We start from the raw sequence: 144179 nt of genomic DNA, 5'->3' as shown, positions 1-144179 counted from the left end.
TGGATGTGTCCAAAAACTATGCCAATATATACCCTGTGGGAAGTTAGTCAATTTAAAATTAAGAAAAAACCTTTAAATCAAGTGAAATAAGTCTAATGGGGAAATGTCATTCTTCCTTTATTATTCGGTAAGCTAAATCTGTCTCCTACTTCTTCATAAATGGCAAGCTGAATCAGATAAATTAAGCAGTAACAAATATACCCTGATTATCAAATCCATAGAGCTCTCTATACTAATTGATGATTTAACAGGAAGTTTCTCTCTTAAATCATTGCCATATTTCCTAATGAGTATAAATGTTATATGCTTGACCTGAAAACATGGAGACTCTGCTTGTCTATCTCCTCCCATAATACCAACAATTTCATCATAAGCCTACACACAGTCCACTGAAAAACAATCCATTACTCATGGAACTTCCTATTGATTTCAGTCCCAAGTCTTTCCAAAAAGAAGGAACTTACAACATCATATGCATTTTGGTCATTGCCTCATTGTAGAACACAGAGATTCAAAGAAAGACAAATTGGGTCATAAGATAATTTAGGCCAGGCATAGGCAAACTCCAGCCCTCCAGATGTTTGGGACTACAATTCCCATCATCCCTGACCACTGGTCCTGTTAGCTATGGATGATGGGAATTATAATCCCAAACATCTGGAGGGCCAGAGTTTGCCTATGCCTGATTTAGGCCAACCTTCTCCAACTTGGTGCCTTTCAGATGCTTCCGACTACAACTCCCACCATATGTGGCCATTGGCCATGCTTGTCAGAACTTCTGGGAATTGGAGTATCATCTGATGAGCTACAGGTTCCCCATTCCTACCCTAGTACATCCATGGAAAAATATGCAGGTATAGATGAAGCACCTGAAAGTGATGTGTTCAGATCAGTTGAACATTAGAAGAAACTTCTTGATCACAATAATAGAAACAAACCTAGAGGGCTGGTAGGCTGCCTCTCATTTGAGATCTTCAAGCAACAACAGAACAACATGCATGCTCTGGCTCTGGATTTCCTGCATATGTAACTAACACCAGGAAGGGGGGTGTTGCAGGCAGTTGGACATTCAGATAATTTCTTTGACATTAAGAGCAGCTCAACAATGGGATCAAACTTACAGGGGTGATGGAATGCCTCTCACTGGAGGTCTTCAAGCAGAGGGTAGACAGACATGAGCTGAGGATTCTATAGTATCAAATCTACCACATTTAGCAGGAGCTCTCCTATAAAGCCTGATGGCTAGAGGAGAATGCATTCATTTGTTCCTGGGAGGGGGAATAGCCTCAGTGAACATTAAACAACTATTTAACCTTCTTCCCTTCCTACAGTATTTAAAGAAGCCAATAAAACCATTTCAGGATTCCAGGAAGATTGACACCCAAGATTATCCTCATCATAGGATTCTGCTCCAGAATTTGGCAATAATTGAATGAGCCCCCCGCCCATATGAACATTTTACATTAGAAACCATATATTGAAATATTGCTTGAATGTAATACTAGCACATTTTGTATTCATTTCTAGGATAAACAAATAGGAATCAATTTTTGCACACACCCAAAATTCTTATGAAACCTAATAATTTAAGAGGGGTCTTTTTGTTTTTGTTTTTTGAAAGAATGGTACAGGAAAGGCAACATGCTGTGTAATACAACATACACTTTAATGTACAGTATTAAGGATATATACTTTAAAAATCCTATAGGAATTTACTGGATAAAGAGAGATTTGAACACATCTGTTTTACATTACAGAAACTTCCATGAGAGATAACCTTCTTTTATTGTGTATGTATTTATAACCCCTTTTATATACATTAAGCTTCACGTGCTGAAAGAGGATACATTACCTAATTTTCTGAAAGTTTAAAAACTAAAGATTAATGAAGAGGAAACAATATTATACTACTATATTATATTATTCTACTAATAAAATAGAATGTGTTGTAGTATTATTTTTCCTTGTAAGGAAAAGGTCTCCAAATGCCAATATTAGATGTACTTCCAAATTGAAATAAAAAAATAAAAATAAAAAAATTGTCCAGTAGCACCTTAAAGGTAAAGGTAAAGGACCCCTGACAGTTAAGTCCAGTCGCGAACGACTCTGAGGTTGCGGCGCTCATCTCGCTTTACTGGCCAAGGGAGCTGACGTTTGTCCACAGACAGTTTTTCTGGGTCATGTGGCCAGCATGACAAAGCCACTTCTGGCGAAACCAGAGCAGCGCACAGAAATGACCTTTACCTTCCCGCCGGAGCAGTACCTATTTATCTACTTGCACTTTGATGTGCTTTCAAACTGCTAGGTTGGCAGGAGCTGGGACCGAACAACGGGAGCTCACCCCGTCGCAGGGATTCAAACCGCCAACGATTCATACCTTCCAATCGGCAAGCCCAAGGCTCAGTGGTTTACACCACAGCGTCACCCACGTCCCTTAGCACCTTAGAAACCAACTAAGTTTGTTCTGGGTATAAGCTTTCATATGCATGCACACTTCTTCAGATACACTGAAACAGCAGACCTTTATATATAGTGAGAGGGTGGGGTGGGATTTTTCTCAGGAGGGTAGTAGGAGATGGGTGATTGACTCAATGGGTATGTTAAACCTGTTGATGACTGTTAACGACTGCAATTAGTCCTACAGGAAAAAGCAAGGGATAGTATGCAGATGAACAAAAATAGCTTTAGTATGTGTATTGAGACAAGAATCCAATATTGAAGTCGGACAATGTTAAAACAATTAAGAAGTATTAAGAAGTATTTTTCTTAAGGCAACAATGAAGATGATGTTGTTTACTAATTTTCTCATTACTTTGCTCTTTTGACATTAACACAAGGTGTCAGAACTGACCAAAATCTACCTCAATTTTCTATTGTCTTTGGTTAGGTATTGGGAGGGGTGCCCATGAAAGCAGCCACTGTTCTTCATTTTCCTGGCTCAAAAGGCAGAGATCCTTATTTAGGGGGTTGAATTCAAACCTAGTAATGGTTTTGATAATCACCCTCACTGGATTCCTGCAGAAAAGAGACAGCACTTCCCTGAATCAACATCTTTCCTATCTGACTGTGGGGTGGGGTTTGTTTGTTTGTTTGTTTGTTTGTTTGTTTGTTTGTTTGTTTAGAACAGCTTCAATCCAATACTTATTCTTCCATCCACCAATATCCACCGTAATTACCACAGGCCAACATGAACTCTGTGATTTGACATGATGTGTGAGATTCAGCACCTTGGAACTATCATTCTATATCCAGTGCCTTCTAATCCCCATTCTTCAGTTTACTATCTCTTTCCCAAGTTAAGATACACAAGTGCCTTTTAAACACTTCTGATCAGTCACATAGACACATTGTAATTGGTTAAGAACATAAGAAAAGCCCTGCTGAATCAGACTAAAGGCCTATGGAGTTCAGCATCCTGTTTGTCACAGTGATCAACCAGATATCCTTGGGAAATCTATATGCGGGACACAAGTCCTCTTTTGCTGTCTTTGAAGAAACTAGTATTCAGAGGCATACTGTCTCTGATCCTGAAGGTGGTGAATAGTCATCATGATTAGTAGCCATTCATAGCCTTTGTGAAGTTCTTTAATTTAGTGGCCATCAATATATATTCTAGTAGTTAATTCAACTATTTAACTATGTGGGTGGGTGAATCATAGAACAACTTCTTTCAGAGGCTCCCTAAAGCTTGAGTATTTTTGGAACTGTTTTAATACTTTCTACATTGCCATCAGAATTTACATCCAAAACCTTTTGCTTTTTGTGCTTTGCTAAATTTGCTTCTGCACATTCCCTAAATTTGCTACCTTGTTCTTTATTTTCTTAGGCACTAAATTTTCCCTGCAACTATTACACTTCTGAAAATAATAAGAACAAACATAGTGAAATAGATTTAGGAGCAATTAAACTGTGCATGAGCAATGCTCCAGAAAATCACATGAAGGTTTCAAAATCAAATTAATTCTTTTGCCTTTTAATCAGAGGGAGAAACCAGAACAAGTGGAAGAATTGCTTAATTAGAACAATGTTGAAGACAGCTCATCTCTGCTTGATTAAACCATAGTTCATTAAGTCACTGGCAATATCAAATTATGGAAAATTTTTGTCTGGCAAAAGTTTGATGGAATCTTTTTTGAACACTAAAGAGAAAACAGAAAATATTTGATTAATATATTTTCTCATTGGTGGCACCACACTTGTGAAATTTTCTCCCTGGGAAAGACTGGTGAGTTCTGTTCCTTCAATTTTTAATGGCATTTTATTTATTTTTTCACCCATTTCAGAATGTATTTTATGATTGCCTCTACTATTTATGCTGCTGTGTATTTTAATGCTTTGTGTTTTTAATACAGTGTTTTATTGTGCTTCTTTTAAGTCACGTTGAAAGATTAGTTTGAAAAGCAGCAACTTAATGAATTAATGTCTTTCCAGACACCACCATCTTGAGTTCCTTTCCTCCCTACTTTGAACAGGAGACGTGCAGGCCATATCAACTAATTTATTTTTGAAGATTTCTATGTGTTTCGGAATGCGGCAAGGGCTGATACTGCATGAGCAGTAAGACATTGGAACGGTCTCCCTCGGGAGGTTGTGGATTCTCCTTCATTGGAGGTTTTAAAGCAGAGGTTGGATGGCCATCTGTCATAGATGCTTTAGTTGAGATTCCTGCACCAGAGAGGGCTGGACTAGTTGACCCTTGGGGTCCCTTCCAACTCTACAATTCTTTGATTCTATGATTTTTAAGTGGTGTGTTGTTGTCTTCTAAGGGATTGCCAGACAGTCCATTAAAAATATTTTAAATCCCATTTTAATTTGTGGCTTGCTAGGACATTACCTTATAAGCAGTAAGAAAATAGTTTGCAATCCTAAAATTTCTGTAAGTCTAGGGTGGGTTTCTGAAGTACATGGTTTTTAGATGTGAACACTGAGTGGAATTTTTGGGTTTCTAACAATGCTCTGGCATGGGTAAACAGGGCTATATGAGAACATTTGGAGATTTAGTCCAACTTTGTAATTTTTCCAAGTCTATGGGCAGGAATGCTAGACAGCAAAGCCTTTCAATCTTTTGGGGGAAATTAAACAGCCATAAATAATGCCATTATTCCAAAACTTCAATGCACACTTTATCAAGAGATCAAATTCAAAGCTGTTCCCTAGTTTTAGAAGATTTTAGCTAGAGTTAAGCAAGCAATCCTTGCTGTGTTTCTTCAAATATGTGCCAGTATTAATGAAACAAAGTATGTTCCAGAATATATTTGTTAGTTATTTCCTTTTGTTTCGCCTGAGCCTGCTGCCAAACTTCTTCAGAGTGACCCTGAATATTACAAAAAGGGAAAACAAAATGATATCTCTCTCCACCCATTATCTTCATCTTCATAAACCCCTTTATGCCCTGCTGTCTTAGTACTGGGGTAGCCAATGTTGTTCACCCCAGATGCCATTGAATGCCAACTTCCCATCAGCCAAAGTTAGGGTGGCCAATGTTGAAGAATGCTGGGAGCTGTATTCCAACAACTTATGGAGGGCACTATGTTGACTATTCTGCCTTAGCTAAGAAGCTCCATTTCCAAACATTTCCTTTTATGGAAGAACCATTTTATTCTAACCGTCATTTTAGGCAGCAATCTTATAACCATGTACTTGGAATGAAACCAACTGGGTGTGACATCTGAGTAGATATACAAATGACTGTACTGTTAGCCTTTTTGGGGGATCCATTCCAGCTTGATGGTCAACTAGTCATTAATAACTTTGTCTACTTAGTGCAGGTGTGAGGAACCTTTGGCTCTTTAGACATTGATGAACTACAACTCTTATCATTCTTGGTCATTTTCTGTGCTTGCTAGGGTTGATGGGAGCTGTAGTTCTGCAACATCATGAGGGGCAAATGTTCCCCACTCCTGATTTAGAGCACATCTATATCCATTTGTTCTTTCAGGCTACTGCCCTATATCCACTTCTCTGCAGGGAGGTCTATTGAATTCCATGGGACTTATTTCTGAGTAGACTTGAATAAGAGTGCCCTATTAGCCTTTGTTTTTGGAACAGACCCTACATCCCTTGTTTTTTTAAAGTCAAGGTACTTCCTTGTCCAGAACAACTGATAGAGTACACTGTAGAAGAATAGCTAAAATAAGCCATTCATTCAGCTTTTGTGGTTCTTTAAAGGTACTCCTACACCTGTAATATCTTTGTGGAAGAGTAAATGTCAGCAGGTGCAGTTTGTCATGCATGCTACACCTGTTGACCTTCCCTCTTCCACACAATTATTAAGGGCACAGGAGTCCTGGCTCCTTTTTCACCTGACTGCTCTTTCCTATTTAAACAACTTCCTCCTAAACATTCCCAAAGGAGAGGTAATGGAAAGTTCTTGCTGTGGGCTCACTTGCTTTCCCAGGTTCAATAGACAGGAAATCAGATGAAATACTTGATTCTGCTATAATGCACACACAGAGAGGAGGGGGGAGAGGGATGGGTTCGTTTTGGAATGAACTTCACAGAAAACCATACAACCGCTAACTTGCCCTGAAGTTATCCAATGACAACTGTGGAAAAAGCCCTTGTAAATAAATACATCCAATTAATTGACCCTCTTTTCAGCACTGCCTCATTTACTGAACAGCTGTTTCTGTCCTGACAACAACGTACAGCAATCAAATAGATGTAGTTTCTGACAGAAAGCACTGCAGTGATTTGCATGGCTGTTGGGCAGTTTCCTCCTTATGGGAAGGAAAGGAATGGCTACAGTCTTGGTCTCATCAAGGGCTCTTTTCCCCTTCTTGGGTGGTTAAGGAGGAGTAATCATTAGTGGTTATAATTACCTTATTAAATACTGCAGACAGGGATACATTAAATGCCTAGGTAGCAGCTGGGTAAATTCTACCAAATATATCTGGAGACCACAACTTTGGGAAAAGTCCAATGCACTTAAAAATGCTGTCAGTGCATTGTTAAGATTTCCTGACTAGGACGGGCAAAATGGTTTACCATAATACTTTGACAGTGGCAACAGATTTTTTTTTAAAAGAAAGTATGCCAGTGAGGGGAATATTAAACGGGATCGTTTGCAAGCCGCACTGGAAGATTATGCCTAGATAGAAGCCCAAATCACACACATTTTAACAGGGCCTGTTCCCTGCTGTAACTCCAATCAGCTTAGCTTCGTATGTATCTATGTAATGAGATTTCCCTCCCATTATTTTAATTAAGATATCAGGGGGAAATGACAAGACTCCTGTTTATTTTTAGATTCAGGTGCACATTGAGATTCATTAGGGGGTTTCAATCAGCCATTGTAGCTGCACCTTTAATGGCAGCTTCACTCACAGAGGGTGGCAGAGGACCATGTTAATCACCTGCTGATTTCTGCACATCAAGCTGCAGTTTACAGACACCAGAGAAGGTCAGGCCTTTTGTCCTTGTCACTTGTTTTCAATATGGGGAAATATCAAGGGGAACTGAAAGACAGATGCCCATTACTATGCATCAGTACTGATGCCCAGAGCAGCAGCCTGCGCTATAACATGGAGAACGAGAAGCTGGTCCAGATCCACCAATGCAGCAGCACTTCTGGCAGATGGCAGGGCAGATGGCTCGGAGAGATCTCTCAGAACTATCAAGTCTGGTAGCACCACAAGAACATAAGAATAGCCTTCTGGAACAGGCCAGTGGCCCAACTTTATCCCGCATCCTGTTCTCACAGTGGCCAACCAGGTCCCTGTGAGAACCCACAAGCAGAGCCTGAGCACAAGAGCACTCTCTCTTCATGCATTTTCAGCAACTGATTTCCAGAAGGATAGTGCCTCTGACCATGAAGACAGTGCACAGCCATCAGAGGACCACCCAGGCCCCATTGTTATCACCACCCAAACCAAGTAGGTCAGGGGCTCTGGAGCCTGAGACCTTAAAGTCAGGACTACCAGAGTCTTAACCCTCTGAGGCTTCACCATTTAGAAACCAAGCCCCTCCATGTCAGTTAACCACATCCCCAGGTCACCCAGTCAACATGCCTAGAAGGACTTGTTGGAAAGGAGAAGTACTGGAGCTCCAAGGAAGAGCTTTAAAGTCCCTTTGAAGCCTTGCATCCTTCAAGGAGAAAGGAAATTAACCGGGGAAGCATAAAATATTTTGTGGGAGCAAGTTGTCCCCTTCTAGGCCTTGCCATGTCATTAAATCCTGAGAAGATGGAGAAATTGTCCATTTGGAGCTTTCCCAGGTGCTGCAGCTACTGGCCTGTATTGTTGTATCATGCCCTGTTAACTCCTTGTCATGCCCAGTAAAGGACATTTTCCTTTTTTGTCCTTAGTAGAATATGTACCGGGAACCCACCAATTCTCCAGAAAAAAATCCAGGTGACTCTTCCCTCTATGATTTTTGTTGTTGTTGTTGTTTGTTTAAGAATCATGTTTTAAATGGAACAGAAGTTGTATTTCGATTTTTCCATCACTTGCTTTTGGACTGCACTTTATACATTGGGCTTCTCTTTGGATGTACAAAGTTCAGAGACGAAACATAACAACAAATTGGCTACCTGCTGGGGTCCTATGCACCCTAACCTGGGAATAAAACTCAATTGAAATCAATGTGTCTTATGAATAAACATGTCTAGGACTTCTTGTAAGTTAGTGTGCCTGTTGATAAGTAAATTACCTGCTGGAAAGCCTATTTGCAAGTAAAATTACTTGTGGGTAAGCACATCAGCATGTGTTTCCAACCAGCAAAATGTGATTAGTCTCCAACATTGTGTAGAACAGTTTAGGAAATTGGTACCACTTATCATGATATTAACTTACTTGAAATAAAACCCAGAAAGGAGCCACCCATCCGGGACAGCGCACACAATGAGGTGCTGCAGATTTCCCCAACTGTCTGAGGCATGTTCTGGGAAATCGGATGCACAACAGCTGGTGCAAACAAACCACACCCTTAGGTACAGTATGTTCAGTCAGTGAAAGAAAGCAATGATCCAATAGTTCCGCTGCATGGACAAAAGTCTGATTAAAGGGTTCTTGTTCCTTGTTGTGCATTAGTTATGCAGAAATTCAATATGTCACTCTATTTTGAAAATGCCCTATTTGTTGTGTAATTGTTATTTTCTGAAATGCATAGGTTGGATGAGTTGCTTTCTCTCTTGGGTGGTCAAGGGAATGGGAATCAGAAAAGGAAAGGATTTTGGCAGTATCTAAAGAAGCCCAGTTCAGGCGCACAGGCACCTTCATGACTTTAATCAACCGTGTGCATACTATCTCATGTGTCAGTTATTTGTATCAATGAGGTCCCCTTACATTTTGACTGATTTCAATCACACAATCTGGTTAAATTACAGTGGTACCTTGGTTTAAGAACAGCTTAGTTTATGAACAACTTGGATTAAAAACGCTGCAAACCCGGAAGTAGGTGTTTTGGTTTGTGAACTTGGCCTTGGAAGCAGAACATGTTGAGTGTGTTCCATTTGTTAATTGAGTCCGCCGCTGCTATGGGAAAACACACCTTGGTTTAAGAACGGACTTCCGGAATGGATTAAGTTCGTAAACCAAGGTACCACAGTACTAGGCCACTTAGTAATTGGCTTCACAGAGATAGGTTGCCAACGTCCCTTGCGCAAATCTGGCTTTCAGCTATGTACACATCAGTGGCTCAAAACACAGCGAGATCAATTCCCCACCCCCACCCCTTATTTCAAGTCACATTTGAACATTGCTGTACGCTTCGGAGAGGAAGTAGGGGTAGTGCGCATTACTTCTTTTCCCACACCTGCAACTTCCACCCCCAATTCTTATTCACAAGGCTGTCATCTGCACATGTCATGCTTATGAGGGAGATTAAAGCCTTCTCTTCCCAGTCACAATCTGCTCTTTTTCAGTAGCAGCGAATAGCATTGGGGGGGAAAGCTCCCATTGGTGCTTTGACTTTGATAACAATTATGCACACAGTAGTATTTAGACTTCTAAAAGACATGATCTTATTGTCGACTGTATCATTAAAGTCCCATGTAGTTACTGCCTTGAGCACAGGATACATGACTGCTCAGCAGAAAGTACTATTTGCCACAAGTGCTACCCCAGATGATAATTATTTTTCATTGTCAACTTGGTCACAATTGTTTGGGTGGTTTCAGTAGAACTTATTTCCAAGTGCACTTAGGATCACAGCACAAATAAATCTACATCACAGTTGCAGGAGGCTGTTTCTTCCAATTTATCCCAAATGGGTGGACTTCTTAATGGTTTATCTACAGTACACTTGACTGTGACATTTTGATAAGCAAAATGAACAGGGCATGTGCTTTCCATTAAGACACGTGTTTCTGGAACTGAACATAATGAACAATTTTTTACATTTGATGTGGCATCCCTTTTTCAAAAAAAACATTTACTGTGCTCTTCAAAGCACTGCACTGGTATGAACCAATGCTTGTCAGTAAATTTTAATTAACGACGGAGTGACTATTTTTAAAACATTTAATCAAGAAGTGTTGCATGACACATACTTCCCAAACCTTGATATTCTTGCTCAAAAGCTGTTTTGAATAAATTTAAATAGAACCCCTAAAATACTTCCCATGTTACCAAGGAGCACCATGAAAGAATTAGTCACACACCTCAAAACAAGACAGGGTTTATGTTTTTCTGCCTAGGGAAAAAAACAGGTAGATGACATTATATTATAAAATAAGCAGTGCTTTTTTTCTTTAAAAAATGTTTAGGGATACCCTCATTTTCCTACTCATATTGAAATACTGCCCCTCAATGAGGCCAAACTTAGATTCACAAAATGTTTAGGGGTATGCGTACCCCTGTGCGTGCCCCCTGAAAACACTGAAAATAAGTATTCTCATTCATGCTTGAATCCTGTTTACTGCACATGACCTCATCTGCTGCCATCCTGAAATTCTTCAGCTATGCTGTAGTTATATCCTTTACATCTTGCTATATGGTGCCTTCCCCTGAGTTAGGGGTGACCATATTCCATACCCCCCCCCATTCCATTGAAGTCCAGGCATGGATTGAAGAAGTGTAGAATATGGTGTCTGTGTGCTCCTCTCCTGTGCTGCCCAATTCCCACACACAACTCTGTTTCATCCATAACTTTGCTGATAGAGCAGCTCTGCTGGTTCACCATTCTGCCAGTGTATCTGAAGGTGTTCCATTGCATTTATCATGGTACCACACTGTATTTGGAGCTTCCTTAAAATCACAGGGCTTCTGCTGAATCCCTTAACCCCATGCTGGCAGATCTTCACATATAGGACTATGCCCTTTGCTAGATTGGCTTCTGCAAGAAAAGCAACAGCGGAGTCCTATGCATGCCCACTCAGATGGGTGAGCTGCTGAGCGCAAAGAAACTCACCTCTGTGTAAGGACTGTGGGCTTAGTGACCCAATCGTTCTGGCTGTATACAATAAGCCCACAACTTATGTGGGTTTACATTCCAGGAATCACACCTAGGGCCAAAATCGCATATAGTCAAAACTCATTGGGTTCAATGGCGGGTGGGATCGCCAAAGTCATTTTTCCCAGAACCCTACCTCCTTCTGTCCCCTATTTATTTTTTAAAAATAAATTGCCATGTACATAAAGTTGAATGTGCACAAGTTAAATGTGTGTAAGTTGTGGGCTTACTGTTTAGGTATATCTCAAATTTTGATGGAATCATAGAATCATAGAGTTGGAAGAGACCATAAGGGTCATCCAGTCCAATCCCCTGCCAAGCAGGAAACACCATCACTATGGTGATGTTTACATTATTTAGGCTAGTTGAGCAGCCTCCATGGTATATTAGTGCATTATATTGTGGGAAACTGCTTTGCCAAAATGTATATATTTAGAGAAACTCACTGATGAATGTGTGTGTGTGTGTGTGTGTGTGTGTGTGTCTATCTATATATATATTCGAATGAAATAAATTATTTAGTAGTGATTTCAACTTCTAGCAGCATGTCATATTTTACTAAATCTAGCTTAAATTGTAGCTGTCTCCTTTAAGTCTGCTTCCTTAGATATTTTGGCTCCATAATCATTTTCCTTTTTATTGGCTCTAGCAACACACAGACTGTATTATTAGTACAGGAAGTGGTTTATGCTACTATTCTTATATGCAAAAAGATCAAAGCATTTCTACTGATCATTAGGTTGCTATTCATCTTCATAGCATTACAGGATGTGGACTTTCCCTCCATCTTGAAAGACTGTGGTTTTGATTTTTTTGCCTCCCACCTTCCACCTACAAAGAATATTGGTCTGGAAAGTACCATCCACAGAACGCAGGAACCTGCCAAGGTTTACAGGAAACTTTCGTTCAGCAAATCAACCCTATTCATCAAAACCATTAAATATGTTCGTATTTTCTGTACTACTAAAGGACAGAATTATTTCTGAAGGCTTTGCACAGAAGAGGCATAATAATAAAAATAATAGTAATAATGATGATGGTGATGATGATGATGCACCAGCATGAGCAAACAAAAAAATTGGAAAATTCCATTTTAACCTATGGGGATTTCATGTATACCTGAGACTTTCTTTATTCTTCGCCAGCAGAGCAATACCTATCTAGGTCTGTAGATAAAGAAGAGACAGAAAAGCACAATATTCTTCCAAGTTTCTTCCCCCCCCCCTTCATTCAGACATTTCTTTCATTCATATTTGATGATTCAGCACTAAAACATTCGTGCCCTCTATCTCTGGCACTGTGGATAAAATAAGTCAAGAATGTTCATTTGCTTTCCAACCCCTACAATAACCCTCGGTTATAGCCAAGTATTAAGGAAGTGTGTAATTTGTGGAATGACCAACCTCACATAACCAACATGCATAAGTCTAATTAATGCATAAAAGGGTTAACACAATAGAGTAAACTGTCCTGCCAGGCTTAGCTATATCATTTCCCCTTACCTTGGGAGCAAATAGGTAATCAAGCCTATTGACACCCCCCCCCATTGTACCTGAGAATCTCAGTGTGTGAAGAGGTTTGAGCTGGTTGCTCCAGCTCAACTGCATGGCTCTCACAAGGCTCTCTTGAGTTCCTATATCAGGCTTCCTCAACCTCGGCCCTCCAGATGTTTTGAGACTACAATTCCCAGTGTCCCTGACCACTGGTCCTGCTAGCTAGGGATCATGGGAGTTCTAGGCCAAAAACATATGGAGGGCTGAGGCTGAGGAAACCTGTCCTATACAAATAATTATCTAGGAACTTTCACCACTTTGTAACTAAGCTATGTTTTATGGCCTGTGCAACTTTCCTGACTGATGTATGAAAAAGAATGTGAACCTGATCTTTGAAGTGTTTTCCTATGCTGGGGGAAGAGGGAAATTTTGGAACTCACTTGGAAAGGCATATTTTAAAGGTCTAACAGCCTGTATTTCCATGATTTACTTTGCCGCAGATTTTGTGACTTTAAATCTCTGCTAGGGGTTCTCTCACCAATGAGTAGATACACACACCCACACAGACCAACGTAATTCAGGGGCAAAGCTAGCTTAAAACTGTAGTGGAAGTTTCTTGTTCCATTACTTGTTTCTTGTTCCAATACTCACATTTAAAAATGACTTTTGTGTGCTCTTATATAATCAATCTGACTTGCCACGACATTTTGCTGCCTAAGGTGAAAGACAAAGTGATGTGCCCTCCACATCACATGATTCAACTGGCAGTTGAATATTACTTCACCACTGGTGGCAGGAGAGCAGCCTTCAGCACCCTTGAGGCAGAAAGTCAGATTTAGAGTCCCAGGACTAGATTACTCAACAGAAACATACAGAAACTTGTTGTGACCAGAAGCTTTTCAAATATTCCTAGCTTGTAAAATGAGGTTGGATGCCAGTGATGCCAAGCTGGCAAATGTAAGTCATTATGGTATTGGTTCCAGGGTTCCAGTTTCCCTCTTGGCTTCCATTTTTCACATGTGATTATTCCTCAGGAACACTTAAAATACTATTTAAAGCTTTACAAGCTATGACTTGGTGACTGCATAATTGAAATCAATACACACAATATAAAATGGGATTATAAAAACAAGAGCGAGAAAACTGACAGGAGCACACACTATCAAGTGGAAAGAGATCAGACAATGATTGCAAGCAGGCAGCGAAGTGAGATGCATAGTTCATTCCACCCAATGCAAGTAACAAACACCTGGTCGTGTCTCCTGTGTTTTCCTCTTTTTATAGCATTAAAGTGCTGGGACCTGTCTCAGGCACATTCGCACACCAGTGCCAGCCAATCTGGCAATTAGTAAGAGTGCTAAAATAAAGTCATATGTCTCTTAGGTTTGCTCCTTTCCCAATGCTAAAAGCATATATCATGCCATGTGCTTAAACAATGTAGTTTATGGCCTCTTCAGAGTAATCACCTTTCAGGGTCACTGTGCTAATCACTACTCATTTTAAATCACAGCAAATGAGGGGGAAGGGGAGAGGGAGGAAAAGGAAAGCTGGCTGATATATTGTCACTGACATTTTCCTGGTTCATAGCTTACTTCTTCCCAAGAGCTTTGCTTTCTGAATTCCATCTCCCAAATAGCCATAGGGTAAATTTACAGGACCTCACTGCAAAGCCATGCCTGAAGCTTGCCATCATGTAGAAGACATAATGTGAGACTCGGCACCATCCAGTTTGCAGCTTTCCCCTCGCTTCCCTGTAATTTCACTAAAGAGCGGTAGCTTGAAATGTGAACCCATTTTGTGTTGGATAAAGTTCCCTTCACAAATGGCTCAACTCAGATTGGGACCCTATCATGCCTTCAACCCCCTGGTTACCAATCATACCAACAGTAGAGGCCCCACAGAGTGGCCTCCTCAGAGGGGATTTTTCAGCCACAAATCAGAGTGTTGGCTTGACTACAGACCCCACTAGGGCTGGCCCTACCATTAAGCAAAATTAGACTGTTGTTTCAGGTGGCAGATATTGGTGAGTGGAGAACAGCAGGAAGATGTTTGAAGACAGAGCTGTATGGCCTGCATTGTGCTTCCTAAGCCACCCTGTTGCTCTCTGGTTCAGCCAAAGACAGTGTCCCAGTAAGTATTATTCAACTGTCATTCTGGCCAACTTTAATACATGGAATGGTAGGAAGTGCCATCTTGTCCTTTGCCTCAGGCAGCAAAATGCCTTGGGCAGGCTGGCCCAGAATCCCATGATGCATGACTGCAAAAGATGCACCCCAGCCTCTCCTGTTGGGATGGGACAACATGGAAGCAGGAGGAATGGCTAAACTGGGTTGTTGAAGTGTTCTGTCAAACACTCTTTTAAAACCTGTGCACCTACTTCAGCGTTCTTTGGAATGTTTGAATTGCCTGTTTTCTTTTCTGGGACAGGCAGGAAGAGCAGACTCATTGCTGTAGCACTTTCAATTATTAAAAAGGTTGAATCCTGACAAGACAGAAGTACTGTTTTGGGGGGATAGGGGGCGGGTGGGTGTGGGGGACTCCCTGGTCCTGAATGGGGTAACTGTGCCCCTGAAGGACCAGGTGTGCAGCCTGGGAGTCATTTTGGACTTACAGCTGTCCATGGAGGCACAGGTTCATTCTGTGTCCAAGGCGGCTGTCTACCAGCTCCATCTGGTACGCAGGCTGAGACCCTACCTGCCTCAGACTGTCTCGCCAGAGTGGTACATGCTCTAGTTATCTCCCGCTTGGACTACTGCAATGCGCTCTATGTGGGGCTACCTTTGAAGGTGACCCGGAAACTGCAATTAATCCAGAATGCGGCAGCTAGACTGGTGACTGGGAGGGGCCGCCGGGACCACATAATACCGGTCCTGAGAGATCTACATTGGCTCCCAGTACGTTTCCGAGCACAATTCAAAGTGTTGGTGCTGACCTTTAAAGCCCTAAACGGCCTCAGTCCTGTATACCTGAAGGAGCGTCTCCAGCCCCATCATTCAGCCCGGACACTGAGATCCAGCGCCGAGGGCCTTCTGTCGGTTCCCTCACTGCGAGAAGCAAAACTACAGGGAACCAGGCAGAGGGCCTTCTCGGTAGTGGTGCCCGCCCTGTGGAACGCCCTCCCATCAGAAGTCAAGGGAATAAACAACTACCTGACATTCAGAAAATTCCTGAAGGCAGCCCTGTTTAGGAAAGTTTTTAAACTGTGATATTTTAAATGTATTTTAATGTTTGGTGGAAGCCGCCCAGAGTGGCTGGGGAGACCCAGCCAGATGGGCGGGGTACAAATAAATTATTATTATTATTATTATTATTATTATTATTATTATTATTATTATTATTATTATTATGGGACCCCTGACCGTTAGGTCCAGTCGCAGACAACTCTGGGGTTGCGATGCTCATCTCGCTTTACTGGCCGAGGGAGCCGGCGTACAGCTTCTTGGTCATGTGGCCAGCATGACTAAGTCACTTCTGGCAAACCAGAGCAGTGCACGGAAACGCCATTTATCTTCCCGCTGGAGTATTAATCTACTTGCACTTTTTTTGGTGTGCTTTTGAACTGCTAGGTTGGCAGAAGCAGGGACTGAACAATGGGAGCTCACCCCGTCATGGTGATTCGAACTGCCAACCTTCTGATCGGCAAGCCCTAGGCTCTGTGGTTTAACCCACAGTGCCACCCGTGTCCCTTTTCAATGGTTACAGGAGCACTTGTTAAAGATTTTGAATTTTTTTATTCAAAGGATAAGCTGTTCCAAAAATCCAACCATGACTGCATTTGGATGTTATTCTTTTCACCTTTTCCCAAGGGACAGTCAGGTCATATTAAACCCAGGAGATTTGGGCTTTGTGAACTGCCACAATTTATGTCCACATCTCTGGGAGGGAACAAAGAGGCTGGCCAATATCAGCTTTTTTTAGCTATTGCAGGAAATATCAAAATATTTTGAGATTGTTTAATGAGATTAGGGGCTGCCTGGGAAATTCATTTAACATGAAAATTCTCAGAAAAAGTAGGTGCATGCGGAAACACACACAGGATCACTGCACACACTTGCAATCACATCAAGTAATAAATGGTTTTCCTTCCGCATGGTTGGGAAGTGTAGATTTAGTTACCTTGGGCACGTATTCGTTTTATGGTAACGTTATGAGTCAGTTTATGAATAACAATAACTAAATGCTTCAGAAGTTTCTCCAGTTGCTGACAGGGCTGAGAAATGGGAGCCAGGTTTTCCCTCCAATGCCACAGAAACAACACACCCGCAAATGAAATATTAGCAGATGCCTCATCAATAATGTACTCGCAATCTGATTTGTAGCCACCAGAGGTTGAAGAATTGCAGCAACAGGGGGAAGGACACATCATCCAGGGAATCTCAATTATTTTCCTGCTTTCCAGATCAGAAGAAACCGACAAGCACAAAAAGATGGTGTTTGGGCTTCATGCTGTGGAGCTGTGTCACTTTACATGATGTCTAGTGTCTTCCACTAGATTTGCCATCTGGATCCAATTCAAGAACATGTAGGTAACAATAATTATTGTGAGGTAGCATGGCTGAATGAAACATCTAGCTTTTGTCCATAGAGCAAATAAGCATTGGTGGATTCAATCAAGCTATAGGCAAGCTACCATATCCACGAAACACAAAATTAGCTCTCCAGTTAATTTTCACATTAGATTTAAATGGGGCAAATCACCGCCAGAAAAGATCCTTTTATTTACTTAATTTCAGAGAAGTTTGAGTGTAAACATTTTTTCTCTTGTGTGGTACATATATCATTCTTCACCTCATAAGACATATTCAGAATATACAGTACCCCATATGAAAATCATTTCATGGTAGCTTTATCACATCAATTAGTAACATGACAATTAGTCTTCATTTCCCTCCAACAAGTGTAAAGAAGCAAATGACTTCTATATCCAGGCTTCAATCTGTGTTTTCAGGCTGCTGAAGAGAAATCAACAGATGGCTTTTACATGCTATAAAATTTCTTGTTTGACTTTATTCAGTGAGTAAAAATCGAGCTTTTCTTAGTAGTCTTTGCAGAGATTGGCCTTTAATAAATATAAGGTTGCTTTTATTTGTTTATTACATTTTCTTATACTACATGGTTGTTATTCCCAACCCTGCTTTATCCTTGTGACATAAGTTAGGCCAGGGGTCAGCAAACTTTTTCAGCAGGGGGCCGGTCCACTGTCCCTCAGACCTTGTGGGGGGCTGGACTATATTTGGAAGGGGGATGAATGAATTCATATGCCCCACAAATAACCCAGAGATGCATTTTAAATAAAAGCACACATTCTACTCATGTAAAAACACGCTGATTCCCGGACCGTCCGCAGGCCGGATTTAGAAGGCGATTGGGCCGGATCTGGCCCCCGGGCCTTAGTTTGCCTACCCATGGCTTTGAGATAGTAATTAGCCTAGAGAACTTCAGAATCTAGTATGATTTGGAACCTAAATCTTCTTGATTCTAAACATAAATGACTGCTGCATGCACACACCTATATTTCAGCTGTGTTTCCCACTATAAACTTGCAAAGTGTGGAGGACCAGGGTAAGGTCCTTCAGATGTTGCTGGACTTTAACTGATATGAGGTAGAGTCCAACAACATATGGAGATCCATGGGCTTCTATGTATGTCTGAAGACATATTGGTGTGTATCCAACAAAGCTGTCCTGCTGGAGCAAGGACTTCTACTTGTACAATGGAACTCCCTTTCCTGTCCCCATGCCTCCCCATGCTCCTCAGTATGCTCCAGAGGGTTTGGAGCAGATTTGAGGTAGAGTTCAGGGGAAGGAGATGGAGATGGAGAGGAAGTTCTGCTGTGTAAGCGGAAGTCCTTGCCCTAACGGGATGACATCACTTTATATAACACCGGGATGATATCTGTGCAGAATATAAAGCCATCATGGTTTCAGCATAAAGATAGAGCTGTCCTGGATGATTCATTTTTGCAAAGGGTAAAAATATGCAGTTCTGACAGAATCAGAGTCTAAGGTGTAAATTGGTAGTATAATGTCTGTTGTCTGCCAGATGTCAAGGACCAGAATGTTCTTGTTCCAGACTGTCCATGTTGCCAGTGGACAGACTGGAAGAAGAACATGCACATCATGGAATTACTGATATTACTCCAAGCTGCCCCATTTACTAACCCCATCCAAATATTCACAAACAACTGAAAGTTCCTATACAATATTGTAGCCTGTTTTGTCAGTTTAAATTTAATGGATAGGTGTTGGGATAATGAATCATTGTTTTGAAACATTTTTCTGATGTGCACTTATTACTGTTTATTAAATTTATTAGTCATTTTTTTCTTGCTACAGGCAACTCAAAGAGACATAAAGAAACTTACTAGCAGTGAACACCTTTGAAAATAATGAGATTGTTTCTGAATATGTATGCACAGGGTTATCTTTTTAGCTCTACACATGCACACACCAAAATCAATGTCTTTTTAATGTGACTGAGCACTATGACCTTATGCAATTCAGATCCAACTTTATAGGCTAGTTAATGCTGTACAAGCTATTGAGATGATGCCAAAATGAAATGTGGTGTTTAATCATCAGATAGGATGAGACATGAATTGAATTATCGGTATTTGTGATAAGAATATTGCAGAGTCTATGATTTGCTTGTCTGAAGTGGAGATGTTAATAATTTTAATCAGTGAAAGATTATATTAGCAAGCTGCTGTACCATCATGCAATTTTAACTAAAGATTATCTTTGCACACGCCAACTCTCATTTTTCTAACAAAAACAAAAGCAAAGAAGTCCTGTGCTTCAATTGGAAGTTTTCAAAATGTGTGTTTTTTTAAAAAAAATCAATAGCACCCATCTCTTTATTATTTTTATAGAATATATAATATCTTTTATAAATTACATTATTTGTAAGTAATCAAAGGGGTAGAAAATGCAGACATTTGGTGAACTCTGCACATTTGAATAAACACAATTCATTATTCTAACATATCATTTCCACTCTCTGGCTATACAGCCACAATATAAACTCTCTTCAGGGAAATAATAATAATAATTGTACCCTGCCCATCTAACTGGGTTGCCCCAAACACTCTGGGAGGTTTCCAAGAGAAAATAAAAACACAGTAAAACATTAAAAAAACGTCCCTATGAAAGGCTGCCTTCAGATGTCTTCTGAATGTCATATAGCTGTTTATCACCTTGACATCTGATGGGAGGGCGTTCCATCTTTAGAAAGTGCTTTCTTTCAAATAAAATAAGAAGTTACCACAAAGAGCAGCTGGATCTAAGCCCAGAAGCTACATTTGTAAAAGAAAGTTTGCATGGTCATGATGGAAAACTTGTTTTCTGCTGCACTGCCTCCTACCAGGCTGAAGGGGTGAGGTAAAATTTGGGCCACTGAAGAAAGTGAGTCTTCCCAGCCACAGCTAATAGAGGGAAGTGCCCTTCTCCAGAAACTGATGTTCAAGCTGGAAGAAAGAAATCTAGATTTCTGTAGTGGCTATTTACCAGGGCAGATGACATTTGGCTCCTCCACAACATTTTCTTTGGAATGTGTGGTTTTAAAAGAATAAATAACTGGGAAAACTGTCTCTTCAAAGACACTGGCTTTATAACAATATAAATAACATGAGAGGAGACACAAAATTGTCTCCTACCCCACTAGATATAGCAACGATGAGTTGATAGTTAAGGCTGTAATCCTGACCCCACCTACCTGCAAGTAATTCAACAGTACACCTAGTTAAGATTGCAGCCTTACTTTAAAAAGAGAGAGAGAGAGAGAGAGAAAATCTATCTGCCAAGGAATGCTGAAGTCCTAGAGTCTCCACACATTGTGAAATAATCCTAGAACATCTATCAACAGCTAATTATCTTTGGACAGCTAATCAATTTAATTCCTATCTAAATATTTCAGGTTTCTTGGCTTATTAAGTTCTCATCTACTTTAAGTATTAACCCACATACATATAATTCCCAAGGCAGCAATCCTAAATCCCTCAGTGGGAAATAAGTAATAATTTAAGTTTAAGTTTAAATGAAAATGGCTAAACTATTGAGAGCATAATTATCCCAAGCTGGGAAATGTAGAGCTGAAATACAGTTTACACAGATACAGATAATGAGATGATCTATTTTTTTCCTCTAAACTTCCAGGTATATTTTAAGTTTTGCAAGTATATTTAAGGTACAAACAGTTGTATAAAATCAGTTCATGCAGACTTCGCTAAAACTATTTTTCCCCCCAACTGCTTGCAATAGAAACAGCAGGTATAAAGCCCAGTTTACCTTAGCCTCCTTGATTACAGAAGTATGTTTCTACATACAGGTACTTTTACCCAACTTCACCCAAGATATGAGAAATGGCCAAATTTACAGCTCAGTTGTATGCACTATCCAGTAAAAGCTAGTGGTGAATAAAGTTTTGTTCACGCAGCACTAGTGAAATGGGAGTCACTTCCACATGGGAAGAGTTTAAAGGCATCTCAGGGGGCATAAAATATTGTGGACATTTTCCTCTCTACAGGTCTAAAGGGGAGGAAGGACTGTCCTCAGATATCTCCTTGTGGTCACAAAAACCTCCATGACTATTTGCCCTCTGACAGTGGAACTTTTATTGGGTGAGGAGCAGGAATATCAAAGAAGGCAATGGGTCCACCTGGTCTACCCCCACCCCCACCCCCCGCAAAATAAGAATAAATCTATGCCAGTCCTGGAATTAGTGTAACAAATTTCCTTCTTATTCTGTCCTTAAAAAATATCAAATATGGTGGTGCTCTTGGTAGGTTTTTCGATTTGCCTGTGTTATCGATGTTTCTCCAGATATCTATAATTTCATACTTACGTGAAACAAACTGGAAGTAATGGCCATTTTACATTTGAAAATATATTGAGATAAGCAAACTTTAAAGGTGACTAGCACAAAATACCCTCTATCTATCTATCTATCTATCTATCTATCTATCTATCTATCTATCATCTGTCTGTCCGTCCATCCGTCTGTCTGTCAAAATTTTGACATAATTAATCCCCTCTGATGGAGCTATTGTGTCTACAGGTTTCATGCACCTAGGTGAAAAATCAAAGTTATGGCCATTTTGGTTTTCCAATGCAAGTCAATGGGAGGATGCGCGCACACATCCTGAAGTGATCCAAAGTGAATAGAGGCTTGATCTGATGCACCAAAGTGGGCCCTGAAACAAAGTGAGAACTGGAAGATACTTAGTTACAGGTAGGTAGCTGTGTTGGTCTGCCGTAGTCGAAACAAAATAAAAAATGAAAAAATTCATTCCAGTAGCACCTTAGAGACCAACTAAGTTTGTTATTGGTATGAGCTTTCGTGTGCATGCACACTTCTTCAGATGGTATCTTAGTTGGTCTCTAAGGTGCTACTGGAAGGTTGTATTTTGTTTGGAAGATACCTGATACTGAGTTAGACCATCTAATTCTGTCTACGCTGACTAACAGTGGCTGTTCAGAATTTGAAGCAGGATTTCCTAACCCTATGTGGAGATACCTGGGACCCTTTTCATGCCAATAATGTGCTCTACTGCTGAGCTATGGCTTTCCCCCCACCCTTCTTTGGCTTTCAAATGTATGCTAAAACTGCACTGTGAAGATGGATGAAGCTGCAAGAAATCAACATCCCTCTTCTTGGTCATCCAAGGCTTGATGATGCAAGCCTAAACTCTTCATCCAGGATCAAGCCACCAGTAACAGCTGACCAATAAATGAAGTCATCGAAGGCAAAGCATTTAAGGAACACCACATCATATTTTGGATGTATTAAAACAACAAACTACTCTTTGCCATTAAACATCGAGACACACTAAAAGAGTTTTGTTAAAGATCCTTTGAGTGATCCTGCACATCACAAATGCTCAAAATTACAACAAAAGCAAAATGATACCAGCAATATTTTCTGGCTTTCAAGGCAAGGTACAAAATCATTACATGGTTTATTTTAAGCTCCTAATCAGTTTTCTGAGCAAACACAGTTTATATATGCAATACAATGTATTTATTTTTATGAGAAAAAGGGCAATTATAATTATATTGAGGTCTCTGATTGTGGATGTACTGTACATATTTTTAGTACCAGCAGCTTTAGTCCCAAGAAAATCTGAAAACATTAGATGACCTACATGTTGAGGAACGACATCATGCTTATAAATCTGGCTGGGCGGAGGGGGTTGAAATGAAACATTAAAACAGTATTAGTTTTAAAATCTCGATCCATTAGATCTGATTAATCTTCTCAAAATGAACTTTATTGCTATTGTCTCAGCATACCATCTGGACATAGGAGGAGGGAGGGCAATCCCAAATTAATCCTTATTGAGATGAAAATTAGAGAAACTGTACAACTAAAAATCATTTTGTTTTAGCTGATATTTAGCAGATATTTTGGTATAAAATTTCTTTTAAAACATGTTTCCCTGCTGTACAGTGATTTCAGTGCACATAAGCAACTTTTGTGGCAAGCAATGCATTCCTATCTATGTCTATTCAGAAGTAAATCCCAGTCAGTTCAGTGAGTTACCTTTTTACCATCTCAGTACTTCTTTATTCTCATATCAACCTGTGATGTAGGTTAGGCTGAGAGAGAGTGACTGGCCCAAGATACCCCAGTAAACTTTAAAACTCAGCAGGAATTTGCAATCCTATATGAGCACTGCAACCAAGACACCACACCAAATGTTAAGAGCATACAGGACATTTTTCCAATGTTGTAGGAAATGGTAGGGGTCGGTGGGTGTGTTTTAAAAAAACTTATCCTAAAATTTCCTGTGCTCTCTTTGATTTTGGTTCAGAACTGCTCTGTATAAAATGAAGCTTTGTGATCCCCATTCACACTTATGGGGATTCTAAAAATGGCTAAGACATTTTTCCCTGTTGGCAAAAGCAGGTGAAATTTGTAGGCACATAAGCCTACCTACCACATTGCTGACAAATAGGTCCAGGGGCTTTAGTGAGTTATACAGGTGAAACTCGAAAAATTAGAATATCGTGGAAAAGTCCACTTATGTAAGCAATTGTTTTCATTAGCTACTGGAGTTTAATATATGAGATAGGCTCATGACATGCAGAGCGAGATATGTCAAGCCTTTGTTTGTTATAATTGTGATGATTATGGCGTACAGCTGATGAAAACCCCAAATTAACAATTTCAACTTTGGGGTTTTCATCAGCTGTATGCCATAATCATCACAATTATAACAAACAAAGCCTTGACATATCTCGCTTTGCATGTCATGAGTCTATCTCGTATATTAGTTTCACCTTTTAAGTTGAATTATTGAAAGAAATGAACCTTTCCACGATATTTTAATTTTTTGAGTTTCACCTGTATAAAAGAGATCCACTTTCTTCCATAATCCATATTAGGGAAATACCTTTATTAGGTTTCCTGAGCACACCCAGCCCAAGACAGTCAGACGGCCAGTAGTTTAATTCTTTACTGGCAAAGCACACACTTACAGTAGCTCCTAAGGTGCACTGAGCACACACACACACTTCTGGTCACTAGGTAGCTGGCATCCCCTTCCCAGGCCTTTACCTGGCTCTTCAAGCACCTCCTGATCCTTGGAGTCAGCAGGGAAAGGGACAGATGGGATTCTACCAGCCTGGCCCTCTCAGGAGCAGGCTTTTCCTGCGCTTCCAATGGGTCCTGCACTTCCTCCCCTGTCTCCAACTGCTCAGACTCTTCCCCTTCCTCAAGCGCCGGCTCCTGACTCATGGGTAGCACAAAATCCCATAAATTGCTGACCCCTTCCCCTGTGTAATTCCTTGCACTCCCACTGAATGAAGTGCATTTTTGTTAACCAGAGAACCAATAATGCAATAATCTAGCATGTCATACATTTATTAAATATGCTAACATTGTGATTTAGCACTAACTCCTTCCGTGTAGATTTTAGTGAACAGCTTGATGAGCATGCCCGTAAATATTGCTTCAAGTAAAGAGAGAAAACACACCTATTTTATACAGGGAAGGTTTTTCAAAGGACGAGTCTAGACAGTGTTTTATAGTGTTTTGCCAGAAGTTACAAATCATTTAACTATGTGTCAGCTTTGTCTATCAGTCTATTTGGCTATGTGTCTTGCCTTCTATGGTAAGCAAAACGGCCTTGATTTCATAGAAGAAAATACATTAAATTACAACTGTATTCTTAATCATTCTATGCCTCATATTTACCAGAGATTTTTTTTAACTGTTAAAAGTTCTTTTTCAGCTGAGTGAAGGCCAAGTCCAATGTTTATTGACTCTTGTGTGCATTTACTGGTCTGTTATATTATGTTCCTTCTGGTCAGTCTTGCAAAAATTAGCAGAGTACCTGCCAAAAGACTTAGGCCTCAAGATCTTACTGAAGTGGAATGTACCACTTCATTGCTTCAAGGCCAGCAGGCAACACTCCCATCTCCCTGTATTGTCTTGTGAGTGCAGTCTCATTCAGTGCTGGTTGATTTTGACTGTGCTGCCAGAGAGCCCATTTCATGTCCATTTCAGGCCTCCCAACACCATGGTTCTGCAAGTAAGACCAATGACATGAATGGATTTGATGGGTTGTTGCCTTCAGAGTTCAAATTACTGAAGCAGATGATATAGGAGGGCCCTTAATGAAGGCCACAAACTTGTGACACCCTTTAGTTCCATCCCATTTCAGTCAAATTGTAGCTCTTCCCTGGAACCTTCTAGAAGGAGGGCCTTCACACAATATATAAAGAAGGCTGGCCATTTCTCCCTCCCTTGGAGCACTGGTTGTTTAGCACATGCCCTAAATATTGTTTTGATGCATACAGCAAGACCTTCCCCCAGCCAAAGCAAATGATTCAGCATTCAGAAATATGTCCCACTGAGTTCGGTGGAACTTACATGAGAGTACATGTGTACAGCAATGCAGCCTTAAAATCTTTATTACACAGCTACATTGTCTATCCAGTGGTACCTTGGGTTAAGAACTTAATTCGTTCCGGAGGTCCGTTCTTAACCTGAAACTGTTCTTAACCTGAGGTAGCACTTTAGCTAATGGTGCCTCCCGCTGCCGCGCGGTTTCTGTTCCCATCCTGAAGCAACGTTCTTAACCCGAGGTACTATTTCTGGGTTAGCAAAGTCTGTAACCTGAAGCGTCTGTAACCCGAGGTACCACTGTAGTTGGCACTTTGAACTTTCGGCCTGCAACCTAAGGCTGTTTGCCATGACATCAACAATTCCCTGGAGAAATTTGGGTTCTAAAATGAATGTGTGAAAGGTTTCCTCCCTGAGATCAAATTAGAGATCATTCATCTCTTCACTTTAATAAAGGAAGTAGATTCTCAGCAATAATATTTGTCAGAAGCTTTGCAAAAGACCTCCTACACCACTGAAGTAGGAGAGGGTTTGTGGTTGTGTATTTTCAAGGCTGATACACTGCTGTGTCAGTTCATTTAAATCATGCACTTTGGCATATTTTACACACATTTTATACTCATTTATAATGTACTGTGTTGATCCTTCCTTTGTTCAAACTTATGGCTAAGATCAATCACAGCAATCAGGTTGTTTCCTCTAATGAATGCTGCCGAGAGACTGATCGTGTATGAATTATTGTTGTGGTCCCAAGCAGAATGTTCACATCAGTAACAGTTGCATAGCTTAAAATGATACATTAGTTTGCTGGGGCATAATATATAATTGTTTTTCTTATGTGACACTTCCATGAATCAGAGAAGGGGCAGCTGCAACGCTTTCTGGACAGAGAAGGCATGGTCACTGTCATCTATGTTCTAATCTCATCTAGACTAGACTACTGTAATCTGTAATTTGTAGGGCTGTGTGATAGCACATGCTTTGGCTTGCACCATTAGAGGAAAGAAAGACACAGAAACCAGTCAAACCAACCCCTCTTCTTTTTTCTCACACCAACCACCAAGTGCATATCATTTTCTTCCTAGCTGTCTACCAACATACCTTTCACATTCCTATGGATTTTTGACCCGCACTGAATCCAAATTTAGCTGGGAAATGGAGTTAGCCTAGCTCAATGACCATTGCTGCGGGGATGGGGGTGGGGTTAAAAATACTTTTTAAAAGGACTCTAATGGACATGATCGTGCAGTTTTTATTGTGGGACCAACACAGACACCAGAGAATTTTGGAACTGTAGAGTTGGAAAGGGACCACAATGGTCATCTAATCCAAGCCCCTGCGATGCAGGAACTTTTTGCCCAATGTGGGGCTCAAACCCACAACTCTGAGATGAGCCTCATCCTTTACCAACTGAGCTAGATCAAAGTGTGCGACTACAGAGATTAGTGTACTATCTCTGTACACTAGTGCAATACTAGTTGTGGAGTCTCTTATGCCATTTTGGTTGTCTCTTAGGTCATATCGAGCCTGAGCTTCAAAAGCCACTGGCCACCACAAACCACCACTGTCAGGACTCTCAGCAGCAGATATGTTGTATGCTTAGGATAATATTTTATTCTCTCATCTGTTATGTGGTTTTAAACGTGCATTTTATATTTGGCTTCCTTTAGAAAGGTTTTCTTTTAAAATATTGGAATTCTTTGTCAACTTAATGCGTCTTTTGTAGTTGAGCTTTGTAATGTTTTGTTTTTGAAATCTTCAAGATAATATTTTAGTTTCCTGTTAATTATGTAACTTTGAATGTATACTTTATATTTGACTTTCTTCAGTAAAGTTTTATTCTGGACTGCTTTATTCGATGGTTAATGTGTTATTCTTTAAAATATAAAGCGGTATACAAATGAAATGTTTATTATGATGCTGCTGGAAAACTTAGTAGAGAGAAAATAGACTCCAAGCTTTGTTTTGAAATTTTTTGAATTGTGCTTGGGTTAATATACTTGTTCAGCTTTCTTTACTGTTGAATCTCCTTCCAGCAGTAATTTCTGCTGTATTTTGCCCATTACTCTGCTTGAATACATGGAAGCTGACTCAGACCAATGGTCTACATTGTATACAGTGATTGGCAGCCCTTTCAAGGCCCCAGAGACATAATTCTTTACAAGTACGGCTACCTGAGATCCTTTAGCTGGAGATGCCAGAAACTGAAATAGGACCTTCGGCATGCAAAATATGCACTTCAGCAATGAACTATGGTCTCTTCCACTTGGCTTCAGTAAAACAACCTAACCTGTTCAGCCTAACCACTAAGTGAGCTGTGCCACATGCTATGTCCAATGGTGCAGCATCTGTCACAAAGAATGTTCTCAAAAGAATGTGAGTAAACATCCCAAAGTTTCTTCTCTCTTGAAGTAAGGCTACATGCCTGGAAAAGATATTGGGTCATTACTGCCTTCTAGCTTCGATTAGCTAAGAAATATATCTCTGGTGTTTCACATATTTGTTCTACCAGATTAAATCATTTGGTGGCAGTTATATTTAACATTTAACACAACTCGGGGAAAAAGTTCAGAAAACACTCGAAAAATGTATGAACATTTGAACCTGGTAGTTTGTACTTTGCTACACAATTCTGTTTGTTTGCTCTCCATCTTTCTGATAATACATATCTACTGAAATGTTTCTTTGTTCTCTTTGAAGTTCTACATATCTCCTTAATATTGTTATGATAATTTCACCATCAATGTGCTTGACATTGTACAAGGCACAAGAGGAACTCATGATAAAAAAACTTTGGCACAGAGGAGACAGAAAAACCAGGGAGGGAACGGCGGGGGGGGGGGGAGAATATGCTCATTGATTATTTACATGCATACTAAGGCTGTAATCCTGTAGACAGATGGACAAATCTGAGTTTTTCTCAATTTCTCAATTTTCCCCCATTTAAGTTCAGTACATTTCCTCTTAAGTTTGCCATTTTTAAATCCTTGTTAAAATTAATCAGCATTGTAGTGCACGTTTAATCTAACAGACACATTTTTGCATGCTGTTTCCCCTGAAACATTAGCTTTCACTAATATGTGCATTGTTGTGTACACTTTCCTCCAATATATGCATTTTATACATTTTTTTGAGAACTACATTGCAAAAATAGGTTGAATTTCAAAGGGTAAGCGCTTCTCAGTTTGCACATGGTTTTGAAAAGTGCAAATTGTGGGGCATATCATGCCTCATATACTGTAACTAGGGTGCTTGACTCTAATTAATACATGAAGGGGTTAAGACTAAGCAGTCCTTCCAGGCTTCACTATGTCACACTTCCTCACTTCCATGTGAACCCTACCAGGAAGGAGGTCTAAGTTGGGTGCTTCATCTTTGTGTTTCTATGCACATAATATGGAAACATTAACATTTTGTAACCCAAGTTAAAGTGCCTGCCTTTTCTCGCTGCTGTATGGAAAACCACATGAATCTGACCTTTAGAGAGTTTGTAAATAAACCTTTTTAACTTCCCAAATGTGTAGTCTCTTTCTATGCTAAGGGAAGTAGGGAAATTTAGAAGCAATTTAGAAGAGATTATTTTAAAGGTCTAACACAACCCAAATTTCCATGCTTTACTTTGCTGCATGTTTTGTGATTTTAAATCTGGATCTAGACATCCAGGGAATTCACATTTGATTTTACCATACTAAGTATTTCCCCTTTTAACAAAATACCAACACAAATTAGGTAGGTTTGCATTAAAATACAATGCAAAGCAGATTACTCTCCCATCCGTCCTTCTGAGTAGACATATTGCACTGTCAGATTTGCTTTGGTAAGTTTTGGGGACTAAAGGGTAATCCATGACTTCATTATCATATGCTACTTTTAAAGAATTTCTTTCAGCATTCAGTAAGCGGCATGTTACTGTTTTAAAAAATGCTAGGGATCAAAAGTGGTTAAATTTTATAGTAAGTTCCTTATACTTTGTGACTTTCTCGTTTCCACAGACATTGTCCAGGTGACCACTCTCACTTGCTCGCTCTCTATTTAATTGAAACCAATAGGCTCCATTTGGAAGTACTCAGAGATTCTTTTCATCTTTATTTCTTTACGAGTGTGGCCCGAACACATTTTTTTAGGTGAGTACATAATTCTCTGGAAGCTATTTAGCTAATTTATGAAAACAAGTCCACTGTTTGGAACGTGCTTCATGTCTAGAAGGCTTAATGATTCTGCTTAATGTCCCCCCCCCTTTCTTTCTGGAAACAATCAGTCATGCGCGTGGTAGCAGTAATAGGTCAATATAGACTTCCCAAAGTGCCAAACATAGAGCTTTGTGGGTCCAATGGATAGTAGACATATATGGAACACTGTGAAATTTTAGCCCCATAGATCATCTTGTGAGAGAAATCTGTATATCAGTAGCAATGCAATATACTCTAATAAAGTAGTTCGGCAACTAGGAATAATTTCAAAGAAGGATATGGTACATAAAGCTGGAAGACCTGCTTACAAGTAGACCTGCAGTGGCATCCATGTTTTGCATTGAAAATACGACCCAGCAGATCACTGAACATATGACACGTCTCCTGAGTTAGACCACTGAAATATCTACTATTTAGGCCTCCATTTGGAAACAATGGTCCAAAGGCTTCAACAGGGGTCTTGCAAAGCTTTGACATCTTAAACACCAGATTTTTAAAAACATGCACAACTCTTTGCCGTGGGTGTTTTTATCCACCTTCAGCCATCCCATATGCCAAGTCTTGGTGCCAATGACTGAACTACAATGGCAAATCTAAATAGCTGAAACCGAAAGCTCTCATATTCTTGTGCACTCTTGCATATTAGAAAGGTTTGCATGTCACAGGGTGGTTAGGATTAGAGGGTGTGAAAAAATGTCAAAAGAAACAAGATTATGGTACATGTGATGCCCAAGAAATCACAGGTTAAGTATGAAAATAGGGTCTTTGTTGGGTCAGGCTGCCAAAGCTGTCCTGTCAGTTTGACAACAGATAGGAACAGCTTTCTGATCTGCCCTTGAAATGAGTGTGCTAATTAATTGGCCTTGAATTTATGTATCTTTGACATACTTTCATGTTCTGCTAAGGGAAAGTATTTCTTTGAAGTGCAATGTACTGGAAATTTGGGCGAGAAACCTACCAGATCTTTTTGAGGAGAAGCTAAGTTTAAAATTTCATGTGATGTCAGCTACAAAAAGATTGCGACAGGAAATAGAAGCCCCAAAGGTGAACTATGAAGTTTCCCAGAATGCCAAAAGATATTACAATAGAATACTTGAATCCCAAACATTTCAGGGTGCACATGGTCAACAGGTGTAGAACATACCTGCAATGCATAGAGGGAGGGAGGGAAAGTCTCAAACAACTTGCTTTCACATCTAGTGGCTCCCTGGACTCAGTTATGCAGCTGCAAATAAAACGTTTTAAGTGTGTTGTAAAGTGAAATATACAGATGTGACACTAGATGGCGACAGTGAGCTATGGCAAATTCAATATATTTTTCAAAACCGTTTTTGTAAAAAGCTTTCTCACAGCGTTTTTTATATGGGTGTAAATTGCCTGCCTGGTTTCAGACACACTGTCTCCTTCTTCGCCTGCCTATCAGAGAATAGATGCTCTAAAGAAACCCTTTCAGCAGTCATCAAAGGTAAAGGGATAGAAAAGGAGGGCATCAAGTCTGGATGTAGGCCTCATTTTCTACACCATTTTCCCTTTCCACCAAGCATACAATTAGAACTGTGAGATGTAATAATAATAATTTATTATTTATACCCCGTCCATCTGGCTGGGTTTCCCCAGCCACTCTGGGCGGCTTCCAACAGAATGTTAAAATACAATAATCTATTAAACATTAAAAGCTTCCCTAAACAGCTGCTTTCAGATGTCTTCTAAAAGTCTGGTAGTTGTTTTTCTCTTTGACATCTGGTGGGAGGGTGTTCCACAGGGCGGGTGCCACTACCGAGAAGGCCCTCTGCCTGGCTCCCTGTAACTTGGCTTCTCGCAGCGAGGGAGCTGCCAGAAGGCCCTTGGGACTGGACCTCAGTGTCCGGGCAGAACGATGGGGGTGGAGACACTCCTTCAGGTATACTGGACCAAGGCTGTTTAGAGCTTTAAAGGTCAGCACCAACACTTTGAATTGTGTTCAGAAATGTACTGGGAGCCAATGTAGGTCTTTCAAGACCGGTGTTATGTGGTCTCAGCAGCTGCTCCCAGTCACCAGTCTAGCTGCCGCATTCTGGATTAGTTGTAGTTTCCGGGTCACCTTCAAAGGTAGCCCCACATAGAGCGCATTGCAGTAATCCATGCGAGAGATAACTAGAGCATGCACCACTCTGGTGAGACAGTCCGTGGGCAGGTAGGGTCTCAGCCTGCGTACCAGATGGAGCTGGTAGACAGCTGCCCTGGACACAGAATTAACCTTTTCGTTCCGTACAGAAACTCCAGGTAAGGATAAAGCAGATATCTGCTGAGTTGCAGCAGGATTAAGGAATACACAGTCAAATATCTAAATCATGTCTCCATGGACAGCTGTGAGTCCAAAATGACTCCCAGGCTGCGCTCCTGGTCGTTCAGGGGCACAGTTACCCCATTCAGGACCAGGGAGTCCTCCACACCTCCCGCCTCCTGTCCCCAAAGAACAGTACTTCTGTCTTGTCAGGATTCAACCTCAATCTGTTAGACGACATCCATCCTCCAACCGCCTCCAGACACTCACACAGGACCTTCACCGTCTTCACTGGTTCTGATTTAAACGAGAGGTAGAGCTGGGTATCATCCGCATACTGATGAATACCCAGCCCAAACCCCCTGATGATCTCTCCCAGTGGCTGCATGTAGATGCTGAAAAGCATGGGGGAGAGGACAGAACACTGAGGCACCCCACAAGTGAGAGCCCAGGGATCTGAACACTCATCCCCCACCACCACTTTCTGAACACGGCCTAGGAGGAAGGAGCGGAACCACTGTATAACAGTGCCCCCAGCTCCCAACCCCTAGATGGTCCAGAAGGATGTTACGGTCAATGGTGTCAAAAGCTGCTGAGAGATCCAGCAGAACTAGGAAACAGCTCTCACCTTTGTCCCTAACCCGCCGGAGATCACCCACCAGTGCGACCAAGGCAGTTTCAGTCCCATGATGATGCCTGAATCCCGACTGGAAGGAATCCAAATGGTCTGCTTCTTCCAGGCGTGCAACCACTCGTTCAATCGCCTTGCCCAAGAATGGAAGATTTGAGATATTGGCCGCATCTAAAGATGGTTTTTTAAGAAGCAGTTTAATAACCGCCTCTTTCAGCAGGTCTGGGAAAGCTCCCTCACAGAGAGAAGCATTCACCACCCCGCGAAGCCCATCACCCAGCCCTTCCCGGCTAGTTTTTATAAGCCAGGATGGGTAATGATCAAGGAGACAGGTGGTTGGTTTCACTCATCCAAGCAGCCTGTCCACATCCTCGGAGGTAACAGATTGGAATTGATCCCATGCAACTTGACTAGACAGGACTCTAGCACTCTCCCGCCCTGGCTCTGCTCCTACAGTGGATTTTACCTCTTCCCAAATCTGAGCGACTTTATCTGCAAAAAACTTTGCAAAATCATTGCAGGAGATCATGTGGCCCGTACTGGACCCCGATGGAGCAGGTGGTTCACCTAGGTAATTCCTAACAGAGAATGGTCATGTGGGAAGTTCTCCTCAAGGAGAAAGACTGCAGGTTCTTCAAACACTGTTTATTAAGCATTCCCTCCTCAGATTTCCAGCAGTAATTCTCCTGCAGAAATGTCAAAGCACTTGTTCAAGAGGGGAAGGTAGACAGAGATTTGAAGTCAAATGGGGGGCATTACTGGAGAAAAGGGGAAACGTTATTCTTTAGAGGATTATACTATACCATAGGTGTATATGAAGTTGGTGGTTTTGACATGCACTGAGATGTGATTTAAGCATTAGCCTTATGCTTAAACATCTACTTTCCTTAATGATAGAAAATTGATTACAACAATGCAATTTAAATCCATTTTAGAAGCACAATTCACAGAGCAATGCTTTGTAATAATAGGTGATTTTTCAAAAGCTCAGATTTTATACAAGTTCAAAACTACTGAAGTTTATTTAAATTCTGTACTAGCTGTTTAGTATAGCACCTTATAAGAGAGTATTGGGATTGCTTGGTGATAGTATCAAACTGTTTATTCCCTAGATTTTTTATTTGTAAATTGTGACAAGGGGGAAAGTGGGGACCAGGCAGTCTGATATGTGGCATAAAGGAAGCCTTCATTTGTCAAAGTACAGAACTCTACTTTTCCATGGTGTGTGACAGTATGCTCTCGTTAACCATAGGTCCAGCTTGTGGGAAATTCTAGTTATCAAATTGGGAGAGCCAGAGTGGTGTAGTGGTTAAGAGTGGTAGACTCGTAATCTGGGGAAACGGGTTCGCGTCTCCACTCCCCCACATGCAGCTGCTGGGTGACCTTGGGCTAGTCACACTTCTCTGAAGTCTCTCAGCCCCACTCACCTCACAGAGTGTTTGTTGTGGGGGAGGAAGGGAAAGGAGAATGTTAGCCGCTTTGAGACTCCTTCGGGTAGTGATAAAGCAGGATATCAAATCCAAACTCCTCCTCCTCTTCTGATTTCAGGATCACAAATCACAATAGACTTTATGCTACTTCCTACAGCTCACAACCAGGGTGGGTATATGTTCTACTTTACCAAGGGCAGTATTATATTTAAAGGACATACCGTAATTGCTGAAGGGCTGTTCACTCCACTTTAGAGAGGGGGGATTATCAGAGCCTTGAAGTTGCTCCAGACTAAACAGGCACACAGGTTACCTGGTCAGTCTTATCCCACTACAGTAAAAGGTTATGTAGTTTTTTTTAAAAAAATTATAACAATACAGTAAATTATAAATTTGCACCTGTACATATAAATTAGCATGTGCAAATTTTACACACATCAGTGTCCTAGGAAGGATGAACAAAGGTTCATTCAGACAGCCCTATAAGATGGCTCCAAGGAAGCTAAACAGACCTACCTGTGATTTTTTTCCCTTTTATATATATAATTTTTGATTTTCAGTTTTATACATTTCAATAATTTTACAACCATTAACATTTCAAAACTTTACTTCCTTCCCCCTCTTTCTGCAGTTCCTTAAATTTATTTTTATTATTTTCTGAATACCCAAATTAACTTAATTTGTTCATTTATTCATCTATTTTAAATATATACTTTTATCAAACTGCAGGTTATTACAATAATCCCGCCAATGTTCTTATCTGTTTACAGTTTGCTTGTAAATATTCAGTAAACCATTTCCATTCTTTTATGAAATGTTTGTTAGCTTGATTTCTGATTCTCCCCCAGAGGTAACTATGTTTCAGGTTATTATGACACATGTTTTAAAAATGCATTGGTTTCCTGGAATTTAATCTTGACTATATCTAAGAAGAAGGTATTTGATCCTTTCTGTGAACCTTTCCCCCTCTACAGAAACCTGCAATGGTACTAATTGCCATCAACAACCAATGGAATCACTGTTTTTTGCACCAGGGCGGCCCCTCGGGGTAAGCATGTAATATTCTGTCATCCCCCACTCTAAGTGGGCTTTGGGATGAGGTGATGCAACGTCAACATTTCAAAAATATGGGACTTTATTAAACCTATGGGTTTTTAAATAAAGAACATCTGCTTTGTACCATGAAGCAGCAAGGTCTTGGAATAAGAGATAATCCCATGGGCACTGTTTAGAGAAGGAAGAAAATATGTATGACTGACTGACTCTCTCCAACACACACAGGCAGACACAATGTGGTCTATGTTTCAGACCACATGTCTTCCTCAGATGCACCTCTGCCTCTCTGGTAATTATGAGCAAGAAGTAAAGCACAACATATGCTCTTAAGTGATTGTGCTCTTTTTGCGATTTCATCTTGAATCTACCACCTGCAGGCTTTAGAATTTCACTGGGAATTTTCCACAACCTCATTGACAATTGCCAAGCTCAGTCCTCAGTTACAATTATACTTTACGCTTGTATATACATGACTGTGTTTGATATTCAATGGAACCACGAGCAATGCTGAGGTGCCCACCATTCTACTATGGTGACATAACAAGCGTTAACTGCATACATTTAAAGCCCTAAGCTGAAACATGGGGACATTTCAATTTTAACCTGCTTGGATGCAGATGCATTCTGATTGGCATTTCTGATGGGACTAAAGGACATCTCCTTCATTCAATGTAACCTATTTCTGATTTCCATCTCCCATAGGTTCTTCTAATCACACATTCATTTCAAGGTTGAGATGACTTACAAATGGGGTATTATTTAAATTGCTGATCAATATTTCTGATACCAATGGAATTAGGGTTTTTAAAAAAAATAAATCAAAGTCCTACTCAAGGTAGACCCATTGAAATGAATGACATTAAGTTAGCCCTTTCCATTAACTTCAATGGGTCTACTTGGAGTAAGACAGGTATTGAATACCACCCAATGGAATTTATTCCCAAGCAAAAATGTTTAGTATCTCACTGTAAAGCCATGTTCCTAAAAAGGAGTTAAGCTACAAACTTTAGACTGCTTACTTTGGACTCATGCTATTGAAATCAGTTGAAATATTCTATAACATATGTGGTTTAAGTCCTGCAGGCTGTAAAATCACATTTTGAATCTGCAAGAAAAGTTTAATCTGTTTAAATCTTGAAGCTCAGCCTTGGCAGAAGAATTGAACGGTGATTTTCCTAAATAAGTGTGCAATTATTTTTAGCATTGTAATAATGTCTAAGTGTATCTCCATGCATGCATGCCTCATCATGGAAGCTGATTACTAGTCCTGGCAAACTATTGACCCTTTCTCTGTAGCGCAGATGGAGAGGAGCATTTCATCTGGCAAAGTGAGGTGACAATGAATGCAAGAACAGAATTCCTGAATTAAGTTCTAAGGCAAACAGGGGATGGGGAAGGAAGTACTCGCAGAGTGACGGAGCATGGCAAGGCCATGGGGCTCAATGCACAGGAAGCAGAACAGCAGGACCCATCACCAGAGCGGCCTTCATGAACACAGCAGGCTCTGAGCTGTAGGGAGCATCGGGAGAAGCGTTCTAGGATGCTGAGGCGGGTAAGGGCCCACAGCTCTGCTCCTTAGCTGGTGGGGTTTGCTAGCTCTGTGAGAAAGTGTGTGATTCCTCAGCTGGAGTAGGCTCAGAACAGGTGAGGGCCACTTGTCTCGCCAAGCCCAGATGCTGCAATCCGCATGCAAAGTATCTAAGGGAAGCTGAGGTGCTGTGTCTGCTTAACTGTCTATGTTGATGGAGTTTGGCTTGGAAGCTCCTGGACCTCTATGGAACTGTCCTTTGGGTTTGACTCTGTATCCTGACTGCTGGACTTCAGACTTGGCTTACTTGGATTGACACTGGACTATGTTTCCTGACCTTTAACTTCACTTGAATGGATTGACCCCTGGACTTTGAACCTTTGGCTTGACTTGACTTGACTTGACAGGTCTGCTGACAGGTTGGCCAGGCCTGCAGAACAAAGAGGAAAGTTCACTCAGTCTGGTGGCAGACATGCAATAGCAGATGAGGACCTTCCTCTGTCCTGAGCATATCGGTTGGACTAGTAACTATAATGGCTAGAAGCTTGACTTCAACAGGGTTAGTTCCTCCTTATAAAGAGCTCACTCATTGCTTCAAGGTGTAGGGCTCTAGAAGCACTAATAGTTGATATAGCCCAAAGGTTGTTAAGGCAGTCCGTTGCATTGACACTGAATGATGCTTTCTAAAATATTTATAATCAGTGTGTTTGCATGGGCTTGCAAGGAGAAAACAAATATGGAAGAACCTGCTCTTGAAGTCTTATGTTAGATACAAGACCACCACCACCCTTTCCATATATATGAGTAGTTATGTTTAAGTTATCATGTGGTAATCCTACAGATGACTAACTCATCATGTCTTCAAATTTTGTAAAGAGGTGAGTGGGCCATGTTCAGTTAATGGACACCCATTTCCATGGTTGCTGCTGTTCTCATTTAGTATCTTTGGGAAGTACTGAAACCACTTCAAAAAAAATGGCTGTGTTTAAGGAGTGAAGCTAAACTAGTAGGCTATGGAACTGTAATTTCATTCTAATAGCAGCTTATTAAGGTAATTTAAATTTTAAAACCACCATTAAACAATCATTGCATTTAAGATAAAACAGGGTTCTTATTTAAATAAAATAAGCTAAAGGAATAGCTTAAGCTTATTGGAGCTCTGAGACTTTTATCTTCTTTCTAGTTGATGGCAGTCCTCCATGGACAACAGCAGGAAGCAGGTGCAGGAAGAGGCATTGTGAATATTGGTACCTTTGTCATCAAAAGCTCAGCTAAAATGTTTTTTAGGAACAACACACAACACTTTAATTAGAACACCTCCTTGAAAGGTTGTTGTGTCAGTAGCTGGTTGGACACAGATGGTTGATCAGTATCTACCCACCACTGCTCAGCATCCAGCCAGTCCCCAATGGTTAGTCAACTTCCTGTGCCCACTGAGCATGCTCAGTATGAGTTGGCCTGCTTTGAGTCATGTCACAAACACACCCCACCGCCTCTTTTAGATTTTTTCCTACTTTCCAAAGATTTTGTTGTTGTTGAACTTCTGCAAACCCTTAGATTGCTGATACCTCCCTCGTGGGTGTGAATGCTGCCCGTTTGACAACATAAGGATCAAGATAATATGAACCAGTGCTTCAGCAATAAAGTGGCTTCTGTAGTAGCAAGACACCCATGGCAAAAATCCATAAACAGGATTTGAGGCTCAGTAATGCTTTTAAAAAATTATATTATTACCACATTCCTTTCTGTGTAGAAAAACACAGAATATATGTCTTTGAAGGAAATGCAGACCTCTCTCACACATATCATTGCCATTTTAAACAAGTGGGGCTTCTATTTCAATGAGATAAGAAAACAAGTCATTCTTTGAATATGTCGGGTATAGTTTATTATGTGATGATAAAATCAACTGCTTATTGTGGAATAATTTCGCCCACTATCTGAGCATCAGGAAAGTCTAACATAACATTTTCATATCAGTTAAAAGGATTTCACTGCAAATAAAGTTATCAAGTTCTATCTGACAGATGATGAGAGATGGGATTGCTCCTACTGTAACTCTTACTACACTAGAGAGAGAGAAAATCCCCCCCAAATATGGATTTTATTTTTATTTTTTTGCTGATGAAAGCAAATCCCTTTTCCAGTGGTATAGACCTAAAGCAGCTTCAACACTAGGCCAACAAAGTTGGCCAACAAGGTCTGACATTTGTATTCGAGCTTTCTATTGCCCTTTCACTCCATATTGTATTGCATAGTTTCAATGTGGAGTGAGAGCCCCACTGACAGGACAGTCTAAAATCTGAACTGCAGCAAGCCACATTTAAATTAATCCTGTGGTGTACTTTAAAGATCAGGATTTCCAGGAGCACATGCACTGCCATTTACAGAGAAGCACAATGAGCGTTCCCCACATCAAACGGGGTGCGCATGTTGCGAGGTTGCGGGGAGGCCCGTTGAATCATGGTGGCAGCTCCTGGCAGTTGGTCTGGCTTCACCTTACCAGGTTGGGATACCTGTGGACTCCACCTACTCTAGCAGCCGCCCAATCCCAGCTGGGGAGGTGTTGCCAGGGGGATTAGCCAGGTAGAGGGAGGGATTATACAGTACACACAATAGAACTTGAGTCATACCTGGGAAGCGGCCGTTGGATTCAGAGCTTCCCCACCCTCCACTTCCTCAATTGATGCTTACTTTGCAGGTTTAACCACCTTTTTTCCACAGCCACACAGGCGCTGCTATGACAAGGTCGCTGTTGAAGGGCCGGAAAGGAATTTCCCTGCATTGGCAGGTTTCGCCTTTCCCGTAGCAATTCGTCACAACTTTGGCGGTTGCAGGCCTTGGGCGGAATCCTTTAGTCATTTACAGGATTGGGGGGGGCGAGGGGCGGTGACCCCCGCACCCATTGCGGCGGCGATAACAGGGTTCCCGTTAAAGGGGTCTCAGGGGGAGGCATTGACCAAATGCCCAGGGTCGTCACTGCCCTCCCCTCACAGCGGCAGCGAACATAGGGGGGTGGGCTATCTGCTTGAACATATGTTCTCCAGACTAGCCCACTTCCCAATCATGCTGGATAACCCTGAAGGTACCCAGAACCCCGGCTGGGGGGCTGGGAAGGATAAACGCCCAATGCCTGAGCCAAGGTCTTCCTACATCTGAAATATTAATAAAGTTGTGGCCAATTTAATCCCATAGAATGTTGTCATGAGTCTTTATTTCCCTCAGGGGCTGCCCCGGGGTACGGGGGACTTCGCCTTGCCGCGCAAATACTGTTTCAGCCTGCATTCAGAGAGAACAAATCCCTGCTAACTTTGTCACTGTTCAAGTTCATGTTGGGAGCAAAATAACCCTTAATCTTTGCGCAAAGGCAATTGTTTTGACTTCTGTATGATTTGATTTGTCTAACTAAATTATCCATGGCATTCAGACACATTTTTTTTTCACATGAGGTTTTTATTAGCCAGTTAATGTCAAAATGGGTGTTTAATTATCCCGTAGCCAAACGTAGATTTTAAATGTGGAGATTTTATTTTACAAGTAGCTTTCCACCCCCCACCCCCATCACAAATATGGTAACTTTGTGGGTGAGAAATAATTTTACAGCTGTAGAGATAAGCTAACATAAAAAATAAATACCCTCAAAGAATTCTGACAAAAATTATCTACGAAAAATATACTGTCTTAAATAATCGAATAAAGACTTCAAGAAACCATGACTGTTAAAAAAAAATTAAAATGCTCTAGTAGCTCCAAGAACAGAAACTTAAGCTGAAGTCTTAACTTGGATTTCAGGAAGAGAAAGAATCCCAATGCAAAACAAACCAAATAGGATCTAAAATGGCCTCTCTTTTAAGTAGTATTTCGTATTTAGCCTGCACATGTATTGCTACATCCCCTAGCTGACTTTAGGATAATTATTATCAGAAAACTCTGAAACAAAAGTCTCTTTTCGCACTGCTGAAACTATGTATGAAAATAAAATGCAAATCATTCAAGTGAGATATCCCCCCCCCCAATAAAGGTATGAAATGGATACACATTTGTAGTTCCTGAGGGACAAACATACAGCAAAGATTTAAAGTAGTGTCAGCTTTGAGCTGCATGATATTATCCAGACATAGGGAACTTAAATTGCTCTTTCTGGCTATCCGGTTATCGGACAGTCTCTGCTATTCATTCACATCTGTTTAAGCCAACTAACAGAAAGTGGGTTCTTCCACAATCTAGGTCATGTAACTCTAGCATAATTTGTTCACCTTGCAGAATTTCCCAAGCTATAGGTGACAATTCAACTTTTTTTTTTTAGCAAAAATATTTGGCAAACAAGTTTGAACCAATATATCTGGGCAAGTTACAAAGTAGTTTGATGGAACTTATAAACAGCTGCACCGAACAACGTATAAATTACGGTACTTCTTGAGATCACCGCAGCCAAGTATTTCAAAAGATGACGCATATTTGACATGGGCAAAATAAAGTAAAAAATCTCAAGAGCAATCCAGTAGGACTTTACCATTAGGAAAGTATCTAATTAATCACAGCCAAGGTTATTAAAACTAGGAGTGGTCTGTCCTTTGTTTTTCTCTGACTTTCTGGCAGAGACAAATTCATAAAGCAGATGTGCAGATATCACAACTTGTATTGGTTTAAGATGTCACATTCTGCTTTCAACTGTTAGAATGATCTCAGAGTTGAAGTACTTAAGCAGAAAGTCAGATCTAAAATGCAGCTTTGAATGCAGTTATTCGGATCAGATCAGTGAGATCTACTCCCAAGTATGTGGGTATATATGCAGCGAGTTTTTTTTCTTTTGTTGCAAACTTTAATTGCTGTTAACCTATTTTCTCTTCTAATTGGGTTCAGTCCACTTAGCTTCTTTTCAATGAATCAAACTGTTCATTTTGTGTTGATTGACTTCAGTCACCCTGATGATTGCATAACATGATTTTAAGTTCAAAGAGGCAGCAAACCAGCTTCTAGACTTTGGAAAGAATATCATTCTCTATTAGAAAAGAGATGCAGTTCATATCCAACCTAAATTAGACCCTACCATGGGGAATCTGTTCCTTTCCCCCTTGAGTGTAAAAATTAGGCCAGAAACAAATATTTTAGTACATAAATTCAATCCTTTCCCCCACCTTACTACCCAGCAAGTTATGCCCTCAGTGAAACCTACATGCATAGTAAAAAAAATTCCCCCAGTCTCTCCAATGGACTTTCACTATGCCCTTTCCAATCTGCATAAGGCTAAAATAAATGTATCTCCTCCAGAATTTATGGGAAAGTAGAATGTGTTATCTTTGCAAATGTATCCTATTATTAGCCTTTACTTCTGCAGTTTCAAGAATGATGGCTACAGACCAGCTCCAAATGTTAAGAAGACACCAAGAAGTGTTACCTTGACAGCAGGAACAAATGTGGAGAAATCCAGTGGCTTACTAGCAAGATTAATTCTCTGTCGCATCACCTGCAGTTATACATTTTCCAAAGCTCATATCTGTCTGCAATCCACAGTCTGGTTCCTTTGATTTTCCTTATGTTATATTGTCATTGGAGAAAAGCCAGTATTTTGGCTTTAGGCCTTTCTTGAGGAGATTGGGTTCATTCCAGGTAATAAAATTATATCACCTGTAAACAAAAGACATAGACATTCCTCCCCCTTCGCCAAACATACACCTTGAATAGTGTAATACCAGTAGCATATTTGAAGAGCAATAAAACATCACTAAATCAGATTCAATTTGGTTTGGTGGCACATAGTATTGTATTTGCTATATGTATATCACCCTCCCAAAAATAGACTTCCAACTTGACATGGTTAATTGCCTCCTGCTTTCACAGACGCTGGTAAAAAAAAAATGGCCCCTATCAATGACACCTATGGGATTTTATTTCCCAGCAAGTATTTAAAATACAATTGAGCTGAACTTCCTGATAGTTTGACCAGTGAAAGGACAATCATTGGAAGATGAGTTCCAGCCTAAAAATTAGGAAACAGAACATATAACACAGATTCTACCTTCTGGCTCTTACAAGGAGAAAAGAACACCAGCATATCTACCAAAAAGCAATTTTGAGAAGGCAACAACTTAAATCTGTCCACAGTAAAAAGCCTTTTGCTATTTAACTGCACGCAAATCCCTAAAACAAGCAGCTAACTGAAAAGGATCAGTGTTAGAAATGACTAAGGCAAGCAAAACGGTCCAGAAAAATATCCCATAATCTTTGCTTTACCAAAGTTGATGCTGAGTGATATTCCCAACTGAAGGACAGAGGGGGGGGTGGAATTCCAATGCTAGAAGTTTTAAGGGTGACATGTTTTGTCCAAACACTACCATCACTGCCATCAGGGAGACACAACAACAACAACCCTGCTGACATCCTAAAGGTATAAATTTTAAGCAGGACTGCCTGGCTGGCTCTTGCTTCAAAGGGTTAGTCCCTTCTGTTGCATTAGAAACAGGTATAGGAATAAAAGGGCTTGTAAGAAAGACCATTTAACTCCAAAGACGCCACCTTGATTCAAATAGCAGCTCCATAAAGGATCTGAAAAATTATCTTAGCATTGAGAACTTTGATAACAGAGGCAATAGAAGAAATATAAAATGCTGTAGAAGAAACATAAGTTGCAAACTGGTTAGCGGGAGTTTTCTGAGTGTAGCCCATGCACACCACCTTTCAAGTTTCTTTAAGAAAACAACGAACCAAGTTACAGCAAGGATGCCTTCTGCCTAGTGCTGCTCAGTTGTTTAGAGCAGGGTGTGGGTATGCTGAATTTAGTCCTCCCTCTCTACCCTAGATGATTTACATTAGACCAGAGTATAAAACTGGGGCTATGAATGACCAGTCTCATGCATATGTTAGAGTCGCAACCACTCTCTACAGAGAACTGTGGTTATAGGAAGGCACTTTGAATTAATGAATTAACAATTACATGAGACTAACTTTCTATATAGAAGGGTAGTTTATTACTTAAACTTATGTACAAAATCTAAACATTAAAATAATGAGGAAACAGCAGCCTATTTACAATATTATTTTTTTACAAAATGTTTTTACAAGGATTATTCTAAGTAACATTGACACGCACAAATGAACCATCTTTTGTAAAACATATATAAATAAATACTGACTTTTTAAAATGGCTGTTGTAAAAACATGATTTCTACAGCCAATTTAGTTAACAGATAAGTAGTTTTGTTATCTCCACACTACAATATAATTACATAAAACGGAAAAATATTTTTACATATACAACCTCTATTAATTACTTTTCAAATTGTACCTTACCAATATATTCAAGAGAGGTAATACAGCTATAGACTTCATGCCTATAACTGAATTATGAGTTTTGGCATGCAAACCATATAGAGCCATCAACATCTGTAGGTATTAATTTACTAATTTAAATAAAGTTTTAATTTTTATTAAAAAAAAACATGCAACAACATATAAGCATCATATTCCTGGTTACAATGTGCAAGTGTATATGACCTTTATAGCAACTTGCATGTCCACAGGTATCGATCAAAGGTTTAAGAACACTTAACAGCCACAACAAAAGGATTAAGGGAAAGGATATGTATTCTGAAAATAAATAAGTTAGTATTTATATCACCTTTTTTGTCAAGGGCAATACATTGGAATAAAACTATTTGGGCCCTGATCCTATATTCTTCTGGTTGAAGGCAGATGATATTCTTGTAGCTAAACTCATCCCTACACAGACAAGCCCTGGCATAGTGATATAACTCAGTGAATTCAATGCAGTCTTCAGAACTGCACAGATATCAGCTGAAGTTTTACTCTCCATGCTCATGGATGTTTACTGATACATGTGATTAACTTGATTACTTGCAACTGGTTACATAAACCAATGCTATTGAACAGCATTGGCCACATTCACATCCAACACTCTACCATAGTTTAGGGCTAAAATCCAAACTGGAGAGATTAGGACTGAACATGTGGGTTTTTGTTCTATTTCCCTTGAAATCAGAAAGAAAAAGCATTACATGAAAACTGAATGCATACAAGCTGTTCTCAGTCCCTCAATATTTGGAAGCTGTCTCCATATAACTGTGTTCACCATCCAGGTGATATGAAATGGCACAAAAGTTATATATGATTCCAATGCTTGAAATGTAATGGCTGCTTCATAGCTGTTAAAGTCTTCTCTTGATACTGTGGTGTAGTGATGAACACATGTAACCTCTCTGAAACAATGAACTGTATTTGCAACAAGTACAGAGTTGTTGCTCAAACCCATAAATGCCTATGGAACAACCCTTAAAATGTTGCCTCCACACTTTGTTTTCTAGCTTTCTTTATAGAGTGGCTTACTTTAAAAAAAGAAAAGAAAAAGAAAGCTAAAAATCCAAGCCTGCTGCTGGGGGTGGGATGAAAGAATGAACATGAACATGAAGTAGGTATTGTTCAGAATTCTAACACACACACACCCCTGAACTTAATCCACTTTCAGATTCCCTGGCAATTATGGTAGGGTTGCCATATTTCAAAAAGTAACATTCCTGGCACCCACAAAATTTCCCCTGGTGCCATTTTTACACCCAAAATCCAGGACATGTCAGGAATTTTCCTGCCGTATGGCAAACCTAAATTATGGGAACTACTTTCAGATGTACCGGTAGTTCAGATATTCTTTATTTCTAAATACTGGAAAGCGACACCCCATAATAAAGTTTGACTGGACTTAACCATCCATGGTTCCTTTCCCTTTCCCTAGATTTTTATTCTTTTCTATGAATACAGAGCTTGAAATGGAGAGCTAATGAAGACTCTTTAAAAAAAACACCCAAGTGTGCTTAGATATTTTTAGAAGATCAAACATAAAAATAGGAAGGAAAATGTCTTATAGGGCTTATCACCAAAATCAGAACTGTGCATTAATTAACATGCAGGATATCTAGAAACTTTCTATCAAGCATGTTAATTTGTGCTTACAAAGCAAAATAGGCAAGAGAAAAACGATTAACTGTAAATCTGAAGGCGTCCCCCTGTACTATTTTGCTGAAAACATGTGGAAATTATTTAGGCTAATAAAGTTTGGCTGTGGTGCTTCATAACACAGTAAAAAAGGTTTCCTTTAAAAAAATATTCAAAATCCTCAGAGGTGTTGCTTAGTTCAATAAAATGACATCAATATTTGAATATTTAAGAACACATGTAATTCTAACAGCTTCATCCTGAGGATCATGTGTATTGGAATTTCTACATGAAGTTCTCTCTGTATCTGCTTCCATGTTCATTTACATTAGAGGTGGGAAACCTCAGGCCTCTCTATCCAGCCCTCAGAACTCTCAATAAGTCACAAATCCTCCCAAAGTTAACACCCCTCACTGTCCTTGCTCTGCACCTCCCTCAAGTGCATTTGCCTGGCTGGAATGTGTTTTTGAACTGTAATAAAGTCTCTTGCTTGCCTGAGAGATGGAGAGATTGGTGGAGTGGACTTCTGACTTTTTCATAACAGGAATGTAGTCTACTGTACAAAGGTGCAAGTTAACCAGTCCACCTTTTCCCTCTAGTCTATCCAACCACTGCCAGGTGGCCCAGAAAGCTCCCCATGTGATAATATGTTCTTCGGACTGAACAGGGTTTTTCTTTCTCTGATTTATGGCAAGAGAACAGATTGCAACAAGCATTCTTGTGCATGCACAAAGCTGCTCCTCCACTGATATGAGAAAGACAGCCAGTCCAGCCTGGGATGAACAATGCACAAATTGTAGAACAGAAGTGAATATCCTTTGTTGATTGTTAAGCACTGCAATGCATAATGACTAAAACTCATGGTAACTAGAACCCATATGATAAAGCACTACTTAAGAATTAGGACTATTACCACATAGGTCTGTAGTAGAACACATGTCTTTGTGTGCAAAAAAAAAAAAAAAGAGTCCCCGGTTCAATTCCTGGCAACATCATACAGGCCTGGCTGCCTGAAGCCTTGGAGTCAGTAATACTGCACTAGATGGACCAATGGTCTGACACTGTATAATGTGAATCTTTTTTATATATTTGCCTAGGTAACATTTAATGTAGTTTTGCCATGAATAGCTCTCCCTCCCTCCACCATTTTTTAAATGGGAACTGATAATTCCTAACTAATAGCAAATTGTATTCAAAAGCTGTAGAAGGTTTGGCCACATACATTTTATATCTAATCCTGATTGCCGGCATGTTTTCATGTGACTGTCTGAAAACTGGGCACACACAAAATCCACTATTATTTAGATATTAAACCTCTTGTGTGGGGTGCATGGGGGAGGTGTAGTAACTCTGGTGGGGGACACGTCGTGCTCCTTCTGGGGTAGTTTGTCCACCTTTGGTCCTCATCCTGCACTCAGCTCTTACTTAGAAGCTGTCAGCATGGGATAGCAGCCACACCCGAGGAATGGCTTCAACTGGCCGGCTAAACCAGGTGATGGTAGCCAATGGGTCTCGAGGCCTCTATAAGTTAGGGATTGCCCCTGCATGCAGAGACAGGCTCCAATGGATTGAGCGGATGAGACCAATAATGGATCTAATGGTCAAAAAGGAAGTCTCTGCACATGTTGTAGACAGAAGTCAGGGGCAAATGGGGATCATCAACCTGGGAAGGTAGCCCATCTAGGAAAAGGAAAACTCTGATCTTAAACCTCCACTGCCTTGCAAACTATCTTTGGGAGAAGAAAAGGCTAAGGAGTAAACTCTACACAAATCTGGAGTGGGGTCCCCAAGATGTTTAGATGGCACCTTGTATGCCTCCTTCCAGCAACTCCTGCCATTGTCTCTTGAGACAGATGGATGCCAACAAACCTCTTGTATATTTCTCCTAATACACACACATTTCTGTGAAGATCATCTGGGATTGGCAGCATTTACAAATGAATGATAGCTGGGGGGTTTTCCCTATCTGGCACAGTGCATCAAGGGTCTTCATTAAACCAATCATAATATGGGATTTGTGAGGGGTAGCCATCTAAACAGTTACTCTGGCCCACAGAAATAGAAGTGGGAAGGGAATTTATACCGTGCAGCTAAAAGTAGTTGTGCTTGCATTGTAGCTGGAGACTGCCCTGTCAACAGATTCTGTTTCTCTTGACAAATAGTTACAGGATCAGAGATATAGTAAATTGATAACAGATAAATGTTTGTTTACATCTATACATTTAAAACTCTCTATAATACAAAAAACCACCATGCACATAGACAGTAATAAAGACTGAGAAGAGTGTGAATGTCAAACAGTGTACGCTATGATGCTAGTAAATCACTATATTCATATACTCTTTAAATTTTCATAGATGTTGGATGTTTCTATTTACGTGAATACAATGATCCTTGCCAGGCATACTTCATCTTTGAGTTCATAAAATATTTTTCAAATGATGAGCATCCACTGAAAGCACAGACCATTTCATAGTCCAGTTAGATAGATACGTTTTTCTGATATTTTCGCAAGAGCTCTTTTATGTTCTTTTCCAGTTAGTTAATAATCCAATGCACTTTAGTACTTTTCAGGTGGCGGCTTATAATGATGTGGGTGATGTTGCTTCAGATGAGGTCCTATAAAGGAAAACATTATAAATCAACTATGACTGATACAAATCTGTATTAATGTTGGTAGAAGAAGAAAAAAATCTTTTGCATCACTCTGAAGATTAAATCAGCAAGGGGGGGGTTTCTGGGCGCTGGAAGGCTGGCACACATGTAAGCTGCTCATTACAGGCACCAATATTTTTCCTGCTTCTTAGATGTCTGGTGTACAAACCTGAGCCACTGAATCAAGGCCACGGTGTATGGTGAATTCTGGCAACAGGGTTTGGTTCCGCCATGTTTAAATGAAACAAACAAAAATACCCTTGAGTGGGTATTCCATCAAGGTTTGTATGGGCATCAAAGTACCTGGCAGGTGTGATCTGTATCTCAGAAGGACAAAGTATCTTCTAGTAAACAGAGATACTACCTGGAAATCTTTCAAAATACTTTCCCATAAATTGTCAATACTCACTGTGTGGAGACATCAGCAAGTCAGGTGTTCGGAATGATTTTATTGTAGCTGGTCCCTCTCCACCTGTTGTCAGAACTTGTACTTCTAAACGGTAGAGGGTCGATGGCCTCAAGTTGGGAACTGTCAGTACATAATGATCCTTAAAAGAAAACAGGAACAGTAAAAAAAAAAAGCATTAGCTAGATCAAAGATGTTCATTGTTATGATGCACATGTTATTGTCCCCTCAAGTCTTCCCTCCTATCCCACAACACAGAAGTAGCAGATACTTACTACTGGCAGTATTTGTGACTGGGAAATAATGCTGTTGGGCAAGCTGTTTTGTCTGCTCTCAGTTGTAACCTCTGCCCAAGTGACTTGGAACCCTGTCATGGGTTGGTGAAGATTTACTTTTGATATTTTCCAGGAAAAGTGCCCAGTAATGTTGATGTCCTGGACAATGAAAGAGGCAGAAAGATTCTCGGGCTTGGCCAGCACTTTGGGGACAACTGGAACTGCAAAAATCACCATCACAAGAAGAAGAAACAATATATTAGCATTTCTTTCAAGCTTAAAAATATAGACACATAAAAAATATAGACACACAGAATTCTTCCACTTGTTCTGCCCCTCTCTATTTTTCTGATTCTCACTTTTCATCCCTGCCTCCCTCCCTAGATGCCTATAGGTAAGGGACAGCTCATTCTTCTCAGGGTTCTGAACTGACTGCTTTGACTTGCCGACACGCCTATTTACAATGAACTCTCTCATACTTTTATTTTATTTAATTATTTCAGAATGGTTTTCAAGAGCTACCAGATTATGTATATTGTGATTTTATGTTGTGAGCTGTCCTGAGATCTGCGGGTATTGGGAGGGATACAAATTCAATTAATAATAATAATAATAATAATAATAATAATAATTCTGCCATTTTTCCAGATCTCTGCTTACCTCCTTCAGTGGGGCAACTGATGTGCTTGTGCTTCTTTCCTTTAAGATCAGAACAAGGTGGAGTAGTAAAGAAAATACTTTCAGCCTTTAATTGGCCTTTGGATCTTGCTGGCTGGACTGTAACTTTGTATTTGCAGGAAAATAACAGGTCTTGAAGAATTATATAGTTTTCCTACAAAAAGATAGTTTACATATAAATCAGTTTATTATCTTTCATTTGAGGTACCTGGCTTCAGATTAAATGTTTACTTCCACCCGTACATCAAGCTATCTATGCCAAAGTGGTTTTGATTTAGAAAACAAGTTTACAAAAATTAAATGAATAGTTTCCTTATCATGCAGTTAAGTCATCTTCTGCTATCCTATCCTAGTCAACATATGCTTACCATCATCCAGACACGAACTATCTCCAGTTCAAAGTTTATACCACCCACCTAGCATCCAGTTATGGAAATGAAAGTTATGGCTACGTGTCATCAGCTTAATGGCAGCAATTCACTGAAAACAGTGAAAAGAATTGAACTTGGATGCAATGGAATTTTTAAAAAGATAGTTCCCATACCCCCATATGTTCTTTATGATGATACCCCTCTTTCTATTGTCAATTTTTGATTACTAAAATTCTACTTACATACGTTATACCACTGGATTTTTCAGACGCTTTTGTATCATTGTGCAGACAAGACTCTGGGAACCATTGGACATGATATCTGCTCCTGCTGCTGGCATCTTAATGGAACAAAATAGGAAAATACTATTTACATGTTAAAATAACTTGCAACTTTTAAAACATCACTGCCAGTCTCTCATCATTCATATGTATTTCACAATCTCATGTACAAAAAAAGGAAAACATAACCAAGTAAAAAGGACACAGCTAAGCCAATATATAATATAACAGAAATGTAAGAATCAGTTGTTATTTCCGCAGAAGACAGAATCACCTTCTCTTGCAAAATATTTGGTAAATGGTCAAAGGGAGTCTGTGCCAACTTTCTAACTTGTTATACATTCAGAACATTGCAATGCAGCTCCACACAAGATCTAAACGGATAGTGAGAAGGAAGTGTTTGCTTCATGTTCTCGTTGAAAGGTTGCATGTGATACCCAAGAAAGAAACATATTTCAATTTCTTGGTGTGGGGGACATTCTAAAAAGAATACTGCTTTTATATCTCATTAGTGGAGAACAATATGAATGAATGAGCATTCCTATTGATTCTACAAAAGCAAAAACCTTAAGAAGGCCTGAGTCAGCAATCCTTGCTAAAGGGAATACTTTAATTAAGATCAGTATCAGCTGCATGAGAGAGAGAGAGAGAGAGAGAGAGAGAGAGAACTTTCTTGTGATGACACTCACTGGTATGGAATACTGACACCCCTTTTTAAAATGTCTACCTCTTTTTTGCAGCTATTTTACGCTGACACCCTCATTTTGTGCTGGTGCACACCCAATATATGTGTACCAACAGCTCAATTTTGTTAAACCAATAAAGCAAAGGTGTAATACTCTGTTCCTGTTTTTCAATTTTTTTATTAGTATTAGTTGGACATTTATTTCAATGCAAGATTTCACAAACTTAATCATTTCTGTATTAGGTCTTGTTATCACAATTACTTCTACATGAGGTAACCATAAAAACACCCTGCCCATGATGACCTCTAGGTGTTTCTAGTCTTTGATGGCATAGTGATTTGTCCATGTTCTGCATGTGTGGCCAAGCATCAAATTCAACTTGTTGCACTATAGGCCATATTAAGGTAGATTTCAGTTCCATAATGAAGGGGTGAGCTCAGCTCAAGACAGCAAGACAGCATTAGATTATCTGTTTGGTCTTAGTCAGTATAATAAAGCTGCCTATGACACAGGCACAGCTGCCCATGAACAGGTTCTTAGTAAACAGCAGACTAAGTACTGCTTATTCCACCGTGGTTTGGAATCTGCCACATCAATGAAAGTCATGTATAAATCATGCACATCAATCAACAAGCAATGCTTGATCTCTAGCTTATTATATATTTCCAGTGCAGTCCTTACTGTTGAACCAAGGTTTATTTATTAGCTAGCTCACCTTCCATTTGCTGAAAATAAGACTGGACAAGTTGAGTGTAGGACAGGAGATTCTCTACATGTATGCATGATGGTTGCGGTACAGTGCTAATCTATGGTAGATTTTGCTTCATTAAAAACCCCTAGATAAAGTTTACCATCCAGCCACTACAAGTATTCAGATGGGAAGAGCAGACATTATACACTACACTGAGAAACTGCAGTCGTTCTGAGATACTCATATATAACAAATCACCCAGGGTGTGCCTGAGTATAGTACACAGTTTCATATTAAGTGTGAGCAACACTTATCATTAAAAGGTAATTGTGTTGCCCCAGACACTGTTTTGGGGGAAACAGTGAATGACCCAAAGGAGAATAAAATAATCAGCACAAAACTAAAATATGCATCCCACATTTGACGTAACTTGGCTAACCTCATGGTGACTGTGGGGGAAGGGGGGAGCCAAATAGCTCCTAGAGTGTTTGACTATAAGTACTCACAAAACTGAACATCCCTACTGAATACTTGAGAGCAGGATCAAGGTGAGCAGGACAGAAAAAGAGGGTGGTAGCAGCAGAAGATACTCCCATAACCTCAGCATAGGTCTTCTCCCACAGGAGCTGTGGCTACTAGTCTCAGAGTCCTTATGGCAAAATGACAAAAAAAATATTCTGGGAGTGCTCTCTCCACAATCCCTGCTGCTACACGTAAGTTGCTGGGCTCTCAGGAAACAAGCAAAGGGTGAAGTGAAGGCAGCAGAGTTGGTGTTCTACAAGTACCTTCAAGTTTTTTTGTGTACATCAGAACTGGCCTTTCAGAAATACTTGATCCTTTTGTGGGGAAGGGAGTTTAACACTGGCTTGCTTGTGCATCCCCAATAGCTACCAAATTCTCCAGACTCCCTCCAAAATCTCATGGCTTTCATAAGCACTAGATTTCTCATGCCACTTCCTTCTACCTAGCCCAGCACCAATGAGATCAGAGAGCCAAGGGTGAGAAAGCTTCTTACTTTAAATGGCAACGTGATCACAATTGCTGCAGTAAGTATGAACCAATTAAAGCCTTAAAAAAATTAGGGGAAGAAATGTTTTACTTTAAAAGCTTGAGGATATTGACACTGAAAAGATTTGAGGCTTCTCATACAAATGCAAAACTCCCAATTCTATATTCATCAAACAATGGAGCGGAGAGGGTGACATGAGAAACTTTAATTTTAGCAATTTCAATACTGCACATGACCCTAATTGTCACATGCAGTTAATCATCTCAGACTGAGAGCTGGGTATGCATCTGTTCCTGGCAACATACTCCCAGGGTTGTCAGCTCTCAGTGCCAAGGAGTTAAAAGTATTTGAGTAGGTCCCCCGTGTTACATAAATAGCACATAATTTCTAATTTCACACAGCTAAAATGGCCAAAAAAATACAGCCGCAAGCACCACCCACCCACCCCTCGTTGACAAGGGTTGAATTCAGGCTGTTTGTGGGATCTACAGCATTTCTCTAATCCCGGCTCTGTGTCAAAAGGAGCAAATGAAAGACATCTTTTATTTTTCCAAAACAGAAACCCATTGTCCTCACCTAATTGCAGTATATTTCAGTGACAATTATACCTAAGTAAATCATGAATATTTCCTAAACTTTTTATACCACCTCAGGCATGTGTCTATTCATGTTAATACACATCCCAAAGTGAATGTATTATTGCTATCATAAAAACAGTATTTCAGGCTTAATTTCATTTTAAAATGTGATTAAGATTTTAACAGGCTATTCCGGATACTGCATTCTTTGCATTCCACAAATGCTTTCAGGCAGTGCGGCATACTGGATAGAGCGCTATATGTGAACCTGACTTCCAGAGATTTAAATCCCAGCTCAAAAATTAACTCGCTGGGTGGCCCTGAATAAGTGACATACTCCTAGATCCCTGTAGTGAATAGCAACAACATTAGTCACTTACAGCTCATATAAAGGGGGAAAAGTTTCTTTTAAAAAAAAACAAAAAGGATGTTGTCTATCATAGTATGCTCAGTGAAGTCACATAAAAAGGAAGATTATCCCAAGGGAAAATAGCCTTGCTCTTCAAACATCACAAACTGATAAAATATAAAATGACAGGAATAAGAAATGGTATTCTAATTAAGTTTTTATTTTGTTTTTAGGGATATATATCTCTAGGAAGATAGCAAAATTCATCATTGTGAAATGGATTTTAAGCAGGCAGGCAAGTCAAGACAAGCATCACAAACCCACCATTATGTTTCCAAGTTATAAAATCTCCCACACAACAGACAGGGGTGTATGCTTAGCACGGTATCATATTTGTCCAATTCAGCCACCTTAATCTTAAAAGAACTTGTTTCCTAAGTGCCAAGAACCAGCCACCAGCCAGATGAAAAGCACTTATCAAAGCATGTAAACAGTAAGAATGCATGAAAGTCAAGGAACACAGTGCTGGTCCACCTTGGCTTGGCTCAGGGGCAGACCTTGGTAATATGGCACCCTGGGCGATGACAAAATATGCCCCACCTCATATTTCTTATTTTCACAGTATTTTTTGTACTCTCAATAGGTACTTGTATAAATATAGGTATATTATTATTATTATTATTATTATTATTATTATTATTATTATTATTTTATTATTATTAAGCACCCCTCAGCTCAGTGCCCTATGTGCAGGAACCGCCCAGCCGCACCACCCTAAATCTGGCACTGCTTGGCTAAATCCACAGCTTAGTTTTAAAACACTTCCATAGTTCAGTCACTGAGTCGAATTGTTCTACTGCTTAATTAAATCTGCATTTTAGCTCGCATCACTTTATAAAAGCTTTAGCTTCTATAGTGCGTATTCAATAGTACAGGTAGTATTCAAGGAGGAAGCACATTATACATGTAGCCTCCAATTATATTGCATTTTGATAGAAATGTATTGGGTTCTATCCAATGCCAGTCCTACTCAGAGAAAATCCATTGAAGTTAGTGGACATGACTAACCTAGGTTCATTAATTTTAGTGGGTTTCCTCTGAGTAGAACTTAGTTGCCTACAATGCTTAATTTTCTATTGTGAGTTAACTCTGTAAAGACTCACATCAAAACATAGAAAGCTTTGTTGTAGGCTGCGAAGGGGTTTCCACAAAAGGTCCTGTGATTGGTCTCAATACAACATCTCAGTCACTAAATTTACAATAAATTGCTGGAAAACATGGCAGGTTGGACAGCTGGATCAGTATCCAGCCCACTGAAAAGGTGGGGACAATGCAAATAAAAATAATTCAAAAGGGTACTGAACTTAAAATGTGGTTCTATAACTTCTATTTCAATTTCTTCATTTGTAACAAAAAGTGCATTTAGTCCACAACTGCTCTCATCACAAATTCCCAGAAGATTTTATTATCCTTCTTCTCCTAAAATGCTAATCAGACTTTGTACAACTAGCAGAAGTCCTTCTGTAGTTGGGTCACCATGAACCTATCTGGATTTCATACAAATCTTTACCAACCTTCTGTTTTCTTCCAATAGACTTTCACCTGAAGTTGATCGTCTTGATAAAAAGGCACTCCGATTTCAAGAAGACGACTGGGTCTTCTTCCTTTAAAGGATGGAGCAGCATCAGTTGCTTTCTCAACCACAGATATCTGTTCTTCTGCAAAACAAACACCAGTGGGAATTCTATGTTTTCATTGGTGAAGGGCATTGCCTTGGTTTCATTGAATTCACAGGATATTGCAAATCATTCCATAATATAGGGTTTTTTAAAAGAAAAGTACATATACTGTAAGACTTCCCATTAAATTACAATTCCTGAGTTCCTTGGGGAAAGAGGAATGATGTAGAGAGTTGTGGTTAAAAATGGTATAAAAATGTGGTGTAGCTATATCCTAAGAATCAGAAATTGCCCCTTTCTTAAGCATCTGGATTTAACTTTTTTTGACAGCTTCGGCCCCAATACTATGACAATCAGTGCTTATCATATTTGAAGAGGTCAAGATCTGGCATGAGCTACAACTGAGAACAACATGAAACCACTTTTAAAAGCAGCTCAGCCTCATAAAGACAAAGTTGGAGTATGCCTGAGAACATGCACATTTGGGGTGGGGCATGCCCACACTTCAGACCCAATATTTTGGATAGGAATCTCTACAAATGTAGATTAAATATAAACACACAGGACTACAATCAAACAGTACTACTATTTATTGCCAGAGTCCTCCCTTTTCACATAAATAATGAACTGGGGAAAATAAATCCCAATACCTACACTTTTTCTCTCTCAGATTCACTTATTTTCTGCTTCTTTCTCAAAAAACCCCCAAAAATTCCCTTGGACGATCATGATATATATATTCATAGTGAATCGAAATGAATTGCAGCCATTATGAATTCATATTATTCAGATAGTTGAACATTCAAATAAATGCACTATTTGGCTAGGCCTTATATAGAGCCAACCAAAGCAGTAGTTAGTAAAACGATAACTTGTATATACAAGAGCCAACCCAAAAAATATAAATTAACTAAACTGGAACAGAATATGAGGGGGGGGGCTCAAAGGTGAAATGGACAGGAGACTTCGCGTAACTACATTCTCTGCTATTTGCTGAAGAAACAGGAAATATTAGACAGACCTAAAGCAGTGTTTTTAAAGTGAGTTGTAGTGATAACTCTATCAGTTCTGTAAATTACATAGGAGAATGTGTTTCACCAACACATTTTAAGGTAAAATCTTGTTAAACGAGTTACAAAAGGAATTCCTAGTTAAGCTAATCTAGGACAGTAGACATGCCAGTTTCTCATAAACTAACTATTAAAATGAAGCTTTGCAAAGAAGGCCACCTTAAATCCATCAGCACCATCACCTGCCAAGATTGTGTCATACAAGAGTTTAATAATAAAAATAAAATAAAATTTCTCTACTGCCTTTCATTCAAAGTTCACAGGGCTGTTTGCAATATAAAACACACTGTTAGTGTCAGGACTACAAAGATTAGACCTTTGCAAGTCATGTGTAGACAACAATAGGTAAAATGATCTGTGACACTGCTTCTGAACTGCCAATCCAAAATATAAAAATCAATTGGGGGTATGTGTGATGGGACAGATAACACATTTCACAGAAATATGATCTACAAAAGAGGAAGAAGGAAAGTCAAGAAAATATTAAAAGTCCCAAAGTAGCTGAAGGTGTGAATTTAAAACTAGCTGTGGTAATGGAAAGAACGAGTGAATATAAACTGCTGAAACCACAAAATTCACATGAGCAGATCAGGGTAACTGAAGCTAAACTGGAAAAGATTTCATACACTGCAAGTTGAATATGATATGCAGCAGAGAACGGAAGCTAACTATCAAAAAAGGAAAAATGTAACTACTACTCCTTTTCTCCATCACTTCTAATGTGCGTAGGGAAACTAGATGAAGTTTCAAAAGTTGGATGCACATAACATGTACAAAAAAAAAACCCCACTATTGATGGTGACCACTTAAACATCAAACATTTTAGCCAAGAAGATGAGCAAAGCAATTTGATTTCAGATATTTAACCTTACATAATGTATTTCCCCAAATCCCTCAATAAATAAATAGAACTGAAACTGGTGCTTTACAAAAGAATGTCCTCAATATACTGACTGAGAGACAAGATACATACAGAAATGAACTTCCTGCCGTATGTCACCCAGGGCTGCTTCATATATTATAGAAATTAGCATTATGGAACTCTTTGTATAACATGTGTCCTCACAGTGTCTCTCATAATATATAACAGCTATGCTCATGCTTTTGCTGTCTGTACACTGTAGATAATTATTATCTCCTGCCTCCTTGCAGCATTTAAATTGACTCCGCATGTGTACATACATGCTACAGGAACTGAAGACCAATACTGGCTCTCATGGGACAACCACAAACTATAAAAAGAGAATAATAGCTCACATATTTCCATGTGTGAGTACTTCTTGGTCCCTTCCATTTAGCTAACACTGGGCAACATATAATCTATGAGCCAGACACATAACGTGAGCTAGACATATAACACACATAATTTTTACCCAACTCAGAGATTCTTGCTGGAACTCAAGAATCTAGACGAACCACACAGGCAGACCAGATTCCAGACTCTACTACAGAATCAGCACTGCCATGGGAGAAGGTTCTGACTGTGCAATATGATTGGGTCCTGCCCATGTAGTTGGTCTCTTAAATACGGTCCCAGCCATGTGGGAAGTGCTCATGAATAAGCAGCAGCAACTCCCACATGTCTGGGCGAGTGTCTAAGGGCACCCAATTCAGAAGAAACAAAGGATCTGTTTTTCAGTCTCTTTCAAATGCTACCATATTCAGCACTAACCTCTGCGGCACTCATTTTCAACACACCTCTGGACTCACACATCCCTGAATGAAAGGAGGAGGCAATTTTCAAGCTATATCAGTCAAATTATTCTCTACACATAGGAAGGCTGTGCTGCAAGTAGATTGCTAATGAAGTGGGAGAGCAGAGAGCATAAACTACAAATCGGACATATAGCAAAGGTGTCACCTAGGACATTCGTATAGACAGATATCCCCTTAAGCAAATGTTACGAGATGTTAGGTTTCTTTCTAAAAACGGCACTTACTGTTAACAGCTGTCTGAGTGGAACTGAAGTAAAGAGACACTTTGGCACTTTTCAGGCGTACTTGACCCCAGTATGTAACTGCCTGCAGTTCCACCATGAAGTTACTGTTCGGCTGTAGGCCTTCGAGAACTACATAATTCTGCGACTATAATTAAAAAATAAAATATATGCACAGATCAGCGATGGATTTCCTAAAACACAATCATGTTAGCAGTTGTGTGTTCTATCAAATGAACAGGTAGAACAATAGATAAACTGTTGCTGTCTTCTACGCCAACTTAAATTCAATAAAGCAACCATTTTGCCTACAATATAAAATACATTTTATTGCTTTGTGTGTTACGGTTGGGGAACATTTACCAGTCACAAAGCTGGCCATTGCACTGATCCAACAAGGGAACTTGCCAAATAAAAATTGGTAAAAACTGAGATTTTGATTTTTAAAAAACCAACAGGATTGGAAGGTAGTTAGATTTTAACACTCTGAGCTGAAGCAACTAGAACAATCTCCTCTTCCTTCGTTTCTTTTGTTGAGCTAGCAACATTTGGCTACATCGCACTGTAGTACATTTGACACTATTGTACATGAGCTGTATCAGATTTGGCAACAATTAGCTTACTACAGCATGTATCCGTATGTGCTGGGGTGTCAAATCTTTCTTTACAGGTATGCAGACTGAAGACCAGTTGCCAATCAGTTAGTGCACCCTATGGGCTTAGTTGCAGCAGGACACAGACAGTCCCAGTGAATCATGAATTCATCTGTGTTCAGCAAAATAGTGGGACATACCCACACTGCCTCTTAAAAAATTTTTTTGCCTTTTGCCCTTGCTGTAGTTTTGGTTTTAAAAACCCAAATCAGTGGAGCATATGAAAATCGTTGCCCAAATGTGTTTTGGGGGTGATACAAGACTATAGTGTTCTTTATTGTTATTCTCACACTAAACACAATCAGCTCTGGCTTAAATGGCACCAGATACTACCTTGAGCTATTATCTTGCTATATTGCTTTTTCTATTACTGCAATGTGAATGTAGTCAAAGGTAGCCTACACAGGTTTCTCAGCTGTAGAAATGTCTGAACACAGTAAATTACAGGAAGGGGGCTTAGTGTTTGCTATCATCTTGGGACTACCTAATAACCATGAGAAATACACTTCAGTGAATGAACCACAAGTTGCCAATGGTGTGAAATCAAACATTGTTTTATGATTTTCTACACACAACAAAAATAAATATGCCATCTTTTAATAGCCTTCCCAGAGTAATCTGTGACTGGACCTAATGGTCAGGGGTACCTTTACCTTTAAAGATTTTATGTTCTCCTCTGATTATAGCCAACACCTTAATATTCTCTCTTTTTCCTTTTAAGTATCATCTTAAGTCAAAGTGTTAAGTTTAAGTATCTTTGATTTAAGTCAAAGTTAACAAGGAATCTACAGTGTCACATTTTTAAATTTAATTACCCCGTCTGTAGTCTTCCTTCTCTTCTTTTTAGCTGGGACAAAAGACTTGCTGTTGACTGTCCAGCTCCAGAAGACTTTGTAGTGATGGACTGGAATGTCAGGTTCCTCTGGAAGATCCCAAATAATCTTGACACTTACACTTCCATCACTGTTCACTGTTGAGTTGGCAATTCGGAGATTAGATGGTGCAGGTGGAGCTGATGGGTCTGGTGGGGGAGAAGTAAAGTTAAGACGGCAATTTGTGTTGCTTTGCACATATGTAGACAACCAAATGTGCATACCAAGCTACAAGATACGTGAGTTTCAGGTAGCGCAATCACAACCTGGTTTTCTTGCTGCTTCAGATGTGTGCTGTAGTGATATAAACTGAAAACTCAATGAAATATTCATTTGAAAATAAAGTTAACACACACAGTATGAATATTTACAACAACCAAAATGAATTACAACCACTTAATAATTAGGTCATTATATAAAAAATGAAGTCAATAATCCAGAGAAATGTACTACAGGAACCAGGTATCATAATGGAAAATGTTCAAAAAAAAATAAGGTGCCAGAATTACCCATTTGCAGAATATACATTTTTGCTGTTAGGCCAAAGCTGATCATTCACACATCACTTTCTAATTATTTTTGTGCAACTCGCATTTAGCCTCAGATTAGCCTAGTAATGCAACTTACATGCAGCACAATTTGCACTGCAATTTTATAGCCCCTACTGCCAGAAAATTCACTCTTGCATTGCAGACCAAACTAATAGGTCTCACAGGGTATCAGAGCTGGAGTCAAGGGTAGGTCGACAATAATTTTAAAAAAAAACACGGCATCAGTGAAGATAACTCTTTATTCAGATAAGTCCAAACAGCACGGGTCTAGTGATCCTAGCAACTCTTCCCAGTAGGGCTTGTCCCAGTGAGGCAGTTGTGAGGATGAAGGTCCCTGCCTTCACACCACTTTCTAAGGCTCCTCTTTTCCAGGGTCTTTTCCAAACAGTCACAAACTGTGTCTGTGCACAACCAATCTCTGTTCTGCTCTGTTCATTTCTCTGTGTGCACTGGGAGACCAGCAGGCAGGGGATCTAGTCGCAGCAGGAGGGAGAGACTCCCTGGATTCTTCAGCAGCCTATTTCAACTCTGCCTCCTGGCCCCTCTCCTCTCCAGCCTCTGCTTCAGTCTCAAAGTCTGAACTGCCCTCTGCCACAGCCTCTTCCTGCTCACTAAATCCTGTTACCTCTTCTGCTTCCAACACATCCTCCTCTTCCAAGTCTGCTCCTCTTTCCTCTGACCACTCATTGTCATCTGACCACCACTTCCCTAGCTCTGCACCTTCTTTCCCATGGTGTTCCCTTGAGGGCTCCCCAGCTGCTGCCTCCCAGCACTCTTCTGCATCCAGCCAGTCCATGGCACAAGGAGGGGGTGCTTTAGGGAGCATACCCAAACTGTAGGATTTTGCTACCCTTTCTGTAAAAAGTTATCTATACTAGCCACAGTAATAAGTGGCCTATCTGTCTTTGTCAGATAACATGAGGTTAATGCAATCTAACCTCTCAATAAAAACTAGCCTAGTTTAGGATTGTTAACATCAGTTCAACTTTAGCCCCTCATTGCTTAAGGAATGACAAATGCCCAATGATGCAGTATTAGATTCAGAAAATTTAATCCCCCAGATTGAACTGGCAGTTGTAATTTAGCATATGATATAGTAGCTTTATCTTGAGAAGGCAGGAAGGGTATAGCTATTGATAGACGTGTAGTAGTAGTAGTAGTAGTAGCTACAGTATACAACAGAAGAAAAATCTTTGTGAGAGAGGTGAACTTAAAAAAAAAACAGTTTAATGGCAAGGAATAATGTGAATGGTTTTCTTTTGAAAGTGCTGAATATTTATCTGCCTTTAATACAAGAAGAATCCCCCCTTTGCACCTTTTGTCAAAATCAAAGAAAGATATTGGCTCCAAAGCAGTGTGTATACTAATATTATGGTAACAGGAGAGTGCTACATTGTTTAAAAATACATTTGCTAGAAGAAATCTTTTGAACGTTTTCTCAAAAGTGTAAGCCAAATGAACCCAATTCAAGCCAGAAGAAAAGTTATTGTATTTAACTGAACATTTAAAAATAAACATTGACATTTGCTCATTTAATGCACAGTTCACTTAATTGTTTTTGTAATGCTAAATAAGATGCCAAATGCGCTGTCCATGGCCAGACACATTAAGTTCATCAAATAAACTCCAAGATTAACGAGTTCACTGAAAAATCCTCTCATTTGTGGAATACAAACTGACACAACTACAATTAAGGAAGACAGAACTTCCTATTTAGGGATTAGTAGATACGAAATAATTAATTATCATGGGAGAAAATGGAATTGTATGTGCTTCCATCTTGACACATACCAGTCAAAGTCCTGGGTTGTAAACACAGCAAATTTATTGCTGTGTTTTGCTCAACACTTCTGAGCAATGTAAACATTACTTGCATGGGGGGGGGGGATGCTTACTTTCCAAACAGTTTAGCTGTCTTATGATAATATTCTTTTTTTTTCCCTCAGGCAAACTGCTCTGTTTTGGAAAGAGGAGACAGGCAATTGTTGTCTTACCTCCAGTTTCCTTTCATTTGCCTGCACTTCTGTTGAAGGGTAAAATAGGTATATGCCTTTTCACTTTCCCAGCACATCCTGCTTTGTTTTTCTCTCCTCACAGCCTACAGAAAGCATAGAGGGAAGGCAAGCAAGGCAAGGCACAGAATGACTTATGAAATAGCCAAGACCATGCCCACCACTAGGAAAGTGGTGATAAGAGGCTTACTGATCTGGCAAGAGCAGTATGGTTAGACATTTTCATAGGAACCAACTCCTTAGGGCCTGAGGTCCCTTTGCCCCCCCCTAAAATATTTGAGGGGGACAGCCCCCCCCCCCCCATTGATGGGCATTGCCATTCAAATGTTGTGCGTGTGCCGTATCTTGTAATTAATTATTTGGAGCGGGGCTTGCCTACCCCCACCAATATTTTATTCAAGTTGGCAACCCTGTGTTTCACCTGTGCCAAGACAATACTAGAGTCTGTCATGTGTAGGCTGTTGGTAGACCATACCTTCTATAAGACTTGAATACCTAATCTTACAGTCTTGACATTCAGTAATAATGTATCAGCTTTCCAGTCCACAAATCTGTCCCTTCATTCAGCATCTCTAAACTGAATATGGATGGGCATATTTGTATGAGGTAAAGGCCTGTCATTAGTGTGTGAAAAGCAAGCACAATATTAGTTTGACTGCTACTGTTGCATGTTACGTTACCACCAAGTTATGAAGCTATTCAGCATACCTATTCTATGTGAAGGAATTATACTGAATATGTTTGGGTGTTCACAGATGGATATTTGTCTTTTTCTTTTAATTCAGTCCTTGGTGGTCAGTTATGTAGTCAAGGCAAACAATAAACAGATGGGTTTTGGTTTAGCTCACAGAGCTATCCTTATTGTGAACAAGCTTTGGACTAAACAATGTGACAGATATAACACCTTTCACTTCCAGAAAGCAATAGCCTCTGAGTCAAGATTAACATCACACTTGCAAAACACTGCAAATACAGCATTTGGCTAACAAACACCGAACAAACTATGCCCATGAGGTATTTGTTTCTGTCCTTAATCAGAAAGCTTCATTACAACTTTAAATCACGATTCCAGTTCCTTTTCCAACCTAGGCTTCAAAGTTTAACGCTGCTCCACCAAGTCTATGGAAACGTCTCCTTCAAACAGAAGCCGAAGGCAGTGTGGTTTGCAAATTAAAGCTGATCAGTCTAGACAAAGAAGAGCCTTTCCAAAAGAAAAGCCAAACTCTGCCTACAGGGTTTTTGTCTTGAGCCATGGTTTAGGTTTAGTTTTATTAAAGATCAACAGTTGGGTACTGATTATATAGCAAAAAAATACTATCCAGGGATAGTGCTGACCCAGAATTTTACTGTTGGGATTCCTCTTGGTGTAAATTTGAAGACTGGTGCTTTGCAGCTACAATAAGGTACAGTAGTACACAACCCAGTGGGTTCAGTTAGGGTGAGGATGGAGGGATCTCTGCAGAAATAGGTGCATGCATGCAAGGTGTTTTAGTCTATGCCAGGGGTTGTCAACCTGATCCCTACTGCCCACTAGTGGGCATTTCAGGATTCTGGGTGGGCGGTAGGGGGTTCTATGGCACAAGCTGAATCCTCCTTCCATTGAGCACTGGTGGGCAGTAAGGGAATTTTACCATCAAGAAAGATGCATTAGTGGGCGGTAGGTATGAAAAGGTTGACTACCCCTGGTCTATGCTAATCCTCTAGTTGCAGACAACTGACAGAGACAACAGTGCAGACTAAGTAGCCTACACAGCCAGATGAATGTAGTCAGTTTTAGGGAAACCCAAGCCAGGGGTTTTTTACCTTCTCATTTGATAGAGTGTCTAGTAAGTAGCCAAATAAAAGCATCTGGTAATGTCTCAACGGGCCAGAACTATGGCAGAGGTGCCCTGGTTATAGAGGTAAGGAGGCAACATTACCCCCATTTGGTCAGGTAAGTATAAGTTGTAGTTCAGTTTGCTTGCAATAATTCCTGAGTAGGTCTCCACAGTGGGTGGACAGAGCTGTGGCAAGTTGTCTGATAGCTTAAACTGAACTCTCAACCCAGGCAATAGGTGAGAAGTCATAGAGGATTAGGTAGATTTGACATCCAGATGTGAGGTCTTGACATGTATTTCCAGGCAGGTTGAGGAAGAAAATGATATAAAGCAGAGTCACCCCTGGTTCTTGGCCCAGGCTGCCCTGAGAATCCATGACCTGCCCGAGGCCACTAAAAATTACCATTGAAAATGTATCACATCTGGATGAACATTAGTGTTGCATATTTAACTGGTGAGCATACGTAAACGGTGAGAGAAAAGAAAGAGAATAAATGAATTCATTCCACAATGTGTGCCATAGGGGGAAAGTACATAAGAATCTGGAAAACTCATTTTCAACTGTGTGTGTAACTGCAGGTTTAGCTATAAATTCAAAATCCTTTTACACTTTAGATGAGAGTGCTTTTCTCTTCTAATTTAAGGTGGGATCACCCACGGCTCTCTCTTTTTTAAAAAAAACATGTAACTCTTTAAAGGACCATTGAACCTGAACCACAGACAAGTTTCCAATTATTAAACAGCTTCATGGCATATACAAAGGGATATGCTTTGCCCACTGGAATTGGCACATACAAACCAGCTGTGCAACAAAAAAAAAAATTCATTGGCCCCAAAGGAACAGCAGAGAGAATTTTATTGCTACCAGTGGGAGTCTGTTCTGCTTTTACAAACACTCTGTGTATGTGTATGCATGAAATCACAATACACTCCAGCATGGGCACTTACGTTCTGTGAAAACCATACTGCCTGCTTCACTTACTCCTGATTTTGTGGGAAATGCTAACACCATTCACCTTAGGGAAGAAAATCTGTTTTCAACTTTTGGACAAAAATACGTATCTGTTCGCTGATAGGACATAATTTTGGTTCCGCTACCATGGCATTGTACAGGCGTTCAACATAGTGCAGAGAAAACTAAACAGATTTAAGGTCACATTCAACCTTACAACTAATCTGCAGGTATGTACCCAACTCTCAGTGGTGTGTGTCCTTTTCTAATTATAAAAGTAATATTGCCAAATTGCAAAACTCATGCCTGATTTCTGAGATGGGGTTGTTTTTTCAACATCCCCACCAGCTTTTTACTCAAATTGGTACTTGGGTCCCAAAAACCATGTACAAAAATTGTGCTGTCACAACTAGCACTAAAGCACACACATCTTCCTCTTCATTCTATCCATTATGTTTCTCATCATTCTTCTACAAGTGCTGTATTCCCACATTTATTTCCAGATAGCTGAAAGCTTTTCTCAAAAGCATTGAGTAAAGGCAATTCACTTGATGTGAATGGGGTGAGGGGAAGACACACCATGTATGCCACTTTGAAAGAAATGTGGGATAAGTAAATAAAAATCTGAGACAGGCAGGTGTAAAGTAACTCTTCTAGGAGCTTACTGAGTCATCTGTAAGGAGATATGTCCTCCCTCTTGCATCAATTGAAACAGAATGAAGAGGTGGTTGCTACTTGAGTGCATAGACATAAATGCCCTGATCCAGAACTCCTGTACAGATTCAGATATAACCCAAAACATTAAGCACTGGACAAAGATCGCATCCAAAATGTGAGGGACAGCATATTTCATTCAAGAAGAAATACATGCAAATATATCAATGTCAACTAGATACTGTTAACCTCAAGTACAGTACAGTGTTCACTGCCTTCTGCTGCACCTATGGTTCTTGAGATAAGAGCAATGCAGTGTTATCCAGAAATTTAAGTATGCTTAGATTCCATTAGGTTTCAGTCAATGGCGCTTAAGTACACAGTTAAGAGCTTGAACCCCAGTGACTGCAATGGGAGACAAGTATGTTTAACTCTATCTAGATTGCACTCAAGACCATAAAATACAAATTTAGCAACTAGAACAAAAAAGCATACTAGCATCGCATAAAAATTATTGTATGAAAAAGCTGTCAATAACATTTTAATGAAAGATTAGGTTAACCTTAATGAAGCAAACCAATGAACAGCCCTTCCTACATGTTATACCTCTTTGTGTCTTAATTTAGAAAAAAACAACAATATATAATTCCTGAAACTTTGATAGGGCTTGTGACTTTCAACTGCTGGAGCACCTGAACTGACAATTTCTGAAAATTAAGCTCATATTAGAGCAAAAAAATTTACTTGCAGTTGCCCCATACATTTGTATAAAGGCTTTAAAATACCAAAAGACTTAATTTCAATACTGCATTACAAAACTGGCTAAGTTAATGTACCTATGAATGAGATGAACAAGTAAAAAGCAATTGTTAGTTGTGGTTGTAGAATTCAGATTGCTTTTCATTAAATATGTTATTTAGCAATCCTTAGTACTCCAGTTTACTAACAGGTATTTAAGCCCTATTTGGGAATTAATAACTCCTGTGTTTGATGACACTGGAGGAAGGAGTAGGGGTCCCCTGCCACTCTCCTGACACCCACATGTATTTTGTGAACCTCTTGGGGAGGGGCCCCCAATTGTTCACTGATCCATTTCCCAAGGAAACATTTTCACATACCGCTATATGTGTGAATATGTTCTCCTCAAACAGAGCATTCATATTTATTCAATCCAAATGAAATATGAATGGGAACTTTCATCTTTGTTTCAGGTTGCACATCCCCAGTAATTATGCAAGCGTTGTTGATTTGGGATTGTATTCCATGCTGATACTTCAGCATATATGTTCTCGTTAAGTTATATGGCCAAATAAAATTATTTGTTTTAACACATCTTTAAAAAAATGAGACTGTTTAATCTGTCTGAGGCCATTTTAAAAAGCAAAAAAGACGGTGTGGGAATCATTATAGGAACACAGTAACATCAAACTTTGCTGAGAGTGCAAGCCTTTATTACTCCCTCTAACCTTCACCTAAATTTTATCCTGGTTGAGGCAGCAGGAAGGGAATCTGTTCATTTGTACTGCATCACATTCTGCAACAACAGAGCCTGCTAACACCAAAGGAATGAGAAACCTATTAACACTTCCTCGTGTCTATTGATAGGTTCTTACATGCTTTTCAGAATGTGATATTCACTACATGAAAAGAGATCTACTATGGGAAAGGAGGATGATGCTTTCAGATTTTCAAAAAAATCATTTTGCAGTTTCAAAATAAATCATTTTGCAGTTGTGAAAGAGGAAATAGATTATAAAATGTCAGCCTTCAATTGGTATTGACACCAATGTTAAAAACAAAAAGTTAAAAACTTTTTGTGGTACCTTGGCTGGCTGGCTGGCATTATACACACACACACACACACCCTAAATGTCATCATTTTTTCACAGCATATAAAAAATTGCTTCCTTTGAGAAGTTAAAAAATAATAGCAGCTAATCTCTATAAATTGTAAGAATGGAGCCACTCTAATATACTATAACTGAGTAAGTAATTGCAACTTTGTCCAATAATTATTGCTTGTTGTTTGCAGGATTTTAATAATGTTTGCATTAAAAAATACTTTAAATATGTTGAGTGGATTGGCCATGGACTCAGAAAACATCTTGTTGGACCACCAGCACAGTCACACAACAGTTTGAGTTTAATGTAACACTGAATTGAATATAATAAGGGTTTCACGTAATAGCACTATTACGCTATCAGAATGTTTGTAGCAGTACACCATAAATGAAACAGGTCTTTTTAGTGTATTTTTATATATATATAAAAGCATTAAGGTATTTTTGCAGAGAGAGATTGGGGCTTTTGCTTTTGGATCTTGCTTATGAACTAGAGGAAGCTGGGTGGCTCTTGTTAAGGACTAGACTAATCCAGTAACTCTAGTGTTTTTAAAGCTTAGTGGATTATTAAATGTTCCTAATTTAAAAGAAAAGAAAACCAGAATTTATACACACTAAAGAAAGCATGCCTTATTTTTTCCCAGAGCAATTGTTTATGTGTGAAAACATGATTATGTCATGAAACGTGATTGGAAAATAAATGCAACATAACAATGAGATAGAAATGCTGCGTCCTAGTAACAGCACAAACAGAAGCAAATAAGAGACAGAAATAAAATTCTAAATGTTCAAAAACTGTTTTCTTAAAATGACAAGAAGTCAGAATCACTAGTAAAGCTCAAAAATAAGCCAAACTCTATTAGAGGCTGACTGGGCCAGCAGATAAACAGTCTCAGATTATTTTCACATTTGATGTTCCGTGTTGCACAAATACAAAAAGAAATCTCAGTTGTTATTACCAATGATAATGTTCAAAGAAACTGAAATGGGGGGCCTATTCGTTACAGCATTGCTTGAAGGATCAATGGCACCTTCAAAAAGAAAATGATAAACTACCTTGAAGCCATTCATAAACGCAATGATTCAATGCACGAAGATTCACCTGTTGGGAAGTTGCAGCCACAGAAACATGTAGATGATTGGGTTGCATTCCTGGTAAAGACAGATGTGATATGCACAATGTTGACACCAACCTTTTGAAGAGCGGAAGTGTTTGCTAGGAGCTGTGAAGCCTCTAGTTCCATGCACGTTAATGGCAGCCACTCGGAATTGGTACCACCTGCTTGGCCTGATATCGGACAGTTGTATTCTCTCCTCTGTAGTCTGCAGTAGAAAACCAGGTTAACACAGAGACTTGTTTACTCTGAGTGAGTGAATCCTGTATTCACTTATACTTTGTTTATTCAGGAAGGCGGAAGCCTTGGATCATGGTTTCCACCTTCTTCATATCCTTAGGTGCACAAAAAATGGCCTTATGTCAAGCAACTCTTTGTTCATTGGGTCTTTCCTGTGCTACCTGATAATGGGTGGAATTCAAAGTAGCACTAAGAAGATCACTCTGTCAGCACAAGCTTGCCACATGGAGCAATTTCCATTCTCCTCCCCCCCCCTCTACACACACACACATGTGCTGTTCTGAGAGTTCTCCTGACCTTGCAGTGCCAATTTGGGGAGGCATAGCAGGAAAGGGAGAGGGAGCCCCATTGTGCTAGAAGGACTTGCTGCTCTGGCTCCCATTAGTGCAATAATTTGGTTGAATTGGGGCCTTAATTTAACAAAAGTTTCTACAGATTGAACCTGGGATAGTCTGCATGTAGAGCAAGTGAACTACCACTGAGCTATCTCAACCATATGAACTTGTGAACCACAGATGTAGGGTTGGATCTTCATTAGTAATTTCACACCACACCATTTTGTATGACTAGCTGTATTTCATTCCTTCATGGAATGAGTTCCTTCAGTAACACAACACTAGGATTGCCATATTTCAAGAAGTGAAAACCAGAAATTTGTGTTTCTGAGCTATTTTTAATGAAAGTCACCAAAATCTATACTACCAACATGGGCTGCCATATGGCCAGATTTTCCCAGACATGTAAGCGATTTCCACCCAGACACTGTTTATGAGAGCTGAATACCAGCTGTGTCTGGGAAATTCTGGACAGATGGCAACCCAAAGCAACACCACAAACATTTATTTGCCATAGATGGGAATTTAACTTAGCTTCTTTTAGAGTTTCCCTTGATAGTTGATGAAAAAGTTTTTCCCCCCTCTACGCTACCTTCAGTCCATCAACTGTAAAATGGAACCTATCCCAGTATTTGATGCAACAGATTAACAAAGATATGCTTCTATATGCAAGCCCAAGCAACACAACATTGAACAATGCATCTATGAATGAATACCAGGGATCAAGATTTTTGCTATACTTGTTTTTGGCAAGGGAGAGAAGCTCTCTCTCCCAACCCCAGAGCAGTGAAACAGAACTGGAGATGACCTCCACCCCTCAAAGCCCAAAAGCTCAGCAGAAGTCTGGAATTTTTAGTGGCTCTGTGCTTGTCAGACATATCAAGCCTCCAGCTCCTATCTCCAGCTGCAGGCTTCCCTCTGTGTCTGATATTTGACACCTAACAGACACAGAGCAAGCCAATGTCTTCCCCACCTTGGAGCTGAAGTCAGGAGTTCCATGACTTGCCCCTGCACCTGGTGAGTCTTCTGAGTCCCCAGAAAGCACAGAGTCAAGGCAAACCACTGACTCCTGTCTTGCTCTGAGCTTAAGGGGACCAGGGGCTTCTTTTTAAATTGGCAGAATCAGTCATCTAAGCTTAACCCTGGAAAGAGGAGTAGTGATTTTTTTCTGGACCTCACTTTACTTCTTGGTGCAGCAGAAGCCTAGATTAAAGGCTGCGCTTTGGAGGAAGTGAGTCTTTGGGACAACAAATTCATAGCTGGCCACCAAGAACAGCCAAAAATATTTCAATGCCCGATACTCAGGATGAATGGCCTGAAAATAATGCAGATTTATGTAGATAGGACTAACCTGAGCTACAGTTTGCCAACTGGTAGCATCGTCCTCGCTGGGATGAATCCCATAGTTCCATCTCCTTTGCACCACATAAAGCACAGGCTCAATAGAAATGTTGAATTTTGAAGACCACTTCACTTCCAGCTGTCCAGATTGAAGTTCACTGAATTTTAATTCTTTTCTGGGTTTCAAAGGGACACCTGAAACGTAAGTGAGACATGCAAAGAAGCTGTGTGTAAGTAAATTTGTGGATCAAGTATATATCTACTACCACTAAATTTATAGCCCAAAGAGATCTATCCTTATTATCATGTGCTTTATCTTACTGTTATTCTCTAGTGACTGAATCAGAACAGAAGCATATTGATGAGTCACACTATTCAACCACAAGCCATCCCAAGATTTGCAAACAGTGCCTGTGGTTGCAATGACATCTTCAAGAGCTTCCATTAGTGCCCACAAAGCCTCTGAGCCACCTCCCACAGTCATGAGGTGGTCAAGATGGTTACCTATTTCCCCCAAGAAGTATGTAAAGCTTAAGGAGGAAGCTTTAAGAGTAATGCTCTTTTTCCCCACTTCCTCCTGTAGCACTATGTGATTTCAAGGCTCAGATTAAGTCTACTGAATCCCACTTTTACCCAGATTGCTTGGGAACCAGTGAACTGTTCATACACAGTTTCTCTTCCTGTGTCTTGGGGTGGTAGGGCTGAGCCAGGGGGTCGAAAAGTGGTGACCAGACAGGGGTGTCACCCCCAGAACTTGTTGAAAATTCTAAATGTTCCCAATATTCCATCACAGTTGTTTGATTAGTAGTACTGGTGAGTTTACACAACGAAACCAGCTATTCAATTCCTCCAGGTGATCCTTTCTGCAAAGAAAGTCAAGACTGAAGCAGGCTCTTTGCAGATGCAGCCAGTTATAGCAGCAAGCAGCCATTTCTGTGATCATGGTGGTTGCAAAAGGCATCACCATACTAGGAAAGCAGCCACTGGCTATTACATATTGTTTCACATTGGGAATTATCTTCACAATATGGTACATATAGAAGGGTTTTCAAGGCATTGGGGTGGAATAAAACCAACATCTATGTGATAATCTAATATACAGGTTAAATTGGGGGGGGGGCAGAACTCACATATTAAGAACCCCATAAGTCTTAACAAATTTCTATGTAATATTGTTAAATGATGCATCTTCTTTAGAGAAAACTAAAGGTTCAGCCTTGACTTCAGAGTATGGAGTTCTAAAATGGACTATATATTCAGTACAGCAAACATAAAGGGCAATAAGTGATAACATTTTGAAATAAGATTACTGTTTTCACTAACTGCTCTATGTTTGTCGTAAAATTCTCATCATCATCCTTTGCACACCCTTATCCCACACGTAATATGGTTCCCTGCACACGTTCCACATGACTGGCTGCCACTTGTGAGGAAGGGCACAACACTGTGCTGTAAGTTCACAGGTAAGTGTACTTTACATCTTGCAAAAAATTGAGAATACCTTAACAGTTACTAGTTTTAGCAGCTGCTCCACATTTATCATAATAGGCAGTTCTGCTTCCAGAGAGGTCAAGCTGGAATTTCTCTCTCCCCTCCACTCCCATTTCTTGAAGTTACTGCAGATTTAGAGGACTGTTTGAGATTTACATGATGCACTTGAAAAATTCCGAACTTAGTTTATGACTCTGAGGTTTATTGTTTCAACTTCTACACTTCTATGGATAAACAAACCACCTTTCCTAGAGATTGAAAAACAGACCCTTTCTCCAAATGTTCCAAAGTATTACACAACACACATACACACGAGAGAGAGAGAGAGAGAGAGAGAGAGAGAGAGAGAGAGAGAGAGACCTAAAATCATCAGGAATAAAGTATATCATCAAAAGCTCATACATTTATTTCTGGATATCACTAGATAGCCACCAGTCTTCGTATACTGTAACTAACATTGCTAAGAACGATATTTCAGCTTTATGCATTTGAAAATTCATGCTTAATTATTATGTATAATAACCCTCCAATCTGCATGCTGAGAAACCTTCCATCTGTTTTACATTAGGGTTCGTTGGATTCACTTGATTGGAACTAACTTAGCCCCCCTGGTGGCTGTAATTGTGTTCAGATGGTTCTCATGAGTGCAAGCAGAACATAGCACAAGTGCATTTTGGAATATTCCAATACAACCAGAATAATCAATTTCAAGTCCAGATGTACATTTGCAGTCATTTAGAAATGTGTTTTTTATTAGATAAAAAGATTTGTATCCATCACTGAACTCCAGATTTCTTGGCTTTTTGGAAAATGTGTACCTCTTGGCCTTTTACTGGGTTAATACCCGACAGGTTTTATTTCTTCTCTCCCCCCCCCCAAACCATTATTTATTTTATTTTTTTACATGCAGTGCTGCTGTTGTGGAAACGTTGTTGTCCACCATGTAGACTTAGAATTAAATGGTGATGGGTTGGGCTGAACTTCCACAGTAGGCAGTATTCAAAAGAACATCAAAGGCTTACTAGCTTAGATTCTAAATTTAGATCCTACAAACCTGTGTGGTAGCTTGAGTAGCAGCACAGAGAACACAAATCAAGTTCAGCACACCAGTGCTCCTCAGTAAATTATAAGAAAAAATATAGGTTTGGTGCATTAAGAGCAGTTAAGTCAGGTTCTCCAACAACAAATAAATAAATCTCCTTTTAGCCACTGCACATATTATCAAGAATTGTAATGTCTTTGTAAGTTACAGTGAATATCTGAAGGATGGTGAAAGTTGGCCTTCATACCCAGTGTGTGTCAACCTCCAGATACATCAGAAAAATTGATAATCAAAATGTGATTGCCAGCATTCATTAATATAACTCCCCAAAGATGGTCCTGTGAATGGGCAGCTCTCAAGCCTGGATAAATGGTCAAATGCCTGCTATGGAAGAGGTCATACTCCCCCTGGAGGAGCAGGTTCATATTTTGGTGGGGTGCTCCTCGATCTCTGTCACTAGAGGCTCGGGTGACCTCAGTGGCTAGGAGTATCTTTACCAGCTCTAGCTGGCAAGACAGATGACATCTGTTTCTGGACCAGAATACTAGTCCACTATTGTCCAAACACTGATGAGCCTCAGCTTGGATTCCTGCAATGAATTCTGTATGGGGCTGCTCAAAATTCATCTCCGATCATCAGCATTCTCCCATGTATGTCAATACATCTTTCTCCAGCTCCTACCACCATATGCATGAATTAGCCTTGCTAGTTTTAACAATTTGTTGTTGTTGTTGTTCAGTCGTTCAGTCGTGTCCGACTCTTCGTGACCCCATGGACCAGAGCACGCCAGGCACGCCTATCCTTCACTGCCTCTCGCAGTTTGGCCAAACTCATGTTAGTAGCTTCGAGAACACTGTCCAACCATCTCATCCTCTGTCGTCCCCTTCTCCTTGTGCCCTCCATCTTTCCCAACATCAGGGTCTTTTCTAGGGAGTCTTCTCTTCTCATGAGGTGGCCAAAGTACTGGAGCCTCAACTTCAGGATCTGTCCTAGTGAGTACTCAGGGCTGTTTTAACAATAGGTTGTCATAATGACTCCACCAATGTTAACCCTTGTTAAAACAAACTAATGTTCAGTCTTCATCTTCTTTTTTAAAACCTCCTTTGGACTTATGTGTCAGTCCCTGATTTAACCCTCTAAGTTTGCACACAATGACTAACCATGCTTCTAGCAACAGAGAAAGGGGGGGATTGATGCACTGGAAATGTTTAGATGGGAGAGGGAGTATGAAATCCCATGTACTAAATTGTATTCTGTAGGGGCTGAAAGAATTATGAACCTCTATTTCATTTTCCCCAACCACTTTCCCATTCTCCAACACACCTTACACTCCTGCTACATTATGCAATAGACTACTTTTATTTGCCACGGGCTCCAAAAATAAATGTCTACAAACAATCTCTACCTTTGTATAAGTTTTTTGGTACTTGGCATGTATGCCCACATCCATTGGAACAGCATTTTTTCACACCAGAACATTCGCTGTCAGCCTCACAGCTTTCAACACAGGCAGCCGCAAAGCCACTGGCCTTCTCGGGTGCTGGGCAGTCTCCTTGCTTCACCGACAAGATGTATTTGAGGAATTCACAGCTAGTTAAGCATTCGTAGTTCTTCTTGGGGAAAAGAGGCTAATGAGAAAACAAGAAAATTGTACAAAGCCTTCAGTAGGAATATCAAATATTGCTGAAACATTTCCAAGATGTTGCTGAAAAGATCATTCAGATTACAGGCAGTAGCTGTCCAGCAGAGGTCTCCTGGCCTGCTGTTGCTTGCATTTCTGCTGCTTGACAGAAGGCATGGGGGAAGTGGCAGCAACAAGGTTGGTATGGGGCAAATACAACAGTGGAGCTAATATGGCACTACCACTGGTGCAAATATAACACATCAACATCCTTGCTGCCTCCCCCTACATCTTCTGGTAAGCAGTGGCATGCGAGGTCATGTAAGCACCACTGCCCTCCCCCCAACCAAATGCTACCAATTACAGGTCTAGCCTTGAGAATTCATAGATTTATAGCTTCTGAACAATAGCTGCAAAATACAGAATGGTGATGTCTCTGAAGCTGTACCATCATCCCTTACTAAATTAAATCATTTGCCTCCGCCAGGTCTTCCATATAAAGGTTTCCAAAAGGTTACTCCATAGCCACCAATCTCTGCAGAACGGATGGCTACTTTGCAAACTATTTGCCAATGAGTATATGGAAATTTATTTCATTCTTCTTAGGCCAGAGCTTTGTGTTGCATTCATATACAAGAAGCAAAAATCCAACTGCTTTTCCTATGAAAAGAGAGCTTCAGGAGCAGAAAAATAGCAGGAGGAACAGAAAGTGCTAAATCCTTGATCTGATCTGCCCTCTAAGCCACTTCCTGCTACCCACTCGCTGTGGCTCCTGTCACAAACATGTCTTTGAAACTCTGAAGAGGGGGAGGACCAGAAATGAGTAAGAAAAGGATGGAAAATCCTTTTCTATGTTCCAACCCTCATCCACTGCAGCTCTTCCCTGTGAAAAAGCAGCAATCAAGTTTGTGATACAGATGCTTTGCCCATAACGTGGCCTTAGTTCAGTGTTTGCTGTTTTGCACATTCTATCCCATCATTTCTTACATTCACACTCACACTACAAAAGCCCTAGAAACACACCTAAGCCTTCATTTTGTGCTTTAGCAAACTATCACTCATCAACAATAAATGTACAGCATTTGTTCTTACAGTAGAGCTCAGAATGCCTGCATTTTGACTGTAAGGAGAGAGAGAAAGAGATACATTTATTGAATCACTATTTCACTATATATCATCAAGGATTGCAGTTTGGTTGCCTTTCTATGGCAGCCATGGGCTACAGTGCCTGGCAGAGCTAGAAAGTCTAGAATGATCATCCATGGAAAACAGAGCCTGGGGAAGAACTCTAAGCTTGCTTAACTTATTCTCTCTTTTGGAACCATGATCATAGCTAAATGGTTGCTTTCAAATATAATGCTGGGTAAGGAGATTGTGATTTGTGATTGTAACTGACAAGGGCAGAGGTTAATAGAAAAAAAAATGCACCTGCTTTTGTGATTTATGTCTGTGATCAGAAATGGGCAGGTGTACATGTCTGGGTATGTGCCTATATAAAACATCACAAATTTTCAGCTACTTAATTAAAAATCTTTTCTAGTCCCTTGAGGCATAATATGCCTTTGAAGCTTCTGTTCTTCATCCTAGTTCACAGCTTATTTTTTCAGTGAACTGTTAAATGTGCAACTTTTTACTTCCAGCCTTTTAAGTTTCAAGCTTAGTTTCAAACTCAAAATCACTAATTAAACAGGGATATTAGCAGATCCTAACTACAAGTGTTTATTCTCCCTACACAGCCAACTCCTTTACTCAATAAACATCTCACAAACATAACAACTTCATATTACACTTATAGCTCATCTTTTTAAAGTTCATCATTATTCTTCTGATAGGATTCCAGAAGGGGTGTGTTGATGCTTTCTTTTGTTTTTTAAAGACATATAAGTAATTTCCAAGTTACAAAATCTCAAGCCCACTTTCTACACAACAAACCTTCCTTACTGGTACACATCCAGACATCTGAATCAATAAAGAAAAAAATTTAAGATTCCTCTTATCCTTTAAGTGCAAGTGTACTTAAAAATAAATCCAAATATCTGCCCTTAAATTAAAAACCTAGTGCAACTTATTTCTGTCTTATAGTTCCAAAGTCTACTACATTCCAGCTTCAAATTTTACCAGAAATATAGCATGATGTTCCTTATCATGCAGTGGACAGAAATAAGAGTTACATTTTACATAAACATTAGATATGTCCAACAGGGTGATCTATATATGATATGCAATAGCCAATTGGATGTCTGGAATTGAATCCAACCAATGGTGGTTACAATATAAACCACCAATCTCAAGGTAACGCCTGTACTATCCCTGCCAATGTAGGGATGCACCTCATCCCTACACCTCAGTGTACCTCAGTCACTTTTACCTAAGCCAAGACACAAGCAAAGTGCTTTTTAATTCCCTTCTACTGAAGTATGATAATCAAGACACATGTGGCAGATGCCTCTATTGCTATGCACCTCGGCTACATAATTTTCATGCAGAAGCTAAGACACAAGAAGCAGCTAGGAAGAACTATTTAAAAAAAAAACCTATCTGTTATTGTTTACAAGATCCCATTTAGTTTAAATGAAACCAAGTCAATGTGGCTTGGTTGTTGCTACTAATAGCTGTGCATTAGGCCCTGTTAAAAATGAGTTGCCATAATTTAACATCAATTTACAGTGTATGTAAAATAAACCTAAAACTTGATGAAGTTGCAAACATCAAGCTTGCAAATTTCGTTGGAATTTTAGTTGGTCTTGTGGATCTAATTTTATGTATTACTTTAAGAGTTTTAAGATTATCACACACCCCCTATTTTTATATGCATTTTTGTAGTGCTTTGTTAACCACCTTGAATTATGGAAAAGGTGGAGCACAAATGTATAAAATAAAGCTCAGTGGCATTTCCTTAAACCCAAAGGACAAAAGCAAAAACAACAGAGACTAAGTCATTGCAAATTCATGCTGTGTTCAGCCCGATAATGTAATATAGTTCAACAGAGACATGCTCAAATCATATTTAGTGCTATTTAACTACTGGTGAACAATGTTGAATATAATTAGACTCCACAGTGGAACTTGACATAATACCTCAAGGTAAACAATGTTATGGGAGTGGACTTGTGCAACCAGTTTAAGAGGTATATAGAGGTGGTGAGCTTATGACATTACAGCTTGTTTCCCATGAACAAGTGCTGCGCTCACATGATAAGAAGGTTATATCCATCATACCTATTTTGGGGTGGCCTTTTCATGTACTGTAGTACTGTAGGTCTAATAAAGGTCAAACACAGTTGTTCATGCCTCAGGGATTTCTCTTAGGAAAAGATCTGTGCCCACATAATCACCGCTTTTGCTAAGAAGAATGACAATTTACACATGTGTATCATCAATAACTGACAGATAGTCACATGTATTTTGCATTTACCACTGAATGAAACTGTGCTAAGAAGTAGCAGAAAGATGTGCATTGTAGCCAATTCATCTAGATGCTTCTGACACAGCACAGCCCCCCTCACAGGCCTAGGCCACCTCAAAAAGCACACATGAAAAGCCATTTGTTTGAAAGTTCATCCATGCTGAAGCCCTCTTGCATGTGGACAGCTTCCATATCAGTAAGCCAACTTCCAACATAATGTAGGACTTCTACACCTGCAAGTGATTTTAAGGTACAGTTGCTTTCAAACAATTTCCCATATGCCCTATGGATGATGGGGAAAGGACACTGGTGACTCATGTATACAGCAATTGTACATATAAGACAGCAGCCCAAGAAAGAAAACAGTTAATTGACACATAACAACTTGATAGGAAACTTATAGAATGATACGACAATAATTATTTCGAAGACTCTGAAGACTATTTCAAAATGCTTATGGTCATCATCAATCAGTTGTAGTCCTGTTCAGCTACTGGAAATAGAGAACATATCCTATTTGTTAGTTCGCTGTCATCAAACAAACTCATTTAATAGTGTGAATGAAATATACAGGACAGAATTTTAAAAAGAGGAATGGCATACCTCACAGAAACTTTGGCAATGGTTTTTCTTCAAGTCCCAGGATTCTTTGCAGGGCTCCAGACACTAAAAAGAAGGAAAAATAAATAAATAAACTGTCAGGAATATATATATATATATATATATATATATATATATATATATATATATATGTGTGTGTGTGTGTGTGTGTGTGTGTGTGTGTGTGTGTGTGTCTCAACTTGTTCAGCCTACAGGACAAGCCTTTTTATTGGAAGCATTAATAAAAGAAATTTTAAACAGAGTTTATCAGGAAGACAAGGCATGTTCCATAGCTACCGAGCAAAGACTAAAGATAGATGTAATCTAAAAGGAGCTCAGCACTGTGAATGTGTTGTCAACATTCTTTTCATATTAAAGGGAACTAGCAGCACATTCAGAATACTTTACATCTGTCACATAACCAAAGTAATTCTGAACCATTATTAGATTAACATTTCCAATACTCTTCCTCTATAGTAGCATCTGTTTGTTAGGCCCACGTTCCATTAACATGCTTGATTAACAAGGGTTCCAATTATAGCTCCATTGCACTTGATTATTCTACAGAGCTTAGAAACATCAGAGGAGGTTAAAGAAAATCATTTCTACAGAGTATTAACAGATGAAATAGTAAGATAGTACTTTGCCTACTCGTGATATCAAATTGTACTTTCTTCTATAAAAGTTCCACCTCAGTCACATATTCCATTTATATAGGAGGCAAGTGTTCCATGTGTAAAAACCCATTTATTCACCCAAGGCTACCAGTTTGCAACAGTTGTCCTGAACTGAAATGGGAGAGGAGATGGAAGCAATCTTTCCAGTCACATAATACTAGAAGGCATGACATAGGCATTGGGTGGGTTGCTACAAGAAAAGGATACAGAACTGCTGTAGATACCAGTAGGTCTTTGGTCTGATTCAGCAGGGCTCTTCTGATATTCCTACTCTGAACTGTTCCTGCTCACCTTTCTGATCTATCAGAGGTTCCTTCTCTAGTTTTTCAGGCTACCTAGCAACTGAGGGGGGAAAAGGAAGCGCAAGCTCCTAGTAGCTTTTGACCCTTAGGTCAGAGACAGCTTTTTCTTTTACCTACTCTTGCAGTAAAAGCCCAAGTTACCTGTGGTTCAACTTAAATTCATCATTGTTTCCAGGATCAGAACAGAGTTTTCTTGATCAGCAGTGAAGAAACTGCGGCCCTCCAGATCTTGTTGGACTCCAACTCCATTAGCACTGGCCAGCATTGCCAATGGTTGTAGATTTGTAGTCCAACAACATATAGAGGGCCATAAGTTTTCCCATCTAGATATTTTGCACCTTCTAATGCAAAACACTTATAATAGTCACGAGAACATGATACAAACTTTTGGAGATAATTTCCCATTACCAGTTCTTCTACAACTCCAATTGTTCCTTAATAACATTAACAAATGATTGTGACCCCTTCCTGGAGGGGCAAAAAAATCCTTCCTGATTATAACCACATCACCTTAACATTTTTCTCTGTAAAAACAGTGTGGTGATTATGAACAGTGGTGGAGCTTCATTCTCCAGCACTGGGGGTGGGGAGCAGGCGGGGGCGGGGCTGGCACGCATCCCAGGGTCAGGGCGCACCGCCCGCAGTGATGGGGCACGCGTTCTGGGGGCGGAGCGCACCGCCCATGAGGGCATGGTGCGCACTCTGGAGGCGGGGCACGCAGCCTGTGGGAGCGGGGTGACCAGCGCAGGCGAGGGAGCAGCCGCGATGGAACCCCACCGGGATCACGCCAATGGGGGCGGTGCACTCCCATCGCCCCCACCTTCCTCCACCCCTGATTATGAAGCCTCTAATAAAGCTCAAAGTAAGAGATCTGTGAGGCTGTTTTCCAGATTTTTCCAGCATTCATTTTGAATATGTTTTTAAGGAAAAAACAAACTCTAACAGCTGTAAATGGGGAACCGGGGGGGGGGGGGAGTCAATTAAGTGAAATAACAATTAGTGGGTGCAAATCTGATCTGGCTGCATTTAAGCGACTTTTGGTTAGTGAGCACCACCCTTTGGTGGGAAGGGGAAATTTTATAGTCAAAGCCTAGAGTCTTAAGTCAATTAGTTCCAGTTAAGGTTTACTAGTTGTCAACACTGTCATGCATACTGGGAAAACAGGCAATGCTGCTTGAAACCATTTGATGACTGAAATGCCACTTTTGAAATAAATCCAGGCCTTGGATTTGCAATGGTTATTAAATTTGAAGGGTGAGACATATGATTAGATTTACTTTGTTTTCATTCTTGGGTTAGATTAAAAAAGAAGAAGAAGATGCAAGTATTAACATAAACACAAAAAGGATGCAGAGTGAGAGTCTTGATGGTAAGGTTTTTGGAAAGAACCCCTTTTATTGCATTTGCTATAATCCACTATCTACTGTTTTTATTGCTTGTCAAGTTGTTGATATCCATAGAAGGCATGCCCCGGTTCATATCAAAGCAAAAGGCAAGCACTGATTAAGGAACAATAATTTAAAATGCCATTTTTCACAATTGGGGGGGGGGGCAACAGCTTCCTTATAAAGAATAAACTTTATACAAATTCCATGGCTCTTCTTGCTTAGTATTATCACATAATTTATTTGCATGCCATATTTCCTCAAAGTAAGGCCAGCCGAAGATATGTTGGCACCTCGGGTGAACCGCAAAATGGAGCCTGCTCCCAACCAGGAAAGAAGTTGAGAGTGAAGTTCTACATCAGGACTAGGAGGAAATAAATATCTACATCAGGTTCTCCTGGCCCTGTGGAACCTGCTGCCTGAAACCTTGCCTCATGGGCGGGCTGGTCCTGTCTCTAGGTCTTCAAGGAAGAATTCACGGTGCTCATCTCCCAGTATTCTCACAGCAATTTTTGAGGCAGATTAGGAGGAGATAGTGTGACTGCACCAAGATCATCCCAGGGAGCTTGTTTCTTGGGCCAGTCATATAATGTCTTAGGGGGGCAGCTATATAAATTTAGTTAGAAGTAAGTAAGTAAGTAAGTAAGTAAGTAAGTAAGTAAGTAACGGCTGAGTGGGAATTTGAACCCAAGTCTCTTCACACTTAATCCAATCACCACATAGATTAGCTAAGCTGTACCCTGTTCTTGTTCAGTTATCTCTGTTTCATTCCTCTCTGAAATCTATTTCTTTACTCTGCTAACAGGCAAAACCAAAGGACATAGCCGGCAGTGATACCACAGACCTTATAATGGCTTTCCACATGATCCATGCAAGAGAGAGCTTATGTCCTAAATCTGTTTTAGTCAGTATTTTTATTATGTACTAGCTGTACCCAGCCACGCGTTGCAGTGGCTCATTTGGTTCAATGGAAAAGGAAGACAGAAAAGAGAAAGCGCACATTTGTAATTCTGTGGAGATATTGCCTGCCTCCCCACAGCTTCTCCCGTTGAACTCCTGCCTGCCTCCTCTCTGTCTTTCCCTCCGTTTTTGCCTGCCTCCCCACAGCCTCCCCCGTTGAATTCCCGCCTGCCTCCTCTCCCAGCGGAGAGGCTCCATGGCCTTCCTCCCTCATAAATGGCTCTTCTGTCAAAACTGCTGGCTCTGCCCCCCATGCACACGACCAATGAAATTACCGTGTGCTGCTTTTGCCAGTAGATGGCGCTGTTTTTGCCAAAAAACAAGTTTTTACCTGTCACAGGTGTGACATTTATGTAATATTTTTACATAAAGACACTCCTGGATTGGAACGCAACGTTGTGTCAAAATTTCAAATCAATCGGTCAAGGACTTTCTGAGATTTGAGGTATTGAACAAACAAATATTTGCATTTTTATTTATATAGATATATTTAAAACATTTGAGGTTCTTTTTTGTGATCTGCAAGACAAACATAAGAAGATAGTACAATAATCTCTCCGCCCACCCCACTCCGCCAAATTCCAAAAGGCTTCATACTTTAGTTATATAAAGTTACAATTACTTTACTACATTTAATTAAGTCCTCATGGAACATTATTGGCATTATACAAAAAATGCACAGAAAACAAATTTATTTAGCATGTTTTTGGGAAATGAAAATGGTACCAGATATTTTGACATGTTATTTCAAGGGGTGGTGGGGACTTTAAAACTATGGAACGATATTGAGAAGCACCGTCATTGTGACTTGGCAGGTTTTCCATTTCTAGCTGTTACAAGGTGGCTTCTGATAACTTCATTCTGCCTTCTTGAAAACGCCATCTAGTTATAGAGCATTAGATGGTCAGGACATCAAATCTCTGTTTTTTGTAGAAGTGATTGCTTAACTTGTAAAATTGCAACCAGCTTATATTTTAGTTATTAGAATTGAACTGCCATCAGATTATTCCTCTTCTTACACTATATTGCAACGCCTTATTGAAGGAGATGCAACAAAATACTTTTGCACAGTTTCCACTACAGAATTTGAGTTTTACATACCACCGAACAGTCAGAAACAGGGAGGGAAGGGACCGTCTTTGTCTGAACTGCTACTAGGTTTCTCTTTTTGGCTTCTTGCTTCTCTTTCTAGCCACTACCATTGCCATCCACGGCGACATATTCCGCATTACTAAATAGCAAAAAACTGTAGGGCTTTTCACTTCTAATTTCACGCTATAATAAGATGCAGTAGTTGTTTCACTGAGAGACCTGAAAGGGCTTTCTTTGTGAGGCCTATTTGATGGCCAGGTTACCACATTCCAGCATCAGGCATCTGTGCTTCTCCAAGCTGGGATAGCGGTGGGAAAGAGAAAGCGTAAACAAGGAAAGAGATGCAATGTTCTTAATAATGATCTTCCTCACTAAAGAAATTAGGCCTATTCTGTTCCCATTATACCATTATAAGTGAAGTACAGATCAATTTAGGTTCTCCCTTGGGGTGTACAAATCAATTAGGCCCTAATTATTAGAGTGTACTGTGAAACTATTTCAGCTAGTTGCATTTTAAACACACTCAGCACTACAAACGTTGCTGCATTTCTGTCCCTTACTTTAAGGGTGGATATGGTTCTTGTTTAGAAGGATCATGGCTAAAATCTCACAGCCCTTTACTAAGGTCCCTGACTCATGTTACTTCCATGGTTTGGGAGGGACTGCATAGCAGGTCTTTCAGCTGCTATGAAGGCAAGATCAAAAGTCACAGATCATGTGGGAGGAGGCCACAATGCAGCTTCTTGTCACACCAGCACTGGCCCTCCCCAAAACTGGAGCAATTCTGATATGGACAAGAACCATGTTGTGAACTCTTTGGGTTTTCAAAATGACATTTTATGACATTTGCAGTTTAGGAAAGCAGCGTACTGCATTGTGGCTACTACATCAGAGAGGTCATGGCGGCCGAAAAGGGCTGTAGGTGAAGACGATTAAGGTTCACATTAATACTGCTTTCCATCTGTTTTCCCACAACAACAACAACCCCTGAGATTCCTCAGAATATTATCAGGAGTTCATTTAATGGGAAAACGTTTAAGCTGCCTTTTAAGGAAAGCCCTCACAAGGTGGTTCTCAATGTTTCTTATTATTTTTTTATTCCCAAATTTATTAAAGAATAGAATAAAAATATTATTATTTTAAATAAGAAGAAATATAATAATAAGAATAATAAACCATCATCTCACATTAAGGATAATAAACAGTATTTCTTAAATTAAACATGTAAATTAATATAAGCCATCTGTCACGGATGATTTAGTTGAGATTCGTGGTGGGGCTGGATTAGATGACCCTCAGGATCCCTTCAAACTCTGCAATTCTATGATTCTATGGCCAAATAGGTATTCACCACTAATTGCTTCCTCTGGTGTTTGCTTTAAGACTACTGCTCAGGAGAGCCAACTTGAGCCCCCTGGTTATGGGTGCCCAGTGCATGTGATGTGATGACATCATGCACCACCACCACCCTGCCTGAGAACCTGACTTCCAGTACACTGGAAATCAGGTTCCGAAGCCTTGTGAGACCTTGAGGGCCCTGAAGTGTGGGTGCTGAGCACCCACAATAAAAAAAAATTGTGGGTGTTCAGGCACCCAGAGCCCCCTATAGTTGCTACTGCTACTCTGCCCCACAATTTGACTGGTCTTTCTTCTCTTCCTTTCCCTTCCCTGCCTTCTGGAACCTCTTCTAGTTCTCAGTCTGCCTCACCAAATTTTACCAGTTCTTAGGGATGCGGGGCAAAATCTTAATTCCAGCCAAGCTGACAAACTTCTATCATCCCTTAGGGTTTAGCATTATGTGCAAACCTGCCCATTGTCAGATGTATCAAGTATTGTAAAAAAAAAAAAAAAGCAGGGTGAAAAAAAATCCAGAACTTCCTGTTTTCCCCTAAATTTACTCCCAAAACAAATGGCTATGGACAATTTCCGTATTCAGCAGCAGTCAATGAATATGTCAAAGGCATCTGTAGGCATTGACTAGCCTGCCTACCAAGTCCAGAGCTGTTTGTTTCATATTAGCCTGTGAGAAAAGCCACGCTTGATTTGACTTTGGGCTTAGCATCGGGAATAAGTCCTACAATTAGCCTCACACACAAAAATCACAGAATCTTAACTCTAGTGGCCAATTAAGATTCACTAACCAAAAGCTTTTTGTAGACCATGAAAGATTAAAAGGAGAGAGGGATATGCTTACTGCTGTAAGACCAAGCTTGGAAAGTTACAGTAACAATGGCAACAGCAGCAAGAGTCAACTTTGAACCTGCTCTATAAAGAAGCCAAGTTTAAGCCTTGTCCAAACTTGGGCACCAAGTCTTGTTAACAAATATTCAGGGAGAAGAAACTGAAATACACTAATATTTATTCAACCGTTAATGCTTATTCTCTCTAGGCTCTTTTAAAAACCTGTGCATCTCCTTAAATATACTACAACCCAGTGTATTATTTTTATTTTTAAAAAATTAACACCTCTTACCCATTGTAGTTGGAAATAAGATTGGTCATTTAAAAAATACTCACATTAGAAAGCAAGCATTATCTAAATAGGAGTTACAATCCATAAGAATAATTGCTAAAAACATTTCAAAAACCACTCAAAAGGATACCATGGAAGAGTTATGAGATATAATACCCATAACTAATTCTGTTACTGCTAACCCAAAAGAATGATGCTCAACTTTACAGGCTACAATGTTTGTACTTACTTATACAAACTGCCAAGTTTCAAAGACATTAGGACAAATTTATCACAGAGAAAAATCAAAGAGGCCAATATTTTTCCACACAGGAATACAAACAAAACTATTAACTGTGTTGCATGCTTCCACAATTACTTTGCTGGCCAAGGCACAAATGAAAATATGCTAAGCATTAAAAGGGAGGGGAATCTTATTTTCATAAATATTAAGTTTATATTTATAGAAATAAGACTGTCCTCCCTTATTTCAGATTATAAACCTATCTTTTATAAAAGTAACAAGCAATCTCTCCTTAAAATGTAATATATCTATCAGATTTTGGAACGCTTCCATTCCTCATATTTTTGCCTTCTAATTTAATAAATCTCTTTGCAGAATTAAGCTAATTTTCCAAAGTATCCATGCCATGTTGGCTATAAATGTCATTTCAAATGAAACCAAACTGTAACAAACGTCTTGTTAATTTTCAGCATAGTGAATAGAATTTAAGGTGGGATTCCATGTAGTGTGTGTAAGGGGGGGGGGGGTTCCAATGTAATATTTCAGAAGCTCTATCATCTCTAACGTTCCATTCAAAAGCACAAGCTTTCCTAAATATTGCTAGAAATATATGCTCTGCAGAGTAACTTTCAAGCTTTTTCATTTTAATGATTTAGACCAGTGGTCCCCAAACCTTCCCACCCCCACCCCCAATGCACCACTTTAAAAATTCTAAGGGCCTTGGCTGACCATGGCCTATCATAGCAATTGTAGTGGGCATTCTATGATTTTTTTAATTGTAATTTTATTGCTTCTTTTATTTCTTATTTTATTGGGAGAAATCAATATATTTAATGTGATTGGGGTGCCATCTCCCATTTTCAGTAACAAATCTATGGATATGCCACAGACCATATGAATGAAGTTTGTGGCCACAGTTTGGGAACCCCCTGGTTTAAACATTTCTAACCAGTTTTTTAAAATAGTTCTCCAACGACATAATAACAAGAGGTGTTTCCACTTACTGTAAGCATTGGCTGCCCACAAGTGGTAACTAAAACGTTGCTTGCAAAGCCATGCTTTTAACCAGGCCAGATTAAAACCCTGTATTTAATACATTTTTCCAATAATGTGCAAAAAGCCTAAAACTGTAAACAGATGCTGCACATCATGCATTCAGAGCCAAAACAAACCACATCCTCAATGACCATATGACTTATTCATTTATGTTGACGATGGTCACTATATAATGAGCTCAGGATCAGTTGCAGAAATTTCATTAAAATAGAAACACGGGCAGAGTTCACATGTACTGCTAAGTGAAAAACCAAGGCTCTTGGTTCACAGCTCAAGCTTTGTCTGGAGTGGTACAAACCATGAGGCCAGGTCTGGATGACATGCTAAGCCAAACTATAATTTAGCTCACAGCACAGCACACAGTAGGACAGTAAGAGGAGGAGGAGGAGAATAAGTTTGGATTTGATATCCCGCTTTATCACTACCTTGAGGAGTCTCAAAGCGGCTAACATTCTCCTTTCCCTTCCTCCCCCACAACAAACACTCTGTGAGGTGAATGAGGCTGAGAGACTTCAAAGAAGTGTGACTAGCCCAAGGTCACCCAGCAGCTGCATGTGGAGGAGCAAGGAATCAAACTCCGTTCACCAGATTACGAGTCCACTGCTCTTAACCACTACACCACTCTGGCTCTCACACCACACAGGAGGAAAGCAGCTGTAATATCTTCTCCAGGAGCACATGGGATCATGGGGTCACATAGTCTGCTGTAGCATTACACGCTAACAGTTTCAGTGAATAACAACAAGTCACAAAGACTGGAGAGGAGAAGGGGTTGAATCCAAACACCCTTCTGCATGAACATTTTCATGGAACACTAACTAACCAGCTTTTCTTCAACTGTCTTCTCCTCAGAAGCCACTCTGTTAGGACTCCAAATCACTGGACCAGATTTTGGAAACTGTGTGGATCCAGAAGGTTCTACCACAGCTTCCATGCAAATGGAAGATAATTTTCACTTGGATCTACGCAAGCTGAATCTATCAATACTCTCGAGCAGAGAGGGGTGGATCCAAAATTTTCCACCCCATTTCTCTTTTGCTGTTCCTCTTTCAAAATTTTCTGACATGGATCTAATCATCTAGATTTGGATAATCTAAATCCCACCCCATATTATTTATTTTACTTCTTATTAGCACGATAATGCTGGAATATGACAGACCATGTATAAGCATGCGTGTGCAGGAAAAGCAAAGCACATTTTGAACCACCGGGGTAACGATTGTACCAAAAACGTAAGACTGCAGCGGAAGCAAACCTTTTTGTAACAGAACATGTGAAGGTGCCTTTTTCCCTAGACACAAGATTCTACAGAGGGAACAAATTCACAAGTGACATGCAAGCTCATAGAAAGAAGATGGGGTTCACTCTCTAACTGGAAGAGCATGGTGCATGCTCTGAAGAGACAATAGCAACTGTACATCAACAAAGTTGTTACTTGCCTGGCTGAGCTGTGCCTGTGGCAGATACTGTTGACAGCTACTGTAATAGATTTATCAGTCTCCTCAAAGTAGTTACAGGATGGCCTGTGTAACAGCAGCCCACTTATTTGCATAAGAATAAAGAAAGTAAGCTCCTTTACTTCTCTTTGCACAAGGAAATTATTTCTAGGCACATCTGCATACAAGCCAGTTGATTAGCTAAGCACTGTTTGAGCTACAGTGAAAACGGAATCTAATTTCTGCTTTAGTTCTTTAACAAGATATAAAGCTGTCTCAATCCACAGCGCATACTTTTCATGTGCATATATACATTTTATAACAAACTGGTGAAGTAAAAACAGGCTACACAATCTGCAGTAGTTAGCTGCTTACACAGATTCAAATTAGCATTCCCTGCCTGTGTTTCACAAACAACAGCCTTTCAAGCTGCAAATAATTTGTAATTCAAAAAAGGTCTATGGTCAATAGACTGAGCATGTGAAACATGTTTTGCACTTAAGAAATCCAAGACCTGTTGAACACACAAAGTATTAGTTTTCATGTTCTTTCAGCTACTGAAAAACTATTAAAATAGCTGTACAATCAGCAAGAAGTTAGGGTTTGATCTCAAGCAGTAAATTCATGTGTGTCAATTAGATGGTATCACTTTTGCTTAAGTTATCTCCAAATATCTACTCAATATCTTGCGTGTTCATGACATTTTAAAAAAATGTATTGGCAGGGATGTTATATGTACATCAAACCATAAATTTGTTGTTTTAAACAATCACAATTTAAGATACAACTAAATGTAATTAGCTGGAATCCAACACAATACAGACCCCATTCACAATACAGGGTTAGTTTCACTAGGTATAATACGTATTAGCACTTCTGTCTGGACTTTTACACTGCAGCGCCTTGTTGTGTTATGGAACTGTAGCTTTTTGATCAATATACCAACATGATGCACTAAATTTTAAATGGCAGGATTCTTTTGGTCGCCTATCATATATATCACAACCCTGTGCATGTTTACATGGAACTCATTAAATTAAATTGACCTGATTAAATGTAAGTTTACATGATCGTAGGATATACAAAAGTTTACTCAGAAGTAAGCTTATTTCAATGAGGCTTACAATGCAACTGGACTTAGCTGAATCTGAAAGGAGTCAGAAATTTCCTGTGTCTGCTCTGTTCTTATTTCAGAGAGACAATTAAACTCCTCTTTAGCATATTGACTGATGTGCTCTCTGATCCTTCCATGACATACTTGTCCAGGTAGGTGTGCTTACAACCTTAAATCAAACAACAGGTAGCCAAATATTGGATTCTGAATTTCACAGCCTTTTGTTAACAAATCCAATAGAATCAATATTAGTGGAACGAAATTCTACTCTGCAGAAATGTTAGAATAAATTCAATTTAAAACCATAAATTATTATGCATGCAGAATTTAAATGGCACTTGGCCTATGCACTCCACTGTGGGATTGTAAATTTAACCTCCAGCATTTGTTAACAAGTGGATCTTTCATATAATATAACTGTGGCTCCCAAAAGAATGTACTAAAACTACTACTGACTGCTCTAGAATAAAAAATGGTCACAGTACATAAAACAGAGATTTATCAAAAAGTTGTCATGCTTTGAGCTATACGCTTCATTCCTGCTTAAGAAATCTTCCACTATTAATGTTCCTTCCCCCCCCCCCACATTCACCGGTGTACAGGTCTTCAATGAACGATGGAATCATAGAACTGTAGAGTTGAAAGGGACCCCAAGGGTAGGGCAACCCACCTGTCAATCCCATGAAGTCCTCATCACTCGACTTGACTGTCAAGTGCTTGGGAAGTGCAGCACAAGGGATGTTGCCAACCATATGCTCAGCACTTTGGAAAGTTCTCTTTTAAGTATGAAGATTAAATCCAATTAAACATATTAGGTTAGCTCTACATGTGAATGCAATGCCAATGTATTTCCACTAAATATAGATGGTTCATATTATAACACTATGTGGTATCTTTTCAGGCTGCAGCCCAATGCTAAAACAAATGGAAAAGGAGAAGGTGTCCTTCCAGGAAAAAAGACTACTTCCTGAAAAGCTGGAAAGACACTGCCAGAGTATGAAGTCTTCACTACAAACATTACTGAGGTGGACAGAACAGATGTCTGACTCATAAGGCAGCTACCTATGTTCCTAAAAAAGGCCGAGATCCATTTTTGCATGACACGCATACTGAAACATGTGTGCCCAAACAGTCCTCCCCAGAAAGCATTAGGAGAAGCAATACTGTCTTCACATGTATGCATTTTGAACACATACACTCACAACCCAGAGATCACAATACCCACAGACCTATAGGGCAGGTAGCAAATGGTCAGCCATGGCGTCAGTGTGGTCTCTTCACTGAGAGCCAGTGTGGTGTAGTGGTTAAGAGTGGTAGACTCGTAATCTGGGGAACCGGGTTCGTGTCTCCGCTCCTCCACATGCAGCTGCTGGGTGACCTTGGGCTAGTCACACTTCTTTGAAGTCTCTCAGCCCCACTCACCTCACAGTGTGTTTGTTGTGGGGGAGGAAGGGAAAGGAGAATGTTAGCCGCTTTGAGACTCCTTTGGGTAGTGAAAAGCGGGATATCAAATCCAAACTCCTCCTCCTCCTCCTCCTCCTCCTCCTCTTCTTCTTCTTCAGGACAATTTAGCTTGTATAACAAGGAGTGTTATAACAGTGGCTACAAGAACTAAGAAATGGCCTTTTAAAAAGCTCATTAAAGTCATGTCAAAAGAGGAAGGAAAGAGGTAAGAACCAAGATTCATGACATTTTGTTCCAGTTTTTCAGACTGTGCTCCAATTCAGCCTCTTTAAAACTCCCCTTTCACATCTTCGTTTGACCTCTGCTGTATACTTACAGTCACAGACAGACTAATCCCCTATTGCCCCATGCAATGTCCTAGTTATTAACTTCAGTATATCAGGAAAAAAAGCAGTGAACAACACTGCAGGCATATTATCTGTTGTATATGTGACTTTTCAACAAGCACATGTAGCAAAACACATATTTTTCAAAGTATATTAGGTAGGAGGCTGAATTTTCACATCTGTTTCTCTACTGGCCAACTGTACAGAGGGCCTCTCCAGTCACTGATGCTGACAAAGGATGAACAAATTGCACAAAAAACAAAATTCATTTTCTACTGCCAAAGCCCTTTTGGAGGATCAAGAAGACACAGCCAATATCTTCCCTCTCCACTGTTCCAGACCCATAGAGCTGCTTTGCTTATTACAACAAAGCAGGAATGAAAGTGGGAAACTTTAATATCACAAATCTGGGTGCTTTCACTAGGAATGGGGGGCAAATTTGATTTTATTTGCATTTCAATGAGAAACTACAGTACCTAATTGGCACCTTTCAAACCAATATACGAACTAAAACACGTTGATCTTTTAAAATTGGCATTTTCCTGGATTTTGCAGTGCAGTTTTCCGGGCAAGTAATGTGCTCAAAAATGTAAAGCTTTGCTAATACATGCATTTTATGCACACTTTAACCCACAGTTAACATACAAAAATGCATTATATTATGGAAATTGCTTTGCAGAAATTATATAAAGGCAAAATTGCATACAAAAATGTACAGTATATATTCTATTGGGGAAAATTTGCACTAAAATCCCAAGTTTTTATGAAGGGTTTTTATTTTATTTTAATTTTAAATCACAAATTGTTGTGGAAATATGAAGAACTAAATTTAAGACTGTAAAATCGAGAAAATCAAAATTGACAGATTCACCTCATCCAAGCTAGCTTGGAGCTAATAATCAGAAGGTTTTTATGCACAGCAAAGCCAACAAAGCTTAGAGAAACTTATACCAGCATTAAGCATCCTTTGGAATTGTAAGAGTCATACAAACTTCTGCTTGGCACTAATATTTGGAAAAATAAATAAAAAGCCACCCACCAGAAAGAAAGATCTATTCTAATGCTCTTCTGCTGGCTGCACATTTCCTGTTATTCGTGGAATGGTATATCCAATTTCCATTCTTAGAAAATTTGTGTCCAAAATTTATCAGTTGCCTGAAAGCTTCCAAGTCCCATTCCAAATAAAAAAAGCAAAATCCAGATTTGCACCACAGGGATTTTAGCAAAGAAAACATAAGCATTTTATCTATCACTTGGCTGCCATCTTGCTATGTGCTTTGAGCACAGGGGAGGGAAAGAATTAAGAAAAAGGTAGATGGGATAATTTGTGTTTTCATTTAAAAAACAACGACACATACAGACACCCCAAAGCATCATAACACCAGAGCAAGCTGAGAGAACCATTACTAATAAGCCTAATGACATGTACTGCCATAACATTTTTTAATTATCACTGTCATAATTTTAGGGGGAGGGCCACCAAGCCATAAAGAGTTAAGGGGTAGATGAAGGTGGGAAACTGAATGTTTAGAAATACAAATTGTAAGGGTTTTCAGTGGTTGCTCATGAGTAACCAGTTAGACGCCGTGGTTTCTAAAACTAAGTTTCTTTATTGTGCAGATATGTACAGCGCAACACCAAGAAATACGTCTAGCTCATCCTTCAGCAGAGTCCAGGAATGGCTCTTTCCGATTCTTTGCCCAGCATAAAAGCCGTGGGATGAGGAACCCCCGCCTACCCCCTCTGCACCCTCCCCCCTACGCCTTCCCTCCCCCCTACAGAAGAGGCGCCTCACCTCCAGTCCCTGCTTGATGTGAAGGCTCTCCTTCCCTGTCAGAGCCCTGACTCCTACTTCCCTATCCTGTCTCCCCCTCCCCACTAGAGAGATCACTGCCTTCCTCACTGGAGGAAGACGAATTGCTGAGCAGGTGGGGCGGGAGCTCGCAATAGCCTGAAAGTCCTGGCAACCCTTTGTGCTGAGGTGAGGGCAGCACCCTGACACAAATGAAGAAAGAGGGACATGTGGGGAATCAGTGGGGTGTGAGGGAGTGGCAAAGGTGTCTTCCCATGGGCAGTAGCACCGCCACTCACCAGGACACGGCACACAGAGGTTGGGGGAATTCTAGTTTGGTGGCTTCCCCACAAGTGTGCACATACCTGCAGGCCAACCACTGCTGCCAACCATAGCTCCCCTGGCCTTGCTGCTGCCTCACCCCATCCCTGGCTGGGTAAATAGCAACAGTACCACCTGCCTCACAAACTTCTGCTGATGGAAACTGCCACTCCTTGATCTTTCTTAGCAGTAGCCAAACCTTGCTTCTAGTGCAATGCTAGAATCAAAAATCAAACGCCTCTCATTCTCACTAGGAAACTTCCACAAGACTTATTTCAACCTTCCTGATGCTGAATCCAAGCTATGATGTTCCCTCATAGAGAAGTCTTTCAAGAGCTTCTCTGGGCCCTCCTGCCCTGGGCTGAGGTGAGAACCAGTTTCAGTTTTCCCAGTTCTTCCTCCTACTTGATGAACTTCCTCTCCACCTTAGAACTTTACTTTGCCTTGCCTGTTTATTAGGCAGATCTTGCACCTTACACAGACATGTAAAGCCAGAGCACAGACTCTTTATAATTTAGGTGCACCATATATTTAACTTCTGTTCTGCAATACTTCCCCACCCAGGCTTTTTTTCCAGGGAGAACTCACATGAACTCAGTTCTGGCATCTCTCAGGTGGACACCATTGTCATTCTAAGAGAACAAGGGAGATGTTCATAGTGAGTTCTGACACCTCTTTTTCTAGAAAAACAGCACTGCTTCCCACACATGACGTTACCAAATATAATGTTCAGATTACTGAAAGTCAGTATCCCTTAGCCAAACTGGAAAATAAAACAGTAAACACATGAAACACAATATCATCTCAGGAGTAATATGCCCTGGTTTTTATAGCCTTCTAATCCAGTTCAATTTCTTACTTAAATAATTTCACTTTGCTTGGATTTATGGAAAGCTTCCATGAGAATACTGTATCTACAGAGCAGTAAATGTTTGCCAGATCATAACTTCCTTTTCACACTAAGAACTCACACTGACTACAATGAAAGATTTGCAACAAGAAAAAAAAAAGCAAAGCTTTAAAGCATTTGGCATTTAGGGGTTTTATTTCATGAATCCTTTGAGGCTCTTTATCAGCACAATTGCTGTTCCAGGTGGTCAGGGGCAAATAAATTATACTTTCTTTACATTTCTGTTTGTTTCAGCCTAATTTTAAATTTACAAACTTGCAAATGGAAGGCGTATTGGTTTCTCTGAAGCAGAGAGAAAATATGTGGGTATTACAGTTGGAACATTCATCAGGAGCACACATGTTTTCAGCAAAGGAATAGTTATTCGGGTGGATGGGGGAGGGCATTTTAAAAACAGTTGAGTCACGGAACACAAACCAAAGAAGTACTTTTCAAAGTTACACATCTATTTCACTCCCCCCCCCCTGTGTGACTGAAGGTTTAAATATAGAAATGAGAGTATCTTCTCAATGGCAGATCCTTTTGTGCTATTGAGTAAATGTTGGAAAAAAAACATTTGCAAGCCAGAAAATGTTAAAATAGCAAGGCAGAAGTGAAGCTAGATTCAAACAGTTGGTCTCATATGGAGAAAACAAAGATGGGAACAGGGGACTATGCAGGACATAATAAAATGGTTCCCCTTTCTTGCCCCTAAGAGTGTATGGCATGGACCTCACACTTTCCTAACGGATTTTACCTGGTACTGATCCAGAAGCACAAGTGAGAACAAAACCCATGGAAATTGCATTCCCCAGGCTCAATTACTGGAACATACTGAACAACTGGAAAATTTTACATCTCTGCAGATCCTTTATAGAAGCAGAGTCATATTGTTACCATCAGATATTACTGTGGGCAGATATTATCATGCTAATGTAAGCATATGCTATTAATTATGGTATTTCATGAAAATTCAGTATTCTAGCCAAACATGTAAAAATGGGGCCAGGAACAAAGGACGGTACCTTCTACTGAGTCAGACAGTAGGTCCCATCCAGCTCAACTTTGTCCACATTTACTGGTAGTGGCGGCTCCCCAGTATGTTGTGTTAAGCAAGACTCTTTCCAATCTCCACCTGGAGATGCTGGGAATTGAATCTGGGATCTTTGGCATGAAAAGCATGTGCTCTGCCATTGAGCTTCGCCAAATATCTTCTGAATAATACAAATCAATAATTTCTACTGTAAGTTGAAACACAATTCCAAGGTCCAGTTTATGTGCTGACTGGGCTAGCATTTTGAGTCAAAAACATGGAGGAAAGGCACACACATTTCCCATTCATACGGCATCACATGTTAAGGAAATGTTCCGCCTCCAAGGCCCATGATCACCTCCACATAGAGCACACACTTCACATCATCACTTCTGATCTGTTATAATTCAATTTGCACACATCATTTCCCCTTAAAAGGTTACCATGCATATGGACCTTGGCCCAGAAGGCTCATAAAAAGGTGTTATGTATGAGTAAGTGAACCAGAGAACAAATCAGGCCTTGGACTTCAAATCTGACAAGTTCAATAGCATTCAGTACATCTCTCTCCAAGAGATATTCCCCGAGTCAGTTTTTAAAGACTCGAATGCACATTTTAAATCACATAAGGAAGCAAATATGTGAAAAGAAATGTTGTGAATACGGCACATACACCTCTCCAAGTAGTTTCTGAGCATGAGCATGATCAACCACTCGCTGTGGATGAGAGTACACTATTACTAACATTGATGATATGCCCTTAATCAACAAAATATGAAATACTGTAAGTACTTTTAATGATGGCATGAAAAATGCTGACATGAGCTAACAGAAAATTAATCAGACAATTCAGATGCCATGAGTTTTGCCTTGCGCCACAAGATCAAAAGACTTCTGGAGAACAGCCATATGTGTATAGAAAATTGCTAACAACAGATCCCTGCTACATAAATTGTGGATATCTGAACTTAAGAATATTTCAAAAGGCAAAAATAGACAAGTCCAAACTAAAATTATTTAATGTTCAGCCAAATGGGGATCTCCAATGACTCTGAATGCTAATGCTTCAACCAACATTAAGAAACAAGTAATTGGGTTAATTCTGTCCATTACCAAGAACAAAGTAGGGGCATCCATTGATTTTATTTTCTTTAAAGATCTTAAGAATGTAGCAAGTGTCTTTTCACTTGTATTGTACACAGCAACTGGCATTTTTAGGTTGTGAGCAATAAAAGCTCAATGTAACACAGTTAAATCTTTTCTTCCTACAAGGCAAAGATAAAATTACATGACATTGCCTTGAAAAGTCATGGCAAGGGGGAGTGGGGACTTGACAGCTCTTCCAGGCTCTATTTACTGTTCTTGCAGCATTCACAGTAACTGTGATCCATAATCAAACAAGGACACAGTATCATGTTATCCACAAGCTTGATAGAATATAACTCAATGTGCAAATTGGGTACAACAGTGGAGCTCATGTAACTGCTGATGCACATAATGTTCTGCTTCAATGAGGTCATGAAGAAGTATCGGCCATGATCCTAAGATTTCCCAACCATGAGAATCATTTGTATTTGAAGACATAAGAAAGCAGGCATTAAACACATATACTTTTAAGAGGTCTGTGACTTTTAAGTAAATAAAAATGGATTAATTGTTCCAGATAGTAAACAACAATTAGGATGCCTTCTTATCAAACAAAGCAGTGTATCATGTAGCAATTAAAATATCAAGTGTGAAAATAGGTGCTAAACCGAAATCATCAGAATAAATAAAGGAGCAAAAAGGTCAAAGAAGGTCTGACAACTTTATAGTCTTGACTTTGCCATGACAGATGTCCCAAACACACTAAGCTTCTTGTTCCAAGTGACACAAGTTTCATCCTGGTTTCCAGTTAAGGTGTTAAACAGCTCTATGTCCAACAAGCTGAAATTGTTCACCCATTAAAACTAAATACAAATATTGCTTTTTTATTTTAAAAGAAATTTAACACTTCACGAAGCTGCATGGATCTTTCCGTTTTACCTGAGAGAATGCTGGAAACAAACTAATTCACTTTCTGATTCTTATATGCTAACTATAATTTTGTCTAAAATACTGATCTCATATGTATAAATTACGGCCTCGGTCCTGTATACCTGAAGGAGTGTCTCCACCCCCACTGTTAAGCCCGGATACTGAGGTCCAGCACTGAGGGCCTTCTGGTGGTTCCCTCACTGCAAAAAAGTGAGGTTACAGGGAACCAGACAGAGGGCCTTCTTGGCAGTGGCACCTGCCCTGCGGAACGCCCTCCCATCAGATGTCAAGGAAATAAGCAACTATATTACTTTTAAAAGACATCTGAAGGCAGCCCTGTTTAGGGAAGTTTTTAAGGTTTAATGCTGTATTGTGTTTTTAATATTCAGCTGGGAGCCGCCCAGAGTGGCTGGGGAAACCCAGCCAGATGGGTGGGGAATGAATGAATGAATGAATGAATGAATGAATGAATGAATAAATAAATAAATAAATATTATTATTATTATTATTATTATTATTATTATTATTATTATTATTATTATTATTATAGTGTTACAGATCTTGTTCTCACAGAACAGATACAAGGATAACCTCACCTTAATCTACCTTACAGGCTTGTGGGGGGATAAAATGGGAATACACTCCCCTTAATTCCTTGATGGGGAGAGTAGGATACAAATGTTACACTACTATTTATCATTTTATATAAAGGTCTTCTTGTATTCTTTACAACATTTGCCCCAAGTTTAAGGTTGTTGTGCTAGTTTGAAAAACCCTAAACAACTTGAGCCTAAAGGGCTGTGCTCCACCAGACCATCAAGATCTTCTGATGGGGCATTCTTGGTGGTCCTCCTGAAGTTCTGCCTGCCTTTAGAAAAGTCCAATATCCAGGGTTGGTTTCAGATAATAGCACTGGGTGATTAAGTGTTGCCCCCTGGCAACTGCACCGCAAGGTGCCTCAGGGAACCATCCTGTCCCTGCTACTATTTAACATCTACATGAGGCCATTGAAAGCAGTCATTAGATTTGGGGTGAGGTGTGATTAGTATGCCACTGATACCCAGCTCTATTTCTCTGAATCAGCAGAGGCTGTGCAAGCCCTGGACTGGAGCCTAGACTTGAGTGTGGGCTGGATGAGGGCCAATAAATTGACTCTCAATCCTGGCAAGCTGGAGGTGCTGTGGGTGGGCTACTCCTGAGTCCAGGCAATTGGTCAACTGCCTGCTTTGGATAAGGTTGTATTCCCCCTGAAGGAGCAGGTTAATAAACTGGAGGTGCTCCTAGATCCTTCTCTGTCACTCTAGGCCCAGGTAACCTCACTAGCTAGAATTGCCTTCTACCAACATGTCTAAAATATTTATTGTAGTTGGTATCTGTCTTGGATCTGAATTGATTTTATGTCTGTATTGCTGTTTTAAATTGTTTTTATACTTACTTTTCTTGCGATTGTTTTTATATGCAATTGTATTTTGCTGTTTTTATATATGTAATGGTTTTATGTGTCATTTTTATTGCAAATCACTTCAAGAAACCTCGTGGTAAGCAATTCATAAACGAAATAAGCAACAACAATAGCCAATTTGTCCTGAGAATCCCATCTGTGCAGAAGCAATGACCAAAAGTACCAAAAGTTTACAACCGATGCTTAAAGGAGGGTGCTCAGAGTAGATAAATTATATGATCCCATAAAGCTTAGGTCTTTACTGTTGCTAAGGATAAACATTACAAGGAATAAAACTTTATGTTCAGGTTAGATGGTGTTGTGCTATGTGGGGATGTGAGAATGTGGTACTAGTTCATAACACTTTTTCATCTTTTCAATGTTAAATTCACATCTCTATAGCAAATTTTACAAGTGGGGGTATTTAAAAAATACTGATTTTCAAATCTTTAAAAAGTGATTAATAACTTCAGTTAGAGAATGTCCAGCAACCACAGCTATATTATTCAAATACCCAATGCCATTGTCATGCAGATATACTTAAACAAAATAAGGATACCAGAAAATGTAAACAAACTGGAAGTTTACTCCACAACAGAATACCACCAATGGAGAGGAAAAGTCCATCTCCCATTTAGTTGCCAGCTGTAATTTAAGAAATACTTAGCAAATGTGTAATTTCCTTGCAGATAGCTAAAAATGGGTGGATATTTGTTTTCAGAGGCTTAAATAGTAGGTGTCAGCTGTCCATCTTGTGCAAGTTTTCAAGCAACAACTTCTGACCCTGCCTAAATTTTTTCTCAGCAAATGCTTTTAATGAACTTTACATCCGTAACTGCCACCCAGTGAGTGAATAATGAGAGTTACAGATATCAGACAGCAGTATAGTCCAGAACCAAACAAATATTAACAACCGTTAAGCGGACAGCTCTCTTCCTGCTGAGCGCAGCCAAACTCCAAATCAGCACTTTTGCCACCCAAGAACAAAAATATCTAGCTCACAGAGAAGCACTGGATCAAGACCCATCTTTTGAGGGGAGAAGTGATGGGTATGTGTCTCTGAAGACACTGAGCCCATACAAATGGCAACAACCCTGCAGAGAGCACTGTCTCATTCCCGAGTAGTTGGTCATCTATATCATCTTCCCAAGAGGAAAAAATATAGAACTTTGCCACATATGAAATGCAGGTCTGTGGAAAAGCACGTGGTGAAATGATCATCTGTATGGTCTTATTCATCCATCAAGTCCTGTAAAATCAGTATTTGTATTGATAACTAACCTTAATGAACAGTGAGTAGCTTGACTCTTGCGTAAAAGGTTTTATATTGCCCCTTGTATCTTTACTTCTTGGGAGGAGGAAGTCAAGCCAAAACCGAAACCAGAAGCTCTTTTAATGAGATGCTTTTGCAATGAAACAAAACTTAGGTTTAACTGTAAATGTCAACCCCCTGAATACACAAAACCAGTAACCAGGTCAAAACAAGTGTTTCAAGAAACAGAAGTTCGGGAGAGTCTCTCTTTGGGGGAGGGGTGACAAGAAAGGCTGTCCACTCATTCTCCCCCTCCAACATTAGGACCAAACCAACTGAAATTCAGATGATCCATGATCTGGAATTCCAACTTTTTCCCCTTAAAATCAACTGTGAGGGTTTCCAAGAGGAGTAAATATACGGACAGAGAGGCAAGCAAAAGAGTATATATTTTCCAGGTAATGACTGGAGAAGAGACAAACATGGTAAAGGTTCCAAAATAAATTCTGCATTTGTTTTGACCCCAACTACTACTTGTTTTTCTTAGACAAAAAGAAAGGACTAAAATAGTGAACCTGTGGGCTAGTTTGAAATTTCAAGAGAATTATATACCAAATGATGAACGGAGTCTGATGTGGCTTTTTCAAATCAGAAGTGTCTTCTTCATTTACATCACAGGACCAAATCAGAAACGGTTGAATGCATTTTTGTGTTTGACACAAAAATATTTTTTAAACGCAGATAGCATCAGCACTGGGGCTCATAATTATCAGGATTGCAGCAAGCATGTGCTCTTTCCCTGATGCATTGCTGAGAAGCCATTGATCCTCCATTGATAATATTTTCAATAAAAGTGAAAACAAGGCTTCTGGATAAAGGCCTATCAAGTAGGGCTGTTATTGGGTTTTGCTAATCAATGTTTAGTGTCATTCATCTAAACTGTGCTATAAAGTCTTCCACCACCTACCAAATCACTGAGCAGCAGGGCTCTAGGATTAGTTAGCTGACACATTACAATTAATACATCTTTAGGTCCAAATGGCACACACTGAGAGTTCTTAATATTGTCAAATAAAATTGTCTATCTTATAACACAAATATGCAACTCACCACTAAAAGTCAGCCTTCTAACCAAATGATAAGAACGTAGATATTGTAACAGGGATCTCTCAAGGCTCATTAGTTGAAAGCACTATTCCGTGCTAGAAGTGTTCATCATATAGAAGGACAAGCGCTGCTGATAGGCGGAGTCAGCAAGGCTTCTGCAAACAGAAATCCTGCTTCACCAATTCTTTGCAGGACTGGCTTCTTCTAGATCAGTAAGTGATTAAAGAACATGATGTGAAGGGTAGGAGTAAAACAACAATTTTCACAATTTAAACAAGAAAAGTAGTGAGGTCCCCTACCGATACTTGGAATAAATGTTCTATTTCATGTATTTACAAGCAGGTTTGAATCAGAGGTAGCAAAGTTGGTGCATATCACCAAAATATTCAATATGGTTTTTTTAAAAATGGAAAAATCAAATAACTCCAGAAGGATTTCACCAGTCTGTGCTCAACAGGCAACAATATGCTGAAAAAAGTTCATTCTTAAGTAAATATAAAGTGATAGCCATGGCAGGGGATGGGGTTCTAATTTCACCTATAAACTAATGAGATCTCAAATTATAGTAATAGTCAGAAAAGATATCAAGGTGAAATTTTCAATTAAAAATGTCAACCAAGTATAGTAATGGTGAAAAGAACATGTTAAAAATTATCAAGTATTGAAATTAAGTCTTTTGGTATTTTAAAGCCTTTATACAAATGTATGGGGCAACTGCAAGTAAAATACTGCATACAGTTCATGCTCAACTCAGCCTCAAAAGAAGGTTATTGTTGAGCTGGAAAAGGTGTAGAAAAGTATATAAAACTATCATGAAGTACCAGCTTATAAGGAAAAGCTAAGGTATTAGGACTTCTTTATTTAGGTAAAAGGCAATTGGGACATAATATGAGTTTATGAATTTATTCATCATTTAGAGAAACTGGAAAGAAAAAATTCTCTCTCATAATACTAGAATTTTGGACCACTCGATGAAACCAAATAACAATATTATCCATGTTTCCTCAAAAGTGAGACTCAATGTTCAATGTGGCTTGTTTCATGAATCTGAGGAAGTGGGCTGTAGTTCATGAATGCTTGTTAGTCCCTTGCAACAAAAACTAGTCTAACAAGGCTGCCCCTCTGAAGACAGTCTTCACAGTTATACATCATACTAAACAAAATATTTCAATGTTTTCCCAAATTTCCACTTTCTCCCTAGGGACGAAACACACACACACACACACACACACACACACTGCTTTTACATGGCTTCAAAATTTCTGCAAGTTTTACATCTTGTAGATCCAAGAGCCATTGATTTCATACCTTTTCTCCAATCCCAATTACGGAGAGCAAGACATACAGAGGTTAGGGGAAACTGTGTGACTGGAGACATGGGAATGCTGTTTAAAAGTTTTACGCAGTAAATCTGTTACTTACTTTGAAATAGACTTGACTGTTAATTTGTCTACTGTCTCAAAGCACTGTCTGTCTTTAAATCTGTTTGATCAACTCTGCTTCGGCACTGATTGAACTACTGTTACATGGCACTTAATCAACTGCTTTATAGATGGCAAAGTTTTACAGCTGATTAGCCTGCATAGTTCAGTTGCTTTTGCTAAAAGTTCTAGGAAAGAATTGTTTTTGTGCCCAAATTGCTCAAAAGAATGGAAAGGGGGCTTGGTTAGAATCTGCAGTGTGAATATCCCAGATTCTCAACACAGTGCTCACTGAAGCAGATAAAGCCACATTAAAGGAGCATTTGCTGCTTCAAAATGCCAGCCTTAATAAGTATCTTTTTGTGTGTGCTTTTTTAATAGCCTTGGTACACCACTTTTCCCCACATCCCTTTATTGAGCAGACACACATATACTATAGCTGGAGATGTAAAACTAAGCCTCAAATGTTTAATTAGGAAACAGCTACGAGGTTTACATTACTAGTCCTCAACAGTGGCACAATTCATAAGTTAGCAATGATTCTGTGTCCTTTGGAGCAAGGGGAAAGCAGTACTCAGCAATGAATACTCTATCTTTGGCAAGTTAAGTTCAACAATTCAGTTACAGACCAAGAATACAGTGATCAAAATCGGGACAAATAATTGAGTAGAAGAGAGAAGCAAGACACCCAGTGGTTTCCTCTGCAAAATATAATCTTAGTGGAAATTTGTATCAGTGAGTAAATGCAGGGTGTCACTAAACATGAAAGGCAAATCCTTCTTACTGATAAATGGCTCCTTCCCCCCTCAATGGTTACAGAAACTGCAAGTATAAAGGGAATTACCGGTACATACAACTACCGGTAGCTCAATTCTGACAGACAGACACATCGTAATGTAAAAACACTCTATCCTTCAATACATCTGAAGCAAGTTCCTGTGCATTTACTGCAAGAAAGTACACTGGAAGCATAGATTGCAACTGCATTTAACAAAGTGTTTTAAATGAAAAACAAAATAACGTCTGAAACATAAAGAGCATTTAGAACTGGGGAAGAACAGCTTTTAAAGGGTAGTTTAAAGCAGCATGTTTTTCAGCATGGCCAGCTATTGTCTTTTGATAGATACAGTAGGCACAAGGCAGAAGGGTTTGAAACTGTTGAGCAAACAAGTGTTCTAATCACATCAACAGGAAGCATGCTTCCACTTCTGAAGTCAGCCATCCATTGAAGGGGCTTTGGTGGTAACTTCTTTGTTAGCAATTGTTTCCAAAGTGGAGAGATTCTTTAAGAAAAATGCAGGAATCTTAATACTTATTGATATGGGCAGGATTCTACGCTCTGGCTACTTGTACCAAAAGAATTCTGTAATGTGTTTTGTCAAAGGTAAGGCAGGAATGGGAAACTTCAGCAGCTCCAGATGCTGTTAGACCATTGCTCCCATCATTCTAGAGTAGGGCAATGATGGAGTGTGTTTCCATGGTGCCTGGGGCAGGGCAAGGCACATAGGATGAACAGACTCCACCACACCCACCCAGCCCTCGCCACTGCCAGAGGGACACTAACCTGATTCAACGCTGCCTCTTGGCCCCCCCTCCTCTCCAGCCTCCTTGTCTGCCTCTGCTTCTGGACTGCTCTCTGCCACAGACTCTTCCCGCTCACTAAACCATGTTGCCTCCAGCACCTCCTCCTCACCATCTGCTCCCTCTTCTCCCTCTGATCACTCATTGTCATCACACCACCAATCTTCTGGCTCTGAGCCTTCTTGGGGGTTCCTCAGCTGGTGCCACCCTCCACTCCTCTGCATCCAGCCAATCCATGACACTTGGTAGCAACAGTTGAATGAGTCAACTACTGTGTGCATTTGGCCTTCGTGTTTGTAGGAATATGCACAGGATCTAAATCATTTGCTGCATTATAAATCCAGCTCTGCTACTTTGTCATTTATAAGCAACCCAAAACATTTTAACTCTTACAGATAAGAAATCCCTATATATAGCAAATTGCAGGAGCAGTGAGTAGTGATAAGTAAAGGTAGGCTTGTAGAATGCAGTTTTCCTTTATGCAGGGGTGCCCAAACTTTTTTCAGGGCCAACCAAAGTTATTGAGATTTTTTTAGGATTGAAGTTGTTGAGCTTTTTTTAGTATTTTACACCAGGACATATACTGCCATGGGTGCCGAATTAAATTGACTAGCGGGCCAGATTGGGCCCCTGAAACAGACTTTGGACATGCCTGATTTAAAGTCCTCACATGTATGGGAAAGGTAAGCAACTTTCTTCTTTAGGTATATTTTTAAGGCTAAAACATATTCTAAGCAAATATACCCCAAGATATTTGAAGTAAAATGTGCACTAACTTCAAATTTAATCCATATTACCATAATTTCCATACATATTTTGTGAATATGCCACATTTTTAAATAAATCAGCATTTTTATTTTTATTAAGATACACCAATAAAGGAAGCCATTCTCTTTCTTCGCTGTTGGTATAAAGTCTGATTTCAAATGTAACTTATCCCACTTTCTCACAGGTAATACTTAAAACCATTGCTCTACTATAAAGTTACAACCTTGCACATGTTTTTTTAAAAAAATTTAGAGCTGTAATGCAATTTTATAAAGCATACAACAGTAACTCAGCATACTTTCCAAAAGAAATGGCTGCTCCCAGAATATTTGTATTTTTTGTAATGAAATGTTCCCATTAGTCCTCAAATGCACACTAATACGTTTTATAGAAGTCTCCCAGCATGAAAACATAGAACACTTACCATAAGAATGACAGTACCATGGGGCAGGGCAAATCACAACATGATTTCAGGCTGAGTTTGATGCTGGAGGCACAAATGAAAACTGTGCACTTTTATTTCAGCGGACTTTGACAGATGGAAGGGTGCAGCAAATCTCTAATTGTTTAGATCATTAACTCATCTTTCCACCTGCATTCTCTCTGGGAAGAACCCAGTAGGAAGCCTAAAGAACAGCTCACAGCAGCATTTTGGAGTGTGCGCTATTCTACAAATAAATTAGACTGGGTTTTTTTTTTTCCTGAAACATGTTTATCTGGCTGCTGCATTTTTATCCTTAGTTAGCTTTTCTTTCACAAAATCCTCTCTGTTCTGAAGACTACAGATGGCCTTTTGGCCTTGCCATTGGGTCAATCAATCAATGACTATTGTCAAAGTATTGTCGGCACAGAGAAGAAAAAGGAAAAGAATACCAGATTGGGATTCATGGTGCGTCATGATGTATCACCACTTATTTCCAGCCCTTGTAAATGCCACTGCATAGGCATCCCTAAATTATGCTCTCTGGTTACTTTAGCTTTCAACTGTGCTCAAACTGCAGTACTAGAATTCAAAGGTGTAGAATTATCAGTATTTAAAAATTACCTCAAAGTAGAATTTCCTTTCTCATAAAATGCTCGCACACTTAATTATGTTTGAAGTAATTCATCCCATCAGAAACATATCTTCAGTGTTTATTCACTATAATGGCCTGTTTCACACAGTAGGGTGGCCTTCCTGCAGTAGCCTGTTACCTTCACAGAAGTCATTCATTCATACAATCAACTTAATATATGAGCTGGTAGTTTACAGTTCTCAGCTACTTCTGTCTCCTATGCACATTTCAAAGTGCCAGAGAAAGTTCTTGCAGCTGCAATTCTAAACTATAGGCTCATAAATTACGTTGCTGAAAGGAATGTGCAACCCTTGCTAGTGCTAAAATAAGTAAGTTAGCCCACTATGAACCAGCCTTTAGTAGTAATGAATACTATTTAATAACAATTAATTAGCAGTATTTAAAAGCAGTTGGGTTCCTTCCCACCCATGTTGTTACACTGATTGCAAATTACAACAGCATGAAATTATATGAAGTTTATATATAACCAGCTTATTGTACTGAGGAAGAAGTGGTTTCTTCTGTTGACATATAAGGGGCTTTGGGGGATCCGGATGTACTCGTGTACAGAAGCCTGGAGACAACCACGCAGCACAAAGGTATCTTATTAGAAACTGACAAACAGGGATGCACACTTAGACGTATTAGTGGAGTGGACAGAATGGGCACAACTTGACACTTGTCAGGCAATGGATAATTAAGGAGGGATGATAGTTATGCAGATCTATGAAGGTGATGACAAGAAGATTAAATCAACTGCGGTACGTAATTGTGAATGAATGGCCGGATTCAAGGAAGAAGAAAAATCAAAGACAAGACTCAATGGAACAAAATTTAGATTTAATTAACTCTTTTCCAGTTGATGTTTCATTAGACAAGATACAGATATCCTTGAGAACATTCAGCAGCCTATTATATTCCACAAACAATCCAACAATAACAACTTCTGATATTTGCTGTTAATGGAGCAATTTGGGAAACCTGAAATAGTAAACAATGCTCGCACAGAAGTTAAATTCTGACCTTTTTTCCCCTAGGCATTGTCAACTGCCTTAACTAAAGTGCCAGCCAGACTTGCCAAGAGTCTGGAACCAATATAACAGAAGGGAAAATGGAGCTTCGGTGCACATTATATATTTATTTCCTAACATTTATACACTGCTTGATTGTGAAAAACCTCAAAGCAGATTACAAAAAAATAGTAAGATAGCATAGCCTCACATGGACCTTAGCGTGAGTCAGTCACCACTTTTCTCCTCCAATGCAGAATCTGAATAAATGAATATCTTAGAACCAAAATTCATGTTGAAGTCAAGTATAATGGATAGGTTTACATGGCCATTTGCTTCCTACTCTCTTCTGTGTCTTCTACCATGCTGCCCCTCTCTACAGCTATTGCCTCCTTATCCTTTCTTGGCCAATAAATTATACTAAAACGGGACTTCCCCGTGGCAAGCAAACCCAGCCATACCACATGAACCTACTTGCTGCATTAAGAACTGTGATACTGCAAATCTTCAGATCGTCAAATTAGGCACCAGAAACATATTCCAGGTCCAAGGTGCACAACAATATGGAGGACAACCACACCATACATGGTTCTATTTGTTTCAGCCACAAATCACTCACCACATAACAACTTCTTTTGGCAACACCTCTATGGCCATGTTGTTTATGGTGTACTGTTCACCCCACCGCACCCCCAGCAATGGTTCCTTTCCAGGACAGAGTTGGTACTACACAGATCAGTGATCTTTTTTTACTTAAGCTGACTTGTAAGGATGTTCACTAAGTATGTTCACACAGTCATCATATGTGATCGAATGTCTCATTATTATTATTATTTTAAAAAAAGAAAAACCATCCCACCAATGCCTGACAATACACTCACTGCACAGACAAGCATGTATAGGCACCTTGATAAAATGGCAACATTAGAAAGCCACTAGAAGTCCTATTCCGTGATTAACCATGGAACGTGTATGCCACAAGAGCTAGCAATTGCCAGACACCAGCATTCTTGTTATTTCCTAACTAGATACCAACCCATATACATAGATATCTAGCACAGAAGAGGGTAAAGGGCTAAAGCTCTCACACACACCCCATACACAAACATGTACCAATCCTCATTGGGCTTTCTGTGCTGGTTATTTCTGAATGAAAAATAATGAATTCAGGGGCAATGAATATGCTTAACATTTAATGTACTTTGCCTCTCACACTTTAACCAAATTTGTGGCAATTTAACCAAAAGAGAGAAAGAGTGTGAATGTGTGAGAGTGTATCAGAGACAGGGAGAGAAATATAGAGGGGGTGGAGAGAGAATATTCAGAACAGAACAATACTGAAGAACAGATGAATGTATGAAATCGTTTTCATTGTTTCATTACGGTTTTGTTTTCAGGTAGTTTACTTTGGGTTATAACAACCTATCCCTATCAACATTAATTATCAGCAGCAATCATGAGACAGTGACAGGCTATGTTGCTCTTTGTTGGTTTTCATAAAGTTTAGTAGTCCTGTTTTAAAGAGTCACTTGTGAACATCACATGGGAAATAGCTTGATGGATGTTCCTTATTTCACAGCACAACTGCATGACTCAATCAATGGAGGAAACACCAGGGTTAAACATTATTTATTAAAAGAAATCCTATATCTGTACAGAAATTCTATATAAGACATGACAACTAATCCCAAACTAAACTGAGCCCAACATAAATGTGAAATTTGGAGGATTACCTCTCTAACTGACCCTTTATGTGGTGGACTCCCACCAACATCCATCTTACATGAGGACTATTAACTGCTTCCTTAATCCCCTAATTTCTGCTGCTACCAGCCATTTCTGGTAATATGTTATTCCCCAAATGACACATAAACAGTAGCAGGTGTAAAACAGATAAACAAGGAGGCTTGCTTTAAAGATTAAGCAAATATATTATTTATTCAATCAATACTAGTAGCAGACAGCTTGGTGAGGCAGTGGTGTTCACCCGACCTCCAGTCAGTCATGTCACTGCTGCTCACTAGGAGGTGGAAGGAACAAGGTCAGTGCAATACAAGTGCAACAGCAGGAGCAACAGAACAGCACAGAGCAAATGGACTGTGGAGCCAATCCACTGATCCCACAAGTGCATTTGCACCACACCAACCAAAATCCTCCAGATGACAGGTGAGCACAGTCATGCCACCCCGCTGTCCACTGCTGAATTGTATTTACAGGATAATATGATTTAGCGGGTTAGATAGAATTACTATACTTGCATTCTTGCTTGTATAGTAGCTATTCCATTAAACCAGTTCCTCTTCTAATCAAAACAAATAGCCCTTCTCCCAACTTCTCCCCCAGTTAGCACTCATATAAGTCTAAACTGAAGTCTTCCTGCTGGTCAGGAACTCACAAAGAAAACATCACAGAAAAAGTATTTCAGTTGCACGCACAGACACACACACCAGCTTGTTGAGATTCACTGTTGTTGAGAAATCCATGTACCTTTTTGTTTCAAATGGAATGTCTCATTTCATAAAACAGGGCAGCTCTTCACTGCATGTCACTCCTTACAGCACCTCAGAGCTTCTGGGATTCTGGTCCCCACTTAATATAAATTCTACAGAAAGTCAACTACGTATTAAATATAGATCCTATAATGTCCTCGTACCATTATGAAATCATGGAAATTTTGGCTAAATACTGTTTTACCTACCATTTTTTTCTACAACACTGGTTTAACAGTTTAGAAGGTAAAATTCTAAACCAGGGAATAGACGCACTCGGCATTGTATGGGAATGAAAAGAGCAGTCAGTGGCTAAGCCCTGTGGTTCCACTCTGACCCTCTAAAGTTGAATAATAATTGTTGCTTCTCTCCAGGCAACTTAGCAAGATGCTTTTCCAGTAGAATCAAATAGTTATTAGCTCACTTGCACTCTAATCTTTCAGGGGTCAAAGAGTCAACACACCACACACACACACACAAAGACAACAGTGAGACTAGCTGAAAGCCCCAAAGAAATTAAATTACTGAATAGTATAAAATATATAATCTCAGGGGAAAGCACTTCTCCTTTCTTGAACAAGAATTGCTTCTAGAATAAATATTAAGTACATTTTAGGTCATGTAAAATTAACTGGCACAATCCAGCTCTAATAAAGCACAGGGTGGTATCCAACTACTAAGTCATACTCAGAATATGCTCAATGACCTGGTCTGCATGTTGTCTTACCGTTCAGCACAAATAAGATAGCTCCTGGAGCTGTGCTTCTCCCTGGCCTTTTGAGCTCCATGCAGCAGCTAAGTCATGGTTTGGCCTGGTGTGTTGTCCAAGCCTAGGCTATCTCCTCCTTAACCATCATTTGTAATTGGGTTCAGATGTCACGCCAAGCAAAACTTTGGCCAAAGGGGCTGCTATCTCCTCCTCACGAGCCAGCATTTTTGTACTCTAGTATATTAATGGGTCTACTCTGAGTATGACTAACACTGCCTATTGCCCATTAATTACAAACAGAGGAGAGCCAAGATGTTTAATTCAAGTAAATGGAACAGGGAAGTTCTTACAGGGCGGGATATAAAAAGAAGGAGGAGGAGGAGGAGGAGGAGGAGGAGGAGTAAAAATTGCTACCACAAAGTTTTAATATACTGCAAGTGATTACATACATATATTCATTGTCAACAAGATTTTAAGAGTTTTGTTGTATGTGAAGATATGGAAATAAATGCATTGTAGTGCTTAGAACAAAATGAAATGTATAGCAATCCATAAACAATAAAATACAATGATGGATAACATTTTTGTACTGTATCTTTTATATATATAGCTGGAAGTTTCATACCTTTGAACACTGTTTGTGATTCTGGCACCAGACTAAGGAACCATTATTCTGGGGGAGAGAGAGAAATAGAAGTATTAGTGAGATATCTCCTTCTCAGGCTAGGCCAATATTTCCCGTTCATTCCCATAGTACCTCTTTCCCACTCTGAAAATAAAACAAGAATTTGTTTCCATTTCTGGTTGGTTTGGTGACTTTCTAAGAATTTTTTGTGATGCCAACTTCCCTTGCTGACTTGACAAACAAGGTAATAATAAGAGTGCTCACTCGCAAGCTTATTCCAGATAAGCCACTTGTGAAGAACACCCTGGAGAACAGAACCCCCTGCCCAGTCAAGGGGGGGCACAATGTCTCCTTTCACACTCCATCATGGCTGTGTGTTTAATTAGGTTTCTCCCACACACACCTTATTAAACATTAGCCCCCGTCCACAAAGTAATTCGGTACTGTATCCAAGGTGCAGAGGGTGGTCCCTAGTTAGTGCAGGGCAGTTCATCTTGACTGGGGTCTGCAGACTAGAACCAGAGAGTAGACTGGCAGGGTTGTGTACAGTCCTAATACTGTAATTTATATATAGCTTTTATTTTATTTATTTTTATAAATGATACATACAATTCTGGACATAGACCTCACAGCAGATGTAAAATAGCATGGGATGCAGCACAAGCAGACAAAATCCATATGTTCACCCACCCAGTTCCTTTGATCTTTTTTATCTTCTTTTTTGAAGCGTAACTGATAAGAGACAGGGTGCTGTAGCTCTTGACACTGTGTGCACTATCCCTAGCGCATGTGGTGCTTTTGAAAAGGTGCTTCTTGAGTCATTACCATGCCTTACACCACTCAGGATGGTCAAATAAATACCTTTCCAAGTACATTAAAGGTGGAGATTCTTCCTCCCAAAATATTTAGAAACATAAACATTTCTGCCTCCCCAGATCTTATCCTCATTAGCACATTACATCTTCAGCTATTAAAACTGTGTCATCTTAAAATCTAATGCTATTTTGTTGGCAGCAACTACCCATAAAGTTATCTTAAATATACAAAGCACACATATAAATAAATGTGAAACATAAGACCCATGCAAAGGCTTGTGAAAGGACAGGAACAGAAGACATAAAAGTTTAGGAGGATGCCATAAATAACATACAGTTAACAGAAGTACTTTAGCAGTCCCCGTGCCAGCCAAGAATTTATTATTTCCTTTTCCAAAACCTAGCCAGTAGTAATGTTAAACTAATATCTCATGGACTGCTTTCAATCCTTTATTCTTCCTATAAAGGAATGACAGAAGAGAACAATGATTGCAGCTGCAGATTAGTAGCAACTAGCTGCATAGTTTTACAGCTCTGTGGCCTCTTTTCACTAAATCAGATGGAGCACTCCTGCTTTTGGAATATGTTGGTCACCTGGAACATTCTACCACAATAAATATCCAAATGCAGAGGCGGCCACTTCTTGACTTGAAAGCTGCCACACTAGAGGCTTCAAACACAATTTCAAAATACAAACAAAATATGTAGCAAAGTCATCTGCTTATAAATTGCTAAACTAGAATGCTACAGTGGGCCCACAACTGGCATTCCCTTTACATATGCGAATGCAAACTTATGCAGAGAGAAAATAAATAAACAAATGGAGAGCAGGGGAAACACGAAAGCTCATACCAAGAACAAACTTAATTGGTCTCTAAGGTGCTACTGGAAGGATTTTTTTTTTTTTTACTATAGCAGACTGTAAGGTAGTTTAGTGGCTGCTCATGAGTAACCAGGCTGACGCTAACTCCTGGGAACTAAGTTCCTTTTATTGTGCAGATATTTACAGTGCAGCTAAAGAAAGAACGTCCAGCTCATCCTTCTGCAGAGTCCAGGAATGACCTCTTCTGGTTCCTAGCCCAGCCTAAAAGGCATGGAATACAGAACCCCCACCTCCCCCCTCTACGTCTATCCCCCCTGCACAAAAGGGGAGACGGAAGGGGTGCTTCTCCTCCCGTTTCTGCTTGGTGCGAAGGCTCTCCTCCCCTGTCACAGCTCCGGCTCCCACTTCCTGTCTCCATCTCCTCCTCCCCAACAGAGGAATTACTGCTCCTCCCACTGGATGAAGATGAAGAACTCCGCATTGGAGGCGGGGGTTCACCTTGGCTTCCGGTGAGGGCAGTCTCCTGACACAGACCAACATGGCTACCTACCTATAACTGTTATTCCCTGTTTACTCCATTTACTTGTTTTGCTTCCACCTGCACACCCAGGTTTACCTTGCTTGCCAGGCTCTCGGAGGGTCCCAGGGCCCTCCTGCAAACTTCCCAGAACCCAGTAAGCAGGTCTACACCTCACAGGCAAGTGGTTCCAGAGGTTCCTGACTTTGCATGATTTTGCCTTTGTACATGGTCCTTTGGAGTCAAACCCTTGTGTAAGTGGTGGGCCAACTGTACACCTGCTAACTGTGTGCAGTCATATGCCAGATACATTTGCAGTACATGTCTATGCATATTTCCTCCAACACAAGTCCCACAGTGTTCATAATCCTGGGTAAAGGTTCATAGGATTGTAGCCTCAGTCAGACACAGTCCAATATTTGCAGCCATTTCTTTCAAATCCCAATGTTTGGGATAGGTGTGGCTGCAATTATTCCAATTATCCTCATTGCATTTTGTATTATTATATTAATATACTGTGGCTGCAATTATTCAGGCTTCTTTGGAATACTGAGAAGAATTAGGGAGTGGGTTCTTTATAAATATCACAGACACTCAGGCTTCAGTTCTAACAATGTCTACTTAAAAGGAACCCTGCTGAATTCAATGGACATACTCCCAGGAAAGTGGGGTTAGGATTGCAGTCTAATGCATCAGGTTGTAAGGTGGCAAGACTTTTGCTATGGCAAAGTAGAACTCTTTCCTTTCAGAATTTGCCATTGCTGTCTTCTAATTCTTAGTATTATAAGCAATATAATCGAAAACTAGCTTTTTGTTACATTTAGAGTAAATTTCCCATTTTCTATCCCCTCTCCTTCTGAAAATATTTCTGTTCACAATATGTGTGCATTTTAACTTTTAAGGTAAAATGTAAAAAATGAAAACTGGCAGGAGGTCATAGGAGCCAACCTCTAGGGCCAAGGTTCCTTCAGCTCCCCCCAATAAAATATGGAGGGGGCTGCCCCACCCAAGTTGATGGGCATTGCCATTCAAATGGTGTGCATGTGCTGCGTCTTGTGGGGTGAGGCTTACCTGCTCCCCCAATATTTTATTCAAGTTGGCACCCCTAGATTAAAACAGCCTACAACAGTTGCTTGCCTGCGGAATTATTTAGTATGTACAGCCAAAATGGGAGTAAGATTTACAAGCCAATTATCACTCATGCCATTATTTTTCTTTCTGGGGTCTCTGTGGGTTTAATCAAACTTTAGCCACCCATGTAAGTCTTTTTCCACTTCTTTCAAAATGAGAAATGAGACTTTCAAATGAACACCAAATATATATCTGAAATACAGCTATGGGACATGTAAGCAAGTGTTGTGCCCCCACATTCCTTCTAATATCAAAGTTGGTATGCATATCACTTTGGCTGTTACATGGGCCACTGTCAGAAAAAGTACTGGCTTCTGCAAATTCAGGGAACTCCTATCTCTTTATACAGTATAGCTATTAAGTTTTCTGCCCCTGAATCTGAGCACTTTAGCAGTAGTTAGCACAAGGATGTGAAAACTGTCGCCCTTCAGATGTTACTGGACTACAGTACAGTCATTCCTGACCATTGGTCATGCTATCTATGGGCTGATGCAAGTAGAATCCAACATCCTCATCCCTGACATAGCACAACAGGGAAGACTTCAGAAGTGTGGGAAGAGACAAATGTACATTTCCACCCCTCCTAAAATCTTGCTCCTCCCTGCCCTGCAGTGCTGTATGTTCCTGTTTCAAGAACACTTCTGTTTAAGCAAGAGGAATATTGTTACAAATCTCCAATTGTATAGTTTTACTGTATATGCAAACATCAGAAAGCAACTTGTGCAGGTCTCTCTCACTTTCAGCTAGCTCCAGCAAGACACACTCAACTCACTCATGCACAAACTCTGGAAAGCACTGGTCTGAGACCCTAATCCTGTAAAATGAATTGCCCATTCAGGGGACCATCCATAGTCATTAAAAACATAACCCTGAGAAAACAAAGGCCCTAGCCACTCATTCACCATGATTAAGCCAGCCAAATCCACAACAGTGTTACTGCCTGCAGATGCATCTACAGGCCTCCGGGCAATGTGCAAGTAGTTTAAAAATTCATTCAAGTTCTTTTCCAATACCTTTCTTTTCATAACCAAGAATGACAGAAAATCTATCTTCGGGAATATGGAAGAAAATCCTTTTGAACAAGAAGCAACCTTCTTCCCATCTATTTTGTTTCATCACAGTGCCCAAGGACAAAGATTTAAATTGCAAGATCATGAAGTATGCTTTTTGCAGGCATGTGATGATTTGATGGTATTTGACAAAATTGATCGCTGCAAATGGAAAAGGTAGAGCATCTAAATCTTGAGCTAAAGCACAAAGGTAGGTAGATATTATTGCACATACAAATAATGAACAATACTGATGCATTTCATGCATTTAAGGCTATTTTTTGGTGGATGAACCAAATTAAAATCATGGTATAATTATCAGAAAGTGTCTTGGAGGAATTGATTTATATAAGAACTGCTATTCACGCCCAATAAAATGCCAATCTAGCAGTGTCCCTCCATTCTTAGATTTCTTGGCAATAAAGTTATATGTGCTTTGGTTGGTACCACTTCAGAATGCAAGCTTAGGACTTAAATGGCTGAATAATTCTTGAATGTTCCGTCTCCCTAGCTTCCTTGACAGATGTATCACACAGGACATACATATACATATAGGCTTCCCTACTCCAGACATCCATGCTCAACAAGAGGAAATCGGGGCAAGGAAAATTGTGACATTTCCCCCCCCCCTTTCTTCCCTCCCTGTCCCTTTGCCTTGTGTGCCGTGGATTTTTAAATTGTAAGGCTGTGGGCAGGGACCCGTCTTATCCTATTTGATTGTATGTAAGCCACTTCGGGAGCCCTTTTTGGTGGAAGAGTAGGGTACAAATGCTCCAGATAAATAAATAAATTACTATTTTTCAATTAGCATATGTATATTAGATGTAGAATTATACCACAATGCAATTGTGACATTAAATATTAATCACCGTTCATTTAGCACCTTTTTAATGCCCTTCCAAACCCTTAAGTCAGTGGTGTCCAAACTTATTTCAAAGAGGGCCAGATTTGATGAAGTGAAGGCCCACGAGGGCCGACCAAAGGGCTGACCAAAGTTGTTGTCCTTTTTTTAGGATTTTACCCCAGGAAATAAACTGCCACAGGAGCCGGATTGAACCAACCGGTGGGCCGGATTAGGCCCCCTAAATGGACTTTGGACATGCCTGCCTTAAGTACAAACTGTAGATAGATAGATCTATACATGTACATAGATATATGGAAATATTTCAGGAATCCACTGCATTTATGAGTTACAATTGCCTTCTTTTGCTTTAAGTGTCTGTGTTATTTATTTAAGACACCCCGCAGTAAAAACTGCCTTTCATTCAATACCAGAAATGAGGTGAAAAAAGAAGAAAAATAGAATTCAGATAAATGATATCATAGAAATAGCACTCTCCTTTATTTTATGAGAACTTTTAAAAACGTATACAATAGGGAAAATCCTGTTCAGAAGTCTAAACATGCTTAACAAAGTGCATACTTGTTTGTTAACTATTTACAGCAGGCACTCTCAACCCGCAGCCCTCCAGATGTTTTGGCCTACAACTCCCATGATCCCTAGCTAACAGGACCAGTGGTCAGGGATGATGGGAATTGTAGTCCAAAACATCTGGTGGGCTGAAGGTTGGGGGTGCCTGATTTACAGTACTGTATAAGAATATAAAGTGTTTAATTGTTCTGCATCATATAGGGCACCAAGGATCCCAACAGAATGCAACCCATTCTCTTACACAAGGGAGCACAAAGCTTACTACTGTATTGCATTTATCATTACTACCTCAAACTACCTTGAAACACAAGGCTACAATTTTCAGAGTTGCAACTGCATCTTAGCACATGAGCAGTGTGGTACATGCTATAAAACTGCTAAAAGGACTTCCAGCTCAGATAAGTCCTTTAGCCATGTACACATACAAACCGGTACATACTATACACACCTGCAAACACGCACACACCCACAGTGGTAGAGAACATGCATGTAGAAGTCCCCAGGTTAAGTCCTTGGCTTCTCCATTGAAAAGGATTCAGGTAGCAGGGCTGAAAAATACCCTGGAAGCCCACTGCAAGTCAGAGCAGGCAATATTAGGTTGGAAGGTCTACTTTCCTATACGATAGCTTCATATATTCCTAAAGTATTTACTTCCCCTCTGAAATAGTCTCCCTCTACAGCTTGACCACTCCCAATTCTTCACCCAAATTCACATGAACATGGGAGATTTTAAGTACCGTACATATTCTGATGTAGTACTCTGCAAGTCCAGATTCCACTCTGCATCCTAAAGATTTGTTTGAAGAAATGAAGCCTTAGTCAAAATGCATTGTTGAAATAAATATTAGCAGGCACTTTACATGTTATTCTGATTTATGATTCATTTTGACTGATTTTATCTAGGGTGTTTCTTTTGTAAAATATATTGTACACCACTTAGAAACTACGATATCAAGGGGTATATAAGTTGTTGAAACAAACATAAATACATGCATACATTTGGGAATGGGGCATCAAGGTTCACTGGCACGTGAAATTATTATCTTCAGTAAGTTTGCTTTTTCCAAGATCATTCATGTAAAAACTTACACAGACTCCCAAAGAGCATCAACATAAAATGAAAAAAATAACACACAAATGAGATTCAAGGGAGGTATGGGATTTCCAAAAACTACTAAGAAGCAAATTCACATTAGTCAGTCAGGGATTCCCTGATGTCTGTCCTAAACAAACAAGTTTAAGTATCCAAGGTTTCATCTTAGAAATCTATTTTGGATTATCTCCAGAACCTTGAAATCCACCCACACAACTAAACTCTACATGGAAACATCTGTAAGTCTAGCACTTAATCAACATAACACACAATGCCATTTATTATGTAGCAGAAGAATACTGTCTTTCCTATTGTATCACATTATAAGCAATGCTCTGCAGACTACATGGCTCTAGAGATTCATATAAAAGCCTAATACACTGAAATCTGAAGGTTCTCCAGAGACATCTCTTCTAGACAGACACACAGACTTTTTCATTTGTCTAAAACAGGGGTGGAGAACCTATGGCCCTCCAGCTGTTGCTAGGCTGTTGTTGGGCTCCAATTACTATCAGTCTCAGCCACCGTAGCCAATGGTCAGGGATGGTGTGATTTATAGTTTAGCAACATCCAGAAGGCCACAGGATGCCCATCCCTTATCTAGAACGTGTGGGTAAAGTGTAGTAATTTTTTTCATGTAGCATACTAAATTTTCCTAGAATTGTAGAGTTGGAAGGGACCACATGGGTCATCTAGTCCAACCCCTGCAATGCAGGGACCTTTTGCCCAACGTGGGGCTCGGAGCTATGGCCCTGAGATTAAGAGTCTGATTCTCTACCAACAGAACTATCCATGACAATGGTAAAGTTACATTTGGATACCACAAAGCGTATCACAGTTACACAGTTACACAGCTACAGAGATCTATACATGGCAGTAAGTGAAACAGTTTCATTCTTGCCACAGTGACTACATTTACAGAAGCAACAATAACACTAAGCATGAAATGCAAGTATGTTGCTTGTCCATTTTCCTTTTCATTGCTTCCCTTTGAGACATTTTTTACCGTCTTGGGCCTACTTGGAGAGATTGCACAGGAAAGCATTAACGAGTTGGTAAAAGTTAAGAAACACACCCACACACCTCTCTTTTCTTTCATTTATTAAGATATTTCTATAATATTTTCCCCAAAAGCTAAAAGTGCTGTAGAACAAGAACAAGAACAAGAAGACACAACATCCAACCACAAAACTAGAAACTTCTGTTGTGCTAAAGTACCTTGTGTCTTTAAGCTTCTCCACAGCTGGTGCAGTTTTCATGCATGACAGAGAACCAGGCAGCTCAATCCAAATTAGTGTTTCATTGCAATGCTCCCAAGACAATAGCAAATTATGAAGTGTATGATGCAAAAATGATATATGGAGTCATTAGACACAAGAAACACTACAATATGGTTCACAGCCAAGCAGGGATATAAGAGGTTTTATCCAGAGGTCGGCCCATGAGGGTCACTTAACTGGCCCATGAGTCACCTGCTGGGTGAGTCCCCACATGCTGCACTAAACCAGCACAGCGCAGTGTGGGGACTCTCTTCCACAGCTCTGGAAATCACTTCTGCGCAGATGCAATTTCCGGTGCCGTGGACATATGCAAACGCGATTTCCAGCATTGCGCTGCACCGGTCTGGCCCATGGAGGATCTCCACGGGAGTGATACGACCCATGCCCGGTAAGCCTTGCCGACCCCTGTTTTTATCTCACCCCCTAAAGAAGAGTACAAGCCATTCACATCTTAGAAGAGACTCAATTTCAACAACTATGGCTGAAAACTATGGCTATGGCTTTGTTCTTAATAGCCTTGTATTTCTCATGTAGCTATATCTCAACTCCTGATCTTTCTCCAAGGAACTCAAAGTGGCATACATGGAGATTATTATCCCACTTTAGCCTTACAACTACTTTTTTCCATGGTTTGGGCCTCAGATTGCCTAGTGAGCTTCAGGACTGAGAGGGAAAATTACACAATTCTCCTTGGCCCAATGCCAACTACCTAACTGAATATGAACAACAACCGTACCAAGCAAGGTGCACGGACGTTTCTGAGATTGTGTGCACAATGTGGATGTCTAATACAATAGAACACGACCTATTTCCGTCTTCACGCTACAAAGATTTAGCTGTGTTTTCTCCCAACTGTAATCCGCCATACTCTGCCCTGCAGCGCCACACGTCTATTGCTATTCACAAGTGCACAAGGGTACTACTTGAGTTGAACTATCCATTTTTTACCAATTACAGAACACACAAACAGTTCAATCCCATTTCCTCTGGAGCATTTTGTGTAGAGAAAAAGTGTGTATGTATGGAACTATTTAAAAAAAAAACAGCTCTGACAAAACTCCAAAGCTTGTATACTATTCCCCACAGATTGTGGCCCAGTAAAAAGCACCATTTAACCTACTTTACTTCCTTTGAGACCAGCTTAGTAACCGCCATCAAAGCAATGTCTCCATACAGTAAATCAAAGACTGGTGCAGATGAATCAGAGATCTCTTAGGACAGAACATGCAAGTCTTGTATTTCTTGCTACAAGACAATTGGTCCTGCTGTTCAAACTATAGCAGTCTTCGCTTCTTTTAAATTCTGAAGACAGGTATTGGATTATTGTACTGCAGCATCATTTACACTTTAAATGTCCTTCTGAAATGGCTATGGTAAAGTTACAGTGCAAAGTTACCTTTGTTTTCATGAAAGAACAATGCTGACCACACCTGCTAGACCTGGTCATCACCTGTACTGTATATCCCAAGTAGTAAGGACAATGTTATGCTTGCCATATCCCTCTTCACCTCCTCTCTTTTCTCAATTAAAAGAGAACAGAAAGTTTAACCTTTATTAACAAGATCACTTTGCCTTTTGTATGTTACCACTGCTTCAGAAGTATTTAATCCCCTATAATTTACATAGATTGAATTTTTCTTTCACAGGTTAGGATTAAAGCCACTGATTTGCAATTGATTTGCACATTGGGGAAGGGGGGCACCAGCCAGTTATTAAGTCCTAACTGAGTAATTTGCAGCTTATTTCACCCCAGCTAATTAAAATGTAATCACTATTGTTTGGCAATGTGCATTCTGTCAGCAGTTTTTACTTCAGAAAGAAATCATGCCAAGAAAGCACACACATAAAAAGGCCTTTCACTAAGAACTGGCTGGTGTAAATTGCTTCCTTTAGCCAGTGAAACTGTAAAACAAAAAGAGTTACAACCAACTGACAACAGTAAAAAAGGGAGGGGTAACTAATCCCCTTTCAGGATAATTAACTGGGTTTAACAATTTCCAGCTTTTGATATATCTCCTGAAGAAAAGACATGTTCATAGAAGGCAGTTTTTGGTTTGGATTGTTATCCAGTGTATCTTTATCTAATCTAGGTTTAACTATACTAATCATGAATGCAGATGGATTACATTGTGTGTGTGTGTGTGTGTGTGTGTGTACATGCTCTACACATGCCTGCATTCTTGAAACAACAGAATGCACTTCTGATTCTTCTTCTTTCTGGTTCACCTGGGTGAAGAATAATACATTGCCTACAAAAGTAGGCATTTTCATAGACAGATGAAATGCTCTTGCCCTACCACAGATTGTTCCTTGAATGTGAAGTCCAAGTGTTCCATAGGATAATAGTGAGGATGACAAGATACAGTATATCTCTTTACTTTTCCATCATCTAGTCTGGATTTGATTTTATTTGTCTTGCTTTGCTGTGCTTTGGAATCATCATACATACATTGTGCATTCAAATGAAGAGCTTGTCTAAAAAGTGAATGTGTTAGTTTTCACTTGCAAATGGGATGCTGGGAAATTATTATAATTCATTCAGTTCATGGTTGAGATCTTCTTTTTCTAGGTCTCAACAATCAAGTAAAGAATAAGTGAAAATATGAAAGTGAATAAAAACTGAGAGTAATAGAAGCAGACCCATTACATCTCCTCTGAGTAGGACTAACATTGGATATCGCTCCTAAGAATGCAAAAAGGGAAAAAAATGCAAAAGTAGATGAATAGCACCTTTCATAACCATTCTTTAGTAAGAACCATAAGGTCTTGTAGCAATTTAAAGCCTAAAAAAAACTATGGCATAAACTTTAATTGACCAAAGTCTACTTCAATCTTTTGTGCTACAGAGTGCACCATACAAACAGGTGCAGTCAATCCTACATACATTTGCTTAGTACAATCTCCCATTGAGTCAGCAGGATTTAGTCACAGGTAATAAGTGAGAGTACTCTCATGCCATATCTTTGCTGACTAGTCCATATTGTAATTCTTGTCTACTTCATGGAATATAAGTAATCATATATACATTGTGCTATGCATTATGCATGTATTGAATGTGAGAGCTTAGCTCATCGAGAAATACTCTACAAATGTTGGTGTTCCCCGCCACCAGTTAGCAAAGCACAAACATCTTGTTATATGCAATAGCTTCTTAGATCCAAGCTGCTTTTTTCCTCCAAACCCTTCAAAATGAGCACAGTAACCTATCTCTGCCCACTCCAATTATTACATTCTCCCCCCCCCAAAGTGGATACAGCACATGTGAAGAGAGAAAGTATTTAAAGTGGGTTTGTTTAAAAACCAAGCAACCGTGATGCACCAAGAGTCTTTTAATGCATCAGAGTTCCTGAGTCACTGTGTCAGCAATACGTGCTGAATTTTAAAAGAACAACTTATGCATATGATAAATGTCCATATTGGATTTACCAGTAGCCAGCTTGCTCTTATTTTTGAAATAAAATCTACTCAAATTGATGAAAGTAGAACTCTGTGGCACAAGATATGCTATGTTCTGTTGTAGAATCTGGAGAGGCCACATCTGTATAAATGTAACAGCAGGTGCCCTCTACAACTAGACTACAACTCTGTACCCTGTAACATACCTACATCCCATGTATTTCAACAAGGCTTAAGCACACTTAACTAGACATAGGATAGTAGCCTTAGGGGACACACTGCATCCCTCCCACCCGGAAGCTTCCCACGCTGTTGATTGAATGCTTTGCAAGAAGCAAGAGATGCACACAAATAGCCTCCTTGTTAAATAAGGTGCCCTTTATCCCTGCCTTGGTTATCCCAGAACTACTCATGCAAGCTGCACTGGCAGAACAGATACCTGGATGATTCTGTTCCATGGTGTGAGTTGGCAGGAAGTGAAGAAGACCTAAACAACACTAATATATTCATGCATACCCATACAAGAAGCAAGGTTCAAAGGTCCAAGGAATATAATTATGAGACACAAATGTGCATTTAGATAGCAAGCTTTGGACTGGAAAAAAATACAATTAGGCCACAGTCCTATACTCTATTACATAAGAAGAAGTCTCATTGGGCATAATGAGACTTACTTTTGAGTAGGTGCCAAGAGAAAACCTGGATTTATTTTTTCTATTAATTTTAAAAAAAAAATCCTGATCAGAAGGCTACAAGAATAACCCCCTCACTCAGGAAACCAGTACCAATTCTGTATGAGGTTTTTGTAATTCTACACAATAAAACCATGGTTGCATGTAACATCCATATTCTACGAGGCAGCATAGAGGGATGTTTTGCTGTATCTTTTTTCTTCTGCTCTGACAATGGTCATTTATATTAATGAATTTCTGAAACAATGAAAAACAAGAAAACCTTTACAGAAGGAAAAACTATTCCCCAACACACATGAATTCTGAATATAAAGTACCTTGTGGCCCCATAATCTTACCACTTCATACTTTCAGAATGTCAACCTAAAACACAGTACAGTAACATCAAATTTGCCTACTTTTTAAAGGAGTGCATACATAAGAAACAATATACTTATATTCTGTTAAAATGCTTAGGGTAAGTAACAGAAAACACAGTTACTGATTATCACATCACCACCCACCCATTCAGCTGCTTTTAGACTCAAGCACTGGTGGAAAATTGAGCCATTATCCTCTCCTGCTTCTTTTTCCAGGCAAAATCAAAACATGATCTGCACGTGAGTGATCAGGGAGAATTGCTCCAGCACATTGCCTTTGGCAGGAAGCACAGAAGCTACATTACACACTCTGTGCTATCAAAATAACTGCCAGAGAAAGAAATGCAAAGTAAATGGGACACCTGCAGAGATCCACATAAGAAATTAACTTCTTCCCTCCCTGCCTTCAGGGATCACTTTTTTTCAAAGTGCCCTGTTTTCTGAACTTGCAGCCCAATCCTATGCAGCGTTAGGCAGGCTGGAACATCTAAAGCCCGTGATTTCAGTAGAATCAGGCAGCCTGAACTCTGAAAAGAATCAAGCAGCTTCTGTGCTAAACTGTTCTTGGCCAATCAAACTAGCAAACCGGGTGCAAGCTTTATGGCAAATACACAACTGTAGAATGCAGGGCTGCATTCAACCACAGCGAAGTGTAAGAACAACTTCAGCATCTACCAGGACTCTCTCATTCACATGATGCAGACACTCACAGGCTTGTACTGAAAGGGACCAGAGAATGAACTGAATATTTTATTGGGCAAGGGAGGGATTCCCCTGTGTACCTTCTTCTACCTTTTCAGCAATTTCAGGAGTCAAGCAATAACGATTTCCATAACGATTTCCAGTAAGAAAGAAGCTTACTGGAAATCACAAACTTTTATCATGGGTTGATGAATCCAGAATAACCACCTCTCTCTAGTTCCTCGCACTCACTAGAAAGAATAGAGTTTGCCACTCGGATAAAATAATAATTACTGTACTAACGTAGATGGGAAATATGTCCCACACGTGAACAGGCATCGAGGCAAGGAAAGGGGACGTCAGCCCTTATTTATTTGTTTTTTAAATTGTGTGTCTTGCTAGTAGGGTTGCGAGTGACTGTTTAGAAGTAAATAATCTGCTTTCAGAGGTTCGGAGATCGCCCTGTCAGACCACGCACCCCTGTCGCCCCACTTCAAGATCTGCGTGGCTTGATCCGGAGTAACTGACCACCTTCTGTTTCTATGGTCAATGCAAACACGAATCCACTTCACTCTTAGAATCACAGAGACGCGTGTGCGTGTGACACCCTTGTGTTTGTGTAAATAAGTAATCGATTGGGGGGCAACTGCCGCTCTCCGCTCACTTCGCTTAACGCAGCTCTCCCGAACTCCCCCCCCCCCCAGCTTTACGCGTGTCTCCCGCGGAGCAAATCCCGTCGCGTTCCACGGGACTCGCGTAAAACGCGAATGGGGATCCTCAACCTTGCGCGCAGGTGCCGCCCGTGACCCCTCACGTCCCCTCGTTCCCTTTCTCCCGCTCCCTCTCTCCCGGTTGAAGCTGCCCAGCCTCGCGCTTCCTTCCCACGGAGAGGAGCGCGCGAGTTTGAGCAAGCCAGGTGCGAACAAAGTCCTGCGGAGGGAGAGAGGCTTCGCCCTGCCTGCCCGGGAAGCTTCTCGCTTTCCCCCCGCCGCGCGACGCCCGTACCTGGAAATGCTTGAAGAAGGCGGAGATGCGCGTGATCTGCAGACTGAGGCACCTGGAGGTGCACCTCGCTCCGTAGACGCTGGCCGCCGAGAAGGAGTCGTCCTGCCTGCGAGCCGCCTCTCCAGCAGCAGCAGCAGCAGCGCCGCCTCCGCCGGCCGCCTCCACGCCGGGCAGGCAGCCCCAGGAAGAAGCCGTAATCCAAAGGAGAAGGGTCAAAGGCACGCCGGGCTCCTGAAACCCCATGGCTTTGTGTATAATGCTCGCCGGCGAGAAGGAAGCGCGGGAGGAGGAGGAGGAGGAGAAGCAGAGAAGCCCCAACAGCAGCAGCCTTCAGGACGCTCGGCGCGCGCCACTGAGGCGAAAGGAGGCGAGACGAGGCAGCCTCAGCGCGCGGAACAAACTCGGCGAGGAGGGGAGGGGGGGGCGAGAGAAAAAGTTCAATCATCCAACTCTCTTCAACCCCCCGCCAGTCTCCGCCGAGCTCACCGCCCTCCCCTCACTCCCAGGAGGGGGTGGGGAGAGGGGTGACAGAAGGCGGCGCGATTGGCTGCGGGAGGCCTGAGTGGCAGCGCGGCGGGAGGGGGCGGGGTGTCTGACCGCGGGCAGGTCGCGCGAGCGGCGGTGCTGCTGAAGCGAGGGAATGAGGGTAGTGGGGCGGGGAGGCGGGTTGGCGTTGTTGAAAAGGCGGGAGGCTTCGGGTGAAGAACTTTCTGCCGTGCTGTACACGGCACGCAGCGCGGTGGGCTGAAGCGTTGCGAAGCTCCCGCGAAGACGTGCGCCCCTCTCCAGCCAGGCGTGCGCGAATCGTACATCGTCGCGCGCAAACACCTGACGGAGCACCTTCGCGAAGTGCAGCGCGCGGCCAAAGGGGCAAAGGCTCGAAGGGATGAGGGCCCGAGGGGGAGTTTGGCTGTCTGAGGCGGAGCGCCAAATGACCCCCCCCCCACACACACACACACACAAACCCACAAATATTGAGTTGTTTTGACGCCTGGGACACGAAATCCCACAAGTGCCTCCCCTCCCCGCACATTAAAAATTAAGAATAATAATATTAGCATCCCTTTACTGACACTCTAAACCATGGGTAGGCAAATTAAGTTCCCGGGGCCGGATCCAGCCCAATCGCCTTCTAAATCCGGCTTTCAGGCGGTCCGGGAATCGGCGTGATTTTCTATTAGTAGAATGTGTCCTATTATTTAAAATGCATCTCTGGGTTATTTGTGGGGAATAGGAATTTGTTCATTTTTTTTTTTTCAAAATATAGTCTGGCCCCCCACAAGGCCTGAGGGACAGTGGACCGGTCCCCTGCTGGTCTAAACAAGCAACCCGAGGCATCCACGGCCTCCTACCTAATGGTAGGGCTGGTATTGTTGGGAGCAGGGGTGCCACCTTGAATAAAATATAGGGGGGCAGGTAAGCCCCATGATGCATAATTGATCTCATAGCATGGCACACACACACACCATTTCAATGGTAATACCCAGTAACTTTGGGGTGGCCTGGCCCCCTCAAATATTTTAGGGGGGGGCAAAGGGACCTCAGCCCCTAGCAGTTGCCTCCTAAGGTCTGGGGCAGAGAACTCATCAAAGAGAAGGACAACTGCCCCACATCAGGACAATGCCCACTGTACCCAGACACAGACTTTAAGGCTGCACCTTAAGAGGACACCTTTAAGTTAGGTGCTGACTTTAAAAACTCCAGTCTTAATACTGGCACAAACTCTTTTCAGTACATAGTCTTGCATCTTCCAAATGGGCACACCCAGCAATCTTACCAGATCCTGCATGTTGTTATTAGGATGATTTAATAAACATGCATGCACAAGAAAATCAGGTGGAACCATAGCTCAGTGGCTGAGGACATGCTATGTGGATCCTTTCATGTACCAGTAAGTCAATAGTGAACTAGAGACAGTATATCAGTGACTCTTTACTCAAATGTAACATTCTGACACTGAAGGAATTTCCAAACCTGACAATGGAAAAACAGGGGGTTGGACTAGATGGCCCTTGTGGTCTCTTCCAACTCTATGATTCTATGATTCTAGGAGTTATTGAAACTGAAACTGCGGCATAAGGCAAAGTTCAGATACAGCCACTTAATATATTTATAAATGTTCACAAATTCTGAGAGCAGAATATTTAGAGCTGTGGTGTTACCTCTTTACTTAAAACTGGTTTTAAGTATCGTAAGAGCAGACAAATGTGTTCTCCTATAAAATTAGTTGGTGTGCATATAAACACTGCTTATAGTCACAAGCACACTGAGCCTAGTGACATAAGAACAAAAAAATTTCAATTCTTGTAGGTCCTGTTGCATTTCCTTTGTCCAAATTTCATATTTCTTTGGTTGCCGGAATATTTCATGGGTTGTTTTTTTAGCTAAACATCGTTTTGCCTTAGAAATTCAGCAAAGGGGCAATTGCTTTAATCCTGTGAACTGCTATCAAAACAGAAAAGAGGACATATGAATCACTTGGGGCAATACTGCAACAAGAGGGCAGCTCTGTCAACCAAGACCAAAGATGAACATAAATTTGCATCTTGGCAATATCACTAGGAGATTGGAAGAAACCTTGGCAAGAACATTCTGTTTATGCAGCACCATCCTAAAGGCCTTTCCAGCTCCAAAGGTTCCTGGAATTTTTGCATGGTTCTGCACTGAGTCTTGCCAGTGGCTTTGCCTGGAATTTGGCAGTGATTTCATGTTGTGGCAACAGCAGAAACTTCAGCCCCTCTTGCACCCCCAGCTACCATAGCTTGGCACAACTGAACTACAAACCTTACTTTTCCTAAGGCTGTAAAAAAAAAGTGTCAAGAGATAATAGCTTGGCAACCTAATCTTTAACATATTTATTTGGAACTAAGCCTTTCTGTTTAAAGTGAGACTTGTTTCCAAGGAGCTGTGCTTATTCCAATTTCATGCTGAATGTAGCAGGTGAAGCTTGTAGAAAACCTCAGTGTGTTGTTTAAATATGAAGTTTTGAAATCATTAAGTCCAGTGCCCTTAGGTAAAAACTGCAACATTTTAAAATGCCAAACATCTTGAGTTGTTAAAAGTTTACTGAAGTTATGGATAAGAACTATTTTATTTTTTATTTTTAGCTATTATAACTGACGTTCGCACAGCCTCAGACTCTGTAAATTGAAAGTACTGTAGCAGAGATACTTCGCAGCCTAGTGCTGGGACCCTAATCTAGTAACAGAGCAATTCTACATATGAATACTCATCAATAAGATCCATTGAGTTCAATGAGGCTTGGGTAACTGGGTGTAGGATTGCAGCCTAAAGCTACCTGGAAGTTAGTGTGTTTGCTTACCCAGCTTATAACACTCTTCGAGTGCAGAAGGGAATAAGGGACGTGAAAGACGAGACCAGGCAATTGGCAGGCAGTATGAAGCCTCTGGGTTGGCAAGGCCTGGCATAAACAGGAGAAGCCTGGACATCTGCCCTTGCTTGTTCAAGTAACCTCTCTCAGCTGCACTTCAGTCATCAGCAGGAATCTGGAGACTGGATGTGTCTAAGGCTATTGCTAGCTCCACCAGGCTGGCCCGGACATGTACCAGTACATGCTGGGCTATATGTATTATGAAAATATGCCTTGGTGTTGGCATACATTTCTAACTGTAGCATGTGGTTTGAATTCTCAAAGTATTACTTATTATATATTAGTATTATTAGTCTCCCCCCCCCCAAAAAGGAACTCAAAGCAACTTCCAAAAACAAACATTAAAAACAAATATAAAAACAAGAGTTAAAAAAGGTAGGGATGCAAGTAAACTGAATAGAACAAGAGTGAGCACTTCCATATGAGACTTGAAGCAATATCCAAGACCTCCCCATCCCACCCCAATTTGTTTCGCAAACCTAACATTCCATTTCTCAACTTCTCTCAAGACATAAGTGTTGGACTAGATCAGTGATGGCAAAACTTTGCCCTCCAGCTGTTTTGGGGCTACAACTCCCATCATCCCTAGCTAACAGGACCAGTGGTCAGGGATGATGGGAACTGTAGTCCCAAAACAGCTGGAGGGCAAAGTTTGGCCATCACTGGACTAGATGATCCTTGTTGTGCCCTCCAACTCTACAATTCCGTGAAAGCCTTAATTCATGGAGTTACACAGTCTTCAAACCTCTGATATAATTTTCTGCCTGTCTGTCTTGTCTGTCTGTCTGTCTCTTAAACACACACACACACACACACACACACACACACACACCAGGGTGAATATACAGCCAGACAGCCTATATCTGGCTAGTGAGCACCCCATGACTTATTGTTAATAACCCAGGAACACAACTACCAGCTATGTTCTCAGTCCACACCACTCAAGCATCAGCCCATCTTCCCCTCTTAACTGAAAGCCTGTAGAAAAGCACAGCTTTCCACCCGCCATACTCACAATGAAGTTGTTATAGTAAGTGCCACACTTTTTAACAACAACAAAAAGAGGTGCTGGTACTGCGTACCCCCTGAAAAAAAGCCCTGAAGTTAACTGTATCGCGGGTGGAGCAAGAATCCAATCAAGTTCCAGGTTCCAAATTAATTAAGTTTTATTAATTAAATAAGAATATAAAGGGAAACATAAGAAAGGCAGCTTACTGGCCTGCCAAAATATAATAAAACAGATTCCTGTTCTGCCAAAACCTAAAATAAGCAGTTTTCTGTAGCAAGCATGCACCTAGAAAGTCAGGGTCACTTTGCAGTTCCTGGAAGCCTCTTACAATGATACTGCATACCCTTTTGTAACCCCTGGGCGGGGGGGGGGAGCACTGCTCACCAGTACCTCCCTAGATTAACTACTAACTTTAGTAGTTAATGCATATTTTTATTTTACTGATTTGCATGAAACCCATCAGGAACTGACACAACTTGGGCTCTCCTGGGAGCCTCTTACAATAGTTGGGAAGTGACGAAGCATAAAAGGAAATTTCAATATTGTATGCTATCTTAATCAGAAAGCTCTTGAGTGGCAGCCAAAGGACAATTGACTGGGATGTGAGCCTGCATGTAGACATGTAAACCAAGATGATCAAGGGTTTGGAAACCAAGCCTTATGAGGAACAGTTGAGGGAGCCAGGTGTGTTCAGCCTGGAAAAGAGGAAACTCAGAGGAGATATACCGGCAATAGCCATCTTCAAATATCTTAAGGGCTGTCACATGAAGATGGAGCAAGCTTGTTTTCTCTTGCTCTGGAGCGTAGGACCTGAACCAATGGCTTCAAGTCACAAGAAAGGAGATTCCAATTAAACACCAGGAAGAGCTGGTTGACAGTGGAACAGTCTGCCTCAGGAGGTGCTGGACTCCAATTCCTTGGATGCTTTTAGAGATTTAGTTGAGATTCCTGCATTGCACAGGGTTGGACTAGATGACCCTCAGAGTCCCTTCCAACTCTACTATGATTCTATATCTGGAGAAAGGAAGGTGTTATTGGAGGATATTGGAGTCGTAAAAGTGACGGGCTTTCTGAGTTCAGATTTCCATCACAATGTCCTTATACTCACACTGCTTATAATATACGTTTGACTGACTTTAGCCTTCTTCAGGCATTACTTTCATGCAAGGTGTAAGAGGACTGTGCATATTTAGCAACACTTCCCCAAGTCATATGGCTCGCCATTCCCACCCACTCCCACCCAATGGGCATAACCACCCAGTGGGCATATACTCCAGACAATTTAGATGCTCCAGACAAATTAGAAGCCTGGGAGATGAGGGTTCCTAAAACATGCCATCAGTCTCCATGGTGCCAACGTGGCATGGGCAGAAGGAGCCATGATACTTTGATGGGGGTCTTCCTAAAAGCATAGTCCCACTGCCCCACTTTTACCAATCTTGCCTCTTCATGCAACGAACACCTGAAGAGTGCATATGCTATATCAATATGTTCCTTTTCAACAGAAATGCATGTTATTAAGATAAACAAAAAGAAATAAATGAAACAAAGTGTTGCAAAGTGTATCACTTCTACCTAACATACTCTGTTTATATCTAACTGATCTGTCCCCATTAGACTCACTTCTATCATATATTAGCAGGGGACTCCATTGCCAACCTCCATTAGATGTACTTAAGATTAAAGGTACTTAAGAGGTAAATGCCAGGGAATTGAAAGAATTTAACTTGTATTAAATATGCAGCTAAGCACACATTCCATTCCATGAAGATAAGCATGACACAAGAAATTTGCAGCCCTATGTAACTTTACTCAGAAATAAGTCCCACAGTGGCTACCCTCTTATGTCAATTTACTTAAGAGTAAATCCCAATGAACTCAGCCTGTTAATTTTGAACAAATATGCATTGCATCAGTTCACTATTGGGACATATTTCCAAGTAAAAGTACATAGGATTGGGCTTCAGATTGCTCAAATCACTAGTACTAACAGATATTAAAGTCGAAACAAAATAGAAAATTCTTTTCTATATTAAAGTAATCAATATACCCTGTAAACCCGGGGGGGACGGGACTAGACTTTATTTCACCCAGGTCAAAGACCCAGTTTGGCACACCTCCACACCCACATGCATTTACGTAAACACACACACACAGGCTCAGAGGCTCAGTGGCACCCCTCTGGAGACTTCACCTGGGACAAAACACCCATTACGACTCTGATAAACCATGTTTGGTTCTGGGTTCCAAAGCGGCATCTGCCCTGTTCAGTATGCACACAGGGGTTTTCTGCTCTCACCTCCAATTCACAAAGGTGTGTGTATGAATCTCATCCACAGGCCATTTGGGGAGTGAAACAATTCCATTCTGTTCTGGTGTGTGTGTGTGTGTGTGTGTGTGTGTGTGTGTGTGTTCAAGGGTTTGTACATTGGCTTTTTAAGCCTCTGTACTGGTATGCTGAGAGAAAAGTGTTTTATTGGTTGAATCAGTAAAATACTAGTTAGCTGGTCATGCTAATGCTTTAAGTATTGTATCCATGTTTTGCTTACAGTTAAGATCTAAAACCACCCCATATATACCTAACCTGTGAATCACATTCACTGCAGGACTACAACTAATACTGAAGTCCTAACCCTACTGACCTGGGAGAAAGCACTTTTGAATTCAGTAGGACTTACTTCTGAAAAAAACGTGCTTAGGATTGTGCTGTAAGTTATATCCACCTTTGCCTGATACACCAATAGTGCGTACAGCATAGGTCCTGTGGTATTGCTACTGTGGTTTTATATGCAGGGCACACCAATACATCTCCACTCAAAAGTAAATCCCAATAATTTCAGTGGGACCTATTGCACTGAAATAGGCAGATTACTTACAAAATAGCATTTCATTTACTGGAGAATTTGGACCCAACAGGCTACTTCAAAAGATGTGAAGAATCATCACAGCCCCTAATGGGCCTATTCTGCTCCTTAAAAAAGTTATTCATTCTTTTATATTTTTTTCTGGAAATTAGCAGAAACTAACGAATTCTTTCCCCCTATTCTGGCTCACTGTCACAAGAATCCCCTATGTTCTGTCAACAAACTAACCCGACTAACTGTAAACTGGCTTAATGCCTTGTTTTTCATCTCACTTTTGTTGTTGCTGCTCCTGCTGTTTAGCTTTACCATGTGAGATGGCAGGGGGAGAGATATTGCAGCCTAATTTAAACCATAATGTTGTGAATATAACCTTTAAATGGTAATAACGTTCTTCTCATAGGCCAGAATATTTTGGTTCTGGATTATATATTATCAGTAAGAAATATAAGCTAAAAAGCTACTTTCCTCTTAGCTCTGCTAAACTCTGATACTTTAGACCCCTGGGAGACTCAGCCTTACCATGAAGTTATATACAGTATAGCAACCACAGATTCCAGAGGATTGCCATTTTTTCTGCCTCCAGTGTCTGTGTCATTGAATAAAAGAAGACTGGGGAGGAGGAAAGCAGCTGGGACCTCCTCCTTGAGAGCCCATACATTTGCCTAGTACCCGGCGTAAACCATAGTTTGGATTACCATGACATGTAGACCAGAAAATGCTTATTACTGGTTTTGACATACTGTAGGCTCCCAGCAAATTTGAAAGCCCATTTCCAGGAAGATGACAACAACAAAACATAAAGCCCTAAACAACCATGTTAACTCTTCCTATAGGCGTTGTTGTTGTTGTTGTTCAGTCGTTCAGTCGTGTCCGACTCTTCGTGACCCCATGGACCAGAGCACGCCAGGCACCCCTATCCTCCACTGCCTCCCGCAGTTTAGCCAAACTCATACCAGTCGCTTCGAGAACACTGTCCAACCACCTCATCCTCTGTCGTCCCCTTCTCCTTGTGCCCTCCATCTTTCCCAACATCAGGGTCTTTTCCAGGGAGTCTTCTCTTCTCATGAGGTGGCCAAAGTACTGGAGCCTCAACTTCAGGATCTGCCCTTCCAGTGAGCACTATAGTTCTATAGGTGTAGAACTGTCAAAAATGCTGCTTTTTTAAAATTGGGTGAATGTATTTGGTATCCCTATGCAAGTCTGGAACAATTAGTAGTCACTTGTTTGGGCTAGCACTGCTTACCTGGCTTCCAAATACTGGGGTCACTGCCAGTTACTGAGAGTGGGAGTGAGCAAGGGAGAGGTCATTATGGTGCAGGCACAGCGATAGATTCAATCCAGCATTCCTGCTGCTGAGTCTGCACCATGCTGATCTCATTTCCACCTTAATCCTCTTTATCTGACACCAGCAGATACCCCTAGTATCAGCAAGTCAAGAAAGGTGTCCCGCCAAGCCACGCTAGCCACTACAGATGACCAGCATCACAAGGAGTGCTTTTTTTTCTAGAGAAATAGGTGCCAGTACTCATCATGAAGTTGTTACAGTAAGTGCCACACTATTTTACAACAACAAAAAGAGGTGCCGGTACTGCATATCCTTGAGTGCCCCCACCAAAAAAAGCCCTATATTACTTGTTCTAGATTCAGGTAGGTAGCTGTGTTGGTCTGACGCAGTCGAAATATCTATTTTTTAAAAAATTGTCCAGTAGCACCTTAGAGACCAACTAAGTTTGTTCTTGGTATAAGCTTTCGTGTGTGCATGAAGTGTGCATGCACACGAAAGCTTATACCCAAAGCAAACTTAGTTGGTCTCTAAGGTGCTACTGGACAATTTTTTTATTTATATTACTTGGGTGGAGCAAGAATCCAATCAAGTTCCAGGTTCCAAATTACTTAAATAAGAATGTAAAGGGAAACATAAGAAAGGCAGCTTACTGGCCTGCCAAAATATAATAAAATATAATAAAACAGCTTGCTGTTCTGCCGAAACCTAAAATGAGCAGTCTTCTGTAGCAAATATGCACCTAGAAAGGCAGGGTCACTTTGCTGTTTCCAGAAGCCTCTACTGCATACCCTTTCGTAACCCCTGGGGAGGGGTACTGCTCACCAGTACCTCCCTAGATCAATGTGTTCACTTTTGTAGTTAATGCATATTTTTATTTTACTGATTTGCATGAAACCCATCAGGAGCTGACACAACTTGGGCTCTGCTTCAGGACTTGTTGGCGCTCCTGTGACTAAAAGATGAATTTATTATTGTCCTTTTGGATTGAAACACCACCACAGAGCAAACATGTGGAATTTCAACACACTGTGACATCTACGGCATAGCAATACGTACACTGTGAGGCTCATTGAGTTCAAAGGGGCTTAGTGGGGATATGCACAAGATTGCACTGAGAGTGTCATTCAGTTACAATAAATAAATAAAAATAGAGCTTTGCTGGTGGACAATAATGGGGGGCGGGGAATATAGTATAGATTCACAGAAGGATTTCCACGTTTACTTTCTGGCAGAGCCAAGTCTCGAAAGGAACAGTAAATGACTTTGACAAGATTCAGTACTTTTTATATTTGCAATCTGTGGCCAGGTGTTATATATGCCAGTTCACTTTAAAATGTATTTTTTATTCTTGAAAAGTTTGAAAATTCTCCAACTTTCCATTGTTCACTTTAATGTCTAATAATATTATCAACATATGTTTGTATAACATGATCACATTTTTTTATTTAAAAAAATCTATGAATTCTGCTTTCCTTAGATTAAAAGGCTGCAGAAAGGACATAAAGCCCTTATTCATTTGAAAGTGAGTAGTTACAGAGATTATGCAGTTAGTTGTGTTAGAAAGGTCATAGTTACCAAGATCATCAGTCTTGCTTTGAATTCCTTTTAAGTGGGAGCTTGGTTGTTCAGACAAAAGGCTGGCTGTTCTACGCCAGTAAAATTGGATTCCCACATAAAATGTTGTCTTCCAAGGAACAGGAACACCCAACCCAGTCCTAAAATACATTTACATGGAAATAAGTCTATTGATTTCAATTGAACTTATGTGTGCAGGATCAGGCTGTAATAAAGAGTGAACACTGCTTGCACTCAATCCTTGGCTGTACATTCATTTAGGTTCAAGTCCCCTCAATTCCAGGGGAAAATACTTGAAAGGCTTGATTTGAGCCATGACTGAAGTCTGGGAATTTCTTTTCAATGAGAGAGCTCCATCTTGGGAAATTGGTAGTAATACTAAAGGACAGAAAGCATGTGTGCACATACAGAGTGCAGTTCAATTAAGAATATTTCACATGAGTATTATGTGTGCATGTAGCAAACATTTACACAGAGAGCTAGGATTGGCTGTAGCTCCCTCTCTTAAGTACATAAACTGACAAAAACTGTATTTGTTGACATTTAACAAGTGAAATAGCTCAGTGTAATCATTTTCAGTCACTACACATCTGTTTTATACTCTGAGTGAATACAGATGGCTATTTACCAAGTGACAACTTACTACAGTACATGTAACTATGCATATAACCAGTGACCTGTAGCATCATGGCAAATAATGAGAAAAACGTTACCAGTCCTCAGAATGTAGCTAGAACTATCAAGAAATCGGGAGAATGCTGTTTGGCAAGATGTTCTAGATCACCAGTTTGATATGTTGTTTATCTAAAAAGACACAGAGTGCAACCCTAATTCAGAAGGAAGTCCTATTGCTTCCTTACTCCTGGGTAAGTGAGGTTAGGATTGCAGCTAAGCCATTTTACAAAAATTAAAATGACACAGTCCTTATAATCTAAAAAGAAACATGGCACATGAGGAATATTCCTCTATCACCTTACCCCTAGGAAATGGTAGAGGTAAAGTAAGCAAATCATATGAAGATGTAAAAAGGTGAACATTTAACTAGTGTGCATACGTATATGGTGAAAGGTTACCTCTTGCCTCCAGGTATTCTGCATCCACCCCCTTCCAGGAAGATCATAGAGAGAAAATGTCAACCTGTTGTTTCAGTGGTATGAGACTGCACAAACAGCCTCTGGTTCATGCATTTGTTCTTTTCACTGCCCAACCCCACAGTGATTCCCTAAATCCTTCCCCGTTTCCTTTTTTTAATGAACCAACAACTATGGTTTGTGCTTGCCCTAACTATGGTTTCATTCTAGTGTTGAGTTCTGATTTTCAGAACAAATGCAAGCTTTTTTTTGCCAATGTACATGAAATGGCAACCTATGGTTTGCCTCAGACCAGAAAAGGGAACCATCACTCATGACAGGAGGAGAAGGTGCACAATGTATATGTCTAAGACTTGTTGCTTGTTTGCATAGCTATGAACCATGATTTGCATGACACCTGAAACCACAGACTGTACTGAACGTAGCTTATGAACCAAACCATAATATGAGCCATAAAATGTACTGGCAAGGCATGTTTCAGAACCGCTTCCCTGCTTTTGCTTTCCTGCTCAACATACCTGTCTCAAAGGCACAACAGCTTTGAAGGGTGAGTGCAAAGGCGTAACTATGGTTTGTCAACAGAAACATTACAAAAACCCACAATTAAACTTTGTTAGTCATTATTTGGAATAATGTCTGAATTACAATGTGATTTCCCAGGCTAGCTGGAGCTTAGGAATGTCTTATAAAACTCTGCTCACTTATAAGCAAGCAAGCTTGGGACTGCAGCTCTAGACAGCAGATACTAGTTCAATCCTTCTGTAAATAAAGTAGTCAGGGAAACACCCAATAAAACATAGCAGCACATTTATAAGTATCTATGTATACCTTCATTGCAGTGAAAGGGATTAAACTACATGGTTAACAGAACACAGTTTTGGAAGCAAGTCAAATGTGCAGTTTTCACATTTTTTGCAATCCTAAGAGGAATGATTATTTGAATTTCTCACAGAAGTACGCTTGACCTTTTGAAGCCACAAATAATAGAATTAGTCACACGCTAAGCAAACAAACGTATCCTTTTGAACTATCTTTTTAGCAACCATTAGCCATGGTTTCATTTTGCGTCTTGATATTAGAAATTCTCTTCCTTCTCACCATCCATTTTGAAATGGATAATATGTTAGAATGTATTACATCATAGCATTCTCATGTTCTTGCTGATAGACGGAAAAGGTATTTCTGAGCACAGTACAGAAGGTAATGATAACAGAAACAACACTTATACAGTCCCCACACAAGCCAGCGCAAAATCTGGAGTACAAAGATGGATGTTCAATAATATGAAACTAGTCTCTAGTGCTAGACACTCTGAAACTATAAGCCACCTTTCCTGAATATCAGCTTTATGAAGGTTCTTTTTCTACAGAAAACACTGCCACATACTGGTAATATGGAGTAATTAACAGTGCATAAAATAGATCATTCAAAAGGAATTCTGGTTGAAGTTTAATCATTTCCAAGGAATATTTACAATAATCACCAGCCGCAAATCAATATGCACACCAAGATTTTAGCTGGGAAGTCAGATAACCAGCAGGTTCTTGACAGAAGAACCCATTGAAGTAATAGCACCTTAATCCTTGGCATGTTTATTTTGTAAGCCTTAAACTTGGTTTGGTGAGGAAAGTGTGCATGGCAGTCAAATATATTTATTAGTAGAAAGAGAGGAAAACTCACCGTAATTATATCTCAAATACATGGGTAAATTTTAAGGTGACCAGGTGCAAAGGACAATAAGGCATCTCTGCACCTTTAATACATACATAGAAGGGAGAAATTCAGCATAGAAGAGGGGCAACAAAAATGGGGTTTTACAAGCCCTTATGGTTGCCAAGGGACTGATACTTTGAGCCTGGAAGTATAAATACTCTCCATCTATAACGCAACAGTCTGAAGAATTTAATGCCCTTGCCATATACTTTCTATAAACACCAGTTTCAACCGGATACCTATTTGGACATTTGGATGGAATATATCAACCTGTATGTGTAAATTAAGATGGATCTATTAATGTTTGTTGTGAATGTGGGCTGACAATTCTGTCTTTGTTTATTGTTGTTTTGCTTTCCCTTCTTTGTGTTTTTATTTCTTATTTTTAATTTCTTTAATAAATATGCAGTAAAAAAATTCAATTAAAAAGAAAACATACTGTAGATGAGGGAATGTCTCTTGCCCTGCATGACAAAAATTCCATTTCTATACAACTACTTGCAGTACACACATCTTGCATTATATTGCATCAGATTTCCAAGATGGAGAGAGAGGGAGTTATGCAAAATAGACTTATGTATATTCAATGTGACTTTGGGGTGGGGCTAAGTGTATGGCCCTGCAGCAGTTTCCTCTTCACATGAGGAACACCTGAAGAAGGGTAGAGACTGGAGCAAATATAGCGAATAGACTAACCCTGTTCACAACCACCAGTCCCAATAATGGCCAGAAACCTGGTGTTCAAACCATATTCCTTCCCTCCCTCCTACAATTCCAAAATTTTCTGTTATCTCTTTCCCATACAAGTGTCAGTGACTTAGATTCCCCCTGTTTCTGGTATTGACTTGTTGGCTTCCATTAGCCTCCTCAGGGATCAAAATGAAAGTTGCCTGTCTCAGAGATGTGGTTGATAGAACTACCTCACTAATTTTCTGTCTGTCTGTCTTATAATTTGTATACTGCCCTTTATTCAAAGATCCCAGGGTAGTTCACAACAGAAAAATACAAAATAAGAATACAAAATACATAACCAAACAAAAACAAACCAATAACCAAATAATAACTACTATATTATTATTATTATTATTATTATTATTATTATTGAAGCACCAGTAGGGATGGTGCTTTTGAGCAAACAGCTTAGTATTTTCCCAGCCAAACATATTTAGCAAACTGCCAGGGGGGGGAATCAGAAGCCCAGAAATTATTTGCAGACTTGCAATAACGCCAACCACAGCAATTCCAAACTACGTCATAAATTACGTACATAGAACCCAGGTTTGCCTTGCAATAACACTTTGCCTTACGGTCATAAACCGGGGAAGCAGCAGCCTAAAAGATGTTCACCAAAGTATGTGCGTTTATATATACCTTCAGCATTTTGCCTGTTGACAAATGGAGAGGCTCATTGGGAGAATATAGTCCTGTAGGCACACCTGTCTGCAAACCAAAACACAGCTGCTGGGTCTAATTTAGTCTAGCTTTGCAGTGTCCAATTAATGTGTTGTTGTTTTTCAGAAGTGCCGCCATGAAAACGACACCTTCTCAAAAAGTGCTTTGTTCCACATATAGTTGCTTTCTTTGGCTCGGATTCTGACAGCTGTAGGCAGGTCGAAACTACCTTAACATCACAAATACCACAGCGGTGTCGTTTGCTTGGAATAATTCCTTTCCATTGCAAATGTGAACATGAGAAAGAATTAGCTTTGGCCAAACTAGAGATGAGATATTGAGATGGTAATAACTTGATTTATCTTCAATAATTCCAATGACATCCAAGATTGAAACCATCATCATATGATAGTTGTGATCCAGGACGTGACAACTGATAAGTGAAGTTTCCATGGAGGAATTCTGTGGTGGGGATGGAGGAGGGAAAACAAGTGGTGGTTTCACACATCACAGGAGCTATGCTCCACTGCAACTGTGCTGGGCAAAAGGAAATGACAGGTAACAATGGCTGGGGGTTGCCAACTGACTTCAGTGGGCATGTTTTAACTTATTTATTAACGTACTTAAAATATTTGTATCTCACCATTCCATGCAATAAGCCTTTGATGTAGTTTGCATAATTAATACATTTAACCACAGCGTTGGATCCAGGTGGTTAGTTGAACTTAAGACCCAAGTCCCATTGATTTCATCTAACTTAGGGAGCAATCTGAACCCTAGATCTGCCATGGTTTGGTGTCTGTAATAGCTGGATTTCCAAGTAAGCTTGCACTCAGCTGTGGCTACATTGGCTGAAGTTCAACATACCAGCTCAGCTGGAAATATACCAGTTGAAGTTCTTCATCCAAGGTCAGTCGGGATTTAGTCAGAGTTCAGCTGAAGCTGGCTGAGTTGAGGTTGGGGTAAGCCCTAGCCGGGGGAGGCTTACCCTTATGCCAAGGTCTGTTCAGCTCAGTCACATGACCTAGCAACCCAGCAGAAGTTACACTGGCAAAATGGTGGCCAGGTTCAGGCACAGTGTGGCATACATTGGCATACTTTACCCTGGCCATAAAATGTGATGGCTTCCAATAGTTTCGATTGCACTGCCTGTCTAGATCCAACCCATAAAATGCAAAATTCCAGCAGGAAAACAAGTAAAAACTCTTCAAATAAACGAATAGACCAAAAAAGCAATAAAAGCATAATAGTCAATTGGTTGGGCAAATGAAACTATTTTTTTACTTGGCGCTAGAGGATTAAGCTGTCTGGGGGAGATGTTCCACAACCAAGGCACCACAACTTAAAAGGCCCTATCCCTGGTCACCACCCACTTCTGATGGCAGGCAAAATTTCCCATACACTGGTTGCAGTTGTTTAGAACTTTATACACCAAATTCTATTCTTTGAATTGAACCCAGAAACAAACTGGAAGCCAGTGGAAGTATTTTAAGACAGTAATAATATGTCCTGAACGAAAGATTCATCAACTGCATTAACTTCACCTGGTACAGAATATGGCAGACAAGGTTCTTCAAAAGCAATTGCAGGTACAACACATTGTAATGCTGTAATCTCACCTGGATGTTACTGGGATATGGTTAGCAGTGGCATGGCTATATCTTGCCTCCTAAGCCTGCACCTGTTTTGCAAGGATAGCTTTGCCATCACAGGATATCTGCGAACCATGAGAAAGCATATGATCCCTCCTAAACTCCTTTCCTCTCTCACCATGCCCCTGCTCCTTTTCTGCCACTTTCCCCTGCAATTTCCCACCTGCTTAAAGATTTTGCTGTCTGTAGCAGCCTGCAGGTGCAGGGACATCATTGCGTTGATGTGATGTTCCTCTCCACCAGTATTATGCTTTGTGCTGCTGGATCAATCCTGTCCAATATAACTCAAGAACAGTATAATTCCAGGGAAGTCTCGCCCTGTGAAAATGCAACAAATACCTCATGCAATTAATTTTACAAGAGGGAAATTAATCTCAAATTTCTTTAAGGGAAAACAGAAAGAGTACGTGTAAGCAAATACATTTGCCCAGTCCCTGACAAAGCCAACACAAGGCTTATTAAAATTAACAGTCTATACCACCACAAAAAGTTACTTGAGGCTTGTGATCTCCGCTTTCTAAATCAGGATGTCAGCCCACGAAATAATATTCTTCAATCCCAGAATATTCTGAACTAGACAGATGTCAGCCAGGCAATCCTACACAAAAAATTAAATATTTATCATAAAAATGAACTTTAAAGACGTGCTGACAAATCCAGCCCACCTTCCTTATGTTTCTGTTCCTCATTAATGTTTATATATGAATATGTAATTCTTGTCTTACTGCTGAGGTGAGAATGTTCAGAACAGTAAACCCGTTTTCAGTGTCATTGCATACTTTTGCTAGAATCCCTTAGGCAGCCACAATTCAAAGCCATCCATGCACACACACATCCCAAAAAACTCACACATGAACGAGACCTCCCACTTGTTTTTCTCTGACTACCAACAGGACTTTAACCACAATTCCCTCAAAGACCACTCTAGTGCCTCTCAGGCTGTCTTCAGGCCTGGTGCAGTTTCCTCAGAACTAGCAGTGAGCTTAGCCTTGGCCCTTTGGAATTTGTGAGGTTTAACCTTGAAACTAGATCCCTGCGGAATTTTATTTTTTCATTACCATTTCAGCTGCTCGCTCTTTCCCCCACAATGTTTATAGCGCACCAAAGCTTATGGAGCCAAAGCAGCAGCCCCCGCCCACAAAAAGAAGATAACTTGCCCTCCAGCACAACACAGCCCAAATCTGGGACACCAAATCCCATGCGACTCATGCAACCCGCACCAGTTCGCGGACCCCTCAAAAAATGCTTTACGGGGCAAGGTCTCAGCGCAAAATGGTGAGCAAGCAAGGCACCCAAAATGGTTGCCATACTCTCGCAGGGGGAAATGGGGTGTCCTGTATTTTCCAGGGCATTTGAAAGGTATGCAACCAAGCTTAGCTGAACTCTGAGATTTGCAAGATCACAAAAATTGGAGGACAAGGGAAGCAATAATCATGCCCCCCCCCAAAAAAAAACAAGGGCTAGGAAATATTCGTGTACAGTGCATGCCTAATTCACCCATGTCAATTGCCAGTAAAAATAAAACTGTTGGACTCACATAGCAGGCTGTTGTGCAGATTTTTAGCTAGGAGAAATAGAAGGGAGAGAAAGAGATGCACCAAAGACATGAGATTGAGGAGGCAGCAGCAGGAACCAGGAGAGAAAGTGGGGAAGAGATACATAAGGAAATGTGGGGATGGATGAGGCAGGTGCAGAGATAGTTTACATGAGGATGCAAAGGAGGGACAATGGAAAGGTTGTGTGTGTTACCCTCTGCTTCCCCTATCCTGAAAGGCCATCTCTTCCCATATGCCCAATCACAATCCTAAAGATTAATCAGAAAATGCATCATTAGAAGCTCTGTAGAGGCCAATCTGTGATTTCTTCACAGGTGCACCCTGTCCTCGGGATGAGAATCCACCAAGTGGACAGGCTGACACTTGGTACACAATAGTACGTGATGAAACACTCTGTAACAACCGAAAGCTGCAACTGCAAACTTTGGTGTATATCTTAAAGGTTTCTTCACAATGAAACTGTGGTCAACCAAAATCAAGGCAGGGGTGAGGGACGTTGCGGAATAATCAAAGAGTTGAACCCAAAAGTAAATTGCACAACATAAATCCCAGCTCAGATTCAGGAGTGCAGATAGTGTTTGCTCAGAGGAAAAAAATCACCATGCTGAAAGATTTCCTGTCAGGTAAATTGGAAAGATTCCCCAGAAGACCTATAAGGCTTATTCAAGGAGGTGTCTGCGGAATTTGAAATAGTTAAAAAGAAAATAACTATAGAAAGTGTTTGCTTAGTAAGAGCATCTATGAGTTGAAGAAAGGGATGTGGCAACACTGTCTGAATAAATGCAGCAGAAATTGACTCCTGAAGAAAACCCCAAACTGCAGCTGCATTCTTAAGTCCACTGAAATGAATACGATCAAATGTGCCTCACTCTGTATTTAATTGTGACTGTACTTGGTAATGTAGAAAGAAATTAGGGCTGCATTCACAAGGCAGTTCATTCCAGTTCCCCAACTTTTCCCTAACCATTATGGAACCATAGTGCAATATCGCATAAGTTTAGAGCTCATTTCTGTGTTATTTGCTTCCAGAAAAATCAATTTGCAAATAATATGGAAATGAGCACTAAACCTGTGCTGTATTCCACCAGAGTTCCAGAAGTAGTTTTTACATCATGTGAAAGCTCAAATACGATGCAGAACTTAGCAGTTTGGGGAAAGCTGTGAAAATATGTGTTATTTTGCATTAGAGCAAATAATGTACACTATTATGTTCTATGATGACGATGACGATGACGATGACGATGATGATGATACAAAACCAGCTGGACTGTTGTGTCAACTGAGACACCAGGTGGCAGTGTTTCCATTGTGTTTCCATGAGTGAGAAAGCACTTGCGGAGACACATGAGTCCTCTTTGATATAAGAACCCGTGAGGGAT

The 144179-nt window shown here is 40.2% G+C and overlaps 1 protein-coding gene across 1 annotated transcript; it reads right to left on the bottom strand.

Moving 5' to 3' along the window:
* Positions 1 to 47720: 47720 nt before the first annotated feature.
* Positions 47721 to 125573, bottom strand: ANOS1 (anosmin 1). The gene is made up of 14 exons (XM_033147442.1): positions 125273 to 125573; positions 111000 to 111047; positions 78986 to 79048; positions 74761 to 74983; positions 70833 to 71017; positions 68985 to 69114; positions 59908 to 60113; positions 58443 to 58587; positions 55328 to 55471; positions 50402 to 50499; positions 49771 to 49942; positions 49111 to 49331; positions 48839 to 48977; positions 47721 to 48393 (listed from the first exon to the last, which is right to left on the bottom strand). Exons 1-14 carry the CDS (start codon positions 125513 to 125515, stop codon positions 48335 to 48337), a joined length of 2076 nt encoding a protein of 691 aa, XP_033003333.1. The 5' UTR covers positions 125516 to 125573; the 3' UTR covers positions 47721 to 48334.
* Positions 125574 to 144179: the final 18606 nt, after the last annotated feature.

This window comes from Lacerta agilis, chromosome 4 (genome assembly GCF_009819535.1).
Source record: "Lacerta agilis isolate rLacAgi1 chromosome 4, rLacAgi1.pri, whole genome shotgun sequence".
Classification (NCBI taxonomy): Eukaryota; Metazoa; Chordata; class Lepidosauria; order Squamata; family Lacertidae; genus Lacerta; species Lacerta agilis.
The sequence above is the reverse complement of the archived record's forward strand: the minus strand, read 5'-3'. Positions and strand labels throughout refer to the sequence as shown.

What these genes read in the sequence shown, in the direction of transcription:
- ANOS1 (XM_033147442.1), bottom strand. Translation starts at nt 125,515, where the DNA reads ATGGGGTTTCAGGAGCCCGGCGTGCCTTTGACCCTTCTCCTTTGGATT. An exon ending in ACACTTCCGCTCTTCAAAAG is followed by an intron (nt 60,114 to 68,984) that starts GTTGGTGTCAAC and finishes CTCCCCCACCAG; the next exon opens with ACCCATCAGCTCCACCTGCA. An exon ending in AGTCACAAATACTGCCAGTA is followed by an intron (nt 48,978 to 49,110) that starts GTAAGTATCTGC and finishes TTTTCTTTTAAG; the next exon opens with GATCATTATGTACTGACAGT.